The sequence below is a fragment of the Oncorhynchus clarkii genome, chromosome 4, assembly GCF_045791955.1.
Source record: "Oncorhynchus clarkii lewisi isolate Uvic-CL-2024 chromosome 4, UVic_Ocla_1.0, whole genome shotgun sequence".
NCBI lineage: Eukaryota > Metazoa > Chordata > Actinopteri > Salmoniformes > Salmonidae > Oncorhynchus > Oncorhynchus clarkii.
This window is the reverse complement of record NC_092150.1, coordinates 54969392-55091287: the sequence shown is the minus strand read 5'-3', so window position 1 is coordinate 55091287 and position 121896 is coordinate 54969392. Positions and strand designations below refer to the sequence as shown.

General features: G+C 42.8%; 2 protein-coding genes across 2 annotated transcripts; both read right to left on the bottom strand.

Moving 5' to 3' along the window:
• Nucleotides 1-505: 505 nt before the first annotated feature.
• Nucleotides 506-91691, bottom strand: LOC139408003 (uncharacterized). Its single transcript, XM_071151847.1, is given in 20 exon segments — nt 506-1498; nt 31846-32044; nt 41575-41733; nt 44054-44171; nt 54130-54226; nt 54318-54459; nt 58733-58922; nt 59212-59342; nt 59500-59597; nt 59676-59845; nt 60058-60172; nt 60287-60483; nt 60784-60899; nt 61199-61424; nt 61616-61772; nt 62410-62628; nt 62818-62922; nt 63063-63224; nt 64498-64622; nt 91589-91691. Coding segments are annotated over 20 exon segments (3822 nt in total).
• A 7425-nt stretch (nt 91692-99116) lies between these two features.
• On the bottom strand, nt 99117-99791 carry LOC139407729 (protein ripply2-like). The gene is made up of 3 exons (XM_071151584.1): nt 99660-99791; nt 99436-99509; nt 99117-99273 (listed from the first exon to the last, which is right to left on the bottom strand). The coding sequence occupies exons 1-3, from the start codon at nt 99789-99791 to the stop codon at nt 99117-99119; spliced, it is 363 nt and encodes a 120-aa protein (XP_071007685.1).
• Between the last annotated feature and the right edge of the window lie 22105 nt (nt 99792-121896).

Below are 121896 nucleotides of genomic sequence, written 5' to 3'. Positions count from 1 at the left end.
ACCGGTTTGAGGTCATGGTAACACTCGGGAACTCGGGACAGGTCGATGGATTCTAGAGACTCGGGAGGAGAACTTGGGGAATTCGGGAAGATACAAGTGGCTTGTCACGTAGGTCCCCACTGCTTGACAGTTCCCACAGACCAGTCGATGTGAGGGTTATGGCTGTGAAGCCAGGGGTAGCCAAGAAGGAGAGGGAACTCAGAACAGGGGATCAGATGAAAGTTCATCACTTCCTGGTGCTGGGAAACTGAAAGTCGCAAGGGGGTAGTGACGCGAGTGACAAGTCCAGATCCCAGAGGGCTTCCATCCAACGTAGTAACCCTCATGGGGTCCCTTAGAGGTTCAGAGGGGACGCCATTCTCCTTCGCCCAGATACCGTCCATGAAGTTACCTGCGGCTCCATAGTCTTCCAAGGCTTGAAGGGGAAGCTCGTGGTTGTCCCAGGAAAGGGTGACTGGAATGAGCAGCCGGGAGTTGTACGGATGGGAGGAGGTTATGTTTCCCGTTACAGTCCCCCCAGGCCTGCACGGGATAGTGCGTTTCCCTGGAGCCCGGGACACGTGGAGCGGAAATGGCCCAGTTTGCCGCAATATAGACAGCATCCGTCCCTCATCCGGCAGTCTCTCTCAGCCTGGGAGATGCGTCCAACCTGCATGGGTTCCGGTAGAGCCAGCGAGGATAAAGGTGGGGACTCGGATCTGGGACCGATAGGAGCTAGGGCGAGAGGTCTACGGTTGAGTTCTCTCTCTCTCAGACGCTGGTCTATGCGCGAGGCCAACTTGATCAGGGACTCGAGGTTGTCCGGTGGTTCCCGAGTGGCCAGTTCATCTTGGATGGTGTCGGAAAGACCCTTCAGAAAGCACACTGTGAGCGCCTCGTCGTTACAGCCAATCGTTGCTGCCACCGTGCGGAACTGGATGGCATAGTCTGTCACGCTGCGCCGACCTTGGCGGTGAGTCAGGAGCTGTTTGGCTGAGTCAGGGCCACTGGTAGGACCTTGAAACACTTGCTTGAATTCCTCAGCAAAGGCAGAGTAGCTGGCACAGCAGGGACTTTGGGCATCCCACACAGCAGTAGCCCAGGCCAGGGCTTTTTCCGACAGCAGGGTGATGATATATGCAATCTTGGACCGGTCGGTGGGAAATGATGAGGGTTGCAGCTCAAAGGAGAGAGAACATTGGGTGAAAAAACCCTTACAAGCACTCGGATCACCTGAGAACCGTTTGGGAGGCGGAAGACGAGGTTCAGCCAGGGGGTTAACTGCCACGGGCACTTGAATCTGAGGTACTGGGGTGGGAGCGGTTGCTGGGGGAAGTCGATCAGATATCTGCTTTATGGAAGTCAGCATCTCCGACAGAAGTTGAGAATGACAAGCCATTAAGGCCTCTTGCTGAACCAGAGCGGCTTTGTGGCGTTGGACAGTCCCCCGGTGGTGGGACAGCGTGGCAAAAAGGTCCTGGGAACTGGCTGCCTCTGGGTTAATTTTGGCTCTGTATTTCTGTCAGGACCCAGTTACGAACTCAGGTCTCCGGTGTGAGAAACAGTCACTTAGCAAACAGAGCCACTAATAGTCGGCAGAACCCAGAAGATGAGGCAGACACAGCAGTACTTGAGACAGTGTTTTAATAAAGTAAAAAGGAAGGTTCTTCAGACAAAAATATAAATCCACAACATCAAAAGTAATTCCAAGACAAAAAGGTAATCCTCTAAGTCAAAAGGTACAGTGCCTTGCGAAAGTAATCGGCCCCCTTGAACTTTGCGACCTTTTGCCACATTTCAGGCTTCAAACATAAAGATATAAAACTGTATTTTTCTGTGAAGAATCAACAACAAGTGGGACACAATCATGAAGTGGAACGACATTTATTGGATATTTCAAACTTTTTTAACAAATCAAAAACGTAAAAATTGGGCGTGCAAAATTATTCAGCCCCCTTAAGTTAATACTTTGTAGCGCCACCTTTTGCTGCGATTACAGCTGTAAGTCGCTTGGGGGATGTCTCTATCAGTTTTGCACATCGAGAGACTGAAATGTTTTCCCATTCCTCCTTGCAAAACAGCTCGAGCTCAGTGAGGTTGGATGGAGAGCATTTGTGAACAGCAGTTTTCAGTTCTTTCCACAGATTCTCGATTGGATTCAGGTCTGGACTTTGACTTGGCCATTCTAACACCTGGATATGTTTATTTTTGAACCATTCCATTGTAGATTTTGCTTTATGTTTTGGATCATTGTCTTGTTGGAAGACAAATCTCCGTCCCAGTCTCAGGTCTTTTGCAGACTCCATCAGGTTTTCTTCCAGAATGGTCCTGTATTTGGCTCCATCCATCTTCCCATCAATTTTAACCATCTTCCCTGTCCCTGCTGAAGAAAAGCAGGCCCAAACCATGATGCTGCCACCACCATGTTTGACAGTGGGGATGGTATGTTCAGCTGTGTTGCTTTTACGCCAAACATAACGTTTTGCATTGTTGCCAAGAATTTCAATTTTGGTTTCATCTGACCAGAGCACCTTCTTCCACATGTTTGGTGTGTCTCCCAGGTGGCTTGTGGCAAACTTTAAACAACACTTTTTATGGATATCTTTAAGAAATGGCTTTCTTCTTGCCACTCTTCCATAAAGGCCAGATTTGTGCAATATACGACTGATTGTTGTCCTATGGACAGAGTCTCCCACTTCAGCTGTAGATCTCTGCAGTTCATCCAGAGTGATCATGGGCCTCTTGGCTGCATCTCTGATCAGTCTTCTCCTTGTATGAGCTGAAAGTTTAGAGGGACGGCCAGGTCTTGGTAGATTTGCAGTGGTCTGATACTCCTTCCATTTCAATATTATTGCTTGCACAGTGCTCCTTGGAATGTTTAAAGCTTGGGAAATCTTTTTGTATCCAAATCCGGCTTTAAACTTCTTCACATCAGTATCTCGGACCTGCCTGGTGTGTTCCTTGTTCTTCATGATGCTCTCTGCGCTTTTAACGGACCTCTGAGACTATCACAGTGCAGGTGCATTTATACGGAGACTTGATTACACACAGGTGGATTGTATTTATCATCATTAGTCATTTAGGTCAACATTGGATCATTCAGAGATCCTCACTGAACTTCTGGAGAGAGTTTGCTGCACTGCAAGTAAAGGGGCTGAATCATTTTGCACGCCCAATTTTTCAGTTTTTGATATGTTAAAAAAGTTTGAAATAACCAATAAATGTCGTTCCACTTCATGATTGTGTCCCACTTGTTGTTGATTCTTCACAAAAAAATACAGTTTTATATCTTTATGTTTGAAGCCTGAAATGTGGCAAAAGGTCGCAAAGTTCAAGGGGGCCGAATACTTTCGCAAGGCACTGTAAATCCGCAAGGTGGTAGGTACAGCAGGGAAAAAGCCTCAAAAGATAATCAAAAATAAATAAACGAGAACAAAAACAGAGTACCACAAGAGAGTCCAACTGGAGTAACAAATGTTCACAGCATCGCTGGGGCTGGATGCTAACATTCAAACACAGAGCAAAGAACTGAGGAAAACTATGGGTTTAAAACCTCTTAGCCACTCTCGCTAGCGTCTCAAGTGGCCAATAGCCTCGGGAAATGCATTAAATCACACATGCAGGGTACTCAATTAAACCTACACTCGTTGTGAATCCAGCCAACATGTCAGATTTTAAAAATGCTTTTCGGCGAAAGCATGAGAAGCTATTATCTGATAACATGCACCCCCCTGAACCTGAATTAGTTGTAAACAAAATAATTAGCGTAGCCGGTGCTACACAAAATGCTGAAATAAAATATAAAACATGCATTACCTTTGACAAGCTTCTTTGTTGGCACTTCAGTATGTCCCATAAACATCACAATTGGTAATTTTTTTCGATTAATTCCGTCCATGTATACCCAAAATGTCCATTTATAAAGCAGGTTTGATCCGGAGAAAAACAGCTTTCCAAAACACAACGTCACTCCAAAACATTTCAAAAGTTGCCTATAAACTTTGCCAAAATATTTCAAACTACTTTTGTAATACAACTTTAGGTATTTTTAAACGTTAATAATCGATCAAATTGTAGACGGGGCAAACTGTATTTGATAGAGAAAGTAAACAAAACATGCTCCTTTTTCCCTCTTGCGTAACTATCAAAAGTGTAACGTCGTTCCAGGATGTGCCTCTTCTTCGTTTCACCAATGATTAAGTTCAACCCAATTCCAAAGACTGGTGACATTCTGTGGAAGTCGTAGGAACTGTAAAATGGGCGCTATCTAATTTCCCTTGACAAAGACAATTGAGGGAACTGTCAGAGGGGAAAAAAAAAAAAAATTCTGAACAGTTTTTTCTTGGGGTTTTGCCTGCTACATAAGTTCTGTTATAGTCACAGACATGATTGAACCCGTTTTAGAAACTTCAGAGTGTTTTCTATCCACACCTACTAATCATATGCATATTACATATTCCTGGCATGAGTAGCAGGAAGTTGAAATTGTGCACGCTATTTATCAAAAAGTAGAAATGCTGCCCCCTATCTCTAAGAAGTTTTAAATACATTCAAGGGAAATGAGGCACAGGTGCAAATAATAAAAAACAAGGGAAAACAAAAGGGTCAAAAAAGCACAATGGGGGCATCTAGTGGCCAAAACCGGAACAATCCTGGCCAAATCCTGACAAAATCAGGCTAAGAATGTTGAAGCGAGATTGTTGGATTCGCTAAACTGTCCCCTTTAATATGCCGTCTCCCAGACTCAGCTTGTTTCCCAGAGGCAGAGAAAATTTATTCTTTGTCTGTTTAGGCCAGAAAATGCAACACATCTCTCTTTCTGGCTCTAAAAGGCATTGGACCTTGCAACGTTCACAGAGCTCGTTGTACACCAAAAATGTCAGTCATCTAAGAGTCTTTTTATTCTGTCCATGATTTACATAGTGTAGTAAGGAGAAATGGCTCCCCCCCTCAGAATAACCAGAAACTGTAGCCAAGTTCCTTCCGTGCATCCCAATAATTTATCCTTTTTCACATAGAAGTGGTGCACTTGTTTAATCCTTCCCACAAATCTAAAAGCATTGGCTTAGTGGGGGCATTTGCTGTTCGGAATGTCTAGCATTTTTCTTACACCAGTTAATTATTTTTGAATCAGTGAAGGGAAATGAACAAGTGGGAGAAAGGAGAGATAATTGGGACTCACTCTTGTTATCATGAGAATCACCCCTCACACTTCATTAGGCAGCCTCTACTGTAATGAGGCGGTCTGAAACAAAGCATATAATATGTGTGTCCTCTTTTCTATCCCCAAAAGCTCTGTGATTATAAAAGCAGCTGTCTGTTGCTCTGGTGTCATTTGGGACATAGACCATATCTAGTGCACTGATTTCGACCATGGCTCATAAGGACCTGGTCAAAAGTAGTGCACTATATAGGGAATAAGATGACATTTGGAACAGAACCATGGTTATTCTGCTTCAGGCGCTCTGGGGACACTCTTTCTCTCCAATCTCTACTAGCACTAATTTGATGCAGAGTATTACTGTGAAACTTTATGGCTCATCTGCTACTGTTTGAAGTTGAACCAATGCCAGGGCCGTGTAGACTACTGCTGGTGAGCTTTTTAATATGTTACAAGTGGGACTACTGTATATTTGTGACTAGTGGCTTTTTGTTACAAATAGGGAAGCAGTGGAGAAGTAGGCTGCACATGTAGTATACCTGTAGTATAATCAAGGCAGAGAACTCAATAAAGATAAACCAGGATAGACTCGCTAGACTCATTCAAATCATCACATTATCATTGTTCCAACATATTCTCATCCAGAAACCCAAACCATCATCAGATTCATTACAACTTTGCTCTTAGAACCTACTGTGCATGACACAAACTATTCCAAATCAATGTGAGCCAATCTCTGACCTCAGGTGACAACAGGCATCTTTATTCATATTTAGTCCTACGGTCCTGGAAATGTGCGTTGTGATGTCTGTACACACTATCATACATAGAAATATAGCCTGACATAAATTACATTAGAATCTATGGTGTGGCAGGGGGGAAAACTTGGGGAACCAGAACAAGAGGTGTATTCCTTAGTGAACACCGTAGCAAATTGTTTTGCAACGGAAACAAGTGTTTCTTATTGGACAAATTCAGTTAGACCTCCCCTTTTCATCAATTTGTCTTGGTCGTAACTACTTGCCACAAAGTCATAATTATGGCTAAAGCCTGCCTATTTCCACAATTTATGTTCTTAAAATGTGATTTTAAACCTAACCCTAACCTTAACCCAAACCTTAACAACACTGCTAACCTTATAAACCCCTGTTCTTTCACTAAACAAATACTGTATAAAGCTTGAAAAGCTCAGGTGAATGACTATAGATGTAATTAGATGAAAGACAGACTCAGAAACAAATCCTACAAACAAATCAAGCCAAAGTCTTAAAAATCTGGTTATTCCTGGCTGACACAATGATTTGGTACAACAATTAGCATTGTTCATCCGAGTAATTACTTGCATTTAATCAGCCTTGGCCTTAATGACTCGGCTTTTAACTACATGTCTGTTGTTGACTGCCGCTGCCCTGTCGCTGTTTGCTACATTGTTGTCAGCAGTGGGATGTTAGGCCACGTACACGTGAGGGGACTTGATACAAGTGTGGGGGACTTAAGGGTCTTGATGGAACATCACCACACATTTTCAAAAGCTTGCCAGCAGAAGTCATAGGCTATCAATCACCCAGTTAAAGATCACACAAACAATTCACAGGTTTAGAGATTAGCTAGGTAATTGATGTTGCCAACTCTTGTCCTCTTGTGATCCTCTTTAGAGCTCGCCAGCTTGTAGTCCTAAAAAACGAAAATGAGTTGCCCCTGGTTCGTTCAGCCATTCCTATGTGGTAAATTAATGGGGAAAGAATAGGGTTTTGGGATAAACACAGAAAATAAGATCTGAGGTTAACACAGGATTAGGAGATCTTAAACGTTTTGTTCTATGAGATAATATCAGTCAGTTAAACATGACCTTCATTTTACTAGGCAAGTCAGTTAAGAACAAATTCCTATTTACAACAGCCTAGAAACAGTGGGTTAACTGCCTTGTTCAGGGGGAGAATGACAGATTTTTACCTTTACCTTATGCTTGGGGATTCGATCCACCAACCTTTCGGTTACTGGCCTACCAACCTTTCGGTTACTGGCCTCCCAACCTTTCGGTTACTGGCCTACCAACCTTTCGGTTACTGGCCTACCAACCTTTTGGTTACTGGCCTACCAACCTTTCGGTTACTGGCCTACCAACCTTTCGGTTACTGGCCCACCAACCTTTCAGGTACTGGCCCACCAACCTTTCGGTTACTGGCCCGCCAACCTTTCGGGTTACTGGCCCACCAACCTTTCGGTTACTGGCCCACCAACCTTTCGGTTACTGGCCCAACAACCTTTCGGTTACTGGCCCACCAACCTTTTGGTTACTGGCCCAATCCTCTACCCACTAGGCTACCTGCTATCCCATGTGCTTAATGTGATTTTTTATATGACCTAAATGCTTCAAAATGTACAAAAAGTTATGTTAACCCTCCTGATGTGTTCTGGTCGAATTGGACTGATTTACAAGTTTTCTCTCAGAAAATTGTAGTTCATTTAATCTGATTGTCATAAGGTTCAATGACTTTGTCCACACAGGGCATCTGAACACACAAAATACATTTTGATCATTTTCATTACATTTTGGGTGTTTTATTCAACTTTTGTACACCTGTGGTGTTCCAGATCAAAATGACCGGTCATTACAAATTAATGGGTGAGACTGCAATTAGTGTATAAAATTGAGTTCAGGCACACTTCCTCTCCCAGACCCCCACATGCATGTGTGTTTGAGCACACACACACACATACACACCTTACTCCCCTTCTTGGCTTCCATGGCAACCCCCACGGGAACCTTTCCTCAATAGAATCTTTCCCCCACGGGAACTACACCTGTTGCCATTCTCACAAACAATCGAAAATGTATTCGATAATATATAGAACTTTTCTCACAGCTCTGCTGTATATAAAGCTTTTTTTTGAGGCTTTGCTCACAATTCATTCTGTGGCAGCACAATGACCAAACAATATACTGTATGTGAGGCTCTTGACCATATCTTTCATCATGACACTGGCGAGAGTCCTTAAACTTTGACACAAAGAAGTCTGTGATAAATAGCACTATGTTTCATCTGAGTATTTTTTATTTTTGGTAAAATTTTCATTTACACATTTTTTTTTATGTAAGGGGAGGACCAGCTTTAATAATGAGGATAGATTGTTGCTTCCTTCAATGTAATTGTTTGCTTCATTTCCAATCCCCCACTTATTTTTGGGTTAAATATATACAATCTGGAGTTTACACATACAGTGGGGCAAAAAAGTATTTAGTCAGCCACCAATTGTGAAAGTTCTCCCACTTAAAAAGATGATAGAGGCCTGTAATTCTCATCATAGGTACACTTCAACTATGACAGACAAAATTAGAAAAAAAAATCCATAAAATCACATTGTAGGATTTTTTATGAATTTATTGGCAAATTATGGTGGAAAATAAGTATTTGGTCAATAATAAATAATAAAGTTTATCTCAATACTTTGTTATATACCCTTTGTTGGCAATGACAGAGGTCAAACGTTTTCTGTAAGTCTTCACAAGGTTTTCACACACTGTTGCTGGTAATTTTGGCCCATTTCTCCATGCAGATCTCCTCTAGAGCAGTGATGTTTTGGGGCTGTTGCTGGGCAACACAAACTTTCAACTCCCTCCAAAGATTTTCTATGGGGTTGAGATCTGGAGACTGGCTAGGCCACTCCAGGACCTTGAAATGCTTCTTACGAAGCCACTCCTTCGTTTCCCGGGCGGTGTGTTTGTCATCATTGTCATGCTGAAAGACCCAGCCACGTTTCATCTTCAATGCCCTTGCTGATGGAAGGAGGTTTTCACTCAAAATCTCACGATACATGGCCCCATTCATTCTTTCCTTTACACGGATCAGTCGTCCTGTTGCCTTTGCAGATAAACAGCCACAAAGCATGATGTTTCCACCCCCATGCTTCGCAGTAGGTATGGTGTTCTTTGGATGCAACTCAGCATTCTTTGTCCTCCAAACACGACGAATTGAGTTTTTAACAAAAAGTTCTATTTTGGTTTGATCTGACCACATTCTCCCAATCTTCTTCGGGATCATCCAAATGCTCTCTAGCAAACTTCAGACAGGCCTGGACATGTACTGGCTTAAGCAGGGGGACACGTCTGGCACTGCAGGATTTGAGTCCCTTGCGGCGTAGTGTGTTATTGATGGTAGGCTTTGTTACTTTGGTCCCAGCTCTCTGCAGGTCATTCACTAGGCCCCCGTGTGGTTCTGGGATTTTTGCTCACCGTTCTTGTGATCATTTTGACCCCACGGGGTGAGATCATTTATTTTTAATAAAATAGTATATTTGAGTTTAACCACAACATTTGTTGTAATATTTGTTCTGTCTTTTCAGGTGGATTATACTGAAATTGCAACCAACTTTCTAAGGCTTGTTTAAAAAAATAACGATATTTTGGAGATTTAATTTTCAAATAACCAACGGTGAGCAGTTGTAATCTGAATAAAGGGAAAACGGCTATTCTTGAACATGGGGAGAGACATTCTCACTAATTTACTAGAGAACCATCTCGGATTTAAGTATAACTTTTGTATGACTGATGCCTTTTGTTACGGTTTTCTTCCGTCGAAGGAGAGGAGGACCAAAATGCAGCGTGGTTATCTTTATACATCTTTAATAAAGATAATAACGTACAATACAAAAACAATAAACGTAACGTAAAAAACCGAAACAGCCCTATCTGGTGCAAACAAACACAGAGACAGGAACAATCACCCACGAAACGCTCAAAGAATATGGCTGCCCAAATATGGTTCCCAATCAGAGACAACGATAAACACCTACCTCTGATTGAGAACCACTCTAGGCAACCATAGACTTACCTAGACAACTCTACTATACCACAATCCCATAACATACAAAAAACCCCAAGACAAAACACACCACATAAATAACCCATGTCACACCCTGGCCTGACCAAAATAATAAAGAAAAACACAAAATACTAAGACCAGACACCTTTAGTGAGAGGTCTAATGCTTTAATATTTAATATTTTCTGCCCTCCGAATTCATATTCGTTATATAAATAAGCCCTATTAATTTTGTCTGGCTTGCCATTCCAATTCAAATTTGATTATTTTTGGTTCATATAATTTAAAAAGCAGGTCACTAGGTGTAGACATAAGCAAATAGATAAACTATGATGACTAAAGTGTTAATCAGGGTGAGTTTTTCACAAATATACAGGTATTTTCCTTTCCATGGCAGCAAGAGCTTATCTATTTTTGCTTACATTCTATAAAAATGTTTTGAAGTGAGATCATTTCTATACAGTTGCAGATGTATGATAAGGCCTGCAATACTGCACAAAAAAATGGTCAGAAATGGGGAGATTTGATTAACCAATGTGACATCCTAGATGATGGAGGTCAGATATACCCCCTTCCCCTGAAATACCAACAACATGGTCCCCCGTAGTGACCATATTCCCAAGCATCTCCGTGAAGTCAGACCTTTGATTTTGTTCCACCAGGGCCACAATAATATGCCGCCTCTCTGAAAGTCCGAGAGTGACCCCCTCCCCATGGGTTACTGCAGCTAGTGTTGCCAGCACTGCCACTGTCTGGGTGGGGGCACCCCACCGGAATCCCCACCGGCTAGGTACAAGGTCATCAAGGTTCTCATTAGTAGCTTTGAGAATTTCCTTGTATATCATGCTCTCCCTTCAGGGGGCTTTGGCTTTTTAGGACCAACCCCGCCAAGCAGGCTCAGAATCTTGAGGGGGCGGTGCTGCTCTAGGTCTCTGACCGCATTTTGGCTGCATGCAGGCCGCTTACAGCAGGCCCATAAAACAGATAGGGACTTCTCCTTAGTATCTGGGTCATTCAGGTGGGTGTCTAGGGTATAGGGTTGTGGTCAATATAGGACCAAAAATAAATAAATTAGATGTATAATTTATTTAAAAAATGTAGTTCCCCATGATAGGATAATAAATAAATTATATATATCTCATAGAACAAAATGTATAAGATCTTGTAAGCCTGTGTTTGCAACAGACCTTATTTTTGGCCTTCATCCAAAAACCCTACAAAAACTCCATTAATTTCCCCATAGTCCATGACCCATAGTTAGTTCCTACAAAAAATATGTCATTACTAATGCTCTCTGACATCAGAGTGCACCATCAGAAAAATTATTCTATTGCCAAACTCTATTTTACTCCAAACATATATGTTTTTTTACCAATAAACGCCCATAAGAGCGGGAATTCACTTTTTTCAGATGAAAGACGATGCCCATAGCTTATCCATGATGTTGCACAACGATTTAACTCAATATGTACATACTGTAGCTAATTCAATTGTAGGGTGCCGTCTTTCGGATGGGACGTTAAACGGGTGTCCTGACTCTCTGAGGTCATTAAAGATCCCATGGCACTTAGCGTACGAGTAGGGGTGTTAACCCCGGTGTCCTGGCTAAATTCCCAATCTGTCCCTCAAACCATCACGGTCACCTAATAATCACCATTTTACAATTGGCTCATTAATCCCCCTCCTCTCCCCTGTAACTATTCCCCAGGTTGTTGCTGCAAATGAGAACGTGTTCTCAGTCAACTTACCTGGTAAAATAACGGATAAATAAAAAAAAATACCTTGTACGCCTACACATTGACTCTGTACTGGTGCTCCCTGTATATAACCATGTTATTTTTTACTCGTTATTGATATTCGTTATTCACTGTGTACTTGTTCCTTGTGTCGCTATTTCTATTTTTAAGTTATTTTGATCTTTAACTGCATTGTTGGAAAAGGAACCGTAAGCAATTCGCTGTAACACCTGTTGTTTACAAAGCATGTGACAAACACAATTGTATTTGAGCTTCATGGGATATTAGCTAGCCGACTAAATTCAACTCGGTGAGTGGCGTCAGAGTCGATTTCCGCGCTTATAAACCCAGGGTCTTTACACTATTTTACACAGCATTTTATGTCCTATAGCCAGCAAAGTTTTTAAGAGGGCTTTTCTTTTTTTTCTTTTTTTCCTGTTTTCAGTCACAGGTGGGGACTGCATTAGGTGTTAGTGTAACGGTGTGATTAAATTAAATTCCAGCATAAAATGGGTATTATGCCACCTCCTGGTGGATTAGTGTGTCTACATTGTCTAATACACTCAGTCATAAAGGTATGGAATTCTGGGTAATCCACAGCAGATTTATGGAGAATTGCTGTGGGTGAGTTGGACATTGAATGGTCCCGGGATAGAAATGTATGAAGTTGACATTACATCATAAAATCCACATTTTACATGTACATTAGCAATTTGCTATGGCTTTAGAACCTTCTGATAGGCTAATTGAAATCATTTGAGTCAATTGGAAATGTACCTGTGGATATATTTCAAGGTCCTACCTTCAACCTCAGTGCCTCTTTGCTTGACATCATGGGAAGATCAAAAGAAATCAGCTAAGACCTGATTGTAGACCAAAACATTTTAGACATCCACAAGTTTGGTTCATCCTTGGGAGAAATTTCCAAACGCCTGAAGGTACCACGTTCATCTGTACAAACAATAGTACGCAAGTATAAACACCATGGGACCATGCAGCCGTCATACCGCTCAGGAATGAGACGCATTCTGTCTCCTAGAGATGAACGTACTTTGGTGCGAAAAGTGCAAATCAATCCCAGAACAACAACAAAGGACCTTGTGAAGATGCTGGAGGAAACAGGTACATAAGTATCTATATCTACAGTAAAATGAGTCCTATATTGACATAACCTGAAAGGCCACTCAGCAAGGAAGAAGCCACTGCTCCAAAAACGCCATAAAAACACCAGACTACGGTTTGCAACTGCACGTTTGGACAAAGGTCATACTTTTTGAAGAAATGTCCTCTGGTCTGATGAAACAAAAATAGAACAGTTCGGCCAAAATGACCATCGTTATGTTTGGAGAAAAAAGGGGGAGGCTTGTGAGCCGAAGAACACCATCCCATCTGTGAAGCACGGGGGTGGCAGCATCATGTTGTGCGGGGGCTTTGCTGCAGGAGGGACTGGTGTACTTCACAAAATAGATGGCATCATGAGAAGTAAAATTATGTGGATATTTTGAAGCAACATCTCAAGACGCAAATGGGTCTTCCAAATGGACAATGACTTCCAAAGTTGTGTCAAAATGGCTTAAGGACAACAAAGTCAAGTTATTGGAGCGGCCATATGTGAGCAAGGAGGCCTACAACCCCTTACAGGGAATTTTTACTGGGATTAAATGTCAGGAATTGTGAAAAACTGAGTTTAAATGTATTTTGCTAAGGTGTATGTAAACTTCAGACTTCAACTGAATATACTGTATACATATAATTTTGCTGCCTCTTGGGCCTGGGCTCAGGGGTTTCAATCTGGCCCTGATCACTGAGAACATTTTGTAAAAAATACAACTTGGACAAGGCACAAGTCTATTATGTAATCATTTAATCATATTGCAACGAAGTGTGCATAATTAATTAAAACTCACAGTACAACTGGTTCCGTGAGCCAGCAAAAGCAGCAATTAGACTAACCAGACAAACTGGCCTTTGTGTGCCCACTGTGCCTGTGACTTGTGGGGTGCATCATTTGTTTGGCACTTCTCAGTAAGCTGTCCTTTCCTGTTGTCCTGTCCTCGCAGCAACTCCAGTAGTTCCACTTTCCCATCATTGCCTAAAACAGAAGAAAGGGGAGAAGGGAGGGAAATGTACAGATGTGTGTTTTTGCGTGCATGCGTGTGAGAGTGTATGTCTACGTCCTTCTATGAATCAACATGTGTGTGTGTGCCCTCCCACCCTAGGTCTCCCCCAAATCAAGGCCGTGAGTCACAGGGAGGCTGCGTCCATCTCCTACGTGGCCACCATGGCATTGACTGCCCTGGTCAATGCAGGCTACCTGTGCCGAGACAATTGTGCTAACAAACGGCAAGTAACACACAGGTCCTTACATGATCAAATACGCCCTCTCCCAGCCATCGCTGTATGTAACAGTAGGTCCCCACCATGTTCCAATTTGGCATCAAACCCAAGACCATCTGCCCAACAACAACACTTTGCACTTCCGAAGCAGCGTTCTAACCAATCACTATACCAAAACATGGTCTTGTTTGATTGAGAGTGACACTGCTTTAATTCTTAATGCTTTAATTCATGCGGGATGACGTCACTGCTGCACGATGCTCACTCTGGTGCTCGGCAAGCCAGCCAGTGATACTACTATGTCTGCTACATGTGCTACACTGAAAAATAATGGATCCTCTTCTCTCTATGAATGCTGACCTTGTCGGATCTCTCTCTCTCTCTTCCCTCAGAGTTCTTATCTCTGGAGCCTCAGGTGGTGTTGGAAAGTTCTCCATCCAGGTAAGGACACTGACCAGTAGCACATAGCTCCGACACTCAACATGGTTCTTAAACCAGCACAAGTGGTGACCTTGAGCAATCATAAAGAGTATATGCACACGTACAAATACAAACACACACAGAGAGTGGTCTGTTTCCTCTGTAGCTGTTGAAGGCTCGGGGAGCCCACGTGAACAGTGACCTGCTCCCACAATGCAGAGTGGCTTGTGAGGGGTCTGGGGACAGATGAAGTGGCAGACTACACACCAGGAGACGTGTGTGTGTGTGTGTGTGTGTGTGTGTGTGTGTGTGTGTGTGTGTGTGTGTGTGTGTGTGTATGTGTGTGTGTGTGTGTGTGTGGAGGGGGGAGTCCAAAGCTGGGTCATGTTCATAATTAGGTCATGTAACAGAAAATCTTTAAAACCATTTTGCAACAAACAACAACTTGTGTTTCTTATTGGACAAGTACAGGTAGTCCCTCCCTGATTTTTTCAATTCCTTCAGTATGGTGCCTAATGAACATGACCCAGGTCCTCGGATCATGTAAACAACCACATGATGTGTCAACTGAGACACAGCGCCACAACACTCAGAATGAGTGCCTCAAAGAGTACATGTGAGAGAACATGTTGTCGCCCCCCCCCCCTCCCCCAACCCCACGGTCAACATCATAAACAACTTTTCCCACACACCTACCCACCCAGCAGGGCAAGAGCACTTTGGCACACCTGCCCACTGATTCACTTCCTGGTTTCCATGGTGACAAGGCTCAAGGACTACAGTGGGAGGCTAAATGCCTTCCTATGGGAGGCTGATCAGGATAAACCCTGTTAACCTTGCCTCAGTGGCCCTGTGTAGAGACATACAGTGATTACTAAGAAACACACTTCAATCACTTAGGCTTGGCTAGATGTCTCAGTTTATCTTCAGGTTAAGGTGTTTATTTGTCTGTTGGATAGCATGAAGGTATAGCAGTAAAGAACATCTTGATTGTTGTGTTGTTGTGGATCGGATTATCTCCTTTCTTCCTGTCTCTGTCTCTCTTTCTTCCTCCTGTCATACCCCTTTTACACAAATTAATCAAGTCGTTCTCTACTGCGCTGACCTGGTTATGCATCCTCCATCTTTGCTGGCACCGTACTGGAAAGGACAAAGTGAAAAGAAATACTCGAGCCAGCCTAGTGCATGTCGGGTTGATACAATAGTGTGAAAAGGGTGTTATACTTTTTTATTTCACCAGTTATCTGTCTCCCTGTGTTCCCCCTTAAGGTTTGACGTGATCCTGGACAATGTGGTGGGACAGAGCAGTGGGCCCTGAGCCTGCTGAAGCCCTGGACAGAGGCCAAGTATGTGACCCTGGTCACCCCCTTCCTGCTCAATACTGACTCCATGGGCCTGCTGTAGGGACCCATGCACTCAGGGTTCATCCTGCACCAGAAGGCCATCACAGTAAGCATGCAAAAGAAAGTTGATAGTAGTGTGAACGATGCATACTGGTAGTGTGAACGTTTCACCGGTGGGGTCTGATCTCCAGGTTTCTGCTCAGGAAACCAATGTCTTCAGCATTAGACCAAGTCACAGGCAGGACTACCTCATCACAAGAGTGTGAGTCCGACTCAACTCCGCTACATGCGCATAAGGGCAAGACTTCCTATCATATGAAGGCAATCTAAAAGTTTAAAAAGCAGTTTTTGTAACTTGGCTAAACCAACTGACCACACCCCTCTATCTGGGTGGGGTTACGGGGCCATTAAGCCTAATACCCCTGTTGTTAAGTGACTATCATTAATGTGATAATTGATTTGATAAAATAACAGTCAACTATGTTAAATTTTTACGTGATTCAGCCATGTAACAATTAAGTCATTAGCAATCTTGGGGCACCATAGGAAAAGTTATTTAACGAGTTACTATCTCATGACTTAAACTCTAAAGATGTAAATATCTCTTACATTAAATTTAGGTCAATTATTAGTTATTATTACCTCATATCAGTCTCATTCTGAATGTCGTTGACTTTATAAATCTGCATGAACCCTAGTCAAAATGATGATTCAGGAATAAACAAATTGGCTTAATTATTTATTTACTAACTAAATAATCACACAGAAATACATAAACACAATGCAATGAAAGGTCCCTAGTGGACTAACCCGATATGACGACTTGTTACACAATGAAAGGGGGTGGAGAAAGAAAGAGCAGGTACATGGGGGAACTATGCTCACCATAAATATGAATATGTAGCACCCTGACAACCACTCATTCAGAAAAGGAATGCAATACATAGTTAACAATACTGAGCAAATGTTTTAGGCAGGTGTGAAAAAGTGCTATAAAGTAAGAATGCTTTCAAAAATAGGCATGTTAATAGATTATATTTATCAATTAACAAAATGCAAAGTGAGTGAACAGAAGAAAAATCTACATCAAATCAATGTTTGGTTTGACCATCCTTTTCCTTCAAAACAGCATCAATTCTTCTAGGTACACTTGAACACAGGTTTTGAAGGAGCTCGGCAGTTATGTTAGCCCTATCATCTTGGAGAGCAAACCACAGTTCTTCTGTGGATTCTCTCTCTTCATGTAATCCCAGACAGACTCGATGATGTTGAGATCAGGTCTCTGTGGGGGCCATACCTTCACCTCCAGGACTCCTTGTTCTTCTTCACGCTGAAGATAGTTCTTAATGACTTTCGCTGTATGTTTGGGGTCGTTGTCATGCTGCAGAATACATTTGGGGCCAATCAGATGCCTCCCTGATGGTATTGCATGATGGATAATTATCTGCCTCTACTTCTCAGCATTGAGGAGACCAGCATTGATCAGATCCCCAACTCCATTTGCAGAAATGCAGCCCCAAACTTGCAAGGAACCTCTACCATGCTTCACTGCCGTGAACCACTCTCCAGCCCTTGGGTGAACAAACTGCCTTCTGCTACAGCCAAATACTTCAAATTTTGACTCATCAGTCCAGAGCAGCTGCTGCCATTTTTCTGCAACCCAGTTCCTGTGTTTTTGTGCATAGTTTGGCCTTGTTTCCATGTTGAAGGTATGGCTTTTTGGCCGCAAGTCTTCCATGAAGGCCACTTCTGACCAGACTTCTCCGGACAGTAGATGGGTGTACCAGAGTCCCTCTGTTGTCTGCCACTTCTGAGCTGATGGCACTGCTGGACATCTTCCGATTGCAAAGGGAAGTATTGCATGATGTGTCTGCAGTAAGTTTCCTTGGCCGACCACTGCGTCTACGGTCCTCAACACTGTTTCTTTGTGATTCTTCAAAAGAGCTTGAACGGCACATCTGGAAACCCCTGTCTGCCTTGAAATGTCTGCCTGGGAGAGACCTTGCTGATGCAGTATAACTACCTTGTGTCTTGTTGCTGTGCTCAGTCTTGCCAGGGGTATGACTTTTGACAGTCAACTGTCTTCTGCATCCTCACCTTGTTAATAACTGAGTTTGGCTGTTCCTAACCCAGTATTATTCCTCCTACACAGCTGTTTCTGTTTCATTTAATGATTGTTTCATATTGAATTGATGATCATTAGCAACTGTTTGGTATAATTGTTTAATTCTTTAGGATCGGTGTCCCATCCACGGAACGGTTAAGCTAACATCGGCTAATGTGATTAGCATGAGAACATTTTCCAGGACATACACATCTGATATTGGTAGAAATCTTAAATTATTGTTAATCTAACTGTGGTGTCCAATTTACATTAGCTATTACAGTGAGGGGGGCTCTCTTTGTTCCTCACCCAGGAGGGGAAGTCATGACACCCCTTTTCACACAGCACTCTCCTGGTAACGCATCCAACATAGTTGCTGGAACCATGCTGGAAAAGAGAATGTGGAAATTCAAGATCTGTGCCAACACATTATCATAGTGTGAAAACATATGTGAAACCCCTCAGTTTGGCCAGTGTTGGGCAGTTACCACCATGAGACTGCTTCCTCCAGGGCCTGTATTAGTAAAGTGTCTCAGAGTAAGGGACTCAGCACTGCTACTCTAAAGTTCTTTGTGAATACTGGCCGACGTGTTTTGCCTGTAGTACGTCAGCTGAGTGGATGGATGTGAAACAGTCATACAGAGAGAGTCATGACATGTTCTGTCCTGGCTTTGCTTTATATACACTAGATAGCATCACATGCCTTCAATATTATTTGTGCTTCATCAGTGGAAATAATCATGCAGGGTGTCAAATCTAATTGTTTTTATGAGATAGAAATTAGATTGGGTAAGAGGAGGAATCCGCCTTTGTTTGTTTCTGTACTGTGTGTGTGTTTGTCTCTCTGTGAGTGTGTGTGCCCATTACATGCAGATAGGCTGTTTGTGGAGTGCATTTCAAATAGCCTTGGCGTGGTGGGTTTGGTGGGGCTGAACTAATTGGATGGATGGTTTGGAAAAGGGTGAGGCTGCTGCTGTTATGTGGTCCTACTGAGCAGCACAAGCCAGGTAGGCGAGGGCAACGACTCTGGCAGTGAGTTACACTAGTCACGCGTGCGCGCGCGCGTGTGTGTGTGTGTGTCCCTGTCTGTGTGCGATTGTGTGTATCTATGTCACACATACACAGGGCTGCTGAAACAGCAGTATTTAGGCAGTCAGATCTCTAAATGCCTGAGTGTGTATGTTTCCTGCCAAGCCTCTGGCTCAGGATCCTATTGTCTGTGTGAGCAGCCGGCTGGCCATACCAGGCGACCGCGGGGCTGAAGCATGAGTCACTCTGGAACACCCTGGGGGCTCAGACAGGCTAGGGCTGGTGCTGGACACTGCACCTGAGTGAGCACAACGCAATGGGGACCTCTAGCGGCCTAACACAGCATCAACAGTCTAGAACACAAATGACACTTTCATTGCCTGGTCCCAGATCTGTTTGAACTATCATGTCAGGACAATGACTTGTCATATTTGGCATTACATGGAATTGACATGACAGCACAAATAGATCTGGGACCAGGCTAGCACTTTCACTTACCTCTGCAGACACATAGTAAAATGCCAAAATGTGTAAGCTTTATTCTATGGTAATGCAAAGTTGAATAGGATGTGTCTAGTACAGTACATAGTACTGCCCTTGTGCTACAAAACAGTCATTATCAAGCACATTGATTCCACTAGCGTTTGTTTGCTCTTTATATATGGTCCTATGTCTGTTTGTATGTTTTCATGCAAAGTGGTATTCGGGGACAATACAGATGTCTCTAATATTTTAGTCACTCACTCACTCACTCACCCTCTCAGAACATGTGTAACGGAGTGTTCTACCGCTGGGGGGTTCAATGCTCCAGACGGCCTTGAGTTGGAAAAGGTCAGCCAGCTGGTCGCTGCAAGAAAGGTGCTACTACTGCCTTCTCTAGTCTATTGCGACATACAGTGACTCATTTCTAGAGATGGACATTAGCCAGGTAGACAGGTATATTTATGTTGTGCATTTTCCCTGAGAAAAAAAAACAAATGAAACGGAAACAAACTAATAGAATATACATTGCATGCTCTACCATCTCAACCACACGATGCACTGCCATCTCCATCCTACTGCATGCTCTACCATCTCAACCACACGATGCACTGCCATCTCCATCATACTGCATGCTCTACCATCTCAACCACACGATGCACTGCCATCTCCATCATACTGCATGCTCTACCATATCAACCACACGATGCACTGCCATCTCCATCAAACTGCATGTTCTAGGATCTCAACCACACGATTCACTGCCATCTCCATCATACTGCATGCTCTACCATCTCAACCACACGATGCACTGCCATCTCCATCATACTGCATGTTCTACCATCTCAACCACACGATGTACTGCCATCTCCATCATACTGCATGCTCTACCATCTCAACCACAAGATGCACTGCCATCTCCATCATACTGCATGCTCTACCATCTCAACCACACGATGCACTGCCATCTCCATCCTACTGCATGCTCTACCATCTCAACCACACGATGCACTGCCATCTCCATCCTACAGCATGTTCTACCATCTCAACCACACAATGCACTGCCATCTCCATCATACTGCATGCTCTACCATCTCAACCACACGATGCACTGCCATCTCCATCATACTGCATGCTCTACCATATCAACAACACGATGCACTGCCATCTCCATCATACTGCATGCTCTACCATCTCAACCACATGATGCACTGCCATCTCCATCATACTGCATGTTCTACCATCTCAACCACACGATGCACTGCCATCCCCATCATACTGCATGTTCTACCATCTCAACCACACAATGCACTGCCATCTCCATCATACTGCATGCTCTACAATATCAAACACACTGCATGTGTAACCGGTTCTGTACCGGTACCTTTCTGCGTTGTGTTCTGGTAAGGTGTAGGTGGAAGATAAGGCTCTGGACACAATTCTGCCGGTTGCCTCTCTTTTAATGACTGCATGGAATGGATACAAAGACAAGGCAAAAGTTAATGCTGCCGTCTGGACTCCCATACAATTATATTTGCCTCTCCTCATCACGCTCTGAGAAAACTGACTAGTAAAAGCATCAATGCCCGTGAGAAAATCATAAAAAACTCACGATGTCTGCACCTGAAAGAGACCCTCTCCTGCAACAAAGCTAACGGTACCTGGGCTAGCCTTGCAAAGTTTGCACACGAACATTATCCCCATTCACATGGATATATATTCCTAAAAACAGCAATGCAACACAATCAGTGACAATATAACTTTTACTTGTCTTGTCTTTTCTTGTGCATTTGAGAACATGTGTATTCAAAAGACCGGAGCATACATAAAACATACCTCTCCTCATCACGCTCTGAGCAAACTGAGGAGTAAAATCATGGCTCCCGTTGATGACATCACAGCATTACGACAATTTAGAAAATAAATACAGTAAATAGTTCACTCTTGAAAGTAATGTAATACATCTCAAAATAATCTTAAAATAGTCAATTAAAATAAATAAAATATTTAGGTGAAATATATCAAATATATTTTACACCTGTTACATTTACCCCTCCTGAATTTCACCAAAATCCTGAATGCATATCAAACAAGATATAGAGCACAAGGGACAAAAAACTCTACTAAGTCACTACTGGCACAAGTGAACACGAAGATCTCATCTTTGGTCTCTGCTATACAAGCCATCTGCAGGCAGATTCAGAGGAATCTAAGGTTGATCAGGCCTGAGAACCTCATAGAGAAATACGATGCCAAGTACATCATACAACAATTGTCCTCACATCACATTATCCCTTATCACCATTCTACACATCACTTAGATGGCTTTACATATCTATGAATATTCCTCAAACAACAGAAGAAATAAAGACAACCCTTTTTAAAACAGAGTTAGAAGAGACCGGGACTTCTTTCCTAGCTTGATGGCTAAGCCCTTCATAGTGAATGGTCTCTGAGCCATTGTCTCAATAAGACGACGTACAGATTTCACTACCCTGCCAGTGCGTGTTCTGACCACATCTTGCGAATCACGTGAACCCGGTCTTAGTGAGTCTTGGTCACGAGCTAAATCAGCTGATGCAACTGAGACAGAAATACCTGAAGGTTCTGTGTCATGGACTACAGCTACACTGTCATAGTCAGGAATGCCAATGGCAGTCTCATTATCAAGAGATAGCTGAACTTGACGGTCTTGATTTGGATTGTCCCTACAGCTGTACGCTGACTGTGATTGCTCCATCTCATCTCTGACTGTCTCCTGTCTCTCCGAAGATTCATGACTTCATCCTTTTGCTTCCAAGATGGCGTAGCAGTCGGACGTCTTGTCGTGTCGTGTCCCTTGTATATATCGGTTTTCTTCGCATATCTTTTAAATTTTTTTGCTAAACCTCAACTTCTAAATACTCTCCTGCAACCCGCCTCACCCAATGTAGCTATTTTTTCTAAAGTATTTATATTTACTTCGGATCCGGAACCCCTCAACTGAAGCTAGCCAGCTAACTACCAGCTATCAGTCAGCAAACCATTGCTAGCGGTCTTCAGCTAACCGGTCATCAGCTAACCTTTAGCTCGGAAAGCTCTCGCCAGTTCGAACGACGCGACTCTAACCAGAGCATAACGGACCTATTATTTTTTTTATCCCCGGATTCCCACCGCAAACGGAACATTTTCAGCTGGATCTTCACAACTAGCTGACTAGCTAACCGCAACCCCGGATGATTACTCCTGGCTAGCGTTTCCACCCACTTAGCTTGAAGCTAGCCCGGCCAGAGCTCCTGTGCTACCACCGAAGCATACTCCTGGGCTACAATATCCGGACCCATGACCGGTCTATCGATGTCACCGCATGAAGAGGCATAAACAGACTCACCCCATCGCGACGCCCCCCAAAGGCTAACTTTCTAGCCCTTGCTATCTCCTTGTTTGCTAATTCGGCCTGCTAACTGCTAGCTTGTTTAGCCCCGATCCGCTAACTGCTACCTTGTTTAGCCCCGGTCCGCTAACTGCTACCTTGTTTAGCCCCGGCCTACTAACTGTTAGCTTGTTAGCACAGGCCTGCTAACCGTCTGAATCGCCGCGTCCCAAACACTCACTGGACACTTATTTACTTTCAATCTCTTTTCGATTTTTAATTTGTTTATTCCTTCCGGTAACCTGCCTCACCCAATGTGATACGGAAACACTATTATTTTTAATTTAGAACACACTCAAGAACCTCCAGAAGCTAACCAGCTACAAGCTATTTAGTCATTGTTAGCCACTGCTAGCGGCTTTTACCTTTTACCTTCTGCACAGCCAGCCAGTTTTTTAACCTGGATAATACTCGCCAGTCCAGCTTCCCTGCCCCATCCACCGCTGCCCCCTGGACACTGATCACTTGGCTACATAGCTGATGCATGCTGGACTGTCCATTAATCACGGTACTCCATTCTGCTTGTTTATGTTTTATCTGTCGGCCCCAGCCGCACTCAGGCTCTGTGTGTAGTTAATCCGACCCTTCCTGCCTAGTCAACGCCATTTTACCTGCTGTTGTTGTGCTAGCTGATTAGCTGTTGTTGTCTCACCTACTGTTTTAGCTACTGTTTTAACTAGCTCTCCCAATTCAACACCTGTGATTACTGTATGCCTCGCTGTATGTCTCTCTCAAATGTAAATATGCCTTGTATACTGTTGTTCAGGTTAGTTATCATTGTTTTAGTTTACAATGGAGCCCCTAGTTCCACTCTTCATACCCCTGATACCTCCTTTGTCCCACCTCCCACACATGCGGTGACCTCACCCATTACAACCAGCATGTCCAGTGATACAACCTCTCTTATCATCACCCAGTGCCTGGGCTTACCTCCGCTGTACCCGCATACCCCTGTCTGCGCATTATGCCCTGAATATATTCTACCATGCCCAGAAATCTGCTCCTTTTATTCTCTGTCCCCAAAGCTCTAGGCGACCAGTTTTGATAGCCTTTAGCCGCACCCTCATTCTACTCCTCCTCTGTTCCGCGGGTGATGTGAAGGTAAACCCAGGCCCTGCATGTCCCTAGGCACCCTCATTTGTTGACTTCTGTGATCGAAAAAGCCTTGGTTTCATGCATGTCAACATCAGAAGCCTCCTCCCTAAGTTTGTTTTACTCACTGCTTTAGCACACTCTGCTAACCCTGATGTCCTTGCCGTTTCTGAATCCTGGCTCAGGAAGGCCACCAAAAATTCTGAGATTTCCATACCCAACTATAACATTTTCCGTCAAGATAGAACTGCCAAAGGGGGAGGAGTTGCAGTTTACTGCAGAGATAGCCTGCAAAGTAATGTCATACTTTCCAGGTCCATACCAAAACAGTTCGAACTACTAATTTTGAAAATTACTCTCTCCAGAAATAAGTCTCTCACTGTTGCCGCCTGCTACCGACCCCCCTCAGCTCCCAGCTGTGCCCTGGACACCATTTGTGAATTGATCGCCCCCCATCTAGCTTCAGAGTTTGTTCTGTTAGGTGACCTAAACTGGGATATGCTTAACACCCCGGCAGTCCTACAATCTAAGCTAGATGCCCTCAATCTCACACAAATCATCAAGGAACCCACCAGGTACAACCCTAAATCTGTAAACAAGGGCACCCTCATAGACGTCATCCTGACTTACTGGCCCTCCAAATACACCTCCGCTGTCTTCAACCAGGATCTCAGCGATCACTGCCTCATTGCCTGTATCCGCTACGGAGCCGCAGTCAAACGACCACCCCTCATCACTGTCAAACGCTCCCTAAAACACTTCTGTGAGCAGGCCTTTTTAATCGACCTGGCCCGGGTATCCTGGAAGGACATTGACCTCATCCCGTCAGTTGAGGATGCCTGGTCATTCTTTAAAAGTAACTTCCTCACCATTTTAGATAAGCATGCTCCGTTCAAAAAATGCAGAACTAAGAACAGATATAGCCCTTGGTTCACTTCAGACCTGACTGCCCTCGACCAGCACAAAAATATCCTGTGGCGGACTGCAATAGCATCGAATAGTCCCCGCGATATGCAACTGTTCAGGGAAGTCAGGAACCAATACACGCAGTCAGTCAGGAAAGCTAAGACCAGCTTCTTCAGGCAGAAATTTGCATCCTGTAGATCCAACTCCAAAAAGTTCTGGGACACTGTGAAGTCCATGGAGAACAAGAGCACCTCCTCCCAGCTGCCCACTGCACTGAGGCTAGGTAACACGGTCACCACCGATAAATCCATGATTATCAAAAACTTCAACAAGCATTTCTCAACAGCTGGCCATGCCTTCCGCCTGGCTACTCCAACCTCGGACAACAGCCCCCCCCCCCCCCCCCGCAGCTACTCGCCCAAGCCTCTCCAGGTTCTCCTTTACCCACATCCAGATAGCAGATGTTCTGAAAGAGCTGCAAAACCTGGACCCGTACAAATCAGCTGGGCTTGACAATCTGGACCCTCTATTTCTGAAACTATCTGCTTTCATTGTCGCAACCCCTATTACCAGCCTGTTCAACCTCTCTTTCATATCGTCTGAGATCCCCAAGGATTGGAAAGCTGCCGCAGTCCTCCCCTCTTCAAAAGGGGGAGACACCCTGGACCCAAACTGTTACAGACCTATATCCATCCTGCCCTGCCTATCTAAGGTCTTCGAAAGCCAAGTCAACAAACAGCTCACTGACCATCTCGAATCCCACCGTACCTTCTCCGCTGTGCAATCTGGTTTCCGAGCCGGTCACGGGTGCACCTCAGCCACGCTCAAGGTACTAAACGATATCATAACCGCCATCGATAAAAGACAGTACTGTGCAGCCGTCTTCATCGACCTTGCCAAGGCTTTCGACTCTGTCAATCACCATATTCTTATCGGTTTTTCGGATGACTGCCTTGCCTGGTTCACCAATTACTTTGCAGACAGAGTTCAGTGTGTCAAATCGGAGGGCAAGCTGTCCGGTCCTCTGGCAGTCTCTATGGGGGTGCCACAGGGTTCAATTCTCGGGCCGACTTTTTTCTCTGTATATATCAATGATGTTGCTCTTGCTGCGGGCGATTCCCTGATCCACCTCTACGCAGACGACACCATTCTATATACTTCCGGCCCGTCCTTGGACACTGTGCTATCTAACCTCCAAACGAGCTTCAATGCCATACAACACTCCTTCCGTGGCCTCCAACTGCTCTTAACTGCTAGTAAAACCAGATGCATGCTTTTCAACAGTTCGCTGCCTGCACCCGCACGCCTGACCAGCATCACCACCCTGGATGGTTCCGACCTTGAATATGTGGACATCTATAAGTACCTAGGTGTCTGGCTAGACTGTAAACTCTCCTTCCAGACTCATATCAAACATCTCCAATCGAAAATCAAATCAAGAGTCGGCTTTCTATTCCGCATCAAAGCCTCCTTCACTCACGCCGCCAAACTTACCCTAGTAAAACTGACTATGCTACCGATCCTCGACTTCGGCGATGTCATCTACAAAATTTCTTCCAACACTCTACTCAGCAAACTGGATGCAGTTTATCACAGTGCCATCCGTTTTGTCACTAAAGCACCCTATACCACCCACCACTGCGACTTGTATGCTCTAGTCGGCTGGCCCTCGCTACATATTCGTCGCCAGACCCACTGTCTCCAGGTCATCTACAAGTCCATGCTAGGTAAAGCTCCGCCTTATCTCAGTTCACTGGTCACGATGGCAACACCCATCCGTAGCACGCGCTCCAGCAGGTGTATCTCACTGATCATCCCTAAAGCCAACACCTCATTTGGCCGCCTTTCGTTCCAGTTCTCTGCTGCCTGTGACTGGAACGAATTGCAAAAATCGCTGAAGTTGGAGACTTTTATCTCCCTCACCAACTTCAAACATCTGCTATCTGAGCAGCTAACCGATCGCTGCAGCTGCACATAGTCTATCGGTAAATAGTCCACCCATTTTTTACCTACCTCATCCCCATACTGTTTTTATTTATTTACTTTTCTGCTCTTTTGCACACCAATATCTCTACCTGTACATGACCATCTGATCATTTGTCACTCCAGTGTTAATCTGCAAAATTGTAATTATTCGCCTACCTCATGCCTTTTGCACACAATGTATATAGACTCCCCTTTTTTTCTACTGTGTTATTGACTTGTTAATTGTTTACTCCATGTGTAACTCTGTGTTGTCTCTTCACACTGCAATGCTTTATCTTGGCCAGGTCGCAGTTGCAAATGAGAACTTGTTCTCAACTAGCCTACCTGGTTAAATAAAGGTGAAATAAATAAAAATAAATAAATCTAACCCACTGAGTATCCATCAACTGGTCATATCTCCAGAGCTTTCCTCTTCATCAGAGTCTGAAAGGTCCATTGACTGATCCTCAAACTCTTGATCTACAGCTCCTCCTGTTTCAGATCTACATGAATCATCCTTAGGCGTTTCTACCGGCAGAAAGCTGATGTCTAGAAGAAGGTTCCGATGTACCACCTTGGTGTTTCCTTTATCATCCACCAGTTTATATATGTGTGTATGTAGGTTTCTGTCAATGACCGTGTTCACTTTAGCTCTCCACTTGTCGGTCGTTTTTCTTTTTCCATTTTGTTAGCGAGAAGCAGCCTGTCTCCTTTGTTCAGGTGAGTGGCTCTGACTTTTCTGTCATAATGTTTGGCCTGTTTCTGTTGTGTCTTAACCTTTTTTGGATAGGGGGCAGCATTTTCACTTTTGGATGAATAGCATGCCCAGAGTGAACTGCCTCCTACTATGTCCCATATGCTAATATATGCATATTATCATTAGTATTTGATAGAAAACACTCTGAAGTTTCTAAAACTGTTTGAATGATGTCTGTGAGTATAACAGAACTCATATGGCAGGCAAAAACCTGAGAAAGAATCCAACCAGGAAGTGGGAAATCTGAGGTTTGTAGTTGTTCAACTCAGCCCCCATTGAAGATACAGGGTGATATTAGTTATGTTTCACTTCCCAAGGCTTCCACTATATGTCAACAGTATTTAGAACCTGTTTTGAGGATTCTACTCTAAAGGAGGGGCTCATAAGGGCTTTTTGAGTGAGTGGTCTGGCAGAGTGCCACAGCCTTGGTCTGGTGGGCTCACGTGAAAGGTAGCTACGTTCCACTTCAGGTGTACAGACAAAGAAATTGTCCGGTTGGAACATGTTAAAAACATCATAAAGATTGACTCCATACTTTTAGGTTGGCATGTTTCTATGGGCTGTAACGGAACTTTTTGAACTTTTCATCCGACGTTCGGCGTGACCTGAACATGGACATTATCGAACAAATAAAACATTTATGGTGGAACTGGGATTCCTGGGTGTGCATTCTGATGAAGATCATCAAAGGTAAGTGAATATTTAAAATGCTATTTCTGAGCAATGTTGACTACCCAAAATGGCGGGTATCTTTTTGGCTGCTTTGTTGTCTAAATGCTGTACTCAGATTATTGCATAGTTTGCTTTCACCGTAGAGTTTTTTTTAAATCTGACACAGCGGTTGCATTAAGGAGAAGTTTATCTAAAGTTCCATGTATAATAGTCGTATCTTTATCAATGTTTATTATGAGCATTTCTGCAAATTGATGTGGCACTCTGCAATATCACCGCATGTTTTAGAACTACTGAACGTAACGCGCCAATGTAAACTCAGATTTTTTTATATAAATATGAACTTTATCAAACAAAACATACATGTATTGTGTAACATGACGTCCTATGAGTGTCATCTGTTGAAGATCATCAAAGGTTAGTGATTCATTTTATCTCTATTTCTGCTTTTTGTGACTCCTCTCTGGCTGGAAAAAAATGGCTGTGTATTTCTGTGGCTTGGTGGTGACCTAACAATCATTTGTAGTGCTTTCGCTGTAAATCCTTTTTGAAATCAGACACTGTGGCTGGATTAACGAGAAGTTTATCTTTAAAATGGTGTAAAATACTTGTATGCTTGAGATTTTTTTAAATTCGATTTTGTTGTTTTGAATTTGGCGCCCTGCACTTTCACTGGCTGTTGCGAACCCCAGTCCTAGACAGGTTAACTGTATGCCGTTGAACAATGCTCCCTGCTTCATGGAGATGGGACATTCGTGTTTTGACATTGCTACTATAGTCAACAACCACAGGTTCCCTCAAAACTTGGAACGCGACCAAACGAGCTGGAATGGAGCATAGCCGGTGGTCCCGTGTACAGTAGCATTGTAGGCAAAAGTTAGAGTTTGTATCTGCTGTACCATTTTTCTTTAGCTTTTAGATGCAGTGAGTGAAGCATATTTCCCAGAGTTCGATTAAACCTTTCCATTCCTCCATTCCCCATTGGATGGTACGCAGTTGTGAATGACTTGGCAACACCAGAGAGCTTGCGAAGTTATGCGATTAGCTCACTCTCAAAATTGGCCCCTTGATCCGTGTGGATCCGCTCAGCAAATCCATAAACACAAAATACGTTGTCCCATATCTTTCTGGCAACTTGCTTTGCCATTTGATTTGAGCATGGAAAGGCGTAAGCTAACTTGGGTGAAGTGATCTGTCAGAACCAGTACATCCACTGATTGCTGCTTGTTGTCCTCAGCATTCCAAAAGTCGAGATATACTACCTCCATAGGTGCGGAGGTTCCGATGCTTTCGAGGGGAGCTCGAGCAGATGGCTCAGGAGACTTAGCCAGGATGCATCTCCGACAACACTTGACATGCTCCTTCACATCATGCTCGATCGTGGGACAGAAGAAACACTGCCTTGCCAAATTAAGAGTTCTAGGTTGCCCTTGGTGGCCAGCAAGGTCATGCACACCACTCAATGCTTTCTCCTTCATATTTTTGGGCAACACATACTGATGTCTCTTTTGTTTGCTCAGAGGGTCCTTTGTCACCATGTAAAGAGCACCTCATCTTGGACCCTGAGCCTTTCCCACTGCTTGATGAGTGCAAGGGTTTGTGAATCAAATCCCTATCTCGTCTTGAAGGCCGTCTTTTGAAGTTGACAAACCGGATAGCCTTAGAAATCGTAGGATCAAGTTCTTGACTCCGCTGAAGCTCCTCAAAAGAGATCACAGGAAGGGAGACTCGGCTTGGAGATAAGAGTTGTTGCACAGACTGCACTAACTGTACTGCTCAAGCTTCGGTCGCTACATCCCATTGATCATAGACTTCACAGATCGCTTTCACTACTGCAGAGGCACGGGTTAAAGGACAGCTGTCGGACTGATTTCCAGAGATTGTCCCAGCTTGTTTTTTCACTGTGGGACTCTGGACCTTCAAGTGAAACACATCTTGAATCCCATCTTCTCCTATAGCATCAGCTTTAGGAAGCAGACTGACATAGTTCTCACTGATCAACCTGTGACTGACTAACCTGGCAAAAGGGTCCCTACTAAGGAAGTTACAATTGGCTCATTCATCCCCCTCCTCTCCCCTGTAACTATTCCCCAGGTCGTTGCTGTAAATGGGAATGTGTTCTCAGTCAACCCACCTGGTAAAATAACGGATAAAAAAAAAAATATATATATATATACAGTATATATATTAAAAAAAATCAGCCACAACGTTCTTTGTACCTGCTATGTGCTTCAAAGATCGATTGAGTAGGGTGCCAATTTGGCTACCCATCGTTGCTCACGGACATCGAGTTTTGGTTTTGTCATTATGTACGTGAGGGGATTATTATCAGTCCAAACTGTAAATGAATGTCCCTTGAGCCAGTGGCTAAACTTTTCACACACACTCCATTTCAAGGCCAAAAACTTGAGTCTGTGGGCAGGATATCTCGTGAGTCACTCAATGTTTTACTGGCAAAAGCGATGGGACGTGCTCTATCTTCACCAGTAGGTATTTGAGACAGTACAGCGCTCAACCAATCCAGGGAGTGAAATCCGGATATCCAAGAACAGCACAGTTTAACAACTTCTCCTTAAGGCTGCTAAGTGAAGAATCACACTCATTAGTCCAGTCAGTAGGGTTAAACTTTCTGAAGCTGCCAGCTTGCTTCTCAGGCTTCACCTTCCCCCCTATCTTGTGACCTGCAGTGAGAGCGAAGAGTGGTTTGGCAATAGCAGATGGAATGAAATGTTGATAGTAGAATATCATTCCTAGGAAGGATTTGATCCTTCGTACTGAAGGTGTGCACCCATCTTCCTCCATTAGATCCGACTTTGTCATTTTGGGTATCACATCCACCTTTGTCGGGTCCACAGCCACCCTGTCTCCATTAATGACATGACCCAAAAATGTCAGACTTCCACAGGAAATTGCATTTCTTTGGGCTCAGTTTCAGGTTGTGCTGTCTCAGTCTCTGGAACACCAGCTCCAATCTATCCAAGGCTTGTCTTTCCCTTGGCGCAAACACCAAGCGGTCTTCTAGGTAACACAGCAGGCTACTGAAGTTTAGGTCTCTAACAATGCTAAGCATCATCCTCATAAATTAAAATATTGCATAGGCCCTGCGGCTTTCGATTGTATTCATGCAGACCCAGTGGGGTAGTGAAGTCTCTATACTTTTTGTCCTCCTCACACATAGGTGTGTTGTAAAAGCCTGATGTCAAGTCCATCGTACTGAAGTAGGTGTTGCCCCCTAGGCCTGCAAGACAGTCAGATTGGTGTGGAAGTGGATGTGCATCTTTGAGTGTACTTACATTTAGACATCTGAAATCTCTACATATACGAAGCCCACCATCTTTCTTCCACACCATTACTAGAGGGGAAGCATATTCGCTAACGGATTTCCTGATTATTTCCTGTTCTCGTCATGAGTCTCCAGTACTCGTCATGGGCAGGCGGAACCCTACAATATGGTAGGCGAAATGGTCTGTCATCTGTGAGCCGAATGCGATGCTCAAAGCCCTTGGCTTCGCCACAATCCAGAGCACTCTTGGAGAACACATCATTGTAGTTAATAAGTAACTGAACTAATTCCTGTCTTGATGTTTGACTGATTTTACAGGGTTCGATGTCAACCTCTCCCATCCCTACGTCTACCAGTCTCTGCTTCAAATCCACAGAGTCGGTTGTGATGGGCTTCTTTCCTAGAGTTCCCCCTTCCATCTTGCAGGAGCCTTGGAAAACGGTGAAGTCCTCCACAGCCAGACAGGGAGACACATAAGCCAGCTTGCAGTTTCTCTTTAGAGTGATAGGTTTGTCCGACAGGTTAGTGACTTTCATGGGCACCCACCTGTCGCCCCACATGGGTTTGATGACTCAACCCACCATGATATTTCGTGGCATGGTCTTGGATGAAGTGGGTTCGACCACAATAGTGCTCCTTGGAGACATTGGCACTCTGTTGGAAAGCCTCCCCATACTAGATGCTCTTGTTTAGCGAGGAGTGTGACAGCGTGATTGAGTTTGACTGTCCCTATTTTTCTGAGCATTTCTTCACTCTGCCAACATGTCAGGTTAGTCATCATGTTCAAAAAGTACTCACCTGCAGGTGATGGATGCGAAGTACATTCTGATATGAGTCTCCAGTACTTGTCAGTACCCTTCATTTGATGCATAAGGTGCTTTATCAAGTTTGTACCGAGAATGAGATCATCATGCTGACCTGGGACTATGAGCACAGGAACTAAACAACTAATGCCATACACGTTAACCATCGCGAAAGAATGCGATGCGATTATCTGAGCATAGAGCCCCATAAAAAAAACAATTTTAACCAGCACAGGGGTAACATAATCACAAACTGCATTAAATTAAATCATTTACCTTTGACGATCTTCGTCTGTTTGTTATTCCAATGCTCATTGTTACACAATGAATGATCTTGTGTTTGATAAAATCCGTTTTAATAGCCTAACACGAAACATTTTGTGACATTTTGTGTAGTGAATTCCGTCTCATTCCATTTTCGATGACACATTCCTGGTACATCACCCACACAGAACGTGACTTTTCGAGTCATGTTTGGTTTCACTGCAATCAATTGGTTCGTTTGTAACACAATCAAACCTGATGGCCATTTCTCGGGACGTATTGACTGACGTATTGACTGAAAGAAACCGATTTGAAGACAACAAGTAATGACATCATTGTGCACCAATGATTTGCCCGCTGTTTCGTTGATTGACTGTCTTTTAACCCAATGACCACTGATCGTCTTGAAATCTAGCTGGGTAGATAGCCAATAAGCTGAGCTAAACGGCAATACGCCATGTTTATGTGTTGCAAGACCAACCCATGTAGTAAGCTCCAGCGTAAAGAGAGTCATGCGCTATTGAATTTTCATACCGGAAGAAGCTACGCATATTAATCACTGCATTGTTTGGTGAATGCGCAGATTCAGCTGTTTATATATCAATCATTATGGCGACTAAGTCAGGGAAAGCTAAATCTAAGTCTAGATATACAGATGTACACACAACTTTAGAATAAATTAATTGGGAAGGTGAGACAGAGATTGTTGTAGGATGCTTAATTTAACGATTGTGGAGGAATATTTTTTGAACGGGAGAGGACATCGTTTTGGACTGGTAAGTTCTTATCATGCTAATGCCCTTGTTTGAAATTAATAATATTAAAATATTATTTGAGATTTTTTTATTAATTTTAGAAGCAATATATAAACATTTAATGTCATGAATTGTGAGATCTGCCGCCCCACCCCAACCCACATGAAATAGCCCATTTGAGGCTGTTGAGGAGAGGGCAGGACCACATCAATGGCCAAAGTGAAATGGAGACAGTAGATACAGCTGGTCTGTTGTAATATAATAAAGACAGTAGATCTAGCTGGTCTGTCATATTATAATAGAGACAGTAGATCTAGCTGAAATGTCATAATATAAAAGAGACAGTAGATCTAGCAGGTAATAATAATATAATAATATATTCAACCTTCAACTCTCTCTCTATATATGTATATATGTTTATTATACCTGTTGATACAGGGCTCATATGTGAAACTATTCTAACTGAACATTTTCTTTCAGAGTGACACTGACTCCGCATGGGAGTCTTATCCGGTGTCCTGTGTGAATTTAAGTATTCTCTCTCTAATTCTCTCTTTCTCTCTCTCGGAGGACCTAAGCCCTAGGACCATGCGTCAGGACTACCTGGCATGATGACTCCTTGCTGTCCCCAGTCCACCTGGCCTTGCCGCTGTTCCAGTTTCAACTGTTCTGCCTGCGGCTATGGAACCCTAAACTGTTAATTTTTACTCTTGAGGTGCTGTCCTGTTGCACCCTCTACAACCACTGTGATCTCCACCCGACACAACCAAAAGAGGACTGGCCACCCCTCATTGCCTGGTTCCTCTCTAAGTTTCTTCCTAGGTTTTTGCCTTTCTAGGGAGTTTTTCCTAGCCACCGTGCTTCTACAACTGCATTGCTTGCTGTTTGGGGTTTTAGGCTGGGGCTATATAAATAGATTTGATTTGATAGAGGACTGAGGATCATCCAAATATTGAAAGTGTGTAAATAGTTACCCATGTTATTTTGTAAAATTATACATTTTTTTTTCTTCATATTTTTTAATCAATAATTATTATTTTTTACATTTATTATTTTTTTCATTTATTTTTCTAAATTTTTTTGGGGGGGTTGTGTTAGAATACCATTTTGGCATTTTGTATATAGTTATTTGTTTCAAAATGTATACCTTCACCAATTTGGCCACTTGGGTGACTTCATGATAAATGTCATGTAGCACACTCATTTTGGAAGTTAACATTCTGAAACTTTGCACAAGTACTGTTGCCCTCTTATATTTTTCACTGAAATTGTCCCCATCATCCTATCTGAATGTTTGTTTTATCTTGTTCATTTTAGAGATGATGATACAAAAAGAAAAAGAAAACGTATGTTTTTTTCCATTGTTTTATCTAAACCAGATTTATTGTGTGTTATTCTCCTACATTCAATTCACATTTACACAAACTTCAGAGTGTTTTCTTTCAAATGGTACCAAGAATATGCATATCCTTGGTTCTGTGCCTGAGCTCCAGGCTGTTAGATTTGTGTATGTCTTCAGGTGGAAATTGCACAAAGTAGGGGGGGAGCTGCAAGAGGATCCTCTTTGGGCTAGGCATGCCGCTAACACCCCACCTCGACAACATCCGGTGAAATTGCAGAGCATGAAATTCAAAATACAAAATTCGTAGTATTAAACATCCATGAAAATACAAGTGTCTTACATCTTTTAAAAGCTTAACTACTTCTTAATCCAGGCACTTTGTCAGATTTCAAAAAGGCTTTGCGGCGAAAGTGTACCATGCGATTATCTGAGGACAGAGCCCCACATACAAAAGCATTACAAACATTTTCCAAACAAGCAGGGTCACGGAAGTCAGAAACAGCGATAAAATAAATCACTTACCATTGAAGATCTTCCTCTGTTTGCAATCCCAAGGGTCCCAGCTAAATAACAAATTGTTGTTTTGTTCGATAAATTCCTTCTTTATATCCCCAAAAAGTCAGTTTATTTGGCGAGCTTGATTCAGTAATCCACCGGTTTCCCTTGTTCAAAATGCATACAAAGGAATCCCAAAAGTTACCAATAAACTTTGTCCAAGCAAGTCATACAACGTTTCTAAACAATCTTCAGGTACCCTAATATGTAAATAAATGATCAAATTTAAGACGGAGAATAGTATGTTCATTACCGGAGATAAATAACGAAGTGCGCGCCACAATTTTACAGTCAAAATGGGAGCCACCTAGAAAAACTACAAATTCTAGCTCATTTTTCAAAAAACAAGACTGAAACTCTTTCAAAAAGAATGTTGACATCTAGTGGAAGCCCTAGGTACTGCATTATGGGAGGATTTGATTTTTCCATAGAAAGCCATTTCAATGAGTGGTGACCTAAAAAAAAAATATTTCCGGATGGATTCTGCTCGGGTTTTCACCTGCCATATCAGTTCTGTTATAATCACAGATATTATTTTAACAGTTTTAGAAACTTTGGAGTGTTTTCTAACCAATACTACTATATGCATATCCTAGCTTCTGGGCCTGAGTAACAGGCAGTTTACTTTGGGCACCTCAGTCATCCAAACTTCCGAATACTGCCCCCACCCCTAAGAAGTTAAAGGCACAGTCAACTTAGTGTATGTAAACTTCTGATCCACTGGAATTGCAATACAGTGAATTATAAGTGAAAAAATCTGTCTGGAAACAATTGTTTGAAAAATGACTTGTGTCATGCACAAAGTAGATGTCCTAACCGACTTGCCAAAACAATAGTTTGTTTACAAGAAATTTGTGGAATGGTTGAAAAACGAGTTTTAATGACTCCAACCTAAGTGTATGTAAACTGCCGACTTCAAATGTACATACTTCTCCTCATCACGCTCTGAGCAAACTGAGGAGTAAAGCATGGCTCCCATTGATGACATCAGAGAATTAACACAATTTAGAAAATAAATACAATAAAAATAGTTCACTCTTGAAAGCAATGTAATACATCTCAAAATAACCTTCAAGTAATAAATAAAAATAAATATGCGGGATTTTCAGTGAAATAGATCAAGTATATTTCACACCTGTTACACATGCACTAGTTTTCCAACTACACTTGATGCGCAACCATGCCAGCCACACTGCACACACCACCTTGTCAGCCACACTTCATGCTCAACCATGCCAGCCACACTGCACAGACTACCATGTCAGCCACACTTGATGCTCAACCATGCCAGCCACACTGCACACACCACCTTGTCAGCCACACTTCATGCTCAACCATGCCAGCCACACTGCACAGACTACCATGTCAGCCACACTTGATGCTCAACCATGCCAACCACACTGTATGCTCTACCATGTCAACCACACTGCATGCTCGTTCATGTCAACCACATTGCATGCGCTACTATCTCAACCATAATGGAGAAGGGGCTTGTGATAGGAGGATACTCTATGAGGATGGGTAAAACAACATGAATAGTCAAAATAAATCTTCTATATAGTAAAGGAAGGGAGCGATCCGACAAAGAGTGGGCTCTGAACCTGTCATAGTTTCCATGCTTAGTCTGATATTGAGTATCTTTATGTGTGTGTGAACATTCCCATGTGTCAGTGTGTGTGGTTGTTTATGAGTCAAACTTGAACAGTGAATGTGTTTTCAACAGTGCTGAGCAGCCATTTGCTGAACTGCACCCCCCCCCCCCCCACCCCACCCCATCGCGGGTGTAATCCATACCCCTTTGTCCCAGGGCTTACATGGACAGCACAGCATTTTGGGGAGCTGGCTTGCCGGGCTGGTGATGGGAATCCATACACACGCACACAGATACACCCACACACACAGCCTCTCTTGTCATTAACAGTGAATGGACCGGGTACTGGCGTCACTGTGAGAAACCAGCCATCCGGCTGAGTCTGACAGGGGTTGAGGTGTCAGACTGAGCCGGATGGCTGGTCTCTCACTGTGACGCCAGTACCCAGTCAATAACAATGAATGGACAAGAGAGGCTGATGAGAATAACATGTTGGGAGGGTGGGGGGCATAGGATTGTCTAGCCTCATCATATTCTTAACACCAGCCCCTCCCTCCCTTCCTCCGTCCCTCGTTTTTTTGTTGATGGTTGTGCATTCATTTTGAGATGATTTGGCATGGGTGGTGGGGGGAGATAATGAAGGAGAGTGTTTTGTAGGATTCCCAGTTGTATTTATAGATATTCATATAATTGTAATCTGTATCTTAATTTAAACCAGTTTGCTACATCAGGAAAATAATCCTGCATTAAGAGGAAATGTGAGTTGTTATGAGGATTATAATTAATTCTGTAGGGGTTGCTAAAAAAAATTGTCAGGGCAAATTAAGTCAGACATTTTAAAGTAGTAATTACAAACTTTAGAAGCGTTTTTCAACTTTTAATTTTTTATAATTATTATTTATTTAACCTAGGCAAGTCAGTTAGGAACAAATTCTTATTTACAATGATGGCATATGAACAGTGGATTAACTGCCTTGTTCCCCTGAACAAAACAACCAATTTGTACCTTGTGGATTCGATCTAGCAACCTTTCGGTTACTAGCCCCATGCTCTAACCACTAGGCAACCTGCCGCCCCAAAATCACAATGGGGTTCAGGTCTGGAGATTGGGCTGGCCATGATAGGGTCTTGATCTGATGGTCCTCCATCCACACCTTGATTGACCTGGATGTGTTGCATTGAGCATTGTCCTGCTGGAAAAAGCAATACTCAGAGTTTGGGAACATTATCAGAGTAGAAGGAAGAAAGTTTTCTTCCAGGACGACCTTGTACGTGGCTTGATTAATGCGTCCTTCACAAAGACAAATCTGCCCGATTCCAGCCTTGCTGAAGCACTGGGCCAGCAACCGAAAGGTTGCTAGATCGAATCCTCGAGCTGACAAGGTAAACATCTGTCATTCTTCCCCTGAACAAGGCAATTAACACACTGTTCCTAGGCCGTTGTTGTAAATAAGAATTTGTTCTTAAAGGCACAGTCAATTCAGTGTATGTATAATTCTGACCCACTGAAATTGTGATACGGTGAAATAATCTGTCTGTAAACAATTGTTGGAAAAATGACTTGTGTCATGCAGAAAGTAGATATCCTATTCGACTTGCCAAAACTAAAGTTTGTTTTAACAAGAAATTTGTGGAGTGGTTGAAAAATGAGTTTTAATGACTCCAACCTAAGTGTATGTATACGTCCTACTTCAACTGTAAATGTTTAAACATTAAAAAGTTATTCTTTTTTAGATAAAACTATACTAAATATATTCAAGTCACCAAATAATTGTTTAAAACACTGTTTTGAAATTAAGGTCTACAGTAACTTCAACAGCACTCTGTAGGGTAGCATCATGGTGTAGTATCCAGAGGACAGCTATTTTCTGTCCTCCTCTGGGTACATTGACTTCAGTACAAAACTTAGGAGGCTCATGGTTCTCACCACCTTCCACTTACACAGTAATTATAACAACTTCCGGAGGACGTCCTCAAACGTACCAGAGCTCTTGCAGCTTGAACTGACATATTGTCCACACAATCAAAGAATCAGAATGAATCTAGTACTGGAAGCATACAGCTAGCTGCAGCTAGCTAACACTGCAGTGCATAAAATGTGGTGAGTAGTTACAGAGAGAAAAACAATAGTTGAATTGTTTTGAACAAATTAATTTATTCAAAAATGAAGGAGAAGCAAGGCAGAGAGCAGGAGAGAGAGAGAGCTAGCTATATTTCCTTGTATTTTGTTCACGTTCACTTACTTAGCTAGTGAATGTAGGTAGGTAGTTAACCCTCATTAAACACCCGGCTCAAACAATGGTGAGAGGAGAGAGCTCTCCTTTGCACATATTAGTGTGTAGCTGAAATGTTTGGGACATTAGACAGAATTTGGCTGATCGGCTGTACCGACTTCAAACGAGTCTTCTGACACTTGTGGAGGTCATAGAGCAAAACGGAGAGAGAGTAATCTTTCCATGGAGGTGTCATAATAGTTTGTAGGTCAAATACTTCAGATTCTATAGCCGATTTTGTGAAAATACAGATTTTAGGGATGTCACCTTTCACCACGGAAGTGCAACATAGGCGGATGCGGTGAAATGAGACGCATCCATTGCAAAACAAAACTGTCTCTAGCATAAACTGACGGATTTTGATGGGGATTTTTTTATTATGGTAATTTGATTTCTGTGGGGGCACGGACATCAACCTAAGGGGGTTAAACGGAAGAAATGATCAAAATGGAGATAAGCACACCTGCATTTGTCCAATAGAAACCCAACAATGTTTGGGATGCATTGTTTGTGTTCCTGCAGTGAAGTTGATCTTGAGTCATATATGCATTTTTCCCACTAATTGTTAAGGTAAGGATTAGGGAAGGGGAAGCTGATCCTAGATCTTAACCTAGGGGAAACTTACCCCAGAGCTGTTTCTCCAGATAAACTGCTTGTTCGACAAAGGCTATCTATTTACAGTATATTTTGGTATATTTGTGGGTTTGTGTGTGTGAGTTGAGAATTCATTACTGCAAAGACAAATATATTAATTTTGTTACTACTAACCTTGCTAGGTATTTTGTTATTTTTGTTATTTTAGTGACAAGATATCGACACATCACATTATAATATATTTATTCACATTTGGGCTGTAATAAAATGTCAAAAATACTCTTATTCATTAAAAAAAGTGACAATGTCAACCTCATAAGTATGTTATCAGATAACATTAATGCATAGGTAAAGTATTTCAAGTTTACTCTTCTGAGTCCACTTTCTCGTTATGGAGTAATGAATACTATTGCTTTGTCCCTGTTTGTATGTAAAGAATAATGCAATATTACAGATTTTCCTGGAACGTCAATATATTTTCCTTGTTGACCTCAAAGGAAAGAGTATACTGTATATGAGCTCCTCTTCCAGCAGCAAATGTTCTGTTCCAGAGGCATCTTGTCGTTGAGGCCCTAAATGGGGCACACTCTCCAGTTGCGCAACAGAGCTTTGAGGCCCCTCGGCGAGCTGTAACTCAGTGACTTCACCCATTTTTGCCCTCTCACAACAAGATCTCAGAGTATCTCCACTCTCCATCTTTGGTTGGGTTTGTTTGGATCAAACACGTTGAGAATCATCAGCTTTTTGTCGTAATGTTGTCCACCTGTTAAAACAGACAAAAGGTTTCAGTTGGGCCTTATTTCAATACCATAAAATGCATCCTTCCTCCCTTCCTTGAGGCAATCACTTATCGGCCAACGTTGGATCAGTGAAAGAAACCAAGTGGAAACCTTGGCTTCATCTACCCAATCACTTATAGATAAGTGATGACCTTAAGTAAGGGAGAAAGGATATTCACCCTTTCTGTCTCTAAACTTGACATAATACAGAATCCAGCTCAATCAAGCTCAAACGGGACAGGAGATATACAGTACTTGTTCAAAGTTTGGAATTTCAGTTGATTACCATAGCTCCCCCCTTGGGCCAATCAGTGTCATTTTGTAAATGACAGATCTTTATGGCAAGATGCATAATTCACCCAAGTTTGGGTCAGTGGTTTCTGAGATATCGCGTATTAACGTACGAATGGGCGGAGAAAGATCCATAGTCCCCCCTCCGATTTCATTGTGGGGGACAATGAAGTGAAACCAGTGAATATTAAGTTACACTGGATTCCAAATGGACACCCAGATCACTACAGCACAGGCGCTTTCTCTTGCCTTCTGATTGGCTGGGTGGAAATACAGAGTGGCGCAGCGGTCTAAGGCACTGCATCTCAGCTCAATAGGCGTCACTACAGTCCCTGGTTCAAATCCAAGCTGTATCACATCTGGCTGTGATTGGAAGTCCCATAGGGCGGCGCACAATTGGCCCAGCATCATCTGGGTTTGGCCGGGCTAGGCCGTCATTGCAAATAAACTAAACTGACTTTAAATAAAAGTTAAATAAATAAAAAATAGATATATTGCTTCTGTCCAATCCTCTCAGATCTACAGGAGTGGCAGGGAAGTAAGGGCTGAGGGTCCATTTGGAATTCAGCAAACATGAGTCCTATTCATCAGTGCACACTATGGCCTAGTGAATATGACCCTGATAACCCATGTCTGTTGTTGTTTCTCGAGGATACAGCATATTGCATTTTCACTTTAAATGTGTAGCTATAGCACTCTGAATGAATTCTATTGTTTAGATTCTGTGTTTTCATGTTTTATGTATTAGCTTTTTAAGCACATGACCAAATGACTTTCCCCCTGGTGGGATAATAAAGTTGATCTAAATCTGAATCTGTTTCTGCCTCACCATTGACCTCCAGGAGCAAGGTCGGATGTGGCGGTATAGCGGATGAGGCCGTCAGGAGTGATGCTCCAGCAGGAGGGATGTTTGGTGGGCTCAGGAGGGATGTTTGGTGCCTGCCATGACCACACTACTGCATGGAGCAACACAGCAATCCTCAAGCATCTGGACAGAGACGGGGACACAGACAGAGTAGAAGATTAGATAGGAAAACTGTATTATGCTCTAAAGAGGAAATAATTTGTGCAGCATACATACATGCCAAAACTATAGACAGTAAACCACACATTAAAAAAATTGGGTCTGCTCACTCAAAAGTTATTCTACACCCAAAATATAGATGAGTGCTGGATCCTGGTCCATAATCCATGAGGAATGTGATGGAAAACATTCCAAAAGCCTCAATTTATGTGAAGTTACAAGGCCTCGTTCGGTGCTTCTCTGGAATTATAAACTAAACTCAGCAACAACAAAAAAACGTCCCTTTTTCAGGACCCTGACTTTCAAAGACAATTCATAAAAATCCAAATAACTTCACAGATCTTCATTGTAAAGGGTTGAAACACTGTTTCCCATGCTTCAATGAACCATCAACAATTAATGAACATGCACCTGTGGAGCGGTCGTTAGTTAAGACACTAACAGCTTACAGACGGTAGGCAATTAAGGTTACAGTTATGAAAACTTAGGGCACTAAAGAGGCCTTTCTACTGACTCTGAAAAACACACAAAAAAAGATGCCCAGGGTCCCTGCTCATCTGCGTGAACGTGCCTTAGGCATGCTGCAAGGAGGCATGAGGACTGCGGGCAATACATTGCAATGTCCATACTGTGAAACGCCTAAGACAGCGCTACAGGGAGACAGAACAGACAGCTGATCGTCCTCGCAGTGGCATACCACGTGTAACAACACTTGCACAGGATCGGTACTTCCGAACATCACACCTGTGGGACAGGTACAGGATGGCAACAACAACTGCCCAAGTTACACCAGGAACCCACAATCCCTCCATCAGTGCTCAGACTGTCCGCAATAGGCTGAGAGAGGCTGGACTGAGGGCTTGTAGGCCTGTTAGGCAGGTCCTCACCAGACATCACCGGCAACAATGTTGCCTATGGGCAGAAACCCACCGTCACTGGACCAGACAGGACTAGTAAAAAGTGCTCTTCACTGAGGAGTCGTGGTTTTGTCTCACCAGGGGGGATGGTCGGATTCGCATTTATCGTCGAAGGAAAGAGCGTTACACCGAGGCCTGTACCCTGGAGCGGGATCGATTTGGATGGGGAGGGTCCGTCATGGTGTGTCACAGCATCATCGGACTGAGCTTGTTGTCATTGCAGGAATTCTCAACGCTGTGCGTTACAGCGAAGACATCCTCCTCCCTCATGTTGTGCCCTTCCTGCAGGATCATCCTGACATGACCCTCCAGCATGACAATGCCACCAGCCAAACTGCTCATTCTGTGCGTGATTTCCTGCAAGACAGGAATGCCATGTTCTGCCATGGCCATCGAAGAGCCAGGATCTCAATCCCTTTGAGCATGTCTGGGACCTGTTGGATCGGAGGGTGAGGACTATGGCCATTCCCCCCAGAAATGTCAGAGAACTTGTAGGTGCCTTGGAACAGTGGGGTAACATCTCACAGCAAGTACAGGCAAATCTGGTGCAGTCCACGAGGAGGAGATGCACTGCAGTACTTAATGCAGCTGGTGGCCACACCAGATACTGACTGTTAGTTTTGATTTTGACCCCCCTCCCTTTGTTCAGGGAAACATTATTCAATTTCTGTTAGTCACATGTCTGTGGAACTTGTTCAGTTTATGAATCTTGTTATGTTCATACAAATATTAACACGTTAAGTTTGCTGAAAATAAACGCAGTTGACAGTGATAGGACGTTTCTTTTTTTGCTGTGTTTGTAGATGTATTTGTAATAATATGAAATATAATTGCATATTTCTATTATCAATCAAGGTGAGACTGAACATGGACAAGGCACATGAGAAAAAAGAGCCACCGGAGGAGAATCAAGGCGACCAAATGCTTCAACTTGGATTTATTTTTTTTGCTGAGTTCATAAGTAGGTGAAGGTGCAGCCCACGCCCGAGACATAGACTAGTAAATAGGTAGAATACTTAACAAATCCCCAAGGGAAAATGTATTAACCAAGAACTGCGTCTGACAAACATTTTTGCGCAAAACCCTACAAAGATGGTTCTAGTGCAGGGATATTTATATCTGGACCATGAATCTAGTTCCACTGCTGATTTTTATTTTTCCCCTCCAATCAAGGACTGATTAGAACTCAGATACCTGGTGTGTACAATTCATTATCAGATAGAGCAGAAAACCAACTACTCCAGGCTAAGATTGAAATACCCCTGCTCAAAAGCTTGATATGCCACAGCACTAAATGTAGGGCTTTCCTGGCCTGTCCACCTACTCCTCTGAACACCCCGTTGCCATGACAATGGTAGCTAACATACCTTGGGTGGAGATGTCCGTCCTGATAGATCCAGATCTGTTTGACTCCGCCCTTCTCCTCCATTGTCTGGATACGCATCAGATTGACGTCGTCCATATCAACCGGAAGTACACCTGTCGCTGCTCAGGTAACACACACACACACACGCATGGATATACACACAAATGGACATGCATGGATATGGATACACACACACACAAAGCTATTGTGGCTGAATGGAAGCAAGTCCCTGCAGCAATATTCCAACATCTTGTGGAAAGCCTTCCCCGAAGAGTGGAGGCTGTTATAGCAGCATAGGGGGGACCAACTCCATATTAATGCCCATGATTTTGGAATGAGATTTTTGACGAGCAGGTGTCCACATACTTTTGGTCATGTGTTGTATGTCTGCCATCCAGGGCCTTTGCTCACAACATTGGAGAACATTATGCAAACCCATGAATAGGCTTAGGCATGGATTCAATCCTAGGCCCGTTACAGAGCAGTGCACTAGATAGCTGAAAAAGCACTTTTTAAAAAGTGTTTTTTTCCAGACTTTTGTAGAGCTCGCATTTTGCTCGCAAGCGTAAATTCCCTTTAAATGTCTGTTATAATGTGCAGCTCTATTAACGCGCCTTGGATTGAATCCTGGCCTTAATCTCTGTATGCCCCACATAATCACATAATCACATTTGAGATGGCTTTTCACCTGGATAAGTGGGCGCGGGGGTCCGATTTGCTGCCAGCTACTGAACGTGCGCCAATCAGGCACCTCGCCAGGCTTTAGCAGAATCTGAGCACCCCGGTAGTTGATCCCCTCATACAGCACCCACCTGTCAATCAAATAAGTAAAGTTTCAATCAAAACCAAGTGTCAATCAAACTCGTGCCAATAAAAAAGTAACAATACACCCTAGCAAAGCTTGGTGTCTCGCATATTACATTAGACAGAAATGATTTCTTACGGTGTCAATCAAAGACAAAATAAATATACAGTTACCAAACTAGGTGTCTCACATTTAAATAAACTATTCCTTTGCCTTTTTACCCACTCAATCCCCATAAAAGCTAAAACACATAAACGCAGTAACATGCTGTTTGGGCCTTTGCTGATGTTATCGCTTTATCTGGAATCAAAAGCTCCATTCATATGGCTTCATCACATTCTTCTCCCCTCAAGAATGTCCCACTCCTGAGTTATAGGAGTGTGTTCCAGAGGTGAGTGCACACCTCCAGTCTGAATGTCACACACGATCGGGAATTTTGCACCAGTCCTGGACCAGGCCTCATCTCACTATCTCATACTATCCCATTCTGCCAAGATCCTTCCCTCTTCCCATGATGCCTCGGTTTGAGATTCCTACTTCCTGCTGACCTTGCATTCGACACTAACCTCGTTCCCAGTCTAAATTGTTTCGGAGAAAGCCGAATGGTAGACAAAATTGTTCTACACTAAACTTAACTGTGAACTGTCCAATAATAGGTCCAACTGTGGTCACCAGTACTAAACTATCTATGCAATAAAAGCTACAATCCTACTTTCTACACTAGCGCCTTGTGTGAAGTCAAGTCAAATCAACTTTTATTAGTCACATGTGCCGAATACAACAGGTGTAGACCTTACAGTGAAATGCTTACTTACGAGGCCCTAACTAACAGTGCAGTTTAAAAAAAATACGGATAAGAAGAGATAAAAGTAACAAGTAATTAAAGAGCAGCAGTAAAAAATGACAATATATACAGGGGGGAGCCGGTACAGAGACAATATGCGGGGGCACCGGTTAGTTGAGGTAGTATGTACATGTAGGTAGAGTTATTAAAGTGACAATATGCATTGACGACAACAGAGAGTGGCAGTGGTGTGGAGGGGGGGGGGGGGGGGGCAATGCAAATAGTCTGGGTAGTCATTTGACTAGATGTTCAGGAGTCTTATGGCTTGGAGGTAGAAGCTGTTTAGCAGCCTCTTGGACCTAGACTTGGCACTCCGGCCACTACGGTGGCTAGAGTCTTTGACAATTTTTAGGGCATTCCTCTGACCGCCTGGTATAGAGGTCCTGGATGGCAGGAAGCTTGGCCCCAGTGATGTACTGGGCAGTTCACACTACCCTCTGTCGGGCCTTGTGGTCGGAGACCGAGCAGTTGCCATAGCAGGCAGTGATGCAACCAGTCAGGATGCTCTCGATGGAGCAGCGGTAGAACCTTTTGAGGATCTGAGGACCTATGCCAAATTTTCCAGTCTCCTGAGGGGAAATAGGTTTTGTCGTGCCCGCTTCACGACTGTCTTGGTGTGCTTGGACCATGTTAGTTTGTTGGTGATGTGGACACCAAGGAACTTGAAGCTGACAACCTGCTCCACTGCAGCCCCGTCGATGAGAATGGGGGTGTGCTCGGTCTTATTTTTCCTGTAGTTCACAAGCATCTCCTTTGTCTTGATCACGTTGAGGGATAGGTGGTGCCAGGACAACAACATGGCCAGGTCTCTGACCTCCTCCTTATGGTCTGTCTCGTTGTTGTCGTTGATCAGGCCTACCACTGTTGTGTCATCGGCAAATGTAATGATGGTGTTGGAGTTGTGCCTGTCCGTGCAGTTATGAGTGAACAGGGAGTATAGGAGGGGGGCTGAGCACGCATCCCTGAGGGGACCTTTACCACCTTGGGGAGGCCCATCAGGAAGTCCAGGATCCAGTTGCAGAGGAAGGTGTTTAGTCCCAGGGGCCATAGCTTAGTGATGAGCCTTGAGGGCACTATGGTGTTGAACACTGAGCTGTAGTCAATGAACAGCATTTTTCACATAGGTGTTCCTTTCGCCCAGGTGGAAAAGGGCAGTGTGGAGTGCAATAGAGATTGCATCATCTGTGGATCTGTTGGTGCGGTATGCAAATTGGAGTGGGTCTAGGGTTTCTGGGAGAATGGTGTTGATGTGAGCCTTGACCAGCCTTTCAAAGCACTTCATGACTACAGACATGAGTGCTAAGGGTCGGTAGTCATTTAGGCAGGTTTCTTTAATGTTCTTGGGCACAGGGACTATCATGGTCTGCTTGAAACATGTTTTGTGTATTACAGACTCAGGGAGAGGTTGAAAATATCAGTGAAGACACTTGCCAGTTCGCATGCTCGGAGTACACGTCCTGGTAATCAGTCTGTCCCTGCAGCCTTGTGAATGTTGACATGTTTAAAGGTGTTACTCACATTGGCTAAGGAGAGCATGATCACACAGTCATCCAGAACAGCTGATGCTCTCATGCATGTTTCAGTGTTACTTGCCTCAAAGCGAGCATACAAGTTTTTCAGCTCGTCTGGTAGGCTTGTGTCACTGGGCAGCTCTCGGCTGTGCTTCCGTTTGTAGTCTTTAATGGTTTGCAAGCCCTGCCACATCCAACGAGCATCGGAGCCGGTGTAGTACGATTCATTTTTAGTATTTTATTGACCCTTTGCTTGTTTGATGGTTCGTCGTTGGGCATAGCGGGATTTCTTATATGCTTCCGGGTTAGAGTCACGCTACTTGAAAGCGGCAGCTCTACCCTTTAGCTCAGTGTGAATGTTGCCTGTAATCCATGGCTTCTGGTTGGGGTATGTATGTTGTGGGTTATTTTCTGTCACCAATGGTTTGTTTTATTTATTTTTTACAATTTGTTTTTCCATGGCACATAATCAAACATATTTCAATATCTTACATTGTCAATAGATATCGTTTTCCTACCCCCTCCTCCATGTTTGGTGAAGTGACCAACCAGACCCACAAGACTGTCATGGTCAAGTCTTTTGATACCCGGAAGGGTGGGAGAACAACCTGAAGGTAATTATCTTTGCAAACAACATCAGTATCCAGGCCGAGTATAAGCTGCAGCTGTTGACTGAGGTAAACGATGCAATTGTACATAACATTATTGCATATACTGCAGTCTTTCAAATTTGTGATTGACTTAGTGTTGTTGTTTGTCTATTGCTATTTTTGAATAACGTACTTTCAGATCACTGAAACCTCACCTGATGTGGGTTTCAGGCACGGACTGAGATTGCCCGCTGTTAATTTATTTTGTAACACCGCACTAATCCATCAAATTTTCTCCTGTGTGTTTGCTTGTTTACGTCTCTCTCTCCTACCCTGTTCCCTATAACTCTGCTCTTGTTCTCCAGAAGCTAAGTGTTCCGCTTAAAACACAGACATGGATCCACCTGATGTCCTCCATTACAAACCACCCTCCAACTTTTCATTACATCATCTACAGCTACTGTTGTTGTCATTGTCTGCTAAGAAAGTTTTTGCCCTATCTTACTGGGCACATAATATGTGAGATACACAGATTAACTAAAAACACTAGCACTACAAACACATAAACAAAGAGAGCAGCAGTGCCTGGACTTTGCAGTCTCACTCTTCAAGTCCCCCTTCAGAGGCTGGCTGCATGTTGAGAACAAGTGACAGGTTTAATTCCACACACCATAATTCTGAATTTTAGTCTATGATTGCCATGTGATTGTACAACAAATCTGTGAAAATAAAATAATGACAACTGTACCAAAAACTATAAAAGTTCATGTATTAAAATATTAAATATTACCAGGTTGGTTTTCACAGCTGTTTCATGAGGTTTTCATTGTTGTAAGTTGTATGGTATTTATTTGTTCCACATTATTCATTGTTGTATCCTAGGATCTACAATAGACACAGTTGAAGTTGAACGTTTACATACATCTTAGCCAAATACATTTAATGGCTTAAGACAACAAAGTCAGGGTATTGGAGTGGCCATCACAAAGCCCGGACCTCAATCCTATAGAAAATTTGTGGGCAGAACTGAAAAAGTGTGTGCGAGCAAAGAGGCCTACAAACCTGACTCAGTTATATCAGCTCTGTCAGGAAGAATGGGCCAAAATTCACCCAACTTATTGTGGGAAGCTTGTGGAAGGCTACCCGAAACATTTAACCCAAGTTAAACAATTTTAATGGCAATGCTACCAAATACGAATTGAGTGTATGTACACTTATGACTCATTGGGAATGTGATGAAAGAAAGAAATAAAGCTGAAATATATCATTCTCTCTACTATTATTCTGACATTTCACAGTCTTAAAATAAAGTGTTAATCCTAACTGACCAAAGACAGGGAATTTTTACTAGGATTAAATGTCAGTCATTGTGAAAAACTGAGTTTAAATGTATTTGGCTAAGGTGTATGTAAACGTCCGACTTCAACTGTATGTAATATAGTAGAATGTTATGAACCGACACTGAATCGCAGCAGCTAACTATTAGCTATGTAGTAGCTTCTTTGTAGGTGTCCGCATTTTTATTTATTTCACCTTTATTTAACCAGGTAAGCTAGTTGAGAACAAGTTCTCATTTGCAACTGCGACCTGGCCAAGATAAAACATAGCAGTCCGACACATACAACAACACAGAGTTACACATGGAATGAACAAAACATACAGTCAATAATACAGTAGAAAAAAAACAAGTCTATATACAGTGAGTGCAAATAAGGGAGTTAAGGCAATAAATAGGCCATGATGGCAAAGTAATTACAATATGGCAATTAAACACTGGAATGGTAGATGTGCAAAAGATGGATGTGCAAGTAGAGATACTGTGGTGCAAAAGGAGCAAAATAAATAAATATAGTATGGGGATGTGGTAGATAGATGGGCTGTATACAGATGGGCTATGAACAGGTGCATTGATCTGTGAGCTGCTCTGACAGCTGGTTCTTAAAGCTAGTGAGGGAGATGGGAATCTCCAGCTTCAGTGTTTTTGGCAGTTCGTTCCAGTCAGTGGCAGCAGAGAACTGGAAGGAAAGGCGACCAATGGAGGAGTTGGCTTTTGGGGTGACCAGTGAGATATTCCTGCTGGAGCGTGTGCTACAAGTGGGTGCTACTATGGTGACCAGCGAGCTGAGATAGGGCGGGGCTTTACCTAGCAGAAACTTGTTGCTAACTTGTAGCCAGTCGGTTTGGCGACGAGTATGAAGCGAGGGCCAGCCAACGAGAGCGTACAGGTCGCAGTGGTGGGTAGTATATGGGGCTTTGGTGACAAAACGGATAGCACTGTGATAGACTACATCCAGTTTGCTGAGTAAAGTGTTAGAGGCTATTTTATAGATGACATCGCCGAAGTCAAGGATCGGTAGGATGGTCAGTTTTACGAGGGTATGTTTGGCTGCATGAGTGAAGGAAGCTTTGTTGCAAAATAGGAAGCCGATTCTAGATTTAATTTTTGATTGGAGATGCTTAATGTGAGTCTGGAAGGAGAGTTTTACAGTCTAGCCAGACACCTAGGTATTTGTAGTTGTCCACGTATTCTAAGTCAGAGCCATCCAGAGTAGTGATGCTGGATGGGCGGGCAGGTGCGGGCAATGATCGGTTGAATAGCATGCATTTAGTTTTATTTGCGTTTATTAAGTTTTTAGGGGTACGACTGCATCTAGGGTATTACAAGGTTAAATTTTGTTCCTCAGTTAGGTGGTTAACTTATTATTGTACCCTGACGTCCTTGGGTAGGTGGAGGGAGTCTGGAAGTGCATCAAGGAATCTTTTGGGTTGTCCGGGAATTTATAGCACAGCTTTTGATGATCCTTGGTTGGGGTCTGAGCAGATAATTTGTTGCGATTGCAAATGGAATAAAATGGTGGTCCGATAGCCCAGGATAATGAGGAAAAACATTAAGCTCCACAATATTTATTAAACGGGACAAAACTAGGTCCACAGTATGACTGTGGCATTGAGTAGGTTCGGAGACATGTTGGAAAACTTGATTCGACGATGGCTACACTGTGCTAGTGGCAGACTCCACAAAGCTGGCAGGCTGCCTGGCCTGCACCCTCTCTCATTGTAGAGCTAGAGGAGTAAGAGCCCTGTCTATGTTCATAGATGAGAGCACCCCTCCAGCTAGGATGGAGTCCGTCACTTCTCAGCAGGCCAGGCTCGGTCCTGTATGTGGGCGAGTCATAGAAAGAGGGCCAGTTATCTACAAATTCTCTTTTGGGAAGGGCAGAATACAGTTTTCAACCAGCGATTGAGTGGTGAGACTGCTGTAGAGTTCATCACTCCCCCTAACTGGGTGATAATTAACTGAGTGATAGAATGTTACTGATAAACAAATGGTTATTTCACTTGCCCAGCTGTCCAACTCCTTGACAATTCCCCATCAGAAGAAGCGTAGGTTGATTTTGGCATTCATGCGCTTCACTGGGAAATATCCAGCATGCATCTGTCAGTACAGGCCTCTTTCTCCTGTTTAGTAAAAATCACTCTCCTGTGCAGCTGGCCATCCTTTCCCCGTAGGTATATATGATTGCCAAATTAGTTGGAAGAGAAGAGTTGTTGAAATACTCAAGTCTAAGTATATTTGCTCTGCTGTCTTTCTCTGTCTCTGCATACAGTAGCACGTTTGTATGAAGGTGTGGTGATTCACAGTCAAATTGTTATAGGTGTTACGGTTTTCTTCCGTCGAAGGAAAGGACCAAAATGCAGCGTGGTTATTTTGATTCATCTTTAATGAAAGATGAACACGAACAATACAAAACAAGAACCGTGAAAACCTAAACAGCCTTATCTGGTGCAAACAAACAGAGACAGGAACAATCACCCACGAAACACTCAAAGAATATGGCTGCCTAAATATGGTTCCCAATCAGAGACAACGATAAACACCTGCCTCAGATTGAGAACCACTCCAGGCAGCCATAGACTATTCTAGACAACCCCACTAACCACTCACTATCCCATAACCTACAACAAACCCCTAGACAAAACACACCACAAACTAACCCATGTCACACCCTGGCCTGATCAAAATACAGAAAACACAAAATACTAAGACCAGGGTGTGACAATAGGCGTCTTTTTGTCAAAATCAAAAATAATTGTTCTGAAAGCAACTTTTTCCCAAAAGAAAAGGAAGTCATAGCGGACACCAACAAAGATGGCATCTCAGGTAAGCAGCACTGGGCTGTATTGACGTATCCTAAAAAAATGACATGTGCTGCTTTAGATTGAACGGTCATATCTCAGTTATTTACTTTGAGAGCGAGCTGACCAAGGGGGTCGAACATGTAGATATTGCCAGATGTTTACTGTGTGAGGACCAGGCCGTGGAAGCCTTGCAAAAACCAAGTGGTGAGAAACAGCCCTCTATATAAACGTTTCAGGTACACGGTATGTGACGCAAACACCTATTGGCATTCTTCGATTGTTTGTCAGCTTAAGGCACTCTAGCCACTTGTGTGTGTGGAGTCCACAGCATCCCTCTAGGTTATATCAGCGGTTTTGTTGAACCCCTCCTGCATCTGAACTGGCTGACAGAGGTCACGGCCTGATGTCACTTGGTTGAGTCAACAGGAAGTATTATTAAAGAGATGCTTTACATTGAAATCCCAGAGTTAATGATCCAAGATGACTGACCGTGTTAGAATAAAATGGCTTAATCATGCTCTCGTCTGCAGGTATGTTTTGATGTGAGAGGAATCCAGTCCCGACAGCGCAATTGTGATGAACTGAGAGACTACTAGGGTAGCACTCATTCATGAATCATATGCTCTCTCCCCCCACCTCATCTAATGCACACCATATGTGCATTGAAGTAGAGATTTGCCTTCCTTATAACTAGGCATTTCAGGTCAGAATGACAGCCTAGGAACTGCCTTGTTCAGGGGCAGAAGGACAGATGTTTACCTTTTCTGCTCAGGGATTCGATCTTGCAACCTTCTGGTTACTAGTCAACGCTCTAACCACCTGCCCGCCCAAGATTGAACTCTTATTAAAATTAAATGCACTTTCAATAAAGCGTTCCACATTCGCCACTGGTTGAAATACCATCCTGTGTCCTCAGATATGCATAGGATTTTTTTTCCCTGTGTGTAATCATTTATATCCCAGGAGCAGTAAAAGCTGTTGGTGTATAATTGTAATACATACAAATAATGGCGTGTCATATCTGAACCGCACCTTTATTTGCCAAGGAAGAGTACATGATCGGTGAATATATTCAATATACAGGCTACAAAATAGGAATCTCATGTGTGGTAACAACTAAAATACATGTGTATAAAGGTATATTCTACTCTAGGCTTCATTAATGAGGTTCATAGATTGGTATGAATATTAGTTCAGAACGTGTAGCCAGATCGGCTACATAGTTATTTTTAATCCGACACAATGCAGCTGAAGTAACATGCTTATTACAAGGCAAGCTTACAATTGTGCAGTCAATGCTTTAGCCATGTGAAACAGTGGATGTAAAGAATCTACAAGACAACAGCCTGGATTGTTGGTTCTAAGGAGTCCCTAAAAGACAAATGACAACTTCGCTCTCCTAACACTAGCTAGTCAGGTAACTTGCTAAATAGCGATGTTCATAATTTAACTTTGATTTAAAAAAAATCTGTCTGCACAAACGTTTGTACCTTCCATAGTTCGGTCTTGGAGATTGAAGAATGCATGGGTGTCCGAGCTGTGCGCAAGTAGTTTTTAAAAACAGACAGCTCGGTACATTCAGCTTGTCAACACTTCTTCCAAAACAAGTAGTGATGAAATCAAGCTCTTCCCATTTGAGCCATGAGAGATTGACATATATGTCATTAAAGAAGAAATGGCCATATTTGGATGGAAACCAAGCAAGTGAGAGGTATCAAGGAAAGTTGTAATTTCAGTTGAAAATTACCAACACTGCAGCCAACCACAGCCCTGCTGGCCTCACTTTGGCAAAACACCATCTGCTATAACATTGAGTCAGTTCATCCTACTGGACATTGGAAAGCTTTTGTTTTGCCACCCATTGTTTGTCCTAGACGGGAAATTGGTGTGCAACACGCTTACAAAAGGGTTGATTGATACACGTCAGATGACAAGCCTACAACATGCGCCTTGGTATTAAATGCAAATCAGATACAATTAAGGTACTCCAACGGTTAGGATTGTTTTATATAGAACACTTTATTTGACATGTTAGAGACATTACACCCAAAGAATGTATCCAGAAGAAACATATAAATGACGCTCCTCAAAGAGGTCTTTGACATGTCGTTGTCCTGTTGAGAGAGAGAGAAGCTATTAGTTCAGTTATGGTCTGCCAGGGTCTGAAAAGCATAAAACAAGACCAACCTCTTTTCGGGTTGTCCTGATTCACACATTGTCCACTACAGGGGCCGCCAGAGGGACTACTGGCATCACAGATGCCCACATCACAATGGACAAAGACCTAGGAATCAAAGATTTCATGGAGTCAGATTTAAAAAAATAAATAATGGATGAATGCCACAAACACAAAATTAACCAATAAAGATTGTTACCTGGCCACTCGGCTCAACCGCATCCTCGGCGAAGGCAAACATATAGACCTCAAAGCGTTTGACGTGAGGGGGGAAGTGGACCCTGGCGTCAGCTACCACCGGGTGGAAGACCACACGGTATGGATCACCGGGGTTCTCACAGCTGCCAGTGTAGAGAGAGGGACTAAGTTAGGAACAAGAAAACGCTGCAAACACTAACCCCCTTGTGTACAAAGTCTTGTGGTGGTGTCATGACTGTCCTGTGAGGATCAGATCAATTTACAGCAGAAGTGGGTTCTTTCTCCCCCTCCAGTATGAACTAAAGGAATGTCTTTGATAGCAGGCTTTTCCCACCAAAAATCACCTTCGTCTTGAAAAAAACATTTCATATACAATGTAAATGCTCAAGACTTCCTACCTGTAGAGTGAGCACTTTTCTAGGATTTCCTTTTTACAAATCAAAATAAAAACCAATATGACATTCATTTTCTATAGCTAATCTCTGACCAGTCTTATGTTAGAAATATTGTTCCAGTATTCACTTTTGAACGTGTAAGAGAAACTCCTAGAAAATGTGCATAGTAAGTAGCCATGCCACAAGGAACATCAGAGCGGGTCAGACTGACAGAACCGTCCCCGGCGGCCAGAGTGCATAAAAGGACTGGTAACAGAAATTAGCATTAGACCAGAAAACCGTGAGGCACAAGCTACACGTTTGAAACTTTCCTAAACTCACAAGTACCTAGAAAAGCAAACTTAAGTGGGACCACTGCTACTATATCCAAACCATCCTACTCTCAACACCCACTGAGGAATCAGCGACAGGGTTGATTAGCCCATCTTCCAGAACGAGTGAAAGGATAAGCCATCCTGTAGTTCTGTTCAAGACTCGTCATTGGAGCCACGAGCAACCAACGACATTGTGACCTCGTGTAGCCAATCAGAGAGAAGACCCAACCACCTACCTTTCCACGGCGCCATCCCACAAATGCTTTTCCTCCAAGCTGGGGCCGGTTCGTGTGTTCAAAAATGTATCAACGACAAGTGTCCCTTATGGAACGGGGGGGGGAGACATCTTGTAACAAGCCATCATATTGTGTCAGTCCACTAGGGACCTGTGTTTAGCTAGCTAGTAATTCAATTAAACCAATTTGTACAGTACTGAATCATAAGGCTGGGGTTTTTGCAGCTGCAAGGAGGATACGATGTCATGGTTAATAAGTTGACTTTATCAATGGAATAGATTTCTACCGTCGAGTTTAGGTAGGGAAATGGTAACTTTTTAAAACCTTCCTCGGCACCCCAAATCCTAACATGATTAATTTAGTCGGCTAACAATTAAACAGTCCTCAGATAATTCAAGGTCACGTCACGACAGTGGTTTGTTGGTTTTAATTTCTGATCTTTTGGCCCATCAGACCTGGATGAATCTGATTTAGTACATTTATTTATTTTAAAGAACAGAAATTGAGCTGCCTATTTGAAAAACAAAAATGCACATTTAGCATTTCTCACCAACAACATTACTTTGTCTACTGCAATGGCTTTTATAGCTTGTTAAATGACAGATGTCAAACATGTATATTCAATTACATTGACATGAGGTGAGATGTCCCTCTAAATGTTTCTTAATTCTAAATGATCAGACTACAGGCGACTTGAATATTGATCAATTGACTGTGGTTTAACCAAAGTTGCCGAATAGACAGTCGGTATCAACAAGGCAATCATATTTTTCAAAATAAGTACTTAATTTTAATTAAGAATTTCATGCAATGCGCCAAAGCAATTCTTCCGCTGTCAGAAAGTGGTCACAAAATAAATTCTACACCCATGGCATCGGATTCAAACGTAGCTCTACTATACAAAGTAACCTACGCATTAAAAGTTCAGGCCTACTTTTTTTATTTGCATCTTTGGGAGGTTTATCATTTACTGATTAACTGCCAGATATTAGCAAAAAGGGATTTGTGAAATCTGAAGACATTATATTAAGAGACAAACGCCCACACCAGTACAAATCCACTTGAGCTGACAGACAATGGCCACGATTTTGCACAACGATATAGTTGCAGCTGAAGTGACAAATCTAAACTGCCCATTTCGTGCACAGCCATGTGAATGGTGTCTTTTCCTATGATACACAAAACATTCAGCCTGTTTTTTTACAACTGCTATGAAATTTCTGATTTAAGTTGCAAAGTTACTTCTGTGATAGATGAGCCTTGTCCACATTGACAAATTTAGGTTTTTGCGACCATTTCACAAAAATGGTCAAATTGCGTGATTTGTTAGCATTTTGCAAACCCGATCCCCCAAATGAATGGTTTTGACCAATAAAGTTGCTTCACTACACTGCTTGGTGTAACATGTATCCAGATACTGAAAAGGCACCCGCAAAATAAAGTGTCATTTGCAGTGTGCATAATCATGGGCAAAATCATTGTAGCCCATTGCGATTTAGGAAAAAAAAAAGTCATCTTTCAATAGTTACCCAATTTAAATTCTTGAGATAAAAATTAGGCCAGCGGTGTCCATCTGTGGCAAAGTGCTCACCCAAATCAAACATTTAATGCATTTTTTTTTAAATATGAACATTAGCAAGATGCTGCTACACTTGACCTTGGCATTTGTTCATGTTTAGCAACTCCCAATTAGCGCATTCCTCTAGGACAGGAAATTCCATTGAAAGCGGCATCAACTTCTGGGGATCCTGTCAACTGATCCTATTCCGTTTCAAACATCCATGCTGGACAGGCGTGTGAACCATCCTTTATGTTTAGTGCAATAACTGTTTTAAACACAAGATGTCACTTGTGCCTGAATTCAACCCAAAACCAACAAGTATTCAGTCAGTGTTAAGAGCAGTTGTATGAAACCAATCGCAAAGGCAAGCTAAGCTTGCCAGCCGCTCTTGATTTCCATTCAACTGACAACCAGTACGGCTGAACACTGAACTGTAGCAAACCAAAAGGATAACATTGAGTAAAAAGGTGTAGATAACGCCAACAACCTTTTCACATGCGAGTTCCAAATATCTTCAGTCGCCCCAGTGGGAGTTGATTTTATGCGCGTGATGTCACAATGCACTCCCTGCTCCAAAATGTGCACAGTTAACCGACGCTGACCTCAAACCAAGGCACACTACCTACTAATTTTCTACGTTTGCCTCATTCAGTCATTCACTAAAGTAGCCCATTTCACTGTTGCTGACCATTTCAATTTGAGAATTTAATGAGCCGGACAAACTTTCCTTCAAGAGAAAGCCCAAGCACTTCCCCAGATCAAGTATACAGGCCTTGCACATTTATTGCCTTCCTTACAAATAACTGGACATGCGTGCATTCCTATCAAAGTGCCTTATTTTCTGCATAACGTGTTGTCGTTTCTACTGTAGCATACCGTAAGTATAATGTACTTAGTCTTTTATTCATTTGCGTTCTGATTTTTGCCTAGATTGTAATGGACACGCGTGTAAAACACTTTTGAAGGTGGTACTGAATATGAGCTAATGCTAACGCCATACAATGCAGTCGGGTTAGACGCTTACGTGATGTCAGACTCGACTGACTTATGGTGATCTCAACTGGAGTACCCCCATTGTCTTGAATGCACTGAAGTCGTTAGTTGATTTAAACACGGCATCAGAGTGTAAACTATGGTACCTCAGGGTTGCCAGATCAGACCCCCCTTTCCAGGGGTATTTAGCTTAGAAAAACTGTTGATAAATCCCCCATCTTAGTAATGTTTCCTGCATCATCCTCCCCACAATACCGTCCCCAAGGACTTAACCCCCCAAAATGGATTGAGCTATATCTTGCAACTCTGTTTAGCTTTCGTGCTACGGTTGTATTTGGGGAGGTGACAACAATTGGCTTTTTGATTAGTTAACTGTAAACTACTTGTCATGTGTACGCCGTAACAAGTACAAAGATTTGTCACATGCTGAAGTGGCCAAACTAAGTTAAGATCTCAGGCAACGGGCGCAGTGAACGGCATGCCATATTTTCTAAACTAGATTTACATGGCTCCCTTGTACCGCATCACATTGAAAAACAAGTCAACCTGTTATTTAGACTAGATGATAACGTTAACATTTAAGGTGGAATAAAGTTGTGAAGACCTTTATTTCTCATCAGTACAAAACATTGTTTAGATGCTTTTCAGACAATGCGGTTTAGAGTCGTTTGTTGCAGCATGCGTTCCGTTGGTACGCTGCAGGGACCACAAAAATGTGATCGTACGCGCCAGAATTGGGTGGCGATCTGGTGACAGACCGCACACGGCTTTTTAAGCATTGTGACCACTCAGGACCCATGGATGGGGGCATAGCCACGGTAGCCAAAGTAAATGGCCTGCCAAGCATGATAGGTTGCTAATTACTCAGGAACCACACCTGTGGAATAACACTTGTTTAGGCCCAAAAACAACATTACCCATTAATGATGAGATTCCACCGGGGTCGGGAGTCGCGGTCCTCGTTGAGGGTGGCCCAGCAGTGGTCAAGCACCAACGCTACCTTGGGGTCAGAGGACGTGGTCAGCTCCACCTCAAAGTGCAGAGGCTGTCTCAGGTACCTCACCACTGGATAGTCCTCCTCCTGGTGGAACGTGTTATACGAGGCGTCTGGAACACAGAACAAGACAACCGGGGATCGTGTTCAGTGGGCACCATCTGAACTTGTCCATTAAGAAACGCTCGTTTATCATATCCTGTTGTGCCCCGATGAACACAAGTCATTTATAGCCAACACTACCCCCCCAAAATCAGCTCCTCACCGTTACTCCATAGCCACACTTGTAGCTCTCAGAACGCAAGGCTTACATTTTTTGGGAATCGTTTTGTAAAGGAGACCTTCCAAGATTATTTTAGAGGCTAGGGGTCAAGTTGAAATTCTGAATTTGAGCACGCTTACCCTGAGCGAGTCTCATTCTGACCATTAGTCGACCCGTCCCAGTCTCGACAAAAGGCTCGTGGTCACGCGGCCTGGTCAGGAAGGCCAATGTGCGAGTGGTGTTGGCCACGTAGTAGCAGGAAACCTTTAACCTAAAAAGAGAGATGTAGGCAACTTCAAGCAGTGGAGTGGACACACTGGAAGTAGAGGCACATTTTCCCTGTATACAAAGCATTGAGCAATTGGTGAAGGAAAAAAAAACACCCTATAAAAGCTAATAGCCACAATTGTGATGCGTAATACACTTACTGATATTCCTCCTCTGAAGACATCGTGGCATTCAGCTTCACCTCAAGTTCATCTGGCAAGGAGATTTCGTTCTCATACAGCATGACATTGTTGATAAACTGTAGTAGAGGGGAATTGCTTATTACAGCCTGCAGAAGCAAACAGTCCGTATCACCTCAGGGTAATCGTCATTTTACCTTCCTGGTGGTGCCACAGGAGTTCACAGTGAAGTGGAAGTAGGCGAAGCGATCGTCGCTGTAGGTGGGACCACAGGCGGGGTCGCTCAGGGTCAGCTGACCGGGGTTCAGACCGGGAGCAGACTCCACCTTCACCGCCAGCGCAGTCATCGTTCCGTTAGAGAAACACTCTTGGAGGTGGGGGAGCAAAAGACAGGTAGCCATCAGACCTGGGTTCTGTATTTGTGACACTTCATTGAGCTTGAACCAATGGAATAGCACCAAAAGTGCAAACCATGCCCATCTGTGGCACTACTATTAGAATCACAGTATTTGCAAGGAACCCAGGTTTGGTAACCATGTCAAACGACTATTTATCGGAAGCAATTGTTTGAGAACCAACCTGTCAGCGTTTTGAGGAAGCTGCAAGCCAGGGAAAAGTATTTGATGGTCATGTTGTTGTAAGGATTCAACAGAGCCACATCCAGTCTGCTCCTGACAGAGGACGAGTGAACCGACTGGGAACCAATGGGAGAGTTCATTAGTCCAATATCGTATGCATGTATACAGGTTAAGGAAAGCGAGGCTAGCTGCAGCAATTTAGGTTAACATGTTTTGGGAGAGCGTCGTACCTCAAACACTGCGTCCGGCGAAGAGAAGGGCAACGTGATGGTGAAGTCTGCGTCGCCCTCTGTTAAATACTGTTGAGCAAGCTCATGGTTAAGCAGCCGCTTGCCAACCAAGACCACGAAAAAGGGATCTTGGTTCCTGTAGTCCACAGTGATGTGGAAGTTCTCCTGATCACAGTTGCCAGTGACTGAGGGCGGCACTACAAGGACAAACAGGGTTGTGTTCATTAAGCACAAAAAACAGGAAGGTACTACTTGAACTTGTCCAAGAAGAAGCCCTTGTATTGCAACGGTGGGCCTGAATAAACACGATCCTGGCAAATCAGGAACAGGACAACGGGGTCCAAATACTCTAAAGCTTAACATTTTCTTTGTAGAGAGACCGCATAGGAAAAACCTACAGTATGGCTAGTTGGGCTTCCACTGACAATTTCCTTTCAGGTCAATCATTAACGAGAGGAAACCATTCAACAGTAGTTTGGCGTAGTCCAGAGACATACCAATGTCCAGCAGTACAGCGTCCACAACGGCAGAGTGAGAGAAAGGAGCGTACTCTGGAAAGACGACCAGGCCGTAGATCAGCTGAAGAGTGAAGGTTGTGACACCTTGTTCCGCCCTTCTCTGTAGTGAAGTTAAAAGCATTGGTCAATTGATACAACAATAGTGCTAACAGAACCTTACTCAACATCAAGTGACAAGTACATATGGGGACTATTAAAACAAACTATATACTTAAAGTAATGTTGCCCTCATTCCTCTAAATCAAGCACTATTGGCAACTGCCAAAATAATGGAAACTTTTGAGTAAATGAGGGATACAAAGTACATTTGTGCCATTATTTCTATTTTGTTGGTGGCCCACTTATTAGGGCATGTACAAATCACTGCGTGTGGCTTTGCATTTAACAGAAACACACCTCCTTGACGACCACCGGGTCTGAGAAGGGCACCTCCATCCTGAAGGTCTTCAAGGTGTTGTCCGGGGATCTCTGCTCCTGAACATTGAAGCCTCTGGCGTTGCACTCTGCAACAGTTAGCACCATGGTGGGAAAGGTGATGTTCAGCAGCTCCACATCAAGGTTGAAGGTCCCCAACTCAAGCACAAACACTGCCTGCTCAGGAACTGTGTCTAAGGGCGTGTCTGTTCATTGGCAAACAAAGGAAAACATTTTGAAATGCGGTACAATGGAAGTTGAAAATTGACATTTGTTATTGGATAAGTCCGGGTATTGCCTCCCCGTTTCAGTACATTTTCTTCTGTTTCGTCGTGCCTAATGAACAACCCAGGCATCCCAAATTACCATAGGCACTGTTCAACTAAACCAGACTCACAGTTGCGAACTTGTGGAGGCCTGGCCATCGGAGGTGTTGTGATAGGGAAGAGGACTTTGTAGCTGGTGTCCTCGTGTGCGACCTCCTCGATCCACAGCAACTCAAGCATGGGCTCAATGGTGTAAGTGACAAAGTACTGGTCATCCTGAATATGGCTCTGTAAGGGAGACGAGTGATGCAGTCAGGCTGTAATACACAATTGGAGTGCAAAAACAGGTCAATGTTCCTTATAAGCCAGAAAGTTAAATACAATCATTCTACGCATGTCTTTTAGCCGCTCGTAATTTAAGACAAAATATCCAAAGGAAAGTATTGTTTACCAGACTTTAGAGAGCTGGTAGGTATACGCTTGTCAACTTGCATTTCCGGCGGTGTGCATTTTCAAAGCAACTGACACGCAAAGTAAACACTCGCACAATATGTAAACAGCAGCCGAGTGTTGCTTGCATTCAGTTGACAGTAGCAAAGCTACCGGCTCCCTAAAAAGTCCGGTAAACAATACTTTAGTGTGGATATTTGGTCTCAAATGTCAAGCGGCTAAAGGACAAACTGCAAAGACAAGCGGTAGAGTATGTTTAAGTGTCATTTTATGCAGCATTCACACAATTTGCAATCCATTGTATATTAGCCTGATTAAGCAGACAATTGCTCAATAAGAAACATTTTACACAAAACGGTTCTAGGAGTTTACCCATGAGAGATGGCAAAGGGTTACTGCAAAGCACTGAAGGCTCTACAAAGATTCTACAAGATTTAGAAATTAAACAGGAACATTTTACTCAGCCAACGCTGACCTTGAAATAGCCGCCAACAGCCCCCACCGGAATTTCAACAATAATATGAGCCTCCGTGACTAAAACCGAGTAGTTTCTGGCAGCCATTTCCTCAGTGTCCAGCCTCTTAGCGTCAATTCCCATGTACACCTCCAACATAGTGAAGGCATCAGAGGAGAAAAGTGGGTCTATGTGCTTGGGCATGTACCAGGTGATCACTTCTGGAGTAAAGACCACTGCCTCTGCAGTGACACAAGAAGCCAAGTGCACATCATAACAGAACATTTTGCAACTGAAAACAAATGTGCCATTATTTGGAAACAGTTCACCCCAAAACATTTTCCCAACTGAACACTACATAACACAAATTAAAGTCTTGTCTGGAGCCAATTAAGAACTGGGTTTAAAGGATCTTAAATTATTTCACACTCAACCTGGTGTTGGACAAACAGCCGTGGCATCTACTCGAGTAACCAGCCACTTCTGCTCAAAGAAGGTTGAGGTTGAGAGCACCCGCATCGGAACCCCAGCTACCTGTTCAGGGGGCAACCACACCAGGGCCGTGTTCAGTAGGGCAAACCGTATTAACAATGTTGCAGAGTTCAGGTAGGGCCACGCATTCCAAATGTTTGCTCCACTGAACATGACCCAGTTCATGGAGGAAGTCAGCTTACATTCTGGAGGTATGTTTCCTCTGCATTATGGGGGCTTCTTAACACCAGCCGTGTGGGAGTGTTGGCTATCGCATAGCCCTTTCTTTGGACCTCATCCACATTCATGACCTTCTTGCTAGGACTAAAGACGACTGCTGTCATTTTGTATCCTGAAGCAACAGCCTGTCTCAGGAAATGGAAACATGAATTAAACAAAATTGTCAACAAACGCACATTTTGTTTAGCGCCATCCTGTCATGTTGTAGTGAAATTACAGAAACTGAAATATGGCTACCTCAGCTCCTCTCCGGAAGTTGGCGCTCCTTGCTTTCGGGCCCCCAGTGGGCTGTTCGGGGACGGTTTGGATGTCTGGAAGAGTCCTTCTGACAGACACCTAGAGAAGAAAGGCCATTATTCCCTATGCCTTTTCTCCCTCCCAGACAATAGGAAATCAAGGGCCAGTTCTCAATCTGTCCACTCGCCTCCTTAAATGCATTGAGAATAGGCCAAGATTCCTCACCTCTAAAGTTGTCCTATGTGCATTTTGAAGAGGCGAGTGGAATTGAGAGAGAGAGTCAAGACCTCTGTTGTGTCACAGAAGAAATGAAACACTGGACAGTTGTGGCTCTAGACAGATCATTTATACAGGCAGTACGACAAGCTCGACTGTAAACATGTACATTAGGGCATGCTCTGCTCACTTGCCTCGATGTAGTTGCGGTCGCACAGAATCTCTCGGGAGGTCCAGGGGGTGTAGCTACAGGTTTTGCCCACTCTATACACAGGGTCTTCAGTCATGTGGTTTCCTGGCAGCCTGAACTGCATGACCAAGCTGAACATCTTATCATCCTAAAATGAGGGGGAAGGAAAAAAAGCCTTTCATTATATAGCAAAAAAAACAAATAATTCAGGTGACATTCATGCAAGTTATAGACTGTGGCAAAATTGGCTATATGAATGCAGCTGCCACTGTATTGAAGCCACACTACAGAAAGTTGGCTGGCCCTCTGAAATCCCTCCATAAACTTCTGCTGTACCTTCCGTCATCGTTAACTTAGAGGTAAGAGATACCAGACCCAGGGGTGGCTAACAATGGAGATCCTTTTGATAGCCAGAGTTCAGTAAAACTGCTTCAATGTTTCTGGCACCGTACTTCTAATAACCTCCATGCCCTAAAATTGTATGAATTACCACCTCTACGGCAACTCAGGCTTATTGAGGACCTTTTTACTGAAGAATGTGTTTGTTTTCAATGATTTCATTTTTCCATCTAGTGATGCAAATATTGACTTGAGCCCTGTATACACCAAGATACATATGTAAAAGAGCCTGGTCTCAGCATGACTCCATGTCAAAGGTTAAATAAAATGACGTTGCTACATTATGGGTTGCAAATGCAGTGATACTGAAAGGCAAACTGTCCATTTGAAGTTTAAGCAAACATTACAGCGCTTACCATGTGTTGGGAAAAGCAGTTTTGAAGAGAAGCAAAAAACATGGCATTCCCCATGGGGTCAAATTTAAAGCTGAATCCACACTGAGTAGCAAGGCCAGGCGTCAGGTTAATGATTTGTGTGTCATCTGGAAGGGATGGAGATGGTGTGAACACAATAGTTGACAAGCAATATCAAGCCATGAATTATGAAAGGAGAGAAAGAGAATCATGAGGCAAACTCACTAAAGACAGTAGCAACCTCTTCAAAAAGAGGAGCGACACTCAAACGGATAACGTTACCAAGGCATTCAGCGTGGAGGTCATCTGGAATTGGAAAGCTTAGTTAAAAATCAAAAAATATATATTGTCAAATGCTTAGTGCTTGAATTTGCAGGGTGCAAAATGCATACTTATAGAAGGTGTCTGTTGTGCTTGTATGCCCACAGCTGCCATCAAGAGGCAAAACAACCTGTAAGGCATTTGACAAATTATGATTGATTAAAAGGAGGACAAACAACTCAAATGTTTGCATCGCATAAGACTGTTCTAGGCCTGCTACTACTTACCCTGAGCTAAGGAAAATAAGCATTGTAGAACAGAATTGTTTCAATAAAATACACAGCTACAGAATCTAATATTTGACCCAAGGTGTGCAGCCTACAGCCCAGGGGTATGCAACTTTTACCCTCTGACAAAGGCTTCCCACACTCAGTCACCTGAACCCCAAAGGGCTGCACATTTTCTTTTTATTCCCCTAGCCCTACAAAGCTGATTCAAATAATCAATCAGCTTTGTTAATCTGAATCAGCTGTGTAGTGTTAGGACAAAAACCAAAATGAGCACCAAGTTTGGGAAACGCTGCTCTGCCCCTTCTGCCCGTAAGGCAACTTATTTGAAAAGTCATTACGGGCTCTATGGACACTGCGGCTTCAGCATGCTTTTGGTGCACAGTCGACAGCACGCTGGACTTCATGCAAGTGGGTTGAGGGTTCGAAACTTGATCCCTGCTTGTTTCATTTGAAGTCGTGCACAATTATCAGTTAAACATTTGGTTTATATTGCCCATTCATTGTCAGTTAGAGACACAGTAGTACATTGGGACCCAAAAGCATAATCAGTGCTCTAACTCCCTCTTGGTCTTTAGGGCAAAACTGGTCTGTGTGAGGATCCTGTTTTTTCACACCTAGCTCAGCTATTAGACTATTCTTTAATAAAGGTTGAAAAGTCTATTGTTCAGCTATTAGCCCCCCTCCCCAACTTGCAAAAAATGGATGACTTTTAGTTGAGAGGAAAACCTTTTTATTTTCAATCCTCCCCCCAAAAATCTGAAAACAACTGTTTTATTTTTCTTCAAAAATAATTGTTCGCGTCATCCCTCTAAGGCCTTTCTGTTAGCCTGCTAGTCCCGTGCCGCTAGCTGCCTGAAGCCACGCACTGGACTTGTATGATCACCTGGCTACGCATGCCTTTCCCTAACGTCACCATGCCGTGTCGATTGCTGTTCTGGTTTGTAACTATTGTTTAATTTCACTGTAGAGCCTCTTGCACTACTCAACACGCCTCGGCTAACAATTTAGTTCCACCTCCCACACGCGCAGTGACATCACCAGGTTTAAATGCTATTTCTAGAGACAATATCTCTTTCATTATCACTATATGCACAGGTTTACCCCTACTGTATTCACATCATACTATACTTTTGTATGTACATTATGCCTTGAATATATTCTACCGTGCCCAGAAATCTGCTCCTTTTACTCTCTGTTCTGAACATACTAGGTGTCCAGTTCTGTTAACCTTTAGCGGTACCCTTATCCTCCTCTGTTCCTCTGGCGATGTAGAGGTTAATCCAGGCCCTGCAGTGTCTACCTCCACTCTCATCCCCCAGGCTCTCTCATTTGTTGACTTCTGCAACCGTAAAAGCCTTGGTTTCATGCATGTTAACATTAGAAGCCTCCACCCTAAGTTTGTTTTATTCACTGCCCTAGCACACTACACCGATCCGGATGTCCTAGCCGTGTCTGAATCCTGACTTAGGAAGACCACCAAAAACCTTGAAATTTCCATTCCTAACTTTAACATTTTCCGACAAGATAGAACTGCCAAAGGGGGCGGTGTTGCAATTTACTGCAAAGATAACCTGCAGAGTTCTGTCTTACTATCCAGGTCTGTACCCAAACAATTTGAGCTACTACTTCTAAAAATTAACCTTTCCAGAAACAAGTCTCTCACCGTTGCCGCTTGCTATAGACCACCCTCTGCTCCCAGCTGTGCCCTCAACACCATATGTGATTTGATTGCCCCCCATCTATCTTCTGAGCTTGTGTTGCCTGGTGACCTAAACTGGGACATGCTTAACCCCCCGGCCATCCTACAATCTAAGCTTGATGCCCTCAATCTCACACAATTTATCAATGAACCTACCAGATATAACCCCAAATTCGTAGACACGGGCACCCTCATAGATATCATTCTAACTAACTCACCCTCCAAATACACCTCTGCTGTTTTCAACCAAGATCTCAGCAATCACTGCCTCATTGCCTGCATCCGTAATGGATCTGCGAACAAACGACACTCATCACTGTCAAACGCTCCCTAAAACACTTCTGTGAGCAGGCCTTTCTAATCGACCTGGCCGGGATATCCTGGAATGACATTGACCTCATCCCGTCAGTAGATGATGCCTGGCTATTTGTTAAAAGTGCTTTCCTCACCATCTTAAATAAGCATGCCCCTCTCAAAAAAATGTAGAAACTAGGAATAGATATAGCCCTTGGTTCACTCCAGACCTGTCTGCCCTTGACCAGCACAAAAACATCCTGTGGCATTCTGCATTAGCATTGAATAGCCCCCGTGATATGCAACTTTTCAGGGAAGTTAGGAACCAATATACACAGGCAGTTAGGAAAGCTAAGGCTAGCTTTTTTAAACAGAAATTTGCATCCTGCCTGTACAAACTCAAAAAAGTTCTGGGACACTGTAAAGTCCATGGAGAATAAGAGCACCTGATCCCAGCGACCCACTGCTCTGAGGCTAGGACACACTGTTACAACCGACAAATCCACTATAATTGAGAATTTCAATAAGCATTTCTCTACGGCTGGCCATGCTTTCCACCTGGCTACCCCTACCCCGGTCAACTGCCCGGCACCCTACACAGCAACCCGCCCAAGCCCCCACCATTTCTCCTTCACCCATATCCAGACAGCTGATGTTCTGAAAGAGCTGCAAAATCTGGACCCCTACAAATCAGCCGGGCTTGACAATCTGGACCCTCTCTTTCTAAAATTATCTGCCAAAATTGTTGCAACCCCTATTACTAGCCTGTTTTTCGTATCGTCTGAGATTCCCAAAGATTCGAAAGCTGCCACGGTCATCCCCCTCTTCAAAGGGGGAGACACTCTAAACCCAAACTGCCACAGACCTATATCTATCCTACCCTGCATCTCTAAGGTCTTCGAAAGCCAAGTCAACAAACAGATTATTGACCATTTTGAATCACATCGTACCTTCTCCGCTATGCAATCTGGTTTCCGAGTTGGTCATGGGGCACCTCAGCCAAGCTCAATCACCACATTCTTATTGGCAGACTCATCAGCCTTGGTTTCTCAAATGATTGCCTCGCCTGGTTCACCAACTACTTCTCTGATAGAGCTCAGTGTGTCAAATCGGAGAGCCTGTTGTCCGGACCTCTGGCCGTCTCTATGGGGGTGCCACAGGGTTCAATTCTCGGGCCGACTCTCTTCTCTGTATACATCAATGATGTCGCACTTGCTGCTGGTGATTCTCTGATCCACCTCTACGCAGATGACACCATTCTGTATACTTCTGGCCCTTCTTTGGAAACTGTGTTAACTAACCTCCAGACGAGCTTCAATGCCATACAACTCTCCTTCCGTGGCCTCCAACTGCTCTTAACTTCTTGACGCTACCCATCCCTTTTAAGCTGGATAATTGTCATCAGCAACCACTGAGTAGCATAGCGCCTCAGTCAAATAATATTACTAAAAATATTCATATTCATGAAATCACAAGTGCAATATTGCAAAACACAACTTAGCCTTTTGTTAATCCACCTGTCGTCTCAGATTTTGAAATTATGCTTTACAGCGAAAGCAATCCAAGCGTTTGTGTAAGTTTATCGATCGCATGACAAAACATTAAGTACACTTAGCATCAGGTAGCTTGGTCACGAAAATCAGAAAAGCAATCAAATTAATAGTTTACCTTTGATGATCTTCGGATGTTTTCACTCACGAGACTCCCAGTTACACAACAAATGTTCCTTTTGTTCCATAAAGATTATTTTAATATCCAAAATACTTCCGTTTGTTTGGCGCATTATGTTCAGAAATCCACAGGAAAGCGCGGTCACGACAACGCAGACAAATTCCAAATAATATCCATAATGTCCACAGAAACATGTCAAACGTTTTTTATATTCCATCCTCAGGTTGTTTTTAAAATATATAATCGATAATATATCAACCGCAAATGTCTTTCACAGTAGGAGAGGGAAAAGCAATACCTATCCAAACTCTGTTGCGCGAGCAAAACTCATGTGACCACTTGACGCGATGTTATCGTTCTGGCTAATTTTTCAAAATAAAAGCCTGAAACTATGTCTGAAGACTGTTGACACCTTGAGGAAGCGATAGGAAAAGGAATCTGGTTGATATCCCTTTACATGGAGCAATAGGAGGCTATGGAACATGAATTTGTCAAAATAGAAGCCACTTCCTGGTTTGATTTTTCTCAGGGTTTCGTCTGCAATATCAGTTCTGTTATACTCACAGACAATATTTTGACCGTTTTGGAAACTTTTCAGTTTTCTATCCTAATCTGTCAATTATATGCATATTCTAGCATCTGGTCCTTAGAAATAGGCCGTTTACTTTGGGAACGTTATTTTTCCAAACATAAAAATAGTGTGCCCTAGCTTCAAGAGGTTAAAACCTCTACGGGATCGGTGTCCCTAAACTGGGACAGTTGTTGCTCAGTATGCGATAATGTGTCAAGAATGACGTTGTAAACAACAGCCAACAGCCAGGACATAGACATGTCTTGTATGGGCTGAAAGCTTATATTATTGTTAATCGGGTAACTGCAGTGTCCAATTTACAGTAGCGATTAAAGCAACAAAATACCATGCTATTGTTTGAGGAGAGCACAAAACACTTTTATAAAAGCAACTGGTTTGATACATTCATCTCTGAAGGTAAATGTACTTACATTCAGTAATCTTGCTCTGACTTGTCATACTGAGGGTCCCAGAGATAAAATGTAGCATAGTTGTGTTTGATAAAATCAATTTTCAAATGTAGGAACTGGGTTCTACAGTTTGACCCCGCTGCTGTCTCTGGCTCCCCCCCCCGAAGGTCTGGATGTGTGAAGGTTAGTTTATTTTCTGTAGGCAAGCTAATGATCCATCATGTATGACATTCCTGGGAGTGTGTAAAGTTAAAGTTTTGAATTACCATTGCATTTTTGTTTGTTCCCTACAGTTATGTACTTAAATGTATAAATTGACCAATTCGGCACATTTGGGCAAACTCCTGTCAGACTTGATACAACATATTGTGTAGTAGATAGCGCCGGAGGGGATGGCTGCTGTTTTCTTGGCTCTTAATTACCAACCGTGCTATTTGTTAGTTTTTTCACATTGTTTGTAACTTATTTTGTACATAATGTTGCTGCTACCGTCTCTTCTGGACATCAGAACAGCGATTACTCACCTCGAATTGGACGAATAATTTGTATTTAATGAGTTGGACGGGAAGGAAATACTCCAAATACTCCAAACACCCGAACAGGCCCTCATCCTCATCATTCGCTAGAGAAAGAAATTGATCAGGGGGCCTTGTGAAGATCAGACGATGAGTGGCTAATCTGCTTTTGCCATCCATACTGTTAGCTAACGTTCAATCGCTGGAAAATAAATGGGACAAACTGAAAGCACGTATATCCTACCAACGGGACATTAAAAACTGTAATATCTTATGTTTCACCAAGTCGTGGCTGAATGACAACATTAATAACATACAGCTGGCGGGTTATACACACTATTGGCAGGATAGAACAGCAGCCTCTAGTAAGACACGAGGCGGGGTATGTACAGTCACTGTGGGGATGACATCGTCGACGCAATTGATGAGGCCAGTGACTGATGTGGTGTACTCCTCAATGCCGTCGGAAGAATCCCGTAACATATTTCATTCTGTGCTAGCAAAACAGTTATGTAGTTTAGCATATTCTTCATCTGACCTCTTTTTTTAATAGACTTTGTCACTGGTGCTTCCTGCTTCAATTACCTTGACACCGGTGTCCTCGCACATTGACACATTGTCTTTGTACCGGTAGCCCCTGTATAGCCCCACTATTGGTATTTTACTACTGCTCTTTAATTATTTGTTATTCTCCTCTATTACTTTTTGGGGGGGATTTTTCTTAAAACTGCATTGTTGGTTAAGGGCTTGAAAATATGCATTGCACAAATATCATTTTGATTTGATTGTCAAAAAGGCAAATTCATGAATTGTGAAGTCCTCCAATGATGATGTCACCAGGAAATGTGGCAGACATTTGCCTGACAACTCACTGAATTCTTCCACCGCTCTATCATTCGTTACTCACAGTCTGAGTGCCATCATTGAAGTAATTTGTGGTGATGTCAAAATGAGGTGTGTTGTTCAAAACAAAGTCATCAGCAATTGGATAATCTCAGAGAATATAGTAGGCGCCTGCTGTAATTCGATTACAGCTATTAGATGATTGAAGGTTTCGAGTCCTTTGAGTGAAATAGTCATGCCCATGTTGTGACATCCTGTGATGTCAGGATGTTCTCAAGCCAATTAGTGTATGATTAGGGAACTTGTTATTGAACATGTCTCCCCTTCTGGGGAGGCCTGATTTTGAACTTGTTGAACAAGAAAATTCAAAAAGTTAACTCTTTAACCCTTGTAGAATGAACTGGGGAAAGTAATTTCCGGATAGGCCGGAAATGGCCTGAGTAGAAGGATTAGTAGCAACCGCACAGTATGTATCAAAACAACACCAACAACTCAGTAAGTCAGCCTCTCAGGCTTTGGTCAATTGAACATCACCACTGAATAGTCAGTCTTTTTGGAGGCCTCTGAGACCTACGCAGGGTCTGAGGTACTATGTCAGAAACTACTCTCACACTCCCAGTACCTGGTGTCACATAATTATCCCTATTTGTTCTCCTTTCTTTTTCCTGTGTGCCCTGTGACAGTATGCCTGTGTCCCGATACACAGCCCCATCTTCTGTCCTGACTTGATATGACCGAGGCGCAACCTCCTCCAAAAGAGTAACTTTTCTACCCCATGAATCCGGACCCAGTATTCAAACCACATCTTGAGCTGCCAAACTCTTCAACTGCGTGGTCCTGTCCTGCACAGCTGATTGGCAGTCATTCTGCAGAGAATAGACAACCGGGAACGCAACTTGCATCCCATTAGGATTTCTGCAGGTGACCGGCCACACTCTAAGGGCGCTGCTCTCCTTTTTAAAGTCTCTTCACAATTTACACACCTTTTTCAGCCTTTCCGTTACTTTTAGGATATAGCGGACTAGAGGTTATATGTCTAAACTCATAATACTCACTGCAAACAAATTGGGGTGCATTATCAGAAACCACCACTAGAGAGATCCCATACCTAGCAAAACATTATTTAAAAGTGTAAAATGACAGTCTTTGCTGTAGTGCTGGACAAGAGTGTAATTTCAGGGTAATTTGACATGTAGTCAATAGTCAACAAATAGTCCTTACCATTGCAGTGAAACAGGTCAACTCCAACCTTCTCCCAGGCTGTGATATGTACCTCTCCCATAACCATGGGCTCCTTGGGCTGTCTATATGAAATTTGACAGGTGTCACAATTTCCCACCATTTGCTCAATGTCAGAATTTATATTTGGCCAGTGAAGGGAGTCTGTCCATCCTCTTACATTTCTCAACTCCAATATGTCCTTCATGCGCTCTGCATCTCCTGACGCATTGAAGTAGGTATCACTATTCTGTTTGTCTTCCACAGCATACCATTGACCACTGACAGCTCTGCACTTAGTGGTAACTACTGCTTACAAGAGCCCTTTTGCCAGCCATTTTCCAGATTCTGCATCACCTTGCAAAGAATGGGATCTTTTGTGGTCTCTTCAGCTATTCTCCTTAGATGCAGCTCAGATACAGGAAGTGACTCCATGACCATATCCACATGCAAGGAAACCTCCTCCTCCATAGACTCCTGACTCAGGCTGATTTGGGCCACCACTGGTGGAGCCCTTGAGAGGGCATCTGCTACCACTAAAGTTGACCCAGGCACATAGGTTAGAACAAGATCATAGCGTTGCAACCTCATCATCATCCTTTGAATACAAGGAGGCATGTTGAGAGATTGGAATAAGGGGTTAATGGTTTCAAGAATCACCTTTGGTAAGCCATAAATGTAAAAGTAAAATTTCTCACAGCCAATAACCAACCCTAGGCACTCCCTTTCTGTTCGAACAGAATGCTGTTCAGCATCAGTCAAAGAACAGTCCGAATAAGTCACAGGCTTCCACATACCTTGATGCTCCTGAAGCCGCACTGCTTCACCAATGTCATTTTCGGAAGCATCCCTGGACACCTTAGTAGGCCTGTCAGGTTTGAAAAAAGTTAGCACTGGCTCTTCAACCAAAACGTTCTTTACATTGTTCCATTCTCTTTAATGTTCTCTGTTCCATGAGAACTGTGTCTTGTCCTGAAGGAGTGTCCTTAAGTTCAATGTTTTAGCAGACAGGTTTGGTACAAACTTCCGCAAATAATTGACCATGCCCAAGACACGCCGAATGCTTTTTCCTATCTGTGGGTTTTGCCATCTCCCTCACAGCTTTGACATTGGCATTATCAGGCTACACACCCTCCGAGGCCAGCTTATCCCCAAGACTGGCTGTCTAATTGTAAAAAGGATGTTTGCTTTTGGGGGCTAAATGATAGTGCTGTATTAATGAGAATACATTTTGGGATATAAGCCAAACAGGTCTAAGACCTAAGCTGGGACCTGACATCCATGCCGACAAAAGCTCATACAAGGCATGTGTATAAATGATCCGTATATGTTTTAACCCTGTCCGACAACCATTATAACTCTTCATCCTTCTCTCTACAAAATAATAATGGTTGCATTTCCTGTCTGTGAAACACTTAATTAATGATTGACTGACTAATGAGCTCCTCAACAACTAATTTAGCCCCTTTTGAAAAAGAGCAGCATTTTGTCATGGTCACCAAACAAACAGACTTGCTCGTTTAGCTAACCAAATCATCAGTCCTAACTCGATATTATGAACAACGAATTCAACAGTTGCAGTAATGTTTACAATTTGACTTTTGCTTTGAAAAGCAGATCAAACAGAACAGATAAGAATGAACTATAGCCATTGAATTTGATCACGCATTATAGAGAAATATTGCAAGATCTAGAATGCCCTTCAAGCCAATTAGAAACAAGAATTCAACATTTCCATGGTATGTGTATATATACTGAACAAACACATACATGCAAAATGTTGATCCTATGTTGATCCATGTGCTGAAATAAAACATCCCAGAAATATTCTATACGCACAAAAAAAATATTTCTCAATAATGTTGTGCACAAATTTGTTGATGTCTCAAGTTGTGAGGGAGCCTGCAACTGGCATGCTGACTGCAAGAATGTCCACCATAGCTGTTGCCAGAGAATTGAATGTTGACTTCTCTACCATAAGATTGTCGTTTTCGAGAATTTGGCTACACGTCCAACTGGTCTGACAACCGCAGACCATGTGTAACCACGCCAACCCAGGACCTCCACATCTGGCTTTTTCACCTTGTCTGAGATCAGCCACCCAGACATCTGATGAAACTGTGGGTTTGCACAACCGATGAATTTCTGCATAAACTGTCAGGAACCGTCTCAGGGATACTCATCTGAGTGCTTGTAGTCCTCACCAGGGTTTTGACCTGATTGCAGTTTGGCATCGTAACCAACTTCAGTGGGAAAATGCTCCCCTTCGATGGCCACTGGCACCCATGGATGAATCCCAGTTTCAACTGTACCGGGCAGATGACAGACAACGTGTATGGCTTCATGTGGGCGAGCGGTTTGCTGATGACAACATTGTGATCATAGTGCCCCATGGAGGCGGTGGGGTTATGGTATGGGGAGGCATAAGCTACGGACAATGAACACAATTGCATTTTATCGATGGCTATTTGAATACACAGAGATACCGTGATGAGATCCTGACAACCATTGTGGTGCCATTCATCCGCCTCCGTCACCTCATATATTTCAGCATGATAATGCACGGCCCCATGTCACAAGGATCTATACACAATTCCTGGAAGCTGAAAATGTCCCAGTTCTTCCATGGTCTGCATACCCACCAGATATTTCACCCATTGAGCATGTTTGGGATGCTCTGGTTTGATGTGTACGACACGTGCTGCATGAGGTGTAAGGGATGCGTACTGGCAGCAGAGAAATCAGACGCAGGAGAGAAAAAAACTCTGTTCCCAACAGCGCAGTTTAATAATAAAAAACCCACCGGAAACCAGAACAATCAATAAATGGGTACAAAACCCGACGCACACCAGACATAACGTGCACAAACACTACAATAAACAATACCGGACAAGGACATGGGGGGGAACAAAGGGCGAAATACACAATATGTAATTGATGGAATTGAAACCAGGTGTGTGGGAAGACGAGACAAAACAAATGGGAAATGAAAGGTGGATTGGCGATGGCTAGAAGACGTCGCCCGAACAAGGAGAGGGACCGACTTCGGAGGAAGTCGTGACATGAGGCAAATGGTGGTCACACCAGATACTGACTGTTTTTTTGTTCCACGCCCCTACCTTTGTTTATAAGGGATCTGTGACCAACAGGTGCAAATCTGTATTCCCAGTCATATGAAATGCATAGTTTAGAGCCTAATACATTTATTTAAATTGACTGATTTCCTTATATGAACTGTAACTATATTATATTTGAAAATTGTTGCATTTATATATTTATTCAGTATATACTGTATACTCCTCTGTAAACTGGTGATCTCTGTATACCCGAGGCAACATCCTCTTGATGTTGATGTGTATTTATAAGACCCTCTTAGGCCTCACTCCCCACTGTCTGAGATACCTACAGCAGCCCTTATCCTCCACATACAACACACATTCTGTTAAAGGTCCCCAAAGCACAAACATCCCTGGGTCTCTCCTCTTTTCAGTTTTCTGCAGCTGGACACTGGAACGAGCTGCAAAACACACTCAAACTGGATAGTTTTATCTCAATCTCTGCATTCAAAGACTGAATCATGGACACTCTTACTGACATGTACGTCTGCTTTGCGTGATGTATTGTTGTCTCTACTGTATTAATGGTTTACGACACTCTTTTATGACACCTGTGGTATATGTGTGGCAATGGCGGAATAACATTAAAACTCGTTAACTATGATCGATGGTGCTGGTTGTCCTTGCTCCCTGTAACTAACAAAGTAGTACATGGTTACAGAAGTGGAAATTGTGTTTTTTTTCCGTGAATGTTGGAGTTTATGGAAGTGCAATGGAATGTAACTCAAGCCACCAGAGGATTTGAGTCTGGATGGCAATATGGACGAGAATTAGAAAACATTTCAAAAGTGTTTTTTGTTGTATATGTCTGCCATTGGCGTTACAAAGGAGCCTTATGAATGTAAAGTTGCTCTCTTTCTTACTTTAGCGGGACCACAGACGATCAATATAATCAATACCGTCACGTTTGCTAATGAGGAGGATAAAGACAAGTTTGCGGAGGTACTGGATCAGTTTGATGCAGATTGTTCACCTAAGAACAACGAGACATATGAATGTTATGTGTTTCGCTGTCATATACAACAGCAAGGTGAAAAGTTTGACGTCTTCCTTACTGATTTGAAATTAAAAGCACAGACGTGTAATTTTGTAGACCTAACCTCATCTATGCTTCAAGATCAGATTGTGTTTGGTATAAATGACTCCAGAGTTAGAGAAAAAATTGCTGCGGGAATGTGAGTTACATTTGGACACTGCAGTAAAAATATGTCAGGCGAATGAGCTGGCACAATTGCATATTAAAATCTTTAGCTCCACACCAGCAAGTACTGCTATGGAGGTGGAAAGCGCAGCAGTGGATTTTGAAAAATGACTTTGATCAAAGGCTTCACAAGCAATATGATTATAACAGATGTGGCACCAGGCACCAGACCAGGAAGTGTCCTGCCTTTAGGAAATGTTGCTACAAGTGCAAGGGATAACATCATTTTGGAAGAATGTGTTTTGCAAAGGACAAGTATGGGAGACAAAATGTTCACACTATTGAATTGGAGGAGAGTGAACAAAGTGATTTGTTTGTGGTCACTGTGGATTGCATGGAGGACAGGCAATAACCATCACAGGTCCATACTGTAGTTAGTGACCACTGGTGGTCAATGGTACAATTTTGACCTTAAAGCTGGATACAGGAGCTAAAGCCAACCTAATCAATATGAGATAAAGCACAAACCAGTCATCATGCAAAAGGCTGTGGCTCTCAAAGCGTACAATGGCCAAGCAATTGAGACTAAAGGTTTGTTTCGGCTGACTGTAAAGAGAAAAACAAGAAGCCACACACTTAATGTTTGTGATTGTACCAGAGGAGCATGGTTCTCTTTTGGGGGATACAGCATGTGAGTCGTTGGGACTGGCTAAGCGAGTGTACATCATTAATGACTTGACTGGCTGCACAGTGTTCAAAATGGTAAGAAGATTGCTCAACACTATTTGGATGTGTTCACAGGTTTCGGAGCGTTGCCTCTCATTCACTCTAGTAATTCATGCACCACGCCGAGTTCCGGTGCCACTACGGAAGGATCTAAAGAAGGAGTTGAGGAAGAATGGTGAAACTCAATGTGCCCGTGAAAACAGAGGAGCCAACAGACTAGACTGGGTCAATTCCATGGTCTGTGTTCGGAAAAGGAATGGAGATCTGAGAGTCTGTATGGACCCCAAGGACCTTAATAAATATCAAAAGAGAGCATTTTCAGAATCCTAAGATGGAGGAGATGGTGTGTGAAATGGCTGGCGCATTTTATTTCTCCAAGTTGGATGCTTCAAATGGATTCTGGCAGATGAGGTTGGATGCAGCCATCACCAAGTTTTGTACAGTCAATAACCCCTGTGGAAGATATTCCTTTAAGAGGTCACCTTTTGGCATAAGTTCTGCCATTGAGCTCTTTCACAAGGCCAAGGAAAGTGTCATTGAAGGGTTAGATGATGATTGTGGATGATTTTGTGGTCTGGGGGTCCACTATTCAGGAACACCAGGAGTGGTTGGAAAAGACTCTGCAGAGGGTTCAGAAGCATGGTTTGAAGCTAAATCGGGCTAAATGTAAGTTCTGTGTGAAGGATATCATGTTTCTTGGGGATAGGGTATCCTCGGAGGGTGTGCAGCCTGATCATGCCAAGGTCAAAGAGGTGAGGGAGATAATCCCACAGATAGGAAAAGCAATTCAGCGTGTTTTGGGTATTGGTGAATTATTTGGGGAAGTTTGTACCAAATCTGTCAGCTAAAACAGTGAACTTAAGGACACTCCTCCAGGACAATACATAGTTATTGTGGAACAGAGAACATGAGAGTGGAACAATGTAAAGAACATTTTGGCTGAAGAGCCAGTGCTAACTTTTCTCGAACCTGACAGGCCTACTAAGGTGTCCATGGAGGCCTCCAAAGATGGCATTGGAGCAGTGCTGCTTCAGGAGCATCAAGGTGTGTGGAAGCCTGTGGCGTATGAACCCATTCTTTGACTGATGCTGAGAAGAGTTATGCTCAAATAGAAAAGGAGTGCCTAGGATAGGTCGTTGGTTGTGAGAAGTTTCACTGTTACATTTATGGCTTACCAAAGATGATTCTAGAAACACACCCTAAACCCCTTATTCCAATCTCTCAAAAAAAATCTGAATGACATGCCTCCTCATCTTCAAAGGATGATGATGAGGTTGCAACGCAATGATCTTGTTCTAACCTATGTGCATGAGTCAACTTTAGTGGTAGCAGATGCCCTCTCAAGGGCTCCACCAGTGGTGGCCAAAATCAGCCTGAGTCAGGAGTCTATGGAGGAGGTTGCCTTGCACGTGGATATGGTCATGGAGTCACTTCCTGTATCTGAGCTGCAACTAAGGAGAATAGCTGAAGAGACCACAAAATATCCCATTCTTTGCAAGGTGATGCAGAGTCTGGAAAATGGCTGGCAAAAAGGCTCTTGTAAGCAGCACTTCCCACTAAGCGCAGAGCTGTCAATGGTCAACAGTGTGCTGTTGAAAACAACAGAATGGTGATACCTACTTCAATGCTTCAGAAGATGCTACAGGGAGTACATGAAGGCCATCTTGGAGCTGAGAAATGTAAGAGGATGGACAGAGTCCCTTCACTGGCCAAATATAAATTCTGACATTGAGCAAATGGTGGGAAATTGTGACACCTGTCAAATTTCATATAGACAGCCCAAGGAGCCCATGGTTATGGGAGAGGTACCCAACTCAGCCTGGGAGAAGGTTGGAGTCAACTTGTTTCACTGCAATGGTAAGGACTATTTGTTGACTATCGGCTACTTGTCAAATTACCCTGAAATTGCACTCTTGTCCAGCACTACAGCAAAGACTGCCATTTTACATTTGAAATAATGTTTTGCTCGTCATGGGATAGCCTAGTGGTGGTTTCTGATAATGCACCTCAGTTTGCTTGCAGTGAGTTTAAGATGTTTGCAGAGCATTACGAGTTTAGACATTTATCCTCTAGTCTGCTATATCCTAAAAGTAACGGAAAGGCTGAAAAAGCTGTGCAAATCGTGAAGAGACTCTTTTAAAAGGCAGCACACAGTGGGACTGGTCCATTCTTGGCTGTATTGTCTTACAGAGCATCGCCCTTGGAATGTGTCACCTGCAGAAATCTTAATGGGACGCAAGTTGCGTTCCAGGTTGCCTAGTTTCTGCCTGAATGACTGCCCATCAGCTGAAGTCAAGACACAAACTCTTCTATGACAAAGCTGCTAGAGTGTTGTTATTGTTGGCAGCCCAGGATGTAGTTCGAATTCAGGGTCCGGATTCACGGGATAAAAAGGCTACCCCTCGGTCATATACAGTCAGGACAAGATGGGGCTGTGTATCGGCGCAATAGACAAAGCCTTTTGAGAACACAGGAGACGTTTGAGGATACTCAGGACACTGGCATAGTGTCACTGGACACACCAAAAAAAATCAATGAGAACAAGTGGGGATGTGACAGAAGGTACTGGGAGTGGGACAGAAGAGTCAGATACAGTGCCTCAGACCTTGAATAGGCCAGCAGGCCTCCAGAAAGATTGAATATTCAGAGGTGATGTTTAATGGACCAAAAACTGACACATTGAGTGGGAGGGTTTTCTTTCGATATGTTCATGATTGAACATTTGAAAAGAGACATTAATTGATATTTGTGAATTGACATTGCTTGTTAATTATTATTTTTATTTTTTTCACCTTTATTTAACACGGTAGGCTAGTTGAGAACAAGTTCTCATTTGCAACTGAGACCTGGCCAAGATAAAGCATGGCATTTGAATGAAATGTGTACGTTTGTATAAAAAGTAATATAATACACACTTCCGTTCAAAAGTTTGGGGTCCCTTAGAAATTATTTATATATATATATATATATATATATTTTTTAAATGTACCTCTTTTTCTCCCCAATTTCGTTGTATCCAATTGTTTAGTAGCTACTATCTTGTCTCATCGCTACAACTCCCATACGGGCTCGGGAGAGACGAAGGTTGAAATTCATGCGTCCTCCGATACACAACCCAACCAAGCCGCACTGCTTCTTAACACAGCGCGCATCCAACCCGGAAGCCAGCCACACCAATGTGTTGGAGGAAACACCGTGCACATGGCAACCTTGGTTAGTGTGCACTGCGCCCGGCCCGCCACAGGAGTCGCTGGTGCGCGATGAGACAAGGATATCCCTACCGGCTAAGCCCTCCTTAACCCGGACGACGCTGGGACAATTGTGCGTCGCCCCACGGACCTCCCGGTTGCGACAGAGCCTGGGCGCGAACCCAGAGTCGCTGCAGTACAGCGCCCTTAACCATTGCGCCACCTGGGAGGCCCATGTCCTTGTTTTTGAAAGGAAAGCTATTTTCTGTCAATTAAATAACATCAAATTGATCATAAATAAAGTGTAGACATTGTTAATGCTGTAAATGACTATTGTAGCTGGAAACGGCAGATTTTCTATGGAATATCTACATAGGCGTACAGAGGCCCATTATCAGCAACCATCACTCCTGTGTTCCGATGACACGTTGTGTTAGCTAATCCAAGATTATAATTTTAAAAGACTAATTGACCATTAGAAAACCATTTTGCAATTATGTTAGCACAGCTGAAACTGTTGTCTGATTAAAGAAGCAATAAAACTGGCCTTCTTTAGACTAGTTGAGTATCTGGATCATCAGCATTTTTGGGTTTGATCTGAGGACCCATACCACATTTTTTCAGTCTACTGAGTGGGACTAGAATTTGTCATGCCCTCTTCACGACTGTCTTGGTGTGCTTGGACCATGTTAGTTTGTTGGTGATGTGAACTCCAAGGAACTTGAAGCTCTCAACCTGCTCCACTACAGTCACGTCGATGAGAATGGGGGCGTGCTCGTTCCTCCTTTTCCTGTAGTCCACAATCATCTCCTTTGTTTTGATCACGTTGAGGGAGAGATTGTTGTCCTTGGCACCACACGGTCAGGTCTCTGACCTCCTCCCTATAGGCTGACTCATCGTTGTCGGTGATCAGGCCTACCACTGTTGTGTCATCAGCAAACTTAATGATGGTGTTGAGTCGTGCCTGGCCGTGCAGTCATGAGTGAACAGGGAGTACAGGAGGGACTGAGCACGCACCCCTGACAGGCCCACGTGTTGAAGATTCAGTGTGGCGGATGTGTTGTTACCTTCCCTTACCACCTGGGTCGGTCCATCATGAAGTCTAAGATCCATTTGCAAAGGGGGGTTTTTAGGCCCAGTGTCTTTATCTTAGTGATGAGCTTTGAGGGCACTGTGGTGTTGAACGCTGAGCTGTAGTCAATGAATAGCATTCTCACATAGGTGTTCCTTTTGTCCAGGTGGGAAAGGACAGTGTGGAGTGCAATAAAGATTGCATCATCTGTGGATCTTTTGGTGCGGTAATGGAATTGGAGTGGGTCTAGGGTTTCTGGGATACTGGTGTTGATGTGAGCCATGTCCAGCCTTTCAAAGCATTTCATGGCTACAGACGTGAGTGCTACGGATCGTTAGTCATTTAGGCAGGTTACCTTTGTGTTCTTGGGTACAGGCACTATGATGGTCTGCTTAAAACATGTTGGTATTACAGACTCAGACAGGGAAAGGTTGAAAATGTCAGTGAAGACATGCTAGTTAGCCAGCGAATGCTCGCAGTACACATCCTGGTAATCCGTCTGGCCCTGCGGCCTTGTGAATGTTGACCTGTTTAAACATCTTACTCACATCGGCTGCGGAGAGCGTGATCACACAGTCGTCCGGAACAGTTGGTGCTCATATGCATATTTCAGTGTTTTTTGCTTCAAAGCAACCATAGAAGTAGTTAAGCTCATCTGGTAGGCTCGTGTCACTGGGCAGCTCTCAGCTGTGCTTCCCTTTGTAGTCTGTAATGGTTTGCAACCCCTGCCACATCCGACGAGCTTCGGAGCCGGTGTAGTACGATTTGATCTTAATCTGATTTAGAGTTAGTACGATGTTTAATAGCCTGTTGAAATGTCAAACATCAATTAATAGGCACAAAATCATACCTCGCTTCCCCCCAAAAAAATATTTGTTTTGTCTCCATGACTATAAAATGTTGTCATGGAGACAAACCAAAGAGATTTTTATTTTTTTATTTTTATTTATTTCACCTTTATTTAACCAGGTAGGCAAGTTGAGAACAAGTTCTCGTTTACAATTGCGACCTGGCCAAGATAAAGCAAAGCAGTTCGACAGATACAACGACACAGTTACACATGGAGTAAAACAAACATACAGTCAATAATACAGTATAAATAAGTCTATATACGATGTGAGCAAATGAGGTGAGAAGGGAGGTAAAGGCAAAAAAAGGCCATGGTGGCAAAGTAAATACAATATAGCAAGTAAAACACTGGAATGGTAGATTTGCAATGGAAGAATGTGCAAAGTAGAAATAAAAATTATGGGGTGCAAAGGAGCAAAATAAATGTATTAATTAAAATACAGTAGGGAAAGAGGTACTTGTTTGGGCTAAATTATAGGTGGGCTATGTACAGGTGCAGTAATCTGTGAGCTGCTCTGACAGTTGGTGCTTAAAGCTAGTGAGGGAGATAAGTGTTTCCAGTTTCAGAGATTTTTGTAGTTCGTTCCAGTCATTGGCAGCAGAGATCTGGAAGGAGAGGCGGCCAAAGAAAGAATTGGTTTTGGGGGTGACTAGAGAGATATACCTGCTGGAGCGTGTGCTACAGGTGGGAGATGCTATGGTGACCAGCGAGCTGAGATAAGGGGGGACTTTACCTAGCAGGGTCTTGTAGATGACATGGAGCCAGTGGGTTTGGCGACGAGTATGAAGCGAGGGCCAGCCAACGAGAGCGTACAGGTCGCAATGGTGGGTAGTATATGGGGCTTTGGTGACAAAACGGATTGCACTGTGATAGACTGCATCCAATTTGTTGAGTAGGGTATTGGAGGCTATTTTGTAAATGACATCGCCAAAGTCGAGGATTGGTAGGATGGTCAGTTTTACAAGGGTATGTTTGGCAGCATGAGTGAAGGATGCTTTGTTGCGAAATAGGAAGCCAATTTTATATTTAACTTTGGATTGGAGATGTTTGATATGGGTCTGGAAGGGGAGTTTACAGTCTAACCAAACACCTAAGTATTTGTAGTTGTCCACGTATTCTAAAACAGAGCCGTCCAGAGTAGTGATGTTGGACAGACGGGTAGGTGCAGGTAGAGATCGGTTGAAGAGCATGCATTTAGTTTTACTTGTATTTAAGAGCAATTGGAGGCCACGGAAGAAGAGTTGTATGGCATTGAAGCTTGCCTAGATAAAGAGACAAACCAAAGATATCCCATATGCATCAGAGTCACGTCTTTCCCTGGCATTTTACAACTTTTTTCTAGCATAAAGCATTCTTATAGATCCCTATAGATATGTTATCAGGTCCATTTAATTGTTTTCTAAATCTTAAGGTAACAAGGGGTAGGCTTTTACATTCTGCTTTTAGCCATTTTCTTTAACAATAGCCACAGACCCTCACATACCCCCTCAATTTGAGTCTTGTTTTAAACTTCACACACCAAGCTCTTCACTGATTTATTTAAGGAGTGCATGGTGACTGAAGGAATTGGCTGACAAAATCTATGGATTGTAGACCATAATTTCATATGTCAAACAGGTAGGCCCACCTCTTATTTATTGGACTAGAAAAATAGGCTCCAACAAAAATCCTGTTGTTAGTAGCCTAAAATCAAATAAAAAGGTTAAATGAATTGGGTCTTCTCGAATTAGCCTACTTTCCATATCCTGGCTGCAGCTTCATAGTAATGTATGTAAATAACTTGAATATGCCCTATTGTGAGGTCAAGAACTCTAATGAATAGATTCTTTGTGGGCAATGAAACAGTTTTTTATTAAAGTCAGTTATAGCAATAGCAAGCTTACCTCAGGTCCGCCTCATCTTCAAGCTCTCCCTCTCAAGCTGAACAGGACATCAATAGGCCTAGTCCTCAAGCACAGATACAGTTGAAGTCAGAAGTGTACATACACCTTAGCCAAATGCATTGCAGCCAAATGCATCTTTCATCACATTCCCAGTGGGTCAAAAGTATACATACACTCAATTAGTATTTGGTAGCTTTGCTTTTAAATTGTTTAACTTGGGTCAAACGTTTCGGGTTGCCTTCCACAAGCTTCCCACAAGTTGGGTGAATTTTGGCCCATTCCTCCTGACAGAGCTGGTTTAACGGAGTCAGGTTTGTAGGCCTCCTTGCTCGCACACACGTTTTCAGTTCTGCCCACAAATGTTCTATGGGATTGAGGTCAGGGCTTTGTGATGGCCACTCCAATACCTTGACGTTGTTGTTTGTACAGATGAACGTGGTACCTTCAGGAGTTTGTAAATTGCTCCCAAGAATGAACTAGACTTGTGGAGGTCTACCATTTTTTCTGAGGTTCTGGCTGATTTCTTTTGGCAGGCCTTGAAATACATCCACAGGTACACGTCCAATTGACTCAAATGATGCCAATTAGCATATTCAAAGCTTCTAAAGCCATTATATCATTTTCTGGAATTTCCCGAGCTGTTTAAAGGCACAGTCAACTTAGTGTATGTAAACGTCTGACTCACTGGAATTGTGATACAGTGAATTATAAGTGACATAATCTGTCTGTAAACAATTGTTGGAAAAATTACTTGTGTCATGCACAAAGTAGATGTCCTAACCGACTTGCCAAAACTGTAGTTTGTTAACAAGAAATTTGTGGAGTGGTTGAAAAACAAGTTTTAATGACTCCAACTTAAGTGTATGTAATCTTCCGACTTCAGCTGTAGATATTTAAATGCATATTTTGATTTTCCCATGATGGCAAGCAAAGAGGCGCTGAGTTTGAAGAGGCGCTGAGTTTTCCAAGCTGTTTAAAGGCACAGTCAACTTAGTGTATGTAAACTTCTGACCCACTGGAATTGTGATACAGTGAATTATAAGTGAAATATGTGAAATTGTTGGAATAATGACTTGTGGCAAGTCGGATAGTAAATGTTGTCACTGACTTGCCAAAACTATAGTTTGTTAATTAACAAGACATTTGTGGAGTGGTTGAAAAACAAGTTTTAATGACTCCAACCCAAGTATATTTAAACTTCCGACTTCCAACTGTAAATTTGTTTGTTTTCCATCCAGTTTACTATTTGTTCAATCTGCTTTTGCACTTGTTTTGACAATATTTATTGTCATTAATTTAAATCATATTTACTAGGGTACAGTAGCTTTATGGAAAAACATTGTAAGTTATATCTTATGGTCAGTGATAATACCGTACCTTACAATACAACACTTGCGTTCTTATTGATACACTTTCACAGATATACGTTTTGTTGTTGCTGTCTGACTCAAGATACACATCACAAGCTGTGAGCAGCACAGGGTCTATTAATCTTTTTCAATCATTATGTGTTTATGCCTACAATACACCTACATGAATCAGGTCAGAAGGTCAGAAGCTCACAGTTAGCAGCAGCGCTGGTAGATAGCAACGGCGCTGGTCCCACATTTTCTCTTCTGTGGCCAGCTAGCTCCGCCCTCAACTTCCGGACTTATCTCTGTGTTGCTGTGTTGCTACTTGGCTATCTGCCAAACTTTTTGGTTTTTAACTTTTAATACATTTACCAACATCTTAATTTTTTCCTCGCTCAGCTTTTTTCATTCAACTTTTACACCCCGGATGCTTTATCTGGACATGGTTCTACAGGACCTCCAACAGTCGAAAAAGCTAAGTAGTAACATAAACACTATACCATCCAATTGCAGTCGCTGTACCCATAATATACAGGAGAATCAAATCAAATGTATTTATAAAGCCCTTTTTACATCAGCTGATGTCACAAAGTACTGTACAGAAACCCAGCCTAAAACTCCAAACGGCAAGCAATGCAGATGTAGAAGCACGGTAGCCAGGAAAAACTCCCTAGAAAGGCCGGAACCTAGGAAGAAACCTAGAGAGGAACCAAGCTCTGAGGGGTGGCCAGTCCTCTTCTGGCTGTGCCGGGTGGAAATTATAACAGGACATGGCCAAGATGTTCAAACGTTCATAGATGACAAACAGGGTCAGATAATAATAATCACAGTGATTGTAGAGGGTGCAACAGATCAGCACCTCAAGAGTAAATGTCAGTTTACTTTTCATAGCCAATCATACAGAGAAAGAGTCCAAAACAACAACAGGTCCTAGGGCTCAGGTCCTCTGAGAGTTAGAGAGAGAGAGAATTAGAGGAAGCATACTTAAATTCACACAGGACACCGGATAAGACATGAGAAATACTCCAGATATACCAGAATGGCCCTGGCCACCCGACACATAAACTATTGCAGCATAAATACTGGAGGCTGAGACAGGAGAACTATCGCCTTATGGTGAGGATTGGCGTGTTTCAAGCACAGCTTCAGATGCAGTCGTTAGGCAAGGGGCAATTCAAGTGTTGGAAAGGATGCAAAAGCATCTGTGCCACAAGTATGTACAGTTAGTAGTATAAATCCCCCTGCACAGTCCCTGCAGCCTGACAACTTTCTCAAGGGTTCTGGAAAGAAATGCTGTCACGGTGCTCAACCGGTGTCGCTCACTCAGCCGACAGAAACTTTCAACCGGTTCTCCACATTAAGCAACAAGTCGGAGTCAGAGGCCGAGCCTTCTCTGGTCTCTCCTCCACCCATTACCGGGTCTGAGACTCCGAAGTCTCCCACCATTAGCTCTGACAAATTGAAAACCCTAGTCATTGCCGACTCCATTACCACCAATATTAGACTTAGAAATAATCACCCAGCGATCATACACTGTTTACCAGGGGGCAGGGCTACCAACGTAAAGGCTAATCTGAAGATGGTGCTGGCTAAGGCTAAAACTGGCGAGTGTAGAGAGTATAGGGATATTGTTATCGACGTTAACACCAACGATGTTAGGATGAAACAGTCAGAGGTCACCAAGCACAACATAGCTACAGCGTGAAAATTAGCTAGAAAGATGTGTCTGCATCGAGTAATTGTCTCTAGCCCCCTCCCACTTAGGGTCAGTGATGAGCTCTACAGCAGAGTCTCACAACTCAATCGCTGGTTGAAAACTGTTTTCTGCCCCTCTCCAATCATCGAATTTGTAGCTAATTGTCCCTCTTTCTGGGACTCACCCACAAACAGGACCAAGCCTGGCCTGCTGGGGAGTGACAGACTCCATCCTAGCTGGAGGGCTGCTCTTATCTATCTATCAACATAGACCGGGCTCTAACTCCTCTAGCTCCATAATATGTTAGGTTGCAGGACAGCTGTCAGGCAGCTCACTTCCAAGACAGTCATAATCAACGAACTAATCACTGATCATAATCTTGATGTCACTGGACTGACTGAATTTGCTGTGCTAAATGGTTACACTAGTGACCATATCACCAGCACATCCCGCAAATGCGGAGGTGTTGCTAACATTTACAATACCAAATGTCAATATACACCAAGAGCTTCTAGTCATGAAATCTATGCAGCCTACTCAATCACTTTTTATAGCTACTGTTTACAGGCCTTCTGTGCCTTATACATCGTTCCTCACTGAGTTCCTTGAATTCCTATCGGACTTTGTAGTCATGGCAGATAATATTCCCATTTTGGTGACTTTAATATTCACATGGAGAAGTCCACAGATCCACTCCAAAAAGCATTCGGAGCCATCATCAACGTTTTGTCCAACGTCTCCGGACCTACTCATTGCCACAGTCATACCCTGGACCTAGTTTTGTCCCATGGAATAAATATTGTGGATCTAAATGATTTTGCTCATAATCCTGGACTATCAGACCACGATCTTATTACGTTTGCAATCGCAACAAATAATATGCTCAGACCCCAACCAAGGATCATCAAAAGCCGTGTTATAAATTCTCAGACAACCCAAAGATTCCTAGATTCCCTTCCAGACTCCCTCTACCTAGCCAAGAATGTCAGAGATCAAAAATCAAAACCACCAAACTAAGGATCTAAATTTAACTTTGCGTAATACCCTAGATGCAGTCTCAAACCTAAAAACAAAAAACATTTGTCACAAGAAATTTGCTCCCTGGTATACAGAAAATACTAGAGCCCTGAAGCAATCTTCGAGAAAATTGGAAGGGAAATGAAGCTCCACCAAACTGGAAGTCTTCCGACTAGATTGGACAGTAACACGCAATATCTAAGAGCCCTCACTGCTGCTCGATCCTCCTATTTTTTTAAAAAGGCCTCTAAACTAGAGGTCAACCGATTAATGGCGATTAATTAGGGCCGATTTCAAGTTTTCATAACAATCGGTAATCCTTTTTGGACGCCGATTATGGCCGATTACATAGCAATCCAAGAGGAGACTGCGTGGCAGGCTGAACACCTGTTACGCGAGTGCAGCATCAAAAGGACCTTGTAGCTGCAAGGAGCCAAGCTAAGTTGCTAGCTAACATTATACTTATCTTATAAAAAACTATCAGTCAATCTTCAGAAATAAACTACACATGGTTGATGATATTACTAGACTAGCTTGTCCTGCGTTGCATATAATCAAAGCGGTGCCTGTTAATTTATCGTCGAATCACAGCCTACTTCAACATTGCCAAAGGGGTGATGATTTAACAAAAGCACATTCGCGAAAAAAACTAAATTGTTGCACAAATATACCTAACCATGAACATCAATGCCTTCCTTAAAATCAATACACAGAATTTCAAAAATGTAAACCTGCATATTTAGTTAAAAGAAATGCAGGCAATATTAACTAAATTATGTCACTTCTCTTGCGTTCAGTGCAAGCAGAGTCAGAGTATATGCAGCAGTTTTGGTTGCCAGGCTCGTTGCGAACTGTGTGAAGACCATTTCTTCCTAACAAAGACCATAATTAATTTTGCCAGAATTTGACATAATTATGACATAATATTGAAGGTTCAATGTAACAGCAATATTTAGACTCAGGGTTGCCAACCGTTTGATAAAATATATGGAACGGTTCCGTATTTCACTGAATGAATAAACGTTTTGTTTTTGAAAGGATGGTTTCCGGATTTTACCATATTAATGACCAAAGGCTCATATTTGATAGAGCGGTCTGACTGAGCGGTGGTAAGCAGCAGCAGGCTCGTAAGTGTTCATTCAAGCAGCACTTTACTGCGGTTGCCAGCAGCTCTTTGCAATGCTTGAACCACAGCGCTGTTTATGATTTCAAGCCTATGAACTCCCGAGATTAGGCTGGCAATACTAAAGTGCCTATAAGAACATCCAATAGTCAAAGGTTTATGAAATACAAATGGTATAGAGAGAAAAAGTTGACGCGTCATAATTCCTATGACTACAACTTAACTTCTTAACTGGGAATATTGAAGACCAGCTTTCATATGTTCTCATGTTCTCAGCAAGGAATTTAAGAGTTAGGTTTTTTATATGGCACATATTGCACTTTTATTTTCTTCTCCAACACTGTTTTTTTGCATTATTTAAACCAAATTGAAAGTTTCATAATTTATTTGAGACTAAATTGATTTTATTTGTATATTATATTAAATTAAAATAAGGGTTCATTGTTCATTCAGTATTGTTGCAATTGTCATTATTACAAATATATTAACTCAGCAAAAAAAGAAACGCCCTCTCACTGTCAACTGCGTTTATTTTCAACAAACTTAACATTTGTATGAACATAACAAGATTCGACAACTGAGACATAATCTGAACAAATTCCACAGACATGTGTAACAGTTTTCTTTAGGTGAAGGAGAGTCGGACCAAAATGCGGCGTGGTTATTTAGATTCATCTTCATTAAAGATGTAACACGATCAATACAAAAACAATAAACATAACGTGAAAACCGAAACAGCCTAAACTGGTGCAAACAAACAGAGACAGGAACAATCACCCACGAAACATTCAAAGAATATAGCTGCCTAAATATGGTTCCCAATCAGAGACAACAATAAACACCTGCCTCTGATTGAGAACCACTCCAGACAGCCATAGACTATGCTAGATACTACCACTAAGCCACAAACCTAATACCTAACAAAAACCCCAAGACAAAACACACCACATACAAAACCCATGTCACACCCTGGCCTGACCAAATAAATAAAGAAAATACAAAATACTAAGACCAGGGCGTGACAGAACCCCCCCACCCCCCTCTCAAGGTGCGGACTCCCGGCCACACACCTAAACCCATAGGGGAGGGTCCGGGTGGGCGTCTGTCCACGGTGGCGGCTCCGGCTCGGGACGTGGACCCCACTCCAACAAAGTCTTAGTCCCTTTGCCTTGCGTCCTTAGATAGGCGATCCTCGCCACCAACCTTGGCCTAGTAGTCCTCACCAAGGGCCCCACTGGACTGAGGGGCAGCTCTGGACTGAGGTAGCTCGGGACTGAGGGGTAGCTCGGGACTGAGAGGAAGCTCAGCACTGAGAGGAAGCTCAGGCAGGTAGTTGGCTCTGGCAGATCCTGGCTGGCTGGCAGTTCTGGGAGATCCTGGCTGACTGGCAGTTCTGGCAGATCCTGGCTGACTGGTGGATCCTGGCTGAATGGCGGATCCTGGCTGAATGGCGGATCCTGGCTGACTGGCGGATCTGGAAGATCCTGGCTGACTGGCAGCTCTGGCTGCTCCATGCTGACTGGCTGCTCTGGCTGCTCCATGCTGACTGGCTGCTCTGGCTGCTCAATGCTGACTGGCTGCTCTGGCTGCTCCATGCTGACTGGCTGCTCCATGCTGACTGGCGGCTCTGGCGGCTCCTTGCAGACTGGCAGCTCTGGCAGCTCTTTGCAGACTGGCAGCTCTGGCGGCTCCTTGCAGACTGGCAGCTCTGGCGGCTCCTTGCAGACTGGCAGCTCTGGCGGCTCCTTGCAGACTGGCGGCTCTGGCGGCTCCTTGCAGACTGGCAGCTCCTTGCAGACTGGCAGCTCCTTGCAGACTGGCAGCTCCTTGCAGACTGGCAGCTCCTTGCAGACTGGCAGCTCTGGACAGGCGGGAGACTCCGGCAGAGCTGTAGAGGCGGAAGGCTCTGGCAGCGCTAAACAGGCGGGAGACTCCGGCAGCGCTGGAGAGGAGGAAGGCTCTGGCAGCGCTGGACAGGCGAGGCGCACTGTAGGCCTGATGCGTGGTGCTGGCACTGGTGGTACTGGGCCGAGAACACGCACAGGAAGCCTGGTGCGGGGAGCTGCCACCGGAAGGCTGATGCGTGGAGGTGGTACTGGATAAACCGGACCATGCAGGCGCACTGGAGCTCTTGAGCACCGAGCCTGCCCAACCTTACCTGGTTGAATGCTCCCGGTCGCCCTGCCAGTGCGGCGAGGTGGAATAGCCCGCACTGGGCTATGCAGTCGAACTGGAGACACCGAGCGCAAGGCTGGTGCCATGTAAGCCGGCCCAAGGAGACGCACTGGAGACCAGATGCGTAGAGCCGGCTTCATGGCACTTGGCTCGATGCTCACTCTAGCCCGGCCGATACGCGGAGCTGGAATGTACCCAGGAAGTTTGCGCAGGTCTCCTACCTGGCGTAGCCATACTCCCTGTGAGCCCCCCCCCCAAGACATTTTTGGGGCTGGCTCCCGGGCTTCCTTCCACGCCGCCGTGTTCGTTTCTCCAACTCCATTCTCCTATAACCTTCCTCGCACTGCTCCAGTGAATCCCAGGCGGGCTCCTGCACTCTCACTGGGTCGACCGCCCACCTGTCTATTTCCTCCCAAGTAGTATAGTCCATATTCTTGCCGTCCAAAACGTCCTCCCACGTCCATTCCTCTTTTCGCTGCTCCAGTCTTTCACCACGCCTTTCTTTAGGTGAAGGAGAGTCGGACCAAAATGCGGCGTGGTTATTTAGATACATCTTTAATGAAGATGAAACACGATCAATACAAAAACATTAAACATAATGTGAAAACCGAAACAGCCTAAACTGGTGCAAACAAACACAGAGACAGGAACAATCACTCACGAAACATTCAAAGAATATGGCTGCCTAAATATGGTTCCCAATCAGAGACAACGATAAACACCTGCCTCTGATTGAGAACCACTCCAGACAGCCATAGACTATGCTAGATACCCCCACTAAGCCACAAACCCAATACCTAACAAAAACCCCAAGACAAAACACACCACATACAAAACCCATGTCACACCCTGGCCTGACCAAATAAAGAAAGAAAACACAAAATACTAAGACCAGGGCGTGACAACATGTGACCAACAGAAATTGAATAATGTGTCTGTGAACAAAGGGGGTGTCAAAATCAAAAGTAACAGTTAGCATCCGGTGTGGCCACCAGCTGCATTAAGTACTGCAGTGCATATCCTCCTCATGGACTGCACCAGATTTGCCAGTTCTTGCTGTGATATGTTACCCCACACTTCCACCAAGGGACATGCAAGTTCCCAGAAATTTCTGGGGGGAATGGCCCTAGCCCTCACCCTCCGATCCAACAGGTCCCAGATGTGCTCAATGGGATTGAGATCCGGGGTCTTCGCTGGCCATGGCAGAACACTGACATTCCTGTCTTGCAGGAAATCACGCACAGAACAAGCAGTATGGCTGGTGGCATTGTCATGCTGGAGGGTCATGTCAGATTGAGGAAGGGTACCACATGAGGGAGGAGGATGTCTTAATGTAACTCACACCTTGTCACTCACAAGTTCAGTCTGATGATGCTGGGACACACTGCCCCAGACCATGACAGACCCTCCACCTCCAAATTGTTCCCGCTCCCGACTCGTCAGTGAAGAGCACATTTTGCCAGTCCTGTCTGGTCCAGCGACGGTGGGTTTGTGCCTTACAACAGGCCTACAAACCCTCAGTTCAGCCTCTCTCAGCCTATTGCGGACAGTCTGAGCACTGATGGAGGGATTGTGCGCTCCTGGTGTAACTCAGGCAGTTGTTGTTGCCATCCTGTACCTGTCCCTCAGGTGTGATGTTCAGATGTACTGATACTGTGCAGGTGTTGTTACACGTGGTCTGCCACTGCGAGGACGATCAGCTGTCCGTCCTGTCTCCCTGTAGCTCTGTCTCAGGCGTCTCACGAACATTGCAATTTATTGCCCTGGCCACATCTGCAGTCCTCATGCCTCCTTGCAGCATGCCTACGGCACATTCACGCAGATGAGCAGGGACCCTGGGCATCTTTCTTTTGGTGTCAGTAGAAAGGCCTCTTTAGTGTTTTCATAACTGTGACCTTACTTGCCTACCGTCTGTAAGCTGTTAAACCAAGATGGCGTAGCAGTGAAGACGTGTTTTTGTTTGTCCTCCCTTGTACTTTTGTATTTTTCGTAATTTTGGTATATTTTTGTGTATATATTTCAATGTTATTTTCAGTCTCTTTTCGATTTTTTAATTCGATTATACCTTCCGGTAACCTGCCTCACCCCACATTCAAGAACCTCCAGAAGCTAACCAGCTAATTAGCTACAAGCTATTTAGTCATTGTTAGCCACTGCTAGCGGCTTTTACCTCCTGCACAGACACCAGCCCTGTTTTTAGCCTGGATAATACTCGCTAGTCTACCAGTATCTGACTGTCTCTCCACAACCATGCCCGATTCCTGCCGTAATCCCTGGACCCCTACTTCTGATCTTCACAGTTAGCTTGCAGCTAGCTAGCTCACATCTTGCAGCTAGCTAGCTCACAGCTTGCACTTACCGTGGCACCCTGTACCGAAGCTATCCCTGAGGCCCACCTCCCGGCCTACTCAGCTGTTCACCCGAACCCCACTCATACACGGCTAGAGCCCAACACTCCACCGGAAACTGGGATATGCTTAACACCCCGGCAGTCCTACAATCTAAGCTAGATGCTCTCAATCTCACACAAATCATCAAGGAACCCACCAGGTACAACCCTAAATCTGTAAACATGGGCACCCTCATAGACGTTATCCTGAACACCTGGCCCTCCAAATACACCTCCGCTGTCTTCAATCAGGATCTCAGCGATCATTGCCTCATTGCCTGTATCCGCTACGGGTCCGCGGTCAAACGACCACCCCTCATCACTGTCAAACGCTCCCTAAAACACTTCTGCAAGCAGGCCTTTCTAATCGACCTGGCCCGGGTATCCTGGAAGGATATTGACCTCATCCAGTCAGTTGAGGATGCCTGGTCATTCTTTAAAAGTAACTTCTTCACCATCTTAGATAAGCGATATGCAACTGTTCAGGGAAGTCAGGAACCAATACACGCAGTCAGTCAGGAAAGCAAAGGCCAGCTTTTTCAAGCAGAAATGTGCATCCTGTAGCTCTAACTCCAAAAAGTTCTGGGACACTGTAACGTCCATGGAGAACAAGAGCACCTCCTCCCAGCTGCCCACTGCACTGAGGCTAGGTAACACGGTCACCACCGATAAAAGCATGATAATCGAAAACTTCAACAAGCATTTCTCAACGGCGTGCCACGCCTTCCTCCTGGCTACTCTAACCTCGGCCAACAGCTCCGCCTCCGCCCCCCCCCCCCTCCCCCCCCCGCAGCTACTCGCCCAAGCCTTCCCAGCTTCTCCCTTACCCAAATCCAGATAGCAGATGTTCTGAAAGAGCTGCAAAACCTGGACCCGTACAAATCACCAGGGCTTGACAATCTGGACCCTCTATTTCTGAAACTATCCGCCGCCATTGTTGCAACCCCTATTACCAGCCTGTTCAACCTCTGTTTCATATTGTCTGAGATCCCCAAGGATTGGAAAGCTGCCGCGGTCATTCCCCTCTTCAAAAGGGGAGACACCCTGGACCCAAACTGTTACAGACCTATATCCATCCTGCCCTGCCTATCTAAGGTCTTCGAAAGCCAAGTCAACAAACAGATCACTGACCATCTCGAATCCCACCGTACCTTCTCCGCTGTGCAATCTGGTTTCCGAGCTGGTCACAGGTGCAACTCAGCCACACTCAAGGTATTAACGATATCATAACCGCCATCGATAAAAGAGGGTACTGTGCAGCCGTCTTCATCAACCTGGCCAAGGCTTTCGACTCTGTCAATCACCATATTCTTATCGGCTGACTCAGTAGCCTCGGTTTTTCTAATGACTGCCTTGCCTGGTTCACCAACTACTTTGCAGACAGAGTTCAGTGTGTCAAATCGAAGGGCATGTTGTCCTGTCCTCTGGCAGTCTCTATGGGGGTGCCACAGGGTTCAATTCTCGGGCTGACTCTTTTCTCTGTATATATCAATGATGTTGCTCTTGCTGCGGGCGATTCCCTGATCCACCTCTACGCAGATGACACCATTCTGTATACTCTGGCCCTTCCTTGGACACTGTGATATCTAACCTCCAAACAAGCTTCAATGACATACAACACTCCTTCCGTGGCCTCCAACTGCTCTTAAACGCTAGTAAAACCAAATGCATGCTTTTCAACAGTTCGCTGCCTGCACCCGCACGCCCGACTAGCATCACCACCCTGGATAGTTCCGACCTAGAATATGTGGACATCTATAAGTAACTAGGTGTCTGGCTAGACTGTAAACTCTCCTTCCAGACTCATATCAAACATCTCCAATCTAAAATCAAATCTAGAGTCTGCTTTTTATTTCGCAACAAAGCCTCCTTCACTCACGCCGCCAAACTTACCATAGTAAAACTGACTATCCTACCGATCCACGACTTCGGCGATGTAATCTACAAAATCACTTCCAATACTCAAACTGCATCCAGTTTGCGGAGTAATCACAGTGCCACCCATTTTGTTACTAAAGCACCTTATACCACCCACCACTGCGACCTGTATGCTCTAGTCGGCTGGCCCTCGCTACATATTCGTCGCCAGACCCACTGGCTCCAGGTCATCTACAAGTCCATGCTAGGTAAAGCTCCGCCTTATCTCAGTTCACTGGTCACGATGGCAACACCCACCTGTAGCACGCGCTCTAGCAGGTGTATCTCACTGATCATCCCTGAAGCCAACACCTCATTTGGCCGCCTTTCCTTCCTGTTCTCTGCTGCCTGTGACTGGAACGAATTGCAAAAATCGTTGAAGTTGGAGACTTTTATTTCCCTCACCAACTTTAAACATCTGCTATCTGAGCAGCTAACCGATCGCTGCAGCTGTACATAGTCCATCGGTAAATAGCCCACCCAATTTACCTACCTCATCGCCATACTGTTTTTATTTATTTACTTTTCTGCTCTTTTGCACACCAGTATCTCTACCTGCACATGACCATTTGATCATTTAATACTCCAGTGTTAATCTGCTAAATTGTAATTATTCGCCTACCTCCTCATGCCTTTTGCACACAATGTGTATAGACTATTTTTTTTCTTCTTCTACTGTGTTATTGACTTGTTTATTGTTCACTCCATGTGTAACTCTGTGTTGTTGTCTGTTCACACTGCTATACTTTACCTTGGCCAGGTTGCAGTTGTAAATGAGAACTTGTTCTCAACTAGCCTACCTGGTTAAATAAAGGTAAAATAACAAATAAATAAGACAGGGTGCTGAAAACGGAATGTTTCCTTTTTTGTTTATATTTTAAAAAACGGCATCTGCTTTTTTTGGTCCTCCAATAATCGGTATCGGCGTTGAAAATTCATAATCGGTCGACCTCTACTCTAAACCCTCAACCTGCATATTCTTTACCATATATGTATTTTATACTGATAACAAGTTCAAACAGGTGCCATAATACAGTTAACGAGTGGAGGACAGAGGAGCCTCTTAAAGAAGAAGTTACAGGTCTGTGAGAGCCAGAAATCTTGCTTGTTTGTAGGTGACCAAATACTTATTTTCCACCATAATTTGCAAATAAATTCATTAAAAATCCTACAATGTGATTTTCTGGATTTTTTTTCTCATTTTGTCTGTCATAGTTGAAAATTACAGGCCTCTCTCATCTTTTTAAGTGGGGGAACTTGCACAATTGGTGGCTGACTAAATACTTTTTTGCCCCACTGTATGTAACCCTGATGTAACCCTGTAACCTCTGAATGCTCGGCCATGAAAAGCCAACAGTCATTTACTCCTGAGGTACTGACCTGTTGCACCCTCTACAACCACTGTTATTATTATTTGACCCTGCTGGTCATCTATGAACGTTTTGAACATCTTGAAGAACAATCTGGCCTTAGTGCCCATGTACTCTTATAATCTCCACCCGACACAGCCAGAAGAGGACTGGCCACCCCTCAGAGCCTGGTTCCTCTTTAGGTTTCTTTTTAGGTTCCTGCCTTTATAGGGAGTTTTTCCTAGCCACCGTGCTTCTACATGTGCATTGCTTGCTGTTTGGGGTTTTAAGCTGGGTTTCTGTATAGCACTGTGACATCTGCTTTATAAATACATTTGATTTATGTGTTGTGCTATGTTGGTGTTGAAGTCATAGCACGTGCAGTGCTGAAAACTCCAAGCGCTGAAGGTGTAGCCTGCATTCCTCATGCTTGCTTGAGCAACACCCTAACATTCAGATAGGGTCAGCTTTTTTAACTCCAGTGAACCTCACACTTATCAATGGGAAAATGTTTAAAAAGGTTGAGGCTTACTCTAATAAAAAATAAAAGAATAATATATATATATATTTGGCAGCTGCGTTAAGATACGCATGTGAACTCTCGGAAGTAATATCCATGAAATGTTCTGTTATACAGTATAGGCGTGTAATAATATGGAAAATCTAACAGGACTATTGCTTGCGATTAACAGGCACAAATATTATTGTCTTTTTACTTTGGGAAAAGCATTGACTGTCAACTAGATTCGGCCTATATAGGCCAACTTTTAATGTGGAATGGATTCAGACATTTGACATGCACACATTTGGCATTGTTAACTCGATAAGGCCTTTGCAAGGTCACTGGCCCCACAGGGTGTGTTTATGTATGCACTGTGTGGTTTTATGATAGGAAGTGTTCACAGCGGAGCTCACACCGACTGACACTGTCGCAAGTGTTGGTCATCTGACCTTTCTTGGCCAAGAGGGTAAGTGATACACATGCCACGTCCTTGTCTCATATGAGGAATTTTACATTCTTGGTGTTATGGGACATACAGTTTTGTTTAAGTAAGCTAGAACACAATTCGATTCAGAGTACTGTTGTGATGAATTAGAAAGTCAGTTAAATAAATGGAATCAAAAGCAATAGCCCCCAAAATAAAAAAATTATGAAATCAAATCAATGTATTTGTCACCTGCGCCGAATACAACAGGTGTAGTACAGTGAAATTCTTACTTACAGGCTCTAACCAAAGAAGGTGTTAAGTGAACAATAGGTAAGTAAAGAAATAAAACAACAGTAAATAGACAGGCTATGTACAGTAGCGAGGCTATACAAGTAGCGAGGCTATATACAGACACCGGTTAGTCAGGCTGATTGAGGTAGTATGTACATTTATGTACATGTAGATATGGTTAAAGTGACTATGCATATATGATGAACAGAGAGTAGCAGTAGCGTGAAAGAGGGGGTGGTGGGTGCCGGGACACAATGCAGATAGCCTGGTTAGCCAATGTGCGGGAGCACTGGTTGGTCGGGCTAATTGAGGTAGTGTGTACATGAATGTATAGTTAAAGTGACTATGCATATAAGAACCAACATAATATTCACGGAGCTCATGTTTTAGTTTGTAAATGGTTTATTACAACTTCCTCCATTGGATACAAAATTAAATAAAGATAGGCTTATATGAAATATAAATTTTAAAAAGTAGGCCTACTGCTAACATTCGTTATTAATATGGCATATTTACAGATATTTACACAAAATAATTATACGAAATATATTAGTTTAGCATTTCATATAAAAAAAATATACATTCAGCTTTTTACATTGGGGAGAGAGGTATTTTTAAATTCAGCTCTCTCACGCTCTACTCTTCCTCGTCATTGTCACTAACGCTCTCCTCGTCATCATTACTGCTCGAGTCTTCATAGAGGCAGATGGTTGCTTGCACTGGATAGGTGCGCAAAAGCATCTCTGCGTCCTGGTACAGATAATCGAAGCATCTCGATTTGGGCCAAAACAACCTAGAACACAAGAGTATCAGATTAGGTGTTTGAATTGAAAATACAAAGTAGGCTAGGATATAGTTGATATAGGGTATATAGAGCGAGGGCATCTCATTCACCATTAAGCACAAACAGAGACGCATATTTTCAACGTGATATTAGTGAGGTAATTTCACTTACTTTACTGGGTGTGTGATCTGTGGACTCTTGCAGTATTTGGTGTCTGAAAATCCTCCAATGGGCTTTGTGTAAGGCTGTGAGGAGGGAAAGAAAAACACGCATGTTAGCATAAGCCTATACTATTTATTCCACCATAGCCTAACTAAACCTATGATACATCTAAATGAAATCCTCTACAAACAATCGACACTAATAATTTAGTTTTGAATGAAGTCTGCACTAACCGTGTTTTCCGTTACCCTGCGTTCTCTGTCCGCTTTGCCAACCCAAGGTCTCCACAAATTAGCTGGCTGTTGAACAAAGTTTATTCCGGTAACTCCGCCAGTTAATCCACAATGACCGATGATATTTTCCATTATTTCTGATGATAGTTTCCTGATTAAGTCATCTGAGAATTTGCGATTGAGAGTGATGCCAGAGTTGAGTCAGACGCCCCTATATATCCGGCCAGGGAGCTCCTGCCAAATTGCGCTTCGACACTATCCAAAGTGTCCATGCGCCATGGTGGTGAGGTGTCAAGTCACACTTTGGCAAACCTGCACCATATGGTCACACTCGCGCCCAGAGTGGCCTTGTTTGAGAATAGGTTCAACGTTTGTTGTGGGAGACTATAAACCTTTCAGAATTAGAAAGAATGTTATCCAAGTCAATATGGGCTTTGTGTAAGGCTGTGAGGAGGGATTGTTTATTTTTTTGTATTATATGCTATAGGGCCTAATCGTTTACAAAAACGTATTAAAAACGAAAGAGCCAAGTGATTAACATAATTGAATTATCTAAGCATATATAGACTGAAATTGACAGTGAATTTACTCATTTACTTAATCTTCCTAACAGCTTTCCTTACTTTGAACCATTTTCTTTTCAAGTGTGAAATAACTCGTGCCGATATCAAACTTTTATTTTGTATTTATTTAACCTTTATTTAACTAGGCAAGTCAGTTTAATTAAGAACAAATTTACAATGATGGCCTCCCCCTGCCAAACCCTAACCCGGAGGACGCTGGGCTAATTGTGTGCTGCCCTGTGGGACTCCCAATCATGTCCGGTTGTGATACAGCCTGGAATTGAACCAGGGTCTGTAGTGATGCATCTAGCACTGAGATGCAGTGCCTTATACCGCTGCATCACTCAGGAGCTCGAACTGGTCAAGAAAGGGAGCTTATGGATCCCGGCACACATTAGGTTAGTTTTTAGATTTTTTTATATTTTATTTTACCATTCACTTACAGGGGAGGTTATGCAAAGTTAAGAACCTCCTCACTGCAGCTTCTGTGCTCCCAAACAGTTGATGATTTAATTAATTCATTTTATTTAACTAAGTCCGTTAAGAAACAAATTATTATTTACAAAGACGGCCTACCCCGGACGAGCATGGGCCAATTGTGCGCCGCTGTATGGGACTCCCAATCACGGCCAGTTGTGATACAGCCTGGAATCGAACTAGGGTCTGTAGTGACGCATCTAGCACTGAGATGCAGTGCCTTAGACTGCTGCATCACTCGGGAGCCCTATTTACAGTAGTCCTAAATGCAAATTAACCCCACTAGGTGTGAAATAGCCCACATGCTTTGAAAACATCTCAGTACCGATTGGTTCCACCAGTAGGCTACAACATATCAACCAAACAGTCACAAATACACAACCTACTAGGCATATTGTTGCAAATAGGAATAATATGGTTGTGCAAGCCATAGTTACATGTTGTTGGCTAACCTGTTTAACATTCAATTGTAAAACAACAATAATATTTGTTATTTGCTAATTCTAAGGGATACCTGTTAGAATTTTCAGGCATACTTGTGAATAACAGGACCTTTCACGGACATACACTCAGTGACCAAATTATTAGGACCCCCCTTTGCCCTCCAGAACAGTCTGAATCATTCAGGGCGTGGATTCTACAAGGTGTGGCTCAATTGGTATCAAGGGACCCAACGTGTGACATGAAAACATTCCCCACACCATTACACCATTGCCACCATTCCCCAACAGGGACACCAGGCAGGATGGGGCACCAGGCAGGATGGGGCCATGGACACATGCTGCTTACTCCAAATTCTGACTTTGCCATCAACATGACGCAACAGTAACCAGGATTCGTCAGACCAGGCAATGTTTTTCCACTCCTCAATTGTCCAGTGTTCGTGATCGCATGCACATTGGATCCACTTGTTCTTGTTTTTAGCTGATAGGAGTGAAACCCGGTGTGGTCATCTGCTGAAATAACACATCTGTGACAAGGACTGACGAGTTGTGTGTTATACTGCCTCATTATTTGCCTGTTTGTGGCCCGCATGTCAGCTTGCACGATTCTTGACATTTTCCTTCGACCTCTCTCATCAACAAGCTGTTTTCGCCCCCAGGACTGCCGCTGACAATATCCATTTTGTTTGTCGTACCATTCTTGGTAACCCTAGACACTATCGTACATTAAAAGCCCAGGAGGCTGGCCATTTCTAAGATACTGGAACCGGCGTGCCTGGCACCATGCTCAAAGTCCCTTAGGTCCCCCGTTTTGCCCATTCTAATGTTCAATCTAACAGTAACTGAATGTCTCGATGCCTGTCTGCCTGCTTTATATAGCAAGCCACTGCAATGTGACTCACTGTCTGTAGGATTGTACCATTTTCATGAACGTGGTGGTGTATCTAATAAACTGAGTGTTGCTTCCTGAGTCTACACACTTCTTACCGTGAGGCTTGTAGCCTACTATGGGTTGCCAACAACACATTTTTTCATTTGAGTCGGACTAATATTTATTGTTTTATTTATTGTAGGCTATTTATTGTAGGATACTGACCTACGGAACTTTGATGAACTAAGACGTTTAACTTTTCAACCTCTGTAGATATTTCCCCACGGATAGGAAAAAGGTCTACAAAGTGTAAGGTTCCACTATGAGAGATGAAGGAGAGTCTGAGGAGTGGAGTGGCGAAAGAGATTTATACTTTTCAATTCACTTTTCAATTCACATTACATCCTTGTCTTACATTTCATTGTCTGGCAACACAACATTCTTGATCCGCAGCTAAAATGGACCTTAAATATCACAGTAGCCGCTAGCTATTTAACAATCCAAGCAACTTTTCTTCAGAAACATATTCCAATATTGAATAATGCAAACAAACCATATTCCACTCAGGAATAATACAACAATCCGCAAGCATGTGCAGACAATTAAAGGGTTTATTTTCTTGTCCGTACACATTAAATTAGCTGAAAATACACAGCTAACACCTGCTAGCTAGCTAACTAACAACATGCTTCGTGATCAAGTAATGTTAGCATATCAATAATGGACGTTTACTCCTCCCATACTAATATAAAAGTACAGTAACGTTATCATACAGTGGCATTCATATAATAAAATAGGCTACATGGCTAGGTAAGGTTAGCTAGCAAGATAGCTAGCTAAACAAAATAATTTCTGCATCATCACGTAAACCTGCTGACTGTAGCTGAATGCTAACGTTTAGCTGTACCATAGCTGGACGGGAGCTTTTAGGTTTACACAAGCTACTGCATAAAAGTTACCTTAGAACAAACCAGGCAAACCATTTTATCAATATCATTGAAGTCATTATATGTGGTAAAAGCAAATTATGATTGAAAATGTTGATAATTCCGTGGGGGGTTGCTTCTTGCCTGGACCAGGTAGTTAAGTGCAGTCAAGCAACAACAACAACAAAAAACACTGTTGAGTTGTATAGCTACAGTTTCAGAATGTAACAGGCTATTAAATGTTTCTGTTGTTGCTAAAAACTCAATAAAACAAGTGTTGTTTTTTGGGGGAAAATGTCATTTATGTTTAATCTGCCCTGCTTAAAGGGGGGCAACTGTTTACGAGTGTCGTGTGCTCCGGAGGTAGCCTTCGAGACGTGACATGTTCACAAGTTTGCATTGCAGTATATGTGTAGCCGAGGATATTTTTGTGAAAAGTCTACTGTAGGAAGTGGGAAGACCCTCTAAGTGTGATGTTCACTGGTGTTATAAAGCTAACTCTGTGTTTTGGGTGCAGCTTTCCCAGGCGTGATCAATGCACACCTTTAGTGCCTGGCGTTTTTAGCACTGCAAGCGCTGGATCATGATTTCATTCTCACACGTAATCTCTGACCTGATATTTATGTAGGCCTGGGATGGGCAACTTTGATCCCATATCCATATTTACATCCATACCCACACATGCAGTCAGAGCTGACATGGGCTACTTGAGTGACACTGTGACGAGAAAAACTGCTGATGTACAACCACATTTCCAAATTAAACTTTGTGTACTCTGCTATTCTAACTTTCAACAGTATGTTCCTAATTTGAGTTACATTTTTTTGGGGAAATTGATCCGCATGCCTACAACAGGCCGGGCTGCCAGTTACCCATCCCTGATGTAGGCTATCCGTTATGGTATGCCTGGTCTAACGCAAGCTATTGCAAAAACGTTCATGTCAGATCATGGTGAATAATACAACAGCATAAACCAACAATATTTTAACTGTCATCTTATCTTAAACAAGTTTTCTTGGGTTTAATACCTGGACTCTTATGGGACTTGTTTCTTGGACTGCTCTCTTAATTTTCAACTTCACTTTGTCCCCTAGTACAACCTGAATGGTATATGTCAACCTCTGGCCAGTCTTTCCCAGGGTGAGGTGATGCTGGTTTTCCTGATGGAACTGGGAACCCACTCTGTGGTATTCCGGTGTTGGCATGGTTGGGTGTTAAGTTTACACACCTCCAGGGGTGGAGGCAAATCTGGTAGAGCCAGGGACTGGTGCATGCACTGCACACCAATGCCTATAGACATCATGACTTCATAAAAAAAACTCACTGTCTGATCTGATGATGTTCATGTCGGTTATCAGTTTTAGTAGCCTAATATAATCACGCTATTGTGCTATATTGTGTATAGGTCATGTAGCCTACAGATGGTCTGCTAGAATAATACCCCCAAAAAATGAAACAATCAATGTGTTATTTCTTAGGTCTATTTTCCAATCTTCAAACAGGTTTTCTAATGGGTTACCTCTAGGTTCATTCAAAAGGCGAAACAAACCAACACGTACAGTACGTCAGCCGTGTGCAGCAGGTACACAGTGGTTGGCCGTCCTATTGCTTCTGACCACAGAACATCGCCTGGCATTTTCTCCCAACAATTCTACATGTTAAATCGTTACCAATCCTTGACACCCAGGTGTCCTTTAGATTTTACTTTGTCACCAATGTGATGTAGGCAATAACTTGTATGGAACCATAATTGTAAACTTCTGAACTTTTCTGAGTATCTTATCTGAACAACTTTTCAACTTCTGTCTAAAGTCTTTCCCAGGGTGAAGTGTTGGTTCTTCCTGTGGGAACTGGGAACCCACTCTGTGGTCATAATCAAATGATGGTATAGTTGGGTGTGAAGTTTACACACTTCCAGCGGTGAAAGCAAAGGCAGCTCTGGGTGAACCAGGGACTGGCGCATGCACTGCACACTGCATTGACCTGATGACCTGTTATTGAGGAGTGCATAGAAATAGATCCGACACAGGAGATATTTTGACATCTATTGTCAACGCATTACAATGGAGTTCTGTTATGGGAGGTTAAATGATACAAGGATGCCCTATCCCTTTCTGAAACCTTGAATCATAAGGACCAACCATGAATATGGCTCTGTACTCCAGCATTTTGGCTTCGATACAAAGACTGTGAGGTTAAAGTGCAGACTGTCAGCTTTAATTTGAGGGTATTTCCATCCATATCGGGTGAACCGTTTAGAAATTACAGCACTTTTTGTACATAGTCCCTCCATTTTAGGGAACCAAAAGTACTTGGACAAATTCACTTATGTATTAGAGTAGTCAAACGTTTAGTATTTGGACCCATATTCATAGCACGCAATGACTACATCAAGCTTGTGACTCTAAAAACTTGTTGGATGCATTTGCAGTTTGTTTTGGTTGTGTTTCAGATTATTTTGTACCCAATTGAAATGAATGGTGAACAATATATTGTGTCATTTTCGAGTCACTTTAACTGTATTCATGGTAGCATCCACATCAAGAAGTGTTTAGAAACATATTCTACTGGTAGTCTTATTTACAATAAATCATGAATGAATTGTGAATAATGATGAGTGAGCAAGTTGCAGAGGCATAAATATCATACCCCCAAAAATGCTAACCTCCCCTGTTATTGGTAATGGTGACAACAACATCAAAAAAACGAAACAAAAAAATTGTCACTGTCCAAATACACCATATTGTGAGCATTGTTCTGGCTCTACCCGGGGCACTGACATTTGTGGTACAGGTCCTTAGACTTTGACCGCATGAACCATAGAGCCCAGGATGGAGCCCTGTCACAACCATTCTCTCTCTCTCTCTCTCTCTCTCTCTCTCTCTCTCTCTCTCTCTCGTTAGAATATGTTATTTTTAACTCTTACGTCAAGCTAACATGGTGAACTTTTCGACCTCTAGGTCTGTCGATCCTTTCCCAGGGTAAGAGGTCCACTGGTTTTCGGGTGTTGCTGCCCTGCCTGCACTGGTGTGAAGAATGCACACCTTCAGGGGTGAATAATGTACAACACTGAATGTGCCTGCATTGTATTACAGTAAAGTTTCATAAAAGATGAGACCATTTTTTTTGTCCATAAGGTTTGCAATGAATGGAAATTTGTTTTCGGCACTCTGGGTTGCAGGGTAATAAGATAAAAGCAGACATAAAACATACATATAGCATGACACACATTGAACATTTAACATGCTCGGCAGACTCTTATTTAGGATTGTCACAACAAAGAGGATGAAGGATTTATTTAGGCAATTTTTCCTTGCGAGTGGCACGTTTAGTCTCCAACCTGACAGCAACATTTGGAAGGATGCGTGCAGTGGGTGGGTGTTTTCGTTGAAGACCTGGAGTGATTTTATTGTGATACAGGGCCTAAATATGACTTAGGAGAATAAACAACTCCCTTTCAAAGAAAATGGAATCCAATGGAGAGGGTGGGTATGGTTTCAGATAAATTCATAAAAAATGTGCACAGACTTAAGCAAAAACTGAGCACTACTGCTTTGCTTTGATGTAATTTATTTATATGATTTGCTTTCCCCTACATAAGTATTTTTCTTTATTTGCGAGACCAGCTTATTCATGTCTATTCCACAACGCTAACCAGGGAACCTCTGAACCCATCAACAACTGCCTCCCACGAAGCATCGCTACCTATCACTCCACAAAAGCCACAGCCCTTGCAGAGAAAGGTCTCAGAGCGAGTGACGCCACCAATTGAAACAAGATTAGCGCTCATCCTGCTAACTAGCTAGCCATTTCATACCGGTTACATATACAAATGTCAGAAGTTTACATACACTTAGGTTGGAGTCATTAAAACTAATTTTCAACCACTCCACAAATTTCTTGTTAACAAACTATAGTTTCGGCAAGTCAGTTAGGACACCTACTTTGTGCATGACACAAGTAATTTTTCCAACAATTGTTAACAGACAGATTATTTCACTTATAATTCACTGTATCACAATTCCAATAGGTCAGAAGGTTACATACACTAAGTTGACTGTGCCTTTAAACAGCTTGCAAAATTCCAGAAAATGATGTAATGGCTTTAAAAGCTTTTGATAGGCTAAATAACATAATTTGAGGCAGATGGAGGTGTACCTGTGTATGTATTTCGAGGCCTACTTTTAAACTGAGTGCCTATTTGCTTGACATCATGGGAAATTCAAAAGAAATCAGCCAAGACCTCAGAAAAAATGGTAGACCTCCACAAGTCTGGTTTTTCCTCGGGAGCAATTTCCAAGCGCCTGAAGGTACCACGATCATCTGTACAAACAGTAGTATGCAAGTATAAACACCATGGAGCCATGCACCATCATAACGCTCAGGAAGGAGACGTGTTCTGTCTCCTAGAAATGAACATACTTTGATACGAAAAGTGCAAATCAATCCCAGAACAACAGCAAAGGACCTTGTGAAGATTCTGGAGGAAACAGGTACAAAAGTATCTGTATCCAGAGTAAAATGAGTCCTATATCAACATAACCTGAAAGGCCGCTCAACAAGGAAGAAGCCACTGCTCCCAAACCTTCATAAATAAGCCAGACTACGGTTTGCAACTGCACATGGGGACAAAGATCGTACTTTTTGGAGAAATATTCTCTAGTCTGATGAAACAAAAATAGAACTGTTTGGCCATAGTGACCATCATTATGTTTGAAGGAAAAAGGGGTAGGCTTGCAAGCCGAATAACTTCATCCCAACCGTGAAGCACGGTGTCACGCCCTGACCTTAGAGATCCTTATTATTATGGTTCCCAATCAGAGGCAGCTGTCATTCGTTGTCTCTGATTGGGGATCATATACAGGTTGTCATTTTCCTTTTGGGTTTTGTGGGATCTTGTAATGAAAGAAATAAAAGCTGAAATAAATCATTCTCTCTACTATTATTCTAACATTTCACATTCTTAAAATATTGTGTTGATCCTAACTGACCTAAAACAGGGATTTTTTACTGGGATTAAATGTCAGGAATTGTGAAAAACTGAGTTTAAATGTATTTGGCTAAGGTGTATGTAAACATTTATTCTGTTCATTCTGGATAAGCTTGTACTGTACATTTGGAAAGTGTGGCTGACTGCAAGTGTGTGAACCTGTGCTAGAGGAGTGACTGGACTGGTAAGCGTGTGAAATGGGAGGGTGTGATCATTGACACTGGCCTGAGAAAGGTGACAGAGCGAGACACAGCCATGGTGGCACTGACTATGCTACAACACCAAGCAGTCTAGGGTTTGGGTTCCCAGAGTCTGACCCTTTATCACCTGTAGCAGAGAGAGGTGGCGTCACAAATGGCATCCTTTTCCATTTATATTGCACTACTTTAGACCAGAGTGCACCATGGGTAGTGCACCATACAGGGAATATGGTGCCATTTGGGACACAACCAGAGTTTTTTGTGGGAAAGCAATGAGATGAATTGAGGACTCATCCTGGGAAGTGATACAATTATTTGCATCTGAAATCTTTATTTTATTTAACCTTTTTTTAACTAGACAACTCAGTTTTGAACAAATTCTTATTTACAACGATGGCCTAATGTCTCATTACATTATATCAATGCCATGAGCCTCAGAACATATTAAAGTTCCAATGAAGCCATTTTTATCTCAATATCAAATCATTTCTGGGTAAGAATTAAGTACCTTTCTCTGATTGTTTTTAATTCAAATGAATGGAATAGAACTGAAAAAAGCTGAACTGAAGTTAACTGAGTTTAACTGAGTTGTCTTGTCTCTCTCTCCCAGCTCACTAGGCTCACTAGGACCATGTCTCTTTGGCTTCGGACTGTTTCTCTGTTGGTGCTGACAGAAGAAGCATTCAAAGTTATTTGAAAAGCTTTTGTCATGTGTCCTTAAAGATGAAGGTGCCATGAATGGTGATGCAACCAGACTTGAAGATGCAATGGCTGAAGATTCCCACATAATGACTGAAGACCTCCACAAGATGGAGGTCCCCAGACTAAAGATCCCACGATGGAAGATCCGAAGGGTGAAGGTCTCTTCGCTGAAGATCCTACGACTGAAGATCCCATAGCTGAAGGTCCCTCGAAAATCCCATCACAGGAAGATCAAATGGGTGAAAATTCTAAGGGTGAAAATCCTCCCTTGGCTGAAGCTGGCCATACATTGACAAGAGATGATTAATATATTGGAGAAATAGTGTGTCGTTCAATAATGTCTGCTTCATCTGCATTCTACCATTTCACTCTGACTTGTTGATGACTGTGATATTTCAGTTTTTATTTTTAAAACATTTGCAAAAATCCAGACCAAAGGACAAATTTCCATCTGGTTAATATCCGTTGCTCGTGTTTCTTGGCTCACGCAAGTCTTTTCTTATTGGTGTCCTTTAGTAGTGGTTTCTTTGCAGCAATTCTACCATGAAGGCCTGATTCACACAGTCTCCTCTGAACAGTTGATATGGAGACGTGTCTGTTACTTGAACTCTGTGAAGCATTTATTCGGGCTGCAATTTCTGAAGCTGGTAACAAATTAACATATCTGTAACGCTCATTGTCGGTGGAAGGAAGAGTGGACCAAAGCGCCACGTTGAAAGTGTTCATGATATTAATTTTCAAGAGACACTCAAACAAAAATAACAAATCCTAAAATGAACACACACAGTTCCGTCAGGCACAGACACTAAACAGAAAATAACACCCCACAAAACCCAAACGGAAAATCACAACTTATATATGATCCCCAATCAGAGACAGCAGTTGACAGCTGCCTCTGATTGGGAACCACACTTGAAAAATACAACAAAGAAATAGAAAACATAGATTTTCCCACCCGAGTCACACCCTGAACAAACCAAACATAGAGAATAAATAAGGATCTCTAAGGTCACAGCGTGACAGTATCTTCTGCAGCAGAGGTAACTGAGGTTATTCCATTCCTGTGGCGGTCCTCATGAGAGCCAGTTTCATCACAGCGCTTGATGGTTTTTGTGACTGCACTTGAAGAAACTTACAAAGTTCTAGAACTTATCCATTTTGACTGACCGTGTCTCAAAGTAAAGATGGACTGTCGTTTCTCTTTGCTTATTTGAACTGTTCTTACATAATATAGACTTGGTATTTTACCAAATAGGGCTAGCTTCTGTATACCCCCCTACCTTGTCACAACACAACTGATTGGCTCAAATGCATTAAGAAGAAAAAAAATCCACAAATGAACTTTTAACAAGGCACACCTGTTAATGAAATTCATTCCAGGTGACTACCTCATGAAGCTGGTTGAGAGGATGCCAAGAGTGTGCAAAGCTGTCATCAAGGCAAAGGGTGGGTATTTGAAGAATCTCAAATATAAAATATATTATTTAACACTCTTTTGGTTACTACATGATTCCATATGAGTTAAGCCATAGTTTTGATGTCTTCAATATTGTTCTACAATGTAGAAAATAGTAAAGGTAAAGAAAAACCCTTAAAAGAGTAGGTGTTCCAAAACCTTTGACCGGTAGTGTATAATTAATTTCAAAGTCCAAAAATTGATGTAGAAACTGCAGATTAACAATTTTTCACATTAAAGTGGTATTTCCATGAAACAGTGTTTTAAAAAATGATCTAATACAAGGCATTTAATATGGTTATAATGAAGACCAGTAGGTTATTGCAACTATTTAACGCAGTTGTAATATGTTATTACCTATGTATTCCTTTATGTAAAGTGCTAAAGTGTAGAGCAGAACATAATTTGGATAGCACTTTATTTTACAGTGCAGAATTTACCTGGTATTTACCTGGTATTTACTAGGAAGCTACAAGATAGCAATGGGTGCTTTCTTATATTTACAGTGCCTTCAGAAAGTGTTCATACCTTTTGACTTATTGCATATTTCGTTGTGTTACAGCTTGAATTCAACATTTATTAAATGTATGTTTTTTCTGACCCATCTACACACAATACACAATACAATGAAGTAAAAACATGTTTTTAGAAATCTTTGCAAATATTTTAAAAAATAATACAGAAATATTTCATAAAATGCATTCGGGGAAGGTATTCACACCCCTTGAAATGTTTCACATTTTGTTAAATTACAGCCTTATTCTAGAATGGATTAAATTGTTTTTCCCCCTCATAAATCTACACACAATACCCCATAATGACAAAGCAAAAACAAGCTTAGAAATGTTTGCAAAGTTTGAAAAAATGTAAATCTGAAATAGCATATGTACATCAGACCCTTTACTCAGTACTTTTTTGAAGCACCTTTGGCAACGATTACAGCCTCGAGTCTAGCTGCACAGCTATTTTCAGGTCTCTCCAGAGATTTTCGATCGGGTTTGAGTTCAGACTCTAGCTGGGCCACTCAAGGGAATTCAGAGACTTGTCCCGAAGCCACTCCTGCGTTGTCTTGGCTGTGTGCTTAGGGTTGTTGCCATTTTGGAAGGTGAACCTTCGCCTAATTTTGAGGTCTTGAGAGGTCCGGAGCAGGTTTTCATCAAGGATCTCTCTGGACTTTCCTCCGTTCATCATTCGCTAAGTCCTGACTAGACTCCCAGTCACTGCCGCTGATGCTGCCACCACCATGCTTCACCATAGGGATGATGCCAGGTTTCCTCCAGATGTGATGCTTGGCAATCAGGCTGGTCTGTGGTCTTGTTTCTCATGGTCTGAGAGTCCTTTAGGTGCCTTTTGGCATACTCCAAGCGGGCTGTCATGTGCCTTCTACTGAAGAGTGGCTTCCGTCTGGCCACTATCATAAAGGCCTGATTGGTGGAGTACTGCAGAGATGGTTGTCCTTCTGGAAGGTTCTCCCATCTCCACAGAGGCACTCTGGAGCTCTTTTAGAGTGTCCATCAGGTTCTTGCTCACCTCCCTGGCCAAGGCCCTTCTCCCTGATGTTTTTATTTTACCTTTATGTAAGTAGGCAAATCTGTTAATAAGAACAAATTCGTATTTACAATGACAGGAACAGTGGGTTAACTGCCTTGTTCAGGGTCAGAATGACAGATTTTTACCTTGTCAGTTCAGGGATTCGATCTAGCAACCTTTTGGTTCCTAGCCCAACGCTCTAACCACTAGGCCGCCTGCCGCCCCCGATTGCTCTCTTTGGCTGTGCGGCCATTCCATTTAAGAATGATGGAGGCCACTGTGTTCTTGAGGACCTTCAATTCTGCAGAAATGTTTTGGTACCCTTCCCCAGATCTGTGCCTTGACACAATCCTGTCTCGGAGCTCTACGGACAATTCCTTTGACCTCATGGTTTGGTTTTTGCTCTGACATACACTGTCAACTGTGGGTCCTTATATAGACAGGTGTGTGGCTTTCCAAATCATGCCCAATGAATTGAATTTAACACAGGTGTACTCCAATCACTCTGTCGAAACATTTCAAGTATGATCAATGGAAACTGGATGCACCTGAGCTAAATTTCAAGTCTCATTGCAAAGGGTCTGAATATTCGGGTAAATAAGGTATTTCTGTTTTTTTATACATTTTCAAAAATGTAGAAATACTTTTTTTTTGCTTTGTCATGTGTGTAAATTGCTGAGTAATAGAATAAGGCTGTAACGTAAAAAAAAGAAAGTGAAAAAAGTCAAGGGGTCTGAATAATTTCCGAATACACTGTATTCACACCCCTCAGTCAATACATGTTAGTCAACTTTGGCAGTGATTAGTTATTAGTCTTTCTGGGTAAGTCTAAGAGCTTTTCACACCTGGATTATAATATTTTTTTAATCATTTTTCTTTTTAAAATTCTGAAAACTCCGTCAAGTTGGTTGTTGATTATTGATAGACAGACATGTTCATGTCTTGCCATAGATTTTCAAGCCGATTTAAGTCGAAACTGGAACTAAGTCACTCAGTAACATTCAATGTTGTCTTGGTAAGAAACTCCAGTGCATATTTGGCCTTGTGTTTTAGGTTATTGTCCTGCTGAAAGGTGAATCTGCATCGCAGTGCTTGAGGCGTCACTACAGACCCGGGTTCGATCCCAGGTTGTGTCACAGCCGGCTGTGACCGGGAGACCCATTAGACGGCACACCATTGGCCCAGCATCGTCCGGGTTTGGTTTTGGCTTTGGCTGTGGTAGGCAATCATTGTAAATAAGATTTTGTTCTTAATTAACTGACTTGCCTAATTAAATAAAAAATAAATATAATACAATTCCATGTATTTTTATACTAAAATCTCATCCTGGAATTGTTTTAAGATGGTCATACCAAGGATCATTTAACTATTTAATTTAGGACCTGTTTAGGTATTAAAAATATATATATATATATACAAAATTATTTGGTGAAACATTGAAGTTGGCCTTACTGCTATTAGCCCATGGAAACACAATGAATTACAGACTCATACATGGAAAAACAGATGGTCCTATCTATCAATAGGTGCCCTTCTTTGTGAGGCATTGGAAAAACCTCCCTGGTCTTTGTGGTTGAATCTGTGTTTGAAATTCCCTGCTCGACTGAGGGACCTTTCAGATAATTGTATGTGTGGGGTACAGAAATCAGTAGTCATTCAAAAACCATGTTAAACACTATTATTGCACACAGAGTGAGTCCATACAACTTAAATGTTACCCCTGAACTTATTCAGGCATACCTTAACAAAGGGTTGAATACTTATTTACTCAAGACATTTCATTTTTTCATTATTTATTCATTTGTAAAAATGTCTAAAAACATAACTCCCCTTTGACATTATGGGGTATTGTGTGTAGGTTAGTGACACAAAATCTCAATTTAATCCATGTTACAGTGCCTTGCGAAAGTATACGGCCCCCTTGAACTTTGCGACCTTTTGCCACATTTCAGGCTTCAAACATAAAGATATAAAACTGTATTTTTTTGTGAAGAATCAACAACAAGTGGGACACAATCATGAAGTGGAACGACATTTATTGGATATTTCAAACTATTTTAACAAATCAAAAACTGAAAAATCGGGCGTGCAAAATTATTCAGCCCCCTTAAGTTAATACTTTGTAGCGCCACCTTTTGCTGCGATTACAGCTGTAAGTCGCTTGGGGTATGTCTCTATCAGTTTTGCACATCGAGAGACTGACATTTTTTCCCATTCCTCCTTGCAAAACAGCTCGAGCTCAGTGAGGTTGGATGGAGAGCATTTGTGAACAGCAGTTTTCAGTTCTTTCCACAGATTCTCGATTGGATTCAGGTCTGGACTTTGACTTGGCCATTCTAACACCTGGATATGTTTATTTTTGAACCATTCCATTGTAGATTTTGCTTTATGTTTTGGATCATTGTCTTGTTGGAAGACAAATCTCCGTCCCAGTCTCAGGTCTTTTGTAGACTCCATCAGGTTTTCTTCCAGAATGGTCCTGTATTTGGCTCCATCCATCTTCCCATCAATTTTAACCATCTTCCCTGTCCCTGCTGAAGAAAAGCAGGCCCAAACCATGATGCTGCCACCACCATGTTTGACAGTGGGGATGGTGTGTTCAGCTGTGTTGCTTTTACGCCAAACATAACGTTTTGCATTGTTGCCAAAAAGTTCAATTTTGGTTTCATCTGACCAGAGCACCTTCTTCCACATGTTTGGTGTGTCTCCCAGGTGGCTTGTGGCAAACTTTAAACGACACTTTTTATGGATATCTTTAAGAAATGGCTTTCTTCTTGCCACTCTTCCATAAAGGCCAGATTTGTGCAATACACGACTGACTGATTGTTTTCCTATGGACAGAGTCTCCCACCTCAGCTGTAGATCTCTGCAGTTCATCCAGAGTGATCATGGGCCTCTTGGCTGCATCTCTGATCAGTCTTCTCCTTGTATGAGCTGAAAGTTTAGAGGGACGGCCAGGTCTTGGTAGATTTGCAGTGGTCTGATAGTCCTTCCATTTCAATATTACCGCTTGCACAGTGCTCCTTGGGATGTTTAAAGCTTGGGAAATCTTTTTGTATCCAAATCCGGCTTTAAACTTCTTCACAACAGTATCTCGGACCTGCCTGGTGTGTTCCATGTTCTTCATGATGCTCTCTGCGCTTTTGACGAACCTCTGAGGCTATCACAGTGCAGGTGCATTTATACGGAGACTTGATTACACACAGGTGGATTGTATTTATCATCATTAGTCATTTAGATCAACATTGGATCATTCAGAGATCCTCACTGAACTTCTGGAGAGAGTTTGCTGCACTGAAAGTAAAGGGGCTGAATAATTTTGCACGCCCGATTTTTCAGTTTTTGATTTGTTAAAATAGTTTGAAATATCCAATAAATGTCGTTCCACTTCATGATTGTGTCCCACTTGTTGTTGATTCTTCACAAAAAAATACAGTTTTATATCTTTATGTTTGAAGCCTGAAATGTGGCAAAAGGTCGCAAAGTTCAAGGGAATACTTTCGCAAGGCACTGTAAATTCAGGCTGAAAACATGACAAAATGTGCAACAAGTCAAGAGTGAATACTTTCTGGAGGCACTGTACCTCAAAGACCTTACACAATTGGTAACTTCCTGGTCCCAATGGTGCCAAGTGATGCCTGTTTCAATAAGTCCCAAATAAAAAAAAAGGACATAGTCAATATTGTGAAGTTATAATTTCATCATGTTGTTTATTTAAGTAAAGATGAGGCCATTTTTGTAAAATCAAGTGATATCACAATTTAAGCAGCAGAGGGAGCAATAGTCTTAAAAGAGTGGTCGACAATTGTATTGTAAGTTGTATTGTAACCGGTCCACCGGTTGAGGGTAGTATTGGATCTAATGCTCACATCTTTCAGCACAGTTGGTTTGGTTAGATGTGACGTTAGATTTAATATTAGATTTAATATTAGACCCATCAGTTTCTGGACCAATCAGACGGCCCTGAAAGTGTTCACATTCAGTGAAGGAGGTCTGGGTGGTATTCAGATCCAGACTCATTGCGGAGAAGAAACTAACATCCGTAGGTGTGGCGTAGACTTTGGCCAGAGCAAGGAGACTGGGTAGCCAGGCAAACTCGGCTGGGGATTTAGACCTCAACCTTCCAATATCTGGGCGGACACTCTAACCACAAGGCCACTGCATCTGACACTTGTGAGATGATGACGACAACATCATGTCTCTAGCGCAGGGCCGGATTAAGAAAACATAGGCCCAGAGGTTTTGTTTTTTTAGAACCCCCCCCCCCCCCCCCCCCCCACTGGCAAACTGAGATCAATCTGGTCTTGAATCCAAACAAACACCTTGTTACAAGTAGTTTGGTCTCCTCAATCTGTGCGGTGTGTGTGGATGTGTGTGCATGTGGATGTGTGCGCTAAAGATAATTACAATTTCAGCAGCGTTTGCCAGGTGATTACCCCCTCAATCCCCCATTTCATTTGATAAGTCATGCATTGATTTTACTCAGAGTTGGATCCTAATGGAGTATCTTTTCCAGTGCCACAGTGATTTGTAAGCCTGGGGCCAAAATGACAACTGCATTGTGGTGGAAAAACAGCTCTCGCCTCTTTTCAGATGAAGGATAAAAGATACATTTGGTAGCGACCGGAAATTCAAACACTGAATCATGTCAACCATCTGCACACAAACACTTGCATGGGTTGAAAGTACCAGAGCCATGTAGGGAAAAAGACTTCAACTTTGTTTAATGGATCAGCCCCCCCTTTCACGTTACAGTGAGGGAAGTAGCTAGCTAGTGTAGCCAACAAGTAGCCTAGTGGTTAGATCGTTGGACTTATAACCGAAAGGTTGGAAGATTGAATCCCAGAGCTGACAAGGTAAAAATCTGTCGTTCTGCCCCTGAACAAGGCAGTTAACCCACCGTTCCTAGGCTGTCATTGAAAATAAGAATTTTAACGGACTTGCCTAGTTAAATAAAGGTGTAAAAAAAAACACTTGCGCTGCACTAGCGTACTACTGGGTAGTGATTACTCTTACTGTAATGTTAAAATAATTGCAGGAAAGCAGTGTTTGGCTGGCGGGGGTGAAGGACACTGTGTGCTAGTGTCCTAGCTAGCTAGCTGTAGTAAGTGATGAGAAGTGGATGCAGCAAGTAGTGGGTGTGACATGTAGTAAACACGGTCTTCAGATAGCCCTTTCTGGATGTCTGAGGTGGAACTGTGTTGGATCTGTCAAATTGTTGAACATTATGAGAATTGTCATGAAGCCACCGCCCCACTTGTCTTAGAAGTTCAGCCGGAGAAAGTGTAGGCTATATAGAAATAATTCAGTTTTGTATTTATTAGGAGTTCTATCATCCTAATCAAGGTGTGTACCTTGGACTAACTTGGCTAAAAACATACGGCAATTACTTCTTCTGTTTGACCATTTGATGTATTTTATGGGATACATAGACAGTTGGAGAGAGACAGGAAAGGTTGGAGAGGAGTGTGTCAGAAGTGCCCCACCACACATCAACACTGGTATATTATGTGTTCAATCGCAGACACTGTTGAACACGTTTACTTCCCAAAATGAATCTTACAGCCAGAAAATAAATGTAATTAGTAATTAATTATCTGAATGAGCATGGGGACAGAGGATATATATGGACTACTTAGAAACAGAAGAACATTGTAGTTTTTTACATGCTACTTTTGACCAGAGCCCTATTCAGTGGTTCCTCCTTTAAGTTGCGTCATGCTGCAGCACACCTTGTGGGCTGCTGCAGCATTCTGTGGCACGTTATCTAATTGTCAGCCATTTTTTCTGTTAATGCAAGTTAGTGCTAGTTTGACCACCAGAGGACATCTTTGAGAAGCATTTGATAGTCCTCCGAATTGGCATTAACAGATAATTTAAAACCATTGTTGTAATAACATGGTATATGGGATTGATTTTAAGAAATTTGGTTAATATTATGGTGTTTCTATTCAGAGAAAAATGAAAAACAAAACCCTCAATAAGAATTTGTTCTTAACTGACTTGGCTATTTAAACAAAAAATACACTAAGAGCATAACATTTCTGCACCCTAATTTTCTAATTCTAGTCTAACCAATACCCAAACGGAGATTAAGTGAAAATAAAAATCTCATTGATGTATCAAGACCAGTCCCCATGCTTGCCTCAGAGCAGCGTGAAACAGTGCTAAAATGGTTGTAGGCTTTTGCTTCTAACTTCAATATGCCCTTTAAATAAATAAGACCTACACCATTTTTAACAGCACATTACTCAACACTAGTAAGACTCATTTTGCCTATGGTAGGCCTACAGTATATCTAAAAATATTTTTTTCAATGATGTGACTCTCCGCCAACAATTACAGTTAGAGGATTGGATGATTCTAAATGAATATCTAAGGGGCATTTTCAGTTAGATATACTCAGATATTCTCACATATTCTAAGGGGCTATTATATAATTCTAAATGAATTAATAATAATAATCACTTTGTTTAAAAAGTAACAATATTTGGAGATTTATTTTTCATTTAACCTTGAGTGAGCAAGAAAAAGGAAATTCTTGAACATGGGGTGAGACATTCTCACTACTTTGTAAATAAAGACAGTTTGTTATTTATAAATACATATTTCTGGAGAAACCGAACTTGATTATTTAGCAGACATCACTTGCTTCTATTCATGAAGATGATGAGCGATCGGCAAAGGCAATCTGTAATCTTCTGGTTTCACTGCACGACATCAACATCGCTCCAATTACAGTCAGAAGACAGTTGTAGAAACTTACTTGGAATTATGTAAATACTCTGTAAGAAATGTTTAATATATATATATATATATATATAATTTTATTTATTTATTATCAGAACATTAACCATGTGTGTTCGCTTGTTTTATACTGTTCTCTAGTTTTGACGCAATGATTAGTCTGACAAACAAAGAACTCCGCGTCCTGCAGGCCCAAGCATGGATCAAAGCTGGGGAGACATTCAATAATGTCATCTTCACAGATGAATCAACCGTGGCCCTTGAGCAATTTGCTCAAAATTGCTACAGAAAAAAAGGAAGAAGATCAAGCAAGCCGAGTCCCAAGCATCCCCTCAAACTCCATTTGCAGGGGGGGGGGGGGGGCAATTTCTCGCCAGAAACCTTACCCATATTTGATTTTTGATGGTAAATTTGGTATTTACAAAGCAAAAAGGTACATAAAATATTGTAGCCAACACCTCACGGACTGTATTGTGTTCCACAATAATTCACTCTTGCCTCCTTTTTCAGGTATCATGGCTCGAGATTTCTTTGAGGAAGAACTCATCAAGAGATATGCTGGACCCTCTGTCAGAGAGGTGTTTCTGGGTACACATCGTTTCTTTCAAGGTAGGATTATAGCAATATTTTTTTATGTTTAGGCCTATTTACATGTATATTTCTATTATTGTACCTAATTTTGGCTGTTAGGTTAAACTTAATTTTTTCTTCTCCAATTGCAGACAATGACCCAAAACACACTGCCGCCCGGGTTTGCATTGCAAATGAGGGCATAAACTGGGCCAAGACGCCAGCAGAGTAAGTAGAACCCTATGTAGTAAAATAAAGCTAAATAAAAATAAACAAAATACCTACAACACCTTTGGTAGGCCTACAGTATTTCTACAAATATTTGTTAAATCTCTACATGTAGGTCTCCTGATTTAAATCCGATCAATCGTGTTTGGCATCAACTGAAAACATTCGTCCTTAACTTGTTATGGCCCAGTTAACGGGAAAATTGTCATCAACAACCGCTGAATAGCATAGCGCTACATTCAATAAATATTACTAAAAATATTTATATTCATGAAATCACAAGTGCAATATAGGAAAACACAGCATAGCCTTTTGTTAATTCACCTGTCGTGTCAGATTTTGAAATTATGCTTTACAGCGAAAGCAATCCAGGCGTTTGCGTAAGTTTATCGATCGCTCGACAAAACATTAAGTACACTTAGCATCAAGTAGCTCGGTCATGAAAATCAGAAAAGCAATCAAATGAATATCTTACCTTTGATGATCTTCGGATGTTTTCACTCACAAGACTCCCAGTTACACAATAGATGTTCCTTTTGTTCCATAAAGATTATTTTTATATCGAAAAACCTACGTTTGTTTTTGCCGCGTTGTTCAGAAATCCACCGGAAAGAGTGGTCACGACAATGCAGACAAATTCCAAATAGTTTCCGTAATGTCCACAGAAACATGTCAAAGTTTTTTTTTATAATCAATCCTCAGGTTGTTTTTAAAATATATAAATCGAGCCTCCCGGGTGGCGCAGTGGTTAAGGGCGCTGTACTGCTGCGCCAGCTGTGCCACCAGAGACTCTGGGTTCGTGCCCAGGCTCTGTCGTAACCGGCCACGACCGGGAGGTCCGTGGGGCGACGCACGTCGTCCGGGTTAGGGAGGGATTGGCCGGCAGGGAGGGATTGTCTCATCGCGCACCTTGTCTCATCGCGCACCAGCGACTCCTGTGGCGGGCCGGGCGCAGTGCGCGCTAACCAAGGTTGTGTACGGTGTTTCTTCCGACACATTGGTGCGGCTGGCTTCCGGGTTGGATGTGCGCTGTGTTAAGAAATGCGGCTTGGTTGGGTTGTGTATTGGAGGACGCATGACTTTCAACCTTCGTCTTTCCCGAGCCCGTACGGGAGTTGTAGCGACAAGATAGTAGCTACTAAAAAAAACAATTGGATACCACGAAATTGTGGAGAAAACTAAAAAATCAAATAAAAATATATATAATATATCAACCGCAACGCTCTTGTTCAGTAGGAGGGAACGTCTGCCCAAACTCTATTGCGCGAGCAAAACTCATGACTCATGATATTATCGTTCTGGCTCATTTTTCAAAATAAAAGCCTGAAACTATGTCTGAAGACTGTTGACACCTTGAGGAAGTGATAAGAAAATTATCGTTCTGGCTCATTTTTCAAAATAAAAGCCTGAAACTATGTCTGTAGACTGTTGACACCTTGAAGAAAATCTCGTTGATATCCCTTTAAATGGAGCAAAGGGAGGCTATGGAACATGGAGTTTTCAAAATAGAAGCCACTCCCTCGTTTGATATTCCTCAGGGTTTTGCCTGCAATATCAGTTCTGTTATACTCACAGACAATATTTTGACAATTTTGGAAACTTGAAGTGCGACTAAAATGTAATTTATATTAACATCCGCATTTGAATGTATTTTTTCTCTTTATTTTATTAACAAAAGCATAAAGATGTTGAAGAAATACTGTACCTTTGTTTTGAGTTAGAAATGTAACACTTTTTTTACTTAAGCATCAAATACATTTCAAGTTGAGGGATTTTCACAACAGTAGCCAGGTTTAAAAAAGTATATTGTCCTGCTAATAGCAAACATTTGTATGATGGGCTACACCTGCTACAGTTGTGATGTCTTCACTATTATTCTACAATGTAGAAAATAGTAAAATCTAGAAAACTGTTGGAATGAGTAGGTGTGTCCAAACATTTGACTGGTACATGTTTAGTTAATTTGATTAATATTATGCTGTTTCTATTCCATGAAAAACTAAAAACCCTCTGGGTTTCCATTAGGATGGAACAGAAAATATGGAGCTGTACAACGTGATGCTCATAAATTCAGAGCATTGTCAGATTGTCAGTTCGGGCTGAGGAGTAGGGTTGATCTAAGCATTCTGGACATAAAAAGGCAGTCAAGCATGTAAGCTAACGTTGGCTAGCTTGCTAGCTACTTCCAGACACAAATGAGACCACTCTGACAATTTTACTCGCCCTAGCAGAGCTGGTAAGGCAGTTATGTTAACCAGAGCATTGGTGACTGTGCTGCTGGAAACAATTTAATTTAAGAGACGCAAACTCGGTCTCAACCTTTAAGTCTTTGCTGAAGACTCATCTCTTCAGTGGGTCATATGATTGAGTGTAGTCTGGCTCAGGAGTGGGAAGGTGAACGGAAAGGCTCTGGGGCAACAAATCGCCCTTGCTGTCTCTGCCTGGCCGGTTCCCCTCTTTCCACTGGGATTCTCTGCCTCTAACCCTATTACACGGGCTGAGTCACTGGCTTACTGGGGCTCTTTCATACCGTC

Bases quoted from the DNA above. Each gene is read 5' to 3' on its own strand.
- LOC139407729 (XM_071151584.1), bottom strand. From the start codon at position 99,791: ATGGAAAATATCATCGGTCATTGTGGATTAACTGGCGGAGTTACCGGA. The intron at 99,510-99,659 runs GTTAGTGCAGAC...CCCTCCTCACAG, and splicing joins GCAGGGTAACGGAAAACACG to CCTTACACAAAGCCCATTGG. The intron at 99,274-99,435 runs GTAAGTGAAATT...CTTGTGTTCTAG, and splicing joins CAGATCACACACCCAGTAAA to GTTGTTTTGGCCCAAATCGA.